Here is a 144,179-nt window from a genome sequence, read left to right as displayed (position 1 = left end):
CAACTTTCCAAATTAAATCAAGTTTAGATTGAATAATTTTATCAAATGTCTCCAAATTGGACTTATACAAGGTTGTATTCTCATGTATAAAGAATTAGGCTGCAGGTTTAATTGCTGCCTGGAATAACTTATGTGTGAGTTGGACAGTTATATTTGTTTGTTTAGTGTATCTCTGTGTGTGTGTGTGTCTGTATAAAATTTATATAATATAGTTATGTTAATTGTAATATGTATTTCTTAAATTAGTTTAATAAATAAATAACTAATAGTGTTTTGTAAAACATAGCATTAATTTAAAAGAAAAAAATCCCTTAACGTTATATAGGCTGCTTTTTACCAAACGTTTCCTGGCATATAACGCATAAAAATAGAAGCAAGGGTTTGCAGGGATTGAGAAAGAAAAGGTGGACTGAAATCTTGGATTCCATTCTGTTGTTTATTCTAACAGGATTCATCACAATCCAAATGTGTACATCATACGATATTCAGAGAGTATTGTAATAACACTATGATGTGGATTGGACTTTGCATGAGAAGTGTCACTTCTCATTGTTATCTCTTAAATTACTCACTTATGTTTCCTGATCTCAAGGTGCACTTCTTGTATAAAAATATCTGTAACAATCAAAAGCACAGAGTAAATTCTATCTAGTCTGCAGAATGAACAAGCTATAATATATGAGTAATTTTAGTAAAGGATAATGTGAATGCCTTGAGGGAAATGCTTTAATCTCAGAGGCACCTGCCAGATCTAACAATTAGCAGACATTTTAAAAAAATAACAGGTAGTCATCTGTTTGCTAGTGTTCGGCATATTACATATTCATTTAATGCAATTCAGTGCTGCCATGCTTTTAAAGGCAATGTGTTTTTGTCCCAGGTGTTACATATGATACATTGACTTAGTTTTATTCCTGTGAATGGACTTGCAGGAGTATTTCATAATGAAATGTGAACTTGTTGTTGTTGTTAGCTGCAAAGTCGTGTCCGACCCATCGTGACCCTATGGACAACATTCCTCCAGGCCTTCCTGTCCTCTACCATCTTCTGGAGTCCATTTAAGCTCACGCCTACTGCTTCAGTGACTCCATCCAGCCACCTCATTCTCTGTCGTCCCCTTCTTCTCTTGCCCTCAACCTTTCCCAGCATTAGGCTCTTCTCCAGTGAGTCCTTCCTTCTCATTGGATCTGGCCTTCTAAAGAGCAGTCAGGGTTGATCTCCTCTAGGACTGACCGGTTTGATCACCTTGCAGTCCAAGGGACTTGCAGGAGTCTTTTCCAGCATCACAGTTCAAAGGCCTCAATTCTTTGGTGCTCAGCCTTTTTTATGGTCCAGCTTTCACTGCCATACATTGCAACTGGGAAGACCATAGCCTTGACTATAGCACTTTTGTTGACAGGGTGATGTCTCTGCTTTTTAGTGTGCTGTCTAGATTTGCCATGGCTTTCCTCCCCAGGAGCAAGGACCTTTTAATTTCTTGGCTACAGTCCCCATCTGCAGTGATCTTGGAGCCCAGGAAAATAAAATCTGTCACTACCTCCATTTCTCCCCCATCTATTTGCCAGGAATTGAGAGGGCCGGATGCCATGATCTTGGTTTTCTTAACATTAAGTTTCAACCCAAGTTTTGCACTTTCCTCCTTCACCTGCAACAAGAGGCTCTTTAGTTCTTCTTCACTTTCTGCCATTAGAGTGGTATCATCTGCATATCTTAGGTTGTTGATATTTCTTCCAGCAATCTTAATTCCAACTTTTGATTCATCTAGCCCAGGGGTCAGCAACCTGAAACAGTGAAAGAGCCACTCGGAACCGGTTCCCTCACAAAAGGAAAAACTGGGAGCTGCAAAAAATGTGTGCGCATGTGCGTACATGCGCGCATGAGCAGAACAGGGTTTGACTGAAGAGTGGAGCCAAGGCGAGATATGAACCTACCCTGCATATTTGAACTGATTGGTTGAACTTTTTTAGTCCCACTTTTTTTTTTTTTGGACTGCACATGGCAGAGGACTGGGAGCCGCAGGAGACGGCTGAAAGAGCCACATGCGGCTCCGGAGCCGCGGGTTGCAGACCTGTGATCTAGCCCTACCTTTCTCATGATGTGCTCTGCATATAAGTTAAATAGGCAGGGTGACAGTATACAGCCTTGCCGGACTCCTTTCCCAATTTTGAACCAATCAGTGGTTCCGTGTCCAGTTCTCACTGTTGCTTCTTGGCCTACATATAGGTTTCTCAAGAGACAAATAAGATGGTCTGGTACGCCCATCTCTTTAACAACTAGCCACAGTTTGTTATGATCCACACAATCAAAGGCTTTAGCATAGTCAATGAAGCAGAAGTAGATGTTTTTCTGGAACTCTAGCTTTCTCCATGATCCAGTGTATGTTGGCAATTTGATCTCTAGTTCCTCTGCCTCTTTGAAATCCTGCCTGTACTTCTGGTAGTTCTCGATCCACATACTGCTGGAGTCTAGCTTGTAGGATTTTAAGCATAACTTTATTAGCATGAGAAATGAGTGCAATGGTACAATAGTTTGAACATTCTTTGGCACTGCCTTTCTTTGGAATTGGAATGTAAACTGATCTTTTCCAATCCTGTGGCCACTGTTGAGTTTTCCAAATTTGGTGGCAAATTGAGTGTAGCACTTTTACTGCATCATCTTTTAAGATTTTGAATAGCTCAGCTGGACTACTGTCACCTCCACTAGCTTTGTTGTTGCTCAGATTTTCTAAGACCCACTTCACTTCACATTCTAAGATGTCTGGCTCGAGGTCAGTGACCACCTCATTTTTTAAAAAATCCCATTTATATCCCGCCCTTCCCCGAAGACTCAGGGCGGCTTACAATCTAAAGCACAAATCAATGTGCTTAGCAATGTGATTATCAGGGACGTTAAGCTTATTCTTGTATAGTTCTTCTGTGTAATTTTGCCACCTCTTCTTAATCTCTTCTGCCTCTGTTAGGTCCCTGCCATTTTGGTCCTTTATTCATGCCCATTTTTGCATGAATAAGATTTTTGCATCTCTCCAATTTTCTTGAAAAGAACTCTGGTCCTCCCTATTCTATTTTTCTTCTATTTCTTTGCACTGTTCATTTAAGAAGGCATTCTTATCTCTTCTAGTTATTCTCTGGAATTCTGCACTCAGTTGGGCGTATCTTTCTTTTTCTCCCTTGCCTTTCACTTCCCTCCTTTCCTCAGCTATTTGCAAAGCTTCCTCAGACAAGCATTTTGCTTTCTTGCATTTCTTTTTCTTTGGGATGGTTTTGTTTGCTACCTGTTGTACAATGTTGCAAACCTCTGTCCATAGTTCTTCAGGCACTCTGTCTATCAGATCTAATTCCTTAAATCTATTTGTCACCTCTACTGTATATTCAACAGGGATATAATTTAATTCATACCTGAGTAGCCTAGTGCTTTTCCCTACTTTCTTCAGTTTAAGCCTAAACTTTGCAATGAGAAGCTCATGGTCTGAGCCACAGTCAGCTCCTGGTCTTGTTTTTACTGACTGTATAGAGCTTCTCCATCTTTGGCTGCAGAGCACATAGTCAATCTGATTTCTGTGTTGACCGTCTGGTGATGTCCATGTGTAGAGCCGTCTCTTGGGTTGTTGGAAAAGAGTGTTTGCTATGACCATCGTATTCTCTTGACAAAATTCTATCACTCTGTGCCCTGCTTCATTTTGTACTCCAAGGCCAATTCCAGTTATCTTTTGGCTTCCTACTTTAGCATTCAAATCCCCCATGATGATAAGGACATCATTTTTGGGTGTTAGTTCTATAAGGTGCTGTAGGGCTTCATAGAACCGGTCAATTTCATCCTCTTAAGCACCGGTGGTTCGGGCATAGACTTGAACTACTGTGATATTGAATGGTTTGCCTTGGATTCGAACTGAGATCATTCTGTCATTTTGAGGATTGTATCCCAGTATTGCTTTTCCTACTCTTTTATTGACTATGAAGGCTACTCCATTTCTTCTGAGGGATTCTTGCCCGCAATAGTATACCTGATGGTCATCTGAATTAAATTCACCCATTCCTGTCCATTTTAGTTCGCTGATACCTAAGATGTCGATGTTCAGTCTTGTCATCTCTTGTTTGACCACGTCCAGCTTTCCTTGATTCATGGATCTTACATTCCAGGTTCCTATGGAGAGAAAATCTTTACAGCATCGGACTTTCCTTTCACCACCAGACACATCCACAGCTGAGCATCCTTTCGGCTTTGGCCCAGTCGCTTCATTCTGGCGCTACTAGTACTAGCCCTCTGCCCTTCCCCAGTAGCATATTGGACGCCTTCCGACCTGAGGGGCTCATCTTCCAGCGTCATATCATTTTGCCTTTTGGTACTGTCCATAGGGTTTTCATGGCAAAGATACTGGAGTGGGTTGCCATTTCCTTCTCCAGTGGATCACGTTTTGTCAGAACTCTCTGCTATGACCTTTCCGTCTTGGGTGGCCCTGCACGGCATAGCTCATAGCTTCATTGAATTACGCAAGCCCCTTCGCCATGACAAGGCAGTAATCCATGAAGGGGAATATGAACGTAGCGTTGGTCATATTTAATTGGGGAAATTTATTTCATTTTTTAACAACAGCTAAATTTTACAACCTGCATTGTTTTTCATTTGATGGCTCTTATTGAGCAAACATGTATTCTGCAACTGTGTACAGTTACACTATTTGAGCAGTAAAATGTACTTGTCATGTTTTTATCTGTGATTAAATTCAGGAAATACTGGTTTTGCAAGTTAACCACTCATAACGTGTGCCTGACAGGCCCTGTAGAATGCTGGACTATGACTCACACCTTGGATATATTACATTCATATTTTATGAGTCTGGCTTTTATTCTTCCCTAATGGATTATGAAATGGCATTGTTTATTTTTAATCACTGTACTTTTTTCAAACTATTAGACTCCTTTTTTGGCTGATGTAGAATAAAAATCGGTTAAATATTGTAAGACAATAAATACTGATAAGGGCTGTGACAAAAGGATCCCTCCTTGAGCAAGGCTGCTTTTCTGCCATAAAATTCAAGCTCAGCATGATTGACATGCACAGCAGTAATCATCAAAACAAAATTAAGAACAGTCTGAAATGAAGGAAGATTAACAACAGTAAAAACAGCATTGCAGAGCAGAATAATAAAAACATTATGACTGTGTTAATATCAAATCATTATTTCTTTTATGCAGATCTTACATTTGCTGGAAGCAGCTAGAACAGGGGTAGGCAACCTCGGCTCTTTTATGACTCATGGACTTCAACTCCCAGAATTCCTGAGCCAGCCAGCTCAGGAATTCTGGGAGTTGAAGTCCATGAGTCATAAAAGTGCCGAGGTTGCCTACCCCTGAGCTAGAAGCAGTTGTACTGAATCGGTCCATTCTCTACAATTGGAATGTGTGTACTTAGGGGAACTTGTAGTCTGAGAGGTGAAGAGATTGTTCTGGTTGACAGGCTCTTTCAAGAAATAGCTTCCATGTGCCCACATAGAAAGAGCAGATAGCTGATAAGAAGGATAAAATGCCATAAGAAACGGACCCCAAGGATGATGTAAAGACCGGGGAAGAAGTTACCTGCTTATCCTATACACTCTACATTTCAGTGGTGGAATGGGGAAGAAGTTCCAACAGCCCCACAGCCACACAAAGTAGCAATGTTAAACATGGAAACAAAAAGGAATGTCTAAACTGACTAGCAAGTTTGTCTATTAAATATAAATTTGAAAGGAAAAATAATTTCTGACAAGATAATGGTGACCTTATTGAAATATTATAGGAAAAAAAAATAAATGGAAAAGATTTACATAATGCTTGCAATCACACTATTACAATCTTCTAATTGTAGAGCACACATTTCAAGAGGGTTGCTTGATTAAAGGGCACTAAAATCTTTGTCAACTCTTGATAACCACATAAATTTTCTCCATGATTATTTGTCCTTAATCTGGTCTTTCAGGTCTTCCAATGAAGCACTCATCACCACTGTAAGTAAGTCCATCCACCTGCTTGTCATCTTTTTCCTCCTTCCACTTTTCCCAGCTGTAGAGCCTTCTTCAGAGAGCTTGGTCCTCACGTAGTGTGTCCAAAGTAGGATAGTCTGAACCTGGTGCTTTGTCCCTCAAGGGATGGATTGGTTTGTTCAGCGACCCATTGGTTTGTTTTCTTGGTCGTTCATAGTATTCTCAGCAGTCTTCTCCAAGACCAAAGTTCAAAAGTGTCAATACTCTCCCTATCCTGAATCTTTGGGAGAATTATCAGTAAGATAACACCTTTATTAGAACTGTTACAAAATGGTTGGTTAAACTGTCCGATTTTTTTTAAAAGAAATCTAAATAGGAAGGGAATACTTGGGGGCTTGATGAAAACCCTCGGTATTTTGATAATGCAAAATTATCAATAATTTATTTCATTGCATGGATCATCTATAGAATGCCATTGTAATAACTCTGCAGGACAGGAAATGTGTAGTCGCTTGTAACTGAGACCCCAAACTGCCACTTGGAATCTATAAAAGAGGCTCAGCTAATCTCAATGTACACATAGTTGTACTTTGACAATAAAGGTTCATTTCATTGCAAGAAGAAAATTACGGCTACCGGAACATAAAACGTGAATATATATGAGAATTTACTCTGATACAGCTTTCCTATAAAGTCCTGTCGAGCCTAGTATAGGTCTTCTGTGCTCCCAGGGGGCGCTGTTACGCTCGCGAAGCCACTCTGGCTTTGGCCGTTCCCTCCCGTGTGTTCCGGCTTCCTCTTGGAGGTGGGATGCGTCGCTACCGCGAGTAGGGCGCATATTGAGCTGAATGGCGGAGAAGGATATCAACGCGGATCCGGGGATATCTCGGGTGCTTCTTTCCGTGGGCGGCGGCGGAGGTAACTGGCGATGAATGTGTTCAAAGAGAGCAGCCGCAGGGCAAGGAACGAATGTCGTGTTTCCTGATCTCGTCTTTTCCCACTAACCTGTGATTCTCAAACTTGGCTACATTAAGATGTGTGGGCTTCAACTCCTACAATTCCCAGTGGCTGGTTCGGGAGTTGTGGGAGTTGAAGCCACACCTCTTAACATTGCCAAATTTGAGAAACGCTGCAATACCTGTAACTTGTTTTTTCCTTGCGTTGCTTCCAAAATCTGTAGGCTTGAACAGTAACTGCCAAAAGGAAAATACAGTATATATATATATAAGTCCTGTAGGGACATGGTGTTCGTGAGATCTTGCGCGAATAAATAAACATCACGTACAAATATTCTCAAAAATAAGGTGCAACGTTTTTGGAAACTTTTAAGAAAATGTTAATGCACTTGCCTGCTAAAATTAGTGAAAGTTTGCATCTGAAAAAAATTCCTTTCTATCTCGACTTTCTCACTTCTGATTTCATAGTTTTTTACATATTAATGCTTGCCTAAATGTCGATGAGAATGGTGCCTTCCACTTTTGAAATGCACAATAGCCTAAAACGTTTTGCTTAGTTTTATAGCATGTCTCTACAATATTATCATATTTGCTTTTCGTAGTGCATGGAGTTGAAAAAAGTGCCATGCTTCTCACAGTAGAGCATGTAGCTATTAGAATAAACTGCTTTGCATCAACTAATCTGCAGTAGAGTTCAAAGTGCCTATAAAGAGAAATACTGTACTAGTAAAATCAGTTGTATGTGCCTTTTCAACTGAAGCAGGACTTCTGGATTTCTAGGTATCAGTGAAACACTTTTGCTCAGGTCAAAACATGCTAAAAAGAAAGCCACAACCTTACAGACAACTAGGCTGCCCAGGAGCAACCGTAAGTATATATTTATATATATTACCAGTGAGTTAAGAGTACTGCCCTGGCTTGAGAGCAGTGTTTTTCAAACTTGGCAACTTTAATGTGTGGACTTCAACTGCTACAATTCTCTACTCAGTGTGTTGGCTGAGGAATTCTGGAAGTTGAAGTCCATCCATTTTAAGGTTGCCAAGTTTAAAAAACACTGAGTTAGAGGATTGTGTCTTTCCTGAATTATATGTATGTTATAAAATAAGAATCATAAAGTCTTGCCTTTGGGGGGAAGGGGCTGTATCCTCAGGAATGTCAAAGGATTTAAAGCTTAAATATATGTGGAGATCTTTGAAAAGAACCATGCATTTTCTATTATTTATGCAGAGCAGAGAGTGAACATTAAAATTGGTTTCCCTACTACTCAACAGTTAGTAGTAGTTAAACTAAATATCATGAAGTATATTTTTGTATAGCATCTTTATTTAAATAGAGATGGATTTGAAGTTTAAATATTTCATAATAATTTTATCTTGCAATATGGCAATTGATTAACAGCACATTTCTATATTTACTTTCTATGTTTATTTTCATTCCTATATGTGGGGTGTTGCTGGCCGTCCTTATGTTCTTCCTATACTATCACTTAATCAGTGGTGGGGTTTTTTAATTCTTTAAATCATGTTTTGAAGCATATTAATATCTTCATAAACATGTTTCTGTACATAAGTTTTAGATAAGGTGCAGAATTTTCTACCCCAGATGGCTAGTGCAAATAATCAACTGAGAAGAGAAATGGACAGCAAGCCTGACCAAGAGTTTGACATAGAAAATGTAGATCCTTCGATGGAAAAGATAATTGAAATGGTGAATATATTTTTGTTTCTAATTAATTCCTTGGCATGGAGCATTACATTCATGTTTATGGTATACTCAAAGAAGAAAAACTTCTTGTTCTTTAGTGTCTAGACCTCTTCAAAAACTGTTATTCACAATAATACCTGGATGTTGTTGTTGTTAGTTGCGAAGTCGTGTCCGACCTATCGCGACCCCATGGACACGTTCCTCCAGGCCTTCCTGTCCTCTACCATCTTCTGGAGTCCATTTAGGTTCACACCTACTGCTTCAGTGACTCCATCCAACCACCTCATTCTCTGTCGTCCCCTTCTTCTCTTGCCCTCAACCTTTCCCAGCATTAGGTTCTTCTCCAGTGAGTCCTTCCTTCTCATTAGGTGGCCAAAGTATTTAAGTTTCAACTTCAGGATCTAGCCTTCTAAAGAGTAGTCAGGGTTGATCTCTAGGACTGACCAGTTTGATCGCCATGCAGTCCAAGGGACTCGCAGAAGTTTTATCCAGCACCATAGTTCAAAGGCCTCAATTCTTTGGCGCTCAGCCTTTCTTGTGGTCCAACTTTCACAGCCATATATTGCAACTGGGAAGACCATAGCCTTGACTATATGCACTTTTGTTGGCAGGGTGATGTCCCTGCTTTTTAGTATGCTGTCTAGATTTGCCATGGCTTTCCTCCCCAGGAGCAAGCATCTTTTAATTTCTTGACTGCAGTCCCCGTCTGTGGTGATCTTGGAGCCCAGGAAACTAAAATCTGTCACTACCTCCATTTCTTCCCCATCTATTTGCCAGGAATTGAGAGGGCCAGATGGCATGATCTTGGTTTTCTTAATGTTAAGTTTCAAGCCAATTTTTGCACTCTCCTTCTTCACCACAACAAGAGGCTCTTTAGTTCCTCTTCACTTTCTGCCACTAGAGTGGTATCATCTGCATATCTTAGGTTGTTGATATTACCTGGATGTTACCATCTTTTTTTTTAATTGACTTCTGTGCTATGACTGAAATATTTATTTATCAAATTTATTTGACTCCCAGAAAATAGCCAGATACTAAACAGCAAAGTATTAAAATCAGGGTACAAATTAAAAAAATAAGATCATGACTAAAATTACAAGCTAAAAAATTTGCATTGCTATATAAAAGCAATGTTTCTGGGAGGCCAAGGGGATGGGCATCGCAAAGCTTTTCAGTTAAGCATATAAAAACTTTTCAGGCAAAGTGTCAAAGTAGCTCTGTTTTCCATATGCAGTCCGGATGTTTGAGGGTTGTATTTCTCAAAATTCCCCATCAGCCTGAAGAGGGACAAGGTTTGCTACAAACTCTTCATGTTATACACCAGACATGCAGAAGAGTCCCAAATTAGGAGGGTTGCTAAACTAGCACCTTCCCCTACTTGAAGACATTTGACTACATTGTCTCCAAAATTCCTTTCAACACTGATCTTGCATTGCTTGTTGATGGAGGTGGCCAACTCAAGCCCAGAAGATTTGCCTAAGCAGCAGATGAGAGCCACTGGCTCTGTGGTGCTTTGTTTCAGCATTTCTTTTCTAAGTGTTTTCAGCCTCTGATCAGGGAAGGCAATTAATTGATTAATCCATCCAGCTAATTTTTTTCTTGGCTATTTTTTTCTTGACAGTGACTGTCATACAAATAATCTCTTTATTTAAACCATTTCTATGGCCAACCATCTTAGATGGTTGACCATCTGAAATAGGTAACTCAGGGCAGAAAGCAATCATTTTGCTAAAACCAGTATACACTTAGTCCTTGATCACAGTTCAATCCAAAATTTCCATTGCTAAGCAAGACGGTTGTTAAGTGAATCTTTTTGCAACATTTTTGCCAACATTTTGCAACATTTTTGTTAAGTAAATCACTGAAGCTGTTAAATGAATCATGGGGTCGTTAAGCTAATGTGGCTTCCTCCATTGCCTTTGCTTGCCAGAAGCTCCCATAGAAGATTGCAAATGATAATCCCAAGACCCTGGGATGCTGTAACCATTGTTAATACATGCTGATGTTAAGCACCCAAAGTTTGATCACGTGACTGGAGATTCTGCAATGGTCATAACTGTGAAAACTTTTTTCATTGCTGCTGTAACTTTGGTCATTAAACAAATGGTTGTAATTTGAGGGCCACCTATAAATAGAATGCCATAACTAAAAACTAAGTTTTTAAAAAATCCAATAAAAAGAAAAATGGAGGTAACATTAACAAATTCACCAAATATACATCTGTATATTAGGCTCCCTTAATACCTGGGCCTAATACTTGGGGAAAAGCCTGGTCTTTATGGCTCTCTAGAAAACCAAGAAGATCAGGGAAGGCTGTTCCATAGTCAGGGGCCACAACAGAGAAGGCAAATCTCCTAGTTCCTACAAAATGACATTTTAATAAAGGGAACCTTGAGCATGCCTATTGGATCTGGTAGGTTGGGACTCCCCACTCATTTTCACTGGTACTAGTGGGAATAGTTAATGAACTGATGTTGAGATATTTTCTAAGTCTAAGATAATGATCATTGAAACTAAAAATTGACTGCTTTTGATTTCATAGTCCAGCATTGAAACTGATGTACTTCTACATTCTCATTGTGCACTTAATAGTATCTTACTTTCATTATTAAATTCTTACAGAATGTGGCCTTAGTAGAACTGAATGACTGTGATACAACAGAATCAGAAAATGATTCCGAATGTGAGGACAGCTCTGTTTGTGAAGAAGTTACAGAAGAAAATATTAAGTTTTCTTTATCAAAAAGAGAAGGACGTATAGAAATGTTGGATGGTAAAACCGAGTAGGTGAATTAGCCTTATTTTCCTGCCATTTCAATATCTAGATGTTATCCTCATTTTTTCAAGGCCTCTTGGAAAGTTCATATTATAAAAATCATTTGTAGGTCTGCTATCAAGTCAGAAGAAATTAATGAGGATTTCATTTGTAAAATTGAGAGAAAAGCAAAAGAATAATTGGACCAGACAGAAACAGAAGAATCAATAGCTATGAACTATTTATGAGTTAATTTGTAATAACATTACATATTAATACCAACTCTTGGGTTACATACAGACAAATGACAGTGTCTCTGTAAAAAAGATCAGTTACTCTAGATTGTTTCAATTATGAAGTATTTGGACTGGTGACTCGCTGTTTTATGATATAGTAGTGGCCTTCCAAATGAACTACCGTAATTTCTAACTCCCAAGTCTGGTTGGGATTCATGCTTGTTTGTGCCAAAGGTTACTCACCTTGTTTGAATAGTCCTTTACGGTAGGGGTGAAAGAATTGTGTTAGACTGAAATATTTTGGTTGATAAGAAGCATTCATAATGGAGAATGAGGAATGCCATTGGGAATCCGGTGTATTTTTAATGATCAAAATATGTTACAAATCAAATCCCAGCCAGTGTGAGATCACATGTTACATCTTTGAAATTACAATATGCCTTGTATTTTCATAAAGTTTATTTAAGCCAAATAAAAAAGATTTTTTTAGATGCACAGTATTTGTTTTATACTGTAAAAGGCATCAATTTGCAAGATACATGTCAAATTGAACTGAAATTAGTTTTATTTTATGCATTATTACTGGAGCGTACATTTCACTGAATAAGACTTTATTCCCAAATAAATAATTTTTGAGCTATTATTGCTTACTTGAAAACGGGGTTGGATGCAAATCAGGAATGTTTGACATGAAAAGTTAAATAGGCTGAAGACTTTGGAAGTAGCAATAATTAATAGTTCATAATACATGGTAGATTATGGTGCATAACCTACATTCATAGAGGACCATCTTTCATGAATTGATGTGAATTGATAATTGTAGTACATAAATATAAATAAAATTTAGGTACAATAAGGTTTTCTAGTATATTCCTGGAAAGCAAGATACAAAGGGAAAAGTATCTTTCTGTTCATAATTTCCAATACTGTTTTTAGACAAAAACTGCTATAGTTTTATCTTTCTGTTCATTGTATTTTATACCACAATGTTGTACGCCGTTTTCAATAAATATTTTGCAATTGCAAGTAGTAAATACATTCAAAACCTGGCATGGTTGTCTTCACAAATTGCATTAATCCATGGCTTTAAATTGTTGAATAATTCAGAATGTTTGTATTTAGACTTTTTCTGTGAGTCAAAACTTAGTATGTGCGGTATGACTTAAAAGCATTGTGTATGTATGCGAGAGCGAGAGGTGATCTTACAGATGTAATACTAGGTCATTATTTAATGTAATTGGCACCCACAATTAGAGATTACATACAACTCAATAGCAAACAAATTACAAAATAGTTCTACAACTTTTTTGTATTTAGGGGAATAACACAGATGTTCAATTCTCTATTGTACAGATTCATAGTAAGTGCACTTCCTTGGATACATAAACCATGTTTATGGTAAACTGGTTTTCTGAGTTAGTTCAAATATGCAACATGTTTATTGCAGGAAAAAAGTATGATGCTGGTGTAATGTGGCCAAGACCCACATGGTTACTTAGGACAAATAAAAAATTATAGCACGTTTCCAACTTAAGTAAAGGGTTCACAGAGACGAAATATGAGAAATTTGATGGTTTCTAGATTTCTGTCTCACCTTCAGATAGACCTAAATGTCAGCAGATGGACATGATAGTTATAGGAAGGAAGAATTTATGATCACAGTAATCCGTAGCAAGTGTTGAACTCCTTTGAGGAATCCTATTGTGAATAAATGCAAATGTGCTTAATTGGATCATTGCACTGAGACACTGGTTGGCATGTTCATGCCAGGAAGCATTTTTACTTTGTCGTTTGTTTGTAATGCTGTAGTTGCTGTGGGTCAGAGGAAGAATGGGGCTTCTTGGCTGAGCTGCTCAGTATTCCACAGTTACAGCTTTTGTTCTCAGGTACTCATTAAGAGCTTCTTCACCTAAAAGGAATAAGAAAGTCTTGAGTAGCTGGAGTCTCCAAGGAGTCTGCAAACGCTCTCCTCACAGTGGGAGCGTTTGCAAAAAGCAAGGTAGAACTCAAAACCAAGTAAACCCTCCGTATAATGGAGATTGGTTGAATAAAATGCAATACAAGAGACAGATTGATATGGAGTTTAGGGGAACTAAACTAAACTCCTAAACTTTGTTGAAGATGTTACCTAGCCTTATAATGAAATATTCGGAAACCAACCCACTAGCTCAGAGAATGAACCTTCATCCTCATGTTAAAAGATTGCTTGCCTCTACTCTGAAAGAATCCTGTATTTTGCAAGGTTCTAAATTGCATGTTCTTTTAACATGGGGTTAAGTAAAGGTAAAGGTTCGCCCGCACATGCGTGCTAGTCGTTTCCAACTCTAGGGGCCGGTGCTCATCTCCATTTCAAAGCCGAAGAGCCAGCGCTTGTCCGAGGACGTCTCCGTGGTCATGTGGCCGGCATGACTAGATGCCAAAGGCGCACGGAACGCTGTTACCTTCCCACTGTAGTGGTCCCTATTTTTCTACTTGCATTTTTACGTGCTTTCAAACTGCTAGGTTGGCAGAAGCTGGGACAAGTAACAGGCACTCTGTTACGCGGCACTCGGGATTCGACCAGCCAAACTGCCGACCATTTGATCGACAAGCTCAGTGTGCTCTGATTTTAAGGGTAAAACAGCACAACTTTATTTACTACTTCGTTTCAAATGCATTTTGACAATTGCTCCATTACAAAAATCACATTGTAGAATAGGAATTAGAAAGAATAGAATAGAATAGAATAGAATAGAATAGAATAGAATAGAATAGAATAGAATAGAATAGAATAGAATAGAATAGAATAGAATAGAAGAATAGAATAGGAATCACGAGAACCTATACCATTTCAAACAAGTGACTGTCCAGTCTCTTCTTAAAAATCTCCAGTGATGGAGTGCCCACAATTTCTGGGGGCAAACTATTCCACTGGTTAATTATCCTCACTGTTAGGAAGTTTAATTGCTTCTCTCTTTGATCAGTTTCCAACCATTGTTTCTTGTCTTGCTGTCTGGTGCTTTGGAGAATAGTTTGACCCCCTTTTCTTTGTGGCAGCCCCTCAATACTAGAATACTGCTATCATGTCATCCGTATTTCTTCTTTTCTTTAGACTAGCCAAATCCAAGTCCTGCAGCCATTCTTCATATGTTTTAGTCTCCTGGCCTTTCATCATTTTAGTTGTTCTTCTCTGAACTTTTTCCAAGGTCTCAACATCTTTTTTATAGTATGGTGACCAAAATTGGTCACAGTATTCCAGGTGTGGTCTTACTAGGGTTTTAGAGAACAAGTAGTCTATAACAATAATTTCTCTCATTACATTTCAAAACCCATTATTCATGGTTGTTTACAATGTTGATTCAAAATAGGAGCCAAAGAGTTCTGGAACGTGATAAATTTCTTACGTTTAATACATGTCACTTTGCAAGTATAATTGGAGTCTAGAGAGAAAACATGAAATGCAGCTTACCTAAATCTTTTCCAAAACCAGACTGCTTGAATCCACCAAATGGTGCTGCCACATCAGTTTTGTTGTAAGTGTTAATAAAAACAGTTCCAGCTTCCAGTTTGTCACTGACATATAGTGCTTTACTTATGTCTTTGGTGAAAACACCTGAAGCCAAACCATATTCTGTTCTGTTGGCTCGTTCTAACACTCCATCGATGTCTCTGTGGCAATAAAGAAACATTCTAAGATATTGACAGCACAAAATATACCAAAGATGCTAAATTTAGCACTCCATATTTTGTAGCATATATTGTGTTCTCATATTGTGCTAAGCCATAATTAAATTTATTTCAGTTGAAGCATGTAATTTAAGAATCGTGGTTTATAAAACATATTCTATAGCTGTCTGGAATTGCAAACCTGCCATTGGAATTTAATTGATTAAAACACAACATTGTTTAGAACCATCTGTATATCCAATCTGGTATTTTTGTGAAGTATTTTTGAGACTTGGCTAGAATGTATGTAATGAATATCCCTAAATATAAGGATATAGCAATGATATTTAATCCACAAAATTAAAAATTGCATGGTTCTTAAGGTCATAGACTGAGAGAGAATGTCAGTAGTAATTAAATAGGATTCCAAATACTACTACAGTCATGCTGGAAGCGCTTCCAGGTTGAAAGAATTGGACAGTGACATCACCATTGCCTGGGGGATGCCCAGTTGGGGGCTCCTTTCATGACCCTGTTAAGTTACCTACCAAAGTGGTACTCATTTGTCTACTTCTGATTGCCCACCTGAACTGCTGGATCAGCAGAAGCTCAACTGTGTGCTAAGAGCTCACCCTGCCTCGTGGCAGCAACCAGCTCTCAAAAACGAGCCTGCTGATCGTCAGCCCAGCATCCTAACCTCATGAGCCACCACACTCATACAGGATTCCAAATTAGGGGTGGAATCTACTTCACAGAAGTTTTCCTCCAGTATGTAAATTGCATTGGAGAAAAGGAGTGAAGCAGGTTCATTTTGTCTTCTCAGAAGACTATTAATTGCAAGGATCCAGGGTTTGAAAAGCTTGTAACTGCTGCACCAACAACAGCATTAATTGGAACAGAACATACCCATCTTTGAATTTGGAAATGATCATCACTGGCCCAAAGGATTCTTCATGGGCAATATGCATGTCATCCTCAACGTTGATAAATATGGTAGGTTCCATGAAGAAGCCTAATGAAAGAAAAATGGGTAATTACAATCTCCAGCATTTTCTATCTTGATACATGGGTCATACGTTATCAATCCTCAGCAATGCATTTTGTATGTAACTTGGCTAATAAACAAGGACTTTAATTTTTAGCCAATTGATTATTTTTAAAAAAGCACCCATTCAATATATATTTTAGTTTCCAAACATTGAGGGTGTCAAAAAGAGGTCATTTTGAGTTAGGTTTACAGTTTCTGTTGTGTGTTTTACAATCAGTTACCTTCTTCCTCTTCTCCTCTCCTTCCTCTACATGCTTCATAATTACTTGACCCTTATGATAATACCATGACTGCAGGAATAAAACTGAACAATTAGTTATTGTTAAAACAGCAACATACATTTTGGTGGGTCACGAACTGAATATAATTGAACTAAAAAGAAAATCAGAAGTCACTTTTGTTATAAATTTGTTTCATGTATTTTTGTCACATAATTTGTTATTCCATTTTGCTTCTTAGTTTGTATTTTAATGTTTGATGTCGAAGTTTAATAACAATATTATTTTTAAAAAGAGAGAAAAGGAAAAATGTGATAAACAACATCAGCCAAGGAAGATTCTGGCATATCTATGGTGGTCCAGTTCCTGGTGCAGTATGTTTGCTATTATTTCCCTTGTCTCTCCACTTACTCAAATTTTATATAATGTGCCATACTATGATTTTCTTTACATTGGAAAAAAAAAGCTTCAAATGCAAACAAAACTGAAAAGTGATAAAAATCTAATACCAGGCAGATGCATCCTGAATTTAGGTTTTATAACCAACTGGACCTGATGCTGCAATCTTTCTGTTGCAATTGCTGGGAGATTATTTGAGGAACCAGAGCATAGCAGACTTACTGTATGCTGCCCAGAGTCTTCTTGGATTTGGGCAGCCTTAACAAATCCAATATATAAATAAAAACAATAAAAATCAAATTGATTTTAGATTCACTTCTTGCAGCTATTCAGAACAGGCAAGGATTTCCCCCCCAAAATGTAATTTGTCACTTTTAATTTTTCTCTTGCCTTTAACATCATGAACAATTTTTATTTTAAATGTCCCATGTGTTTGAATTGCAGTATACTTGTAATTAATGTGAATGTAATTGTGTAGCCCTATATTAGATCTTACTTACCTGGTCTACATACTTGTCTCCCTCCATATACTAAAGTTGCTCCTTCTTTTACTCCAGTTTGGCAGTATTCCAGAAGCTTTTCCAAATGTGCTTTGTGATTTTGAGGTCCGTGGTCTGTAGCTCTATCAAGTGGATCACCTATTTTCATCTTTTGGGTTTCTTCCACCTAAAGATTACCAAAGAAAGTGAGGATTAAATAGTGTAATATATCAGCCAAAATTTTATAGATAACATCATATAATTAGGATTTTTAAAGTTAGAAGACATTGTCCTCTGTTGGTTCACCTTATATTGTACAGAGCCCTATACGGAAAGAACATTCTTGAGGGTACGCAAGAACAACATTGAAGTAAAAGATGGAGGAAGGAGACCATCGAGCAAGGAATAACATTAAAGGAGGATATGGCTGAAGGATCTGACTTCCCTTATACTACTTGGAGGACCCTGAATAGTTGAGAGTTGGAATGAATGAATGTAAAATCAATATTTATTTATTTATTTATTTATTAATGGGATTTATATCCCGCCCTATCTCCTGAAGGACTCAGGGCGGCTAACAACAAAACATATAATAAGTACAGAAATTAAGATAAAAATAAAATTAAAATCATCTGTGCAATAAATTAAAATTAAAAATTAAAAATAAATTAAAAATTGTAAATATAATTAAAATGCCTGTCAGTCCAGGTCAGCCAGGTGGAAAAGGAGTGTTTTGAGGCCGTGGCGAAAGGACTGGAGATTTTGGGCCATCCAAAGCTCAGGGGGGAGCTGATTCCATAGGACTGGCACTCCCACAGAAAAGGCCTTCCCCCTGGGGGTCGCCAGCCGACATTGCCTAGCTGACGGTACCCTGAGGAGGCCTTCTCTGTGTGAGCGTACTGGGCGATGGGAATTCGTTCCCGGCAGCAGATGGTCCTGCAAGTATCCCGGGCCTAAGCCATGTAGGGCTTTAAAGGTAAGTACCAGCACCTTAAATCTCACCCTGAGGGCAACTGGTAGCCAATGCAGCTCACGCAGGAGGGGTGTAATATGGGAGTATCAGGGTGCTCCCATCACTACCCGTGCAGCTGCACTCTGCACCAGCTGAAGCCTCCGGGTGGTCTTCAAGGGCAGCCCCATGTAGAGAGCATTACAGTAGTCTATACGGGAGGTAACGAGTGTGTGGGTGACTGTACGTAGGGCATCTCGGTCCAGAAAGGGGCGCAATTGGTATATTAGGCGAATCTGGGCAAATGCCCCCCTAGCCACGACTCCAATATGATCTTCAAAACTGAGTCGTGAATCTAGGAGGACGTCCAGATTGCGTGCTCATCAATGGGAGGTAGCATCTCTCCTCCTATAGTCAAAGATGGAACCTCTTGGACTAAACGAGATGATGGTATGTAGAGCCACTCAGTCTTGGCCGGGTTGAATCGAAGCCTGTTCTTTCCCATCCAAATCTGTACCGCTTCCAGGCAACGGGACATCACGTCGAGGGCATCACTGGGTTGGTTCGGGGTGGAGATGAAAAGCTGGGTATCATCAGCATGTTGATGATATTTCACCCCGAAGCCACGGATGATCTCTCCCAGCGGCTTCATATAGATGTTGAACAGGAGGGGCGAGAGCACCGATCCCTGAGGCACTCCACAACTAAGGGGCCTAGGGCTTGACCTCTGTCCCCCTGCTAACACCGTCTGCGAATATGCTTGAGTGGAGGCTCTTAGTGGATAACAACATGCTACATGAATGTGGAGAGACACAGAGCCTGGCCCATTCTGGCTGATATGTTGGCTACTACCAGAAACATGTACCAATAATAACTTATTTTTGACCAGCAACAAAGACAAGAAGGTGGCTTCATTCTGGCAGTTTAAAGTTCAATCTAAACACAGAAGAAGAAGAAATATAAAGTCCTGTAGAATGTAACATTAATATGTTCCTAAACCTCAAGCCAAATACAAGGAAACAGTCTGGTATACTTTGGATGCTGTGTTTCACATTTTAATGCCCATAACATCTGATGCTGAGGAAAGCTAGTGTATCAGTAATTTTTGCTGGTATGCAGATCCATATCACCTTGCTTAATGAAATGGAAGTGGGAACAGAAAGTGCCTTCTGTAGAACATGGTCAGCAGAGCTTGAAAAGTAATAAAAGTTGCTTGATCAAAACTAAACAAACCCGAAACTCTGCCACATCAGAAAATCAATGAACACTGAGAAAATAGGGCTTCACTCCATTACTCACATTTTATCAGTGAAAATTATTATTGCTACAAGTAGTTCTCAACTTATAGCCATTCGCTTAGTGATCGTTTGAAGTTACAATAGCACTGAAAAAAGTGACTTACAACAATTCAGGTGTTTGGCAATTGATGTGTATTTACTGTGGCTGCAGCAGCCCAGGGTAGTGTGATTGCCTTCACTGCCTTTCCAGGCAGCTTCTGACAAGCAAAGTCAATGAGGGAAGCCAGATTTCTTAATGACCACATGATTCCACTTGGCAACCACGGGTGAAAAAAATTGATAAAAATTTGTAAAATGGGGCATGGCTCACTTAACAACCACTTTGTGTAACAGCAGAAATTCTTGTCCCAATTATGTTGTAAGTTGAGGGCTACCTGTACAAAGTTACAATTGGTACGTCAGGATTATTTTTCAACATCCACTCTTTTAAAGTTTCTTACCACTCTTTTAACAAATTCATCATGAATAGATTCCTCAACAAACAGTCTACCAGCTGCAATGCAATTTTCTCCTTTGTTGAAGAATACTGCTCCCATGCCCTGAATCATAAGAAAAAGAATATACCATTTTTGATTTGGTTTGGTTTTTATGGTTGCCTTTAAATCTTTTTCTGTCTAAAAACTTCTCACTCAGTTTTTTAATGAGACCATAATGTAAAGCTAAATCTCAGTCTCTCTTTGTGTAGCTCAGCTTCTCCAACCTAGTGATTTCCAGATGTGTTGCTCTTCAGCTCTCCCTGCTGTCAGGAAATAATGTGGGTTAAATTGTACCACATCTGGAGAGCCCCAGCTTGGAGAAGAGTAACATATCCATCAAAAACGAGAAAGTAATTTCTGCATATAATGGAAGGTAGATGACATAAAAAAGTGATGACTGATGACTGATAAATGAAGGACTACAGTATGCAGTACTGTATAAATAAATTTATTATACATATTTAGTAACTTAACAAAATTTAATAATATAAAACAGACTTTAAAGCTGGATGTCCCTTTTGAATTTTGAAAGTGATGGAAGATCTATTTATTCAGACAGGCTGCCATGAAAAACCAGCCCTTACTGAGGATGGTGGTCCTAAAATACTAATTTACCAGAAAGTGAATCAGCCTTTCAGGATACTCTGTACCATCCCTGTGGGAGTTTTGTGAGGCCAGAAGGTATTGTTACAAATAAATCTGATTCTTGAGGCAGCCTTTTAAATTTTCTAAACTAAATTTAGAAAATGTCACATAGTACAAGGAGCCTGAGGATTATCAAAGAGGGGGTCTGTAGGTACTGTGCAGCTTATCCCTACAAAATACTATCTTTTACGAATATTGAAATAGAAATACTGAATATTTAATATTGAGAACTTTTTCCCCCTGGGATTAATTTGTGGACCTGCAATAATATATGGGCAAAGAGTGGGTAGGTCCAGAAACAAAAAGGATGAAACCACCAATTTTCCTTTCTGAGATGTCTTTCTCTCTCCGCCTTTCTCTTTCTGCCCAATTCTTTTCTTGTCTTCTCTCCTGCCCAAATGGCAGGTGTTCCTATGTGCCTCAATTGCTTGAGGGGGATTTTAAAATTTAAAAAGCTCACAGTGTAGTAGAGATAGATGCAGGTTGCACACACTTCTCTAGAACACTAGTAAAAAGGCACAGTGTATTATGGGACATTTTAACCATACTCTTTCTGAAGAAAATTTTATATGGAGCTTAAAAGCTTATTTACCATTCTCACAGCTTTGTCAAGCTCACAGTCATTGAATATGATCAGTGGCGATTTTCCACCCAGCTCCAAAGAAACCTTCTTCAGGTTACTGACAGCACAGCTACAACGAATAAAACGATAAATGACAGAAGCCTGAAAATCAGATACCATTTTCCTCATTTCTTAGTGATATTAAGACATATTGTGGTGTAAATACTTTATTATATACTTATTTTACTTATTTCCCAAAAATAAGTTAAATACTAAACATAGTTAAACTACTGTACATTACAATTTATATCTTGGCAACATTTTTCTCTTACTGGATCCTAGCTAAATTTGCAAAAGTCATCCAAATTGTAGTAGCAAATTTTGGAAGTGGAAAGGAGTATACAAAAACAGGGAAAGTACTCACACAAGCAAGTTTGGTGCATCCAAACCAATATCAGTGTTTAACTCAGTATTATTCTGACAATGCTGGTAAACAACATGGAGATTCTCAGGTAAAGTAGGATTCACACAACTTCCCACTGAGCAAAAGATAAGATCTTGCACTGAGAAATATTACCTTTTCATGATATGTTTCCCAATTGGTGTTGAGCCAGTGAACCCAAGTTTACGGATGTCTGGATGTTCTGATAAGCGTTGTCCTACTAAACCACCTACATGATGTAAGAGATACAATACTATGAATTTTACTGAAACTGGGAGATGGAGATTTTGAGGCAGAATGTCACTTAATGCTCCTGTACCCCTTTCCACCTGAACTATTCTTTGAATCCAAGTTGAGGTCCTCTAGACACGTGATAATGCATATTCCATCATTCCCAGCTGTTGGCCATGTTGACTAAAAATTCTGAGTCTCATACTTCCAATACATCTGAAGGGCAAAAGTTAGGAAAGACTATAAATATTTACACTCCCACTGTACCTGAACCAGGTAAAATATTGATAACCCCTTTAGGAAATCCAGCTTTCAGAGAGAGCTCTCCAAATTTCAAGGCAGTCAGCGGAGTTACCTAAATAAAAACAATTTTATTTAGATTGTAGAGGTACACCATAAGCATGTTTTCATAGAATATATTTTAATTTCATTATAGTGTCCCATGCAATAATTATGTGCACACTTTACTATGTGCATTAACTTATCTTTTTTGGCTTTATTGCCTAGGCTTGCTTGCATGAATGTATTGCACAGTAAGATCTTCTGGAGAGTAGTCAGGCTATAAATATCTTAAATATATAACTAAATTCCCATTACTGTTGCAAGCAAGATGCCTCTGGGCACCAGGTTGGGAATGTTATTGTACTTTAATACTGTTCACAAACATTCTACTTTTATTTGAGCCGTTGTGGTGCAGTGGTTAAAATGCAGTATTGCAAGCTAATTCCTTGCCCACTGCCAGAAGTTCAATCCTAACTGGCTCAAGATTGACTCAGCCTTCCATCCTTCCGAAGTCAGTAAAATAAGAACCCAGATTGTTGGGGACAATATGCTGACTCTGTAAACTGCTTAGAGAGGGCTGTAAAGCACTAAGAAGCAGCATATAAATCTAAGTGCTATTGCTATTTTTATCTGTGCTTTTCCATTAAGGTCCACAACGGATTGATCAACTGGTCAAAAGACATTCTACATCTGTACCTCTGCCAGGCAGAAACTACTAATGCAAGGAATGCTGTATTCCAAGGTATCATTGGCCAGCTTGATGTTACCTGTGCTGGTTTCAGAACCAAGGTATTGCCAGCAGCCAAACATGCCGCACTCTTCCATGCCAGCATCATCAGTGGATAATTCCATGGAATAACAATAGCACAGACTCTTCAGATTCCAGGGAGAAAGAAACACAAAAGTAAATTTGAATTTCAAAACACAGGAGAAACATGTTATGAGTAAAATTAATCGGAGTCTGGTTTCATTAACAAAGACAATGGATCTTACCCTAAGGGTTCTTTTCTGGTGAACGTTAAATTGTGGTTTGGTCGTGCTTGGTTTATTGGAATGGTAGAACCCTAAATGAAAAAACACTTATCCTTTTTTTTTTAAATGACAGTCATGACGAAAGCGGCATCAATTGTATCATCACATGTGTCTGAATAACCTGTTAGCAGTTACAGAATGTCTCCTACAACATCCCATATGCTGATAAATATACATGAATACTGGTAGTGAGGAAGATACATGGACATTATCTACTATTATCCGTATCTCTTCGGGGGGGCTGCTTTTTTCACTGATAACCTTGCATATGAATCAGTTTGAAAGCAGAGTTCTTTTCATTAAACAAAAAAGTCGAACTGATATTTTTATTTTAAAAAGTAATGCAGGTAGTCTTCGACTTACGACCACAACCAATCCCCAAGTTTCTGTCGCTAAGCAAGACAGTTGTTAAGTGAGTTTTGCCTCATTTTACCATCTTATTTGCCACAGCTGTTAAGTGAATTATTGCAGTTGTTGTTAGTAATACAGTTGTGAAGTGAATCTGGTCCTCCCCATTGACTCTGCTTGTCAGAAGGTCACAAAACGGGATCATGTGACCCTGGGACATTGCAACCGTCATAAGTATGAGTCAGTTGCCAAGCATCTGAATTTTGATCACATGACCGTGGGGATGCTGCAATGATCATAAGTGTGAAAAACAGTCATAAGTCACTTTTTTCAATGTCGTTGAACAGTCACTAAATGAACGGCTGTAAGTCGAGGATTACCTATAACCATTTCACACACAATTGCCTATGTAAGACAGGAGTTGGTAAACTATAAATCAGGCTTGCATTTTTCCCCTTTTATGATTTCCCCAACGCCCCCCCCCCCGACCATTACTACTGACAACTGAGGATATACTGTAGTTTTCCACCTTTAAGCAGTTTTTAAAAATTGACACTTTATAAATATCTCCCTGGATTGCAGAAACTAGCCCACAAGTACAAAGCATTGGAGATTTCAACTCTGTCCAGTATGTGATGTAGCTCTGCCATTTGGGATAATTACCTACAATCCCATTAAGTGAAGTGCTTGCTATCATAAAGTTGTTCAGTCTTAACGTAAGGATAGCTCCTGGTTTCTCAGAAATGAATTCATATTTCTGTGAAATTAGCTATGCATAAAGCAAGGAAGTATGGACTTCAGCTACAAGTCACCCCTTTCAATGCTGAGAAACTTTGCTATTGTTCTAAGTTTTGGTTTGGGTTGCCTTTATCTTTAGCAAGAATTAGGTCTGACCCACATAATAATTCTGGAAGATAATCAGTCTTTGAGGAAACCTTAAGAAGTGCATTTTTACTGTGCTCTGTACTAATTGAATTGTCTAAATAATGTCACATATAATACTGAAGATTTGACACCAACTCAAATATTAGCTTGCCTGTATTTTGTCACACCATCCACCAAAATATCGGAATGTTTGCACTGACATTCCTACGTGGGTCTTCAAAGCTAATGTGTACACAGCTCCAGAGTCAATAGCCTCTATGGTTGCCAGCTCTTCTTGATGTTCTTCCATCAGATCCGCAAGTCTTTCAATAGAATCATACAGACGGTAGAACAAAAAGACAACATGACATGTTTTTAAATGTTGGAATTCATGCTGAAACTTGCTAGTCTGGAAAGTAAGTTTACTGAATTTAAGTCACATGAAAATTGTGGGTGATTGGAAAATCAGGGCATTATTCTGTAATAGTTTGGAAACCAGGGGTGGAAAAAGCTTTCATAAGCCTGCTTTGTACACTGCAATAAGTCATGATGTGGCTGACTGATTTTTTACCATAGTGTTATCTGTCAGTTATTATGTATTACAATTAACCATGATTGAAAATCAGTTTAATGTGAATGTAATTCCTAAGAAACATAGGGAAAGAACAACAACTATATGATATTATCTGGAAAAACCTAGGAAGATTTAAATCTGGGTAACCTGAAGCTTACAAGATTGCTATAAAGATAATGTTTCTGAGGGTGTAGAATTCACAGTATATCATCTTGACCTCCTTAGAGGCAAATTAGTATTCCAATAATTTAAGTAATTAGTACATTCAAGTATAAGCATCACATTTTAGCCATTGACTTGCAACATGAACCTGTCCCAAACTCCTGGATGCAGCTCTCAAGAATACTTCCAAGGACACTGGCACATTTTAATATCAGAGATGTGGGAAATGTTTTAAATGGACATTGCCTATATTTAATTAAATTTTAATTAAACTAATACATGAAGTCAAATCAAATTTAGTTTTATCCTGGCCTAGTTGCTTTCATTTTCTGCCCTTCTTGTCTGGGAGCTGCTCAGAAGTCAAGCGTGGCCCTTAGTTTGAAAACTGCTATCTACATCTTTGAAATAAATGTATACAGGATTTGAGGGAGGGGTTACATGATATTCAGGGTTTAGAACTGGTTTAGTATAGTGGTTAAGATACCAGGCTAGAAACTGGGAGGTCGTGAGTTCTAATCCCATTTTAAGGACAAAACCAGCTGGATGGCCTTCGGCCAGTCACTCTCTCTTAGCCCTAGGAAGGAAGGAAGCAAGAGCAAACCACTTCCAAACTACTGCAAGGATGAGTTCAGGCAATTGCCAGAGTCAAAAACTAACTTAACAGCACAAAAAGAAATAAAAAAGTCATATTTATATTGTCTGTTTTCTCAATACGTTTGCACTATCAAATGGACATATTAAGAGATCACAGAGTGAACAGAACAGAAATAAAAGTAAGAATGTAAGATATTCTGCATTGCCATACCTGTACATTAATTGCCCTCTTTCTCTTGCATTCATCTTTCCCCATTCACCGTATTCAAAGGCATCCTTTGCTGCTGCCACCGCTTTGTCAACATCACTCACTGTAGCCAGTGACACTTTAGCAATCACCTTACATAAAGATAAGAAGTTGCTAACTTACAAACAACAACCGCTTTATCGGTTTTTACTAATTCAACTACAAACCTCCCATTTTTTCCATTCATTTCATTGTGTCTCCTTCCTTCCATCTTTGGTTTTTTAGATTGATAGTACATGAAGTATAAATGTTTTGTTACAATTTTTATGGAAAAGGGACAAAAGTAAAAAGAAGAGGAAAAAGAAAATGAGAGCAAAAAATAAAAATAGATAAAACTGGTAGATAGCAATTCACTGATCATGTTCTGACATGTTAAACCATTCATTAGAATTCTGGCTTAATCCTAAATGTAACACATGTGGATCTGTGCTGTTGGATTATTCACGCTTGGCTTCTCCATCTTGTAGGAGCATTTATATAAACTCCAGGGTTTGTTTAGCAGTGTGTGTGCGTATGTGTGTGTGTGAGAGAGAGAGAGCGTGAGAGGGAACTACGAAATCTGCCTATTTTTCTCAGAGGAATCAAATGTCTGAGTTTGCAGGTAGCTTTAAATAAACCAAGGAAAATGCAGGTAATTTGTTTAATTGCTCTTGATTGCAAAGAAAAACTAAGTGAAAGCATGTTGAGTTCTATGATTAAGCCAAAATTTTAAAGAAATTAAATATGACGTCTAAACGGAGCTGCTGGCTTTAACAACATGTTTTGTTCAGTTCATACTGCCAGAGTTCTCTGATTCTATAACAATTTTTTTTTGCAAAAATTACGCAAAAATATGTTTTATACTTTTAACATAGGCTATAATTTCCTAGACTGGCCAGTATTGACTTGAATTAATTAACCTTGATCTTTAAAATACAATCAAGTAAACAAAAGGGTGTTGAATATTTGTTACTTCTTCCTATAAATTATTATTAGGACTGCAATTAATCTCTCAAACAGGCTGAGCAGGCAATTTCTGGATATTAACTATTATTAGTTGCAATGGTACATATCAAGTTTTTCCAGCCGCCTCTTATGATATGCTGGGATATCAATTATCAACATATGTATTTGGAAATTGTGGCAGTGTAATATCAAGAACTGGAAGAGAGCCATTTTCAGATGATCATTTTTCCCCCTTGTTGCCCAAATCTTTATCATGGTCCAAGCCATCATCAAACTATTTGCTCTGTTTTAAGTTTACAGGATTCTATGGGAAAAGTACATTTACAGTGGTGGTGAGCTTGCATTCCTGGCAATCAGTGATCAATTAGCTTGTCCTTCCTGACCAATTGATGGGCAAAGAAATTCTCAACCGAGATGTGCTCACCTGTTGTCAGCAAACAGTTGAGCCTTACTCTACTCCCCTCCCCCCCACCAGTTTCATTTTAAAAAAAAAAATTCCTTCTATCACGTATTTGTTATGCTCCTGATGGTGACAGGTTGTCAATCTGATTTTGCATAGTGTATCCATAGGAGGGAGATGAAATGTCACTACATCAGTATGCAGAGTTGTCCCTTACATACTTGCAGGCAACATTGTAATATACAATTTGGCATTATCTTCATTAGAAAAAGATGGTTATTTTGCAAGTTATTAAATTTTGGATCCGTTGTTCTGTCATACCCTCTAAAGCACAGGTGTCAAACTCAATCATGTCACATGACGTATCGTGACATTTTTTTGCCTTTGCAGAGCTGGGGTCGGCGTGGCCTACACATGACACATCCAGCCCACGGGCCGCCACTTTGACACCCTGCTCTAAAGGTCACAAGAAAGGCCCAACGCAATGCAATTCACCAAAATGCTGATACTTTTAAAGCAACATTTGCTTGCTTATATTCTGCTTTTGAAAAAAAACTGAACACATTGGTATACTCATCAACAGCATGATATGATTGCTACAAATACGAGTGCTTCCGGGGGTGGGGGGAAGTGTTACTGTACTGAGGTTTACTCACTGATCCATCTGTTGGATTTATAGAGTCATATGTGTTTCCACCTTCAGCATTTACAAATTTCCCATTGATAAAGCACTGACATGGCATCTTTATAGTCATATGGTTAATATATTTTGAAACCTAGGACAAAACAAATGATTTTGTTCAGCAATGTATCATAGAAACAATGCTTTCCTACAGAAAACATGATGCGTAACAAGCATATGTCCTGAAGATCCTCCCAACTGATTATAGCCCAAGTCATTGAATTGAAGGCAATCTTTAGATTCCATCACAAGGCAAATAATAAATACTAATTTATTGTATTGTACTGTCTGCAAATATCAATGAACCAATTTGTAGTGGTTAAAGCATCAAGCTAGAAACCAGGAGACCTGAAGTTCTAGTCCTGTCTTAGGCATAAAACCAGTTAGGTAACCTCTCTCTTTCAGCCCTAGGAAGCAAACAATGGCAAATCATTTTTGAAAACTTATTAAGAAAGCTATAGGGCCTTCACCAGAAAGTCACCAAGGGTCAAACTGATTCAAAGGTATGCACATGCGCATATGCATGTACTCACACACGAATATCTGATGGCTTAATATTAAAACACATTTCAACCACTGAACAAATATGTACAGCACAGAAGTGAAAGTACTGTGATTTTGCTTATGATGAAATTATTTAGTGTTCAGTATTTATTACCAATCTGCTGCATAGAATTTACCCAAATGTACATATAACATTTTACAAACCAGCTCACATAATCTATCACTAATTCTTCTTCCTTGTCTTCTCCTCTGTGCTTTCTGACTACCATTTGAACAAAATCACCAAATTTGGGGACCATGTAAATATCTTCATTCTGAAGTTCAAGTCCAGCACATTTTTGCTTGATCTCTTCAATCACCCTTAAGATATAAAGACATTGAAAAAGGAAAAACTGGTCAAGCGCAGAAATGGACAGAGTCAAAGAATCACAGAGTGAGAATGGAATAATTCTGCTCCATGCAAGCATCCAAATTAAAGAATCTTTAATAGATAATTGTCTAACATTGATCTGGCAGAAAACTTTGTGGGATGATAATGTATACCGAGGTTTTCCCACCCCTTCCCCTTTTTCTCTACAGCATATGTCTTTGAATTGGCACTCTGGAACATTACTGTTTTAAATAAAAACATTAACAGATTAATCAGAGTCAACAAACAATTTTGCTTGTTCTGAGTGATAAAATTGCTTACTGGGAACACAACATCCAGGGCTAACAGGCAATACAGGAGTTTCTGGCTTGAGTCATCTGATTCATTTTGCTCAGGTTAAAAATACTGTAGCCAAGATATCACTGTCTCTCTTCCATAAGGTATAATATGAAAAGTAAATTTTGCTGTGTGAGATGCTTATATGCTCTTCAGTGTCTTAGAGAACAGTGACTTACCTAACCACATCCATCGATGTTGCTCCAGCTTTAAAAAAGTCAGTGGTGTCCTCAATTTCAGCCACGTTGCTCAAAATTCCCTTCCAAATGGACTGTAAAAGATGGAAATTCCCCGAGACAATGACACAAATAACCCAAGTTACTAATAAGGCACATGGCCTTAAGGTTAGCATCAAAGAACCTTGATCTCCCTATTTTGCATTACAGTACCTACACTCCTCACCATGAAGCTGGAGGAGCATGAAGATGAAAAACAGGGTTGGACTGATGATTCATAACTATATGTCAGGCCAAAGATGTGATGTCTGAACAATTTTTTTTAAAAAAAAAACTTTGAAAAGTAATCCTGAACTTCTTTTGTACGGAGAAAAGAATATTTTTCTTCACACAGCACAAGTAACTGTGAAATATACTATCAAAAGATGTGGTGCTTGCAGTTATCTCCAATTATTTTTTAATCCAACTAGAATATATTATTATAGATACTAGGGTTGAACTAGTATCTATCTATACTAGGGTGTATATAGATTTGATCTCCCAGACATGATATAATAATATCTTTCTCGACGACTTCCGGTGGCGACGCGACGCCGAAGACAGCCGTCTCTGGGCTGTCCGCTCCGCAGCTGTGTTGTTTCATCGAAAACAGCGCCGATCAGCTGTTTAGGTGGATCTGAAGCCCCCTCCTCGGGAGAAGAGGAGGGGGTGAGGCCCCAGGCTTCCTCCTGCACCTCCTCCAGCATTGACGCTTAAGGATTTACAAGATGCCTTTGAAAAGCATTCACAATTAATGTCAGATATGATGGATGAAAAGATGGAAAAGCTGGAGGAGAAATTGGAGGAGAAGATGGAAGAGAAGTTTAAAGCAATGAGGGTAGACATTTTGTCTATAATTGAAAGTGTGGCTGAATGTGTGCAACATCTGGATGAAAAAGTGGAGGATCTTAGTCAAAAGAACTCTATATTAGAAGTAAAGGTATTAGAGAATGAAAATATAAGGGACAAAATGGATGGAGAATTGAGTCTTGTCCAGTACCATCAGATGCAGTATGCTATTAGAATCAGGGGCTTAAGAGAGAATCCTAAAGAAGATTTAAAGCAGCTGATCTCTGAGGCTTTAGAAGCGGTATTGGGCCAGCCAGCATCTGAAATTGAGGGAAGTATGGATAAAATCTTTTGCGTAAATTCATGGGTTGCAAGACAGAGGAAGTTACCTAGAGATGTGGTGGTCTACTTTACAAAGAGAGCAATTAGAGATGAAGTTATTCAAGCTGCTTACGATACTAAATTTGTGGTTGCTGAGCAAGAAGTCCTGGTTTTAAAAGAGATTCCTCCAAAGATTTTAAGGAGAAGGAAAGATTTTGCATTCCTTGCACAGGAACTTAAGAAATGTGATATCAAGTTTAGATGGGAGATTCCAGTCGGAATGGTGGTGATGCACGAAGGTAAAAGACATTGTCTGGTTACTGTGACTCAGGCACGTGATTTTTACAGTAATGTGTTAAAAGCAACCCCCCTATCACTTCTGGAAGCTGCAAAGGGATATGGCGAGGGAAAGCCTCAAGACGCTGAAGGTAGACAGACAGAGGAGAATGGTGCTGGAGGGGATCAAGTTACAGTTTCATCGGCTGCTGCTGGAGAGCAGAGGATGACGCGTGCTGCCCTAAGACGAGCGAGACAAGAGCAAGAGCAAGACCAGCAGAAAGTTATGGAACCTCCAAAGCGTACTTATAGTGAAGCTGTGGGAGGGGCGCAGCCCAAAGAAGTTACAGGGGTCCTTGTAGACGTGCTCCAAAAGCTTCGGGATGCCAAGAATGGCGACTAAATTTCTAACCTGGAATGTCAATGGATTAAATTCACCACAGAAGAGAAAGAAAGTTTTTCAATATTTAAAACAATTTAAGACTGATGTTATTTGTCTGCAAGAAACGCATATTAGGGTTATGGACCAAAAGTACTTATCGAACTCAAGGTTGGGTACGCAATTTGTTGCTTCTGCAATGAATAAGATAAATGGAGTGGTTGTCTACGTTAAGAGTACTCTAACAGCGGAACTAATTGAAGTAGATAAGCAAGGAAGATATGTTATGATAGATTTGCTGCTAGAAGGTAAAAAAACGCTTTTAGTTGGATTGTATGCTCCTAATCAACAACAAGCTGACTTTTTTAACTTACTACATACAAAGGTTACCCAATTGGATTATAAATCTTTTATTTTTATGGGAGATTGGAATGGTGTCCTAGACGTACAGATGGACAAAGCTGGTTTTTTTAAGCGTGTCCCGAGTCATGCTAGATTGCCTAAATCTTTTTTTGAAATGAAGGATGATTTGGAATTGCGAGACATTTGGCGCGATACACATCTACACGAAAAGGATTATACTTTTTTTTCTGATAGACATCAATCTTTTTCTAGGATTGACTTTATATTACTGACTAATGACTTTTTTTCTAGGATCAAGAAGGTAAAGATCTGTGCAAGAACTATTTCTGATCATAGTCCAGTTTGGTTAGAGATCAACAAGGACAATACAGATAGGCGCTCTTGGCGCGTAAATGAGAATTTGTTTAGAAATCAGAGAAATGTGGAAGAATGTAAAAAGCAGATGAAGGATTTTTTTGAAATTAATATGAATAAGGGTACCTCTATGGACATGGTTTGGGATGCTAGCAAGGCCTATATGAGAGGGGTGTTGATATATATGAACAGTAAACACAGACGTACTTTGGAAGCCAGAAGGAAAGAATTGGAGAATGAAATTAGGGAAAAAGAAAAGGCCCTAATTTTGAACCCATTGGATGTGAAGACTAAGGAGGTCATTAACCTATTAAGAGGACAATTTGATAAGTTGATGGCTGATCAAGTGGCAACTAATTTACGGTTTGCTAGGCATAATACTTTTTGCAATGCTAATAAGCCAGGCAGATGGCTAGCCTACAGGTTAAGGAAAAAGCAAAGGGCTTCTAATATAGATAAAATTGAACATAAGGGAAAGGTTGTGTTTCAACAGGATCTTATTAAGGAAGCCTTTGTGGATTTTTATTCTAAACTATATGCTGTATGACAAGAAGGTAGATAATGTGTTTAAAGTGCATATTTTAAGACAGGCTTTTTTGAGAGTTTGGAAGAAGTATAGACATAAGTTAGATTGCAAGATGCCGTTGTGGGCAATCCCAAAACACGCAATAGAAAACATAAATGTTGGCTTCAAACATGATGTGACTACGTATAAGGAGATTTTAAGCTTGGAAAGAAATGTCTGGTGTTTGAAGCCGTACAATCTCTTGCGAGATGAGAAGATCGTTCAAACTTGGTTTCAATATACTCAGTTACGGGCAAGGTGGAAAGAAGACCAGAAAATTGGTTTTGCAATGACCGATGAAAATCTGATAAAGCAAATTAGAAACCAGGGTCCAGCACATATCAAACGGATATATCTTGCATTGATAGAAATCGACTCAGAAACAGAACTTGTTAAAGACTGTATGATAAAATGGGCTCAGAATATTCAAGAAGTTATTACAATGGACACGTGGGAAAAGATCTGGGTGAGGAACGTAAAATTCACGCAAGCCCAAAACCTAAGAGAGAACTTTTACAAAATGTTTTATAGATGGCATTTAGACCCTAAAAAGCTTGCAAGTATGTATCCGAATTATCAGCCTAAATGTTGGAGGTGTGGAGGCGAAGATGCAACGTATTTTCATATATGGTGGACCTGCAAAAAGGTTAAGGCTTTTTGGATAAAAATTTGGTGGAATATGCAGAAGATCTTTAAGCAAAGGATAAAGTTTTGTCCGCAATTGTTTTTATTGGGCATAATTACAGATGCTACTGTTGTGGACGTTAAGTTGATGTTGAATTTAATTACAGCAGCAAGACTCTTAATAGGTCAATATTGGAAAAAGGAGGAACTGCCGACTATAGAAGAATGGACTCTAAAAGTTTCTGACCTGGCGGAAATGGCAAAGATTTCGGCTTACCTGAAAGATCATTCGCAAGAACGTTATATTATGGAGTGGAAAAAGTGGATTGATTATATTCAGAACAAATATGGGACTAAGAAATTTCATTTAGCATTTGAGTAAGTTTCCTTTTCTTTTTATATGTAATATTAATATTGCTTGTAATCATTTTATATGAGCTAGAGGGTGATAGAATTGATGGCTTATTGTTGTTAGCATATGGATGCTTATGATTGTTCTTTGTTTTTATACCCTGTATTTAGCTCTGGGAAGTCGGGGGGGGGGAGGGGGGAATGGGTGGGAGGGATAGGGGGGGTTAGGTAGGGGTGGGGGGAGGGGGGGATTGTTAAAGTTAAAATGTACTGTAAAACTTTTCAATAAAAAAAATAATAATATCTTTCTCCAATTGCATCTTAAGGCAGCTGCACAATCCCAGGAAAAGACACACACTTCCTTAGTGTGTTGGAGACAGGTACTACATCTATGTTCTTGCAGACTTCAAAGCATTTTGGGGGGGATAAAATCTGAGGTGCTGCAAATTCCTAACAAATTGATTTATTTGGAAAGCAACTTTTTTTCTAGGTATTCTACAAAGATTAAAAACCTGAGAGAATGTATTATCCCAAGAAAGTTCCTCTCAGGTGGACAATCATTTTTTATTAATCAGGTTGTTCTAGGATGTCACCACCTCTTTGGAAGACCATTTCCTTAAAGTATATGCCAATATGTTTCCTAGCTAGCTCTATGGTTCATTGTATTTTAAAATATTTAGTTTCTTATATTTACAATCCAGTCTGAATGGTTGCCAACTTGCATATAAATCTATACTGTTTACAAGAACTCAAAACAAATGATATTTATTTTATTAATTTTTTATGCCGCCCATCTTCCCTACAAGATGACTCTGAGTGGCTTATTAAACAATATGATATATTATATTTATATTATATATAATATCTATATCATACACAATAAAAGCCAATCATGCCAGAGGAATGTTCATACACAGCTCCAGTCCAAATGCCAATGGAAAGAGTTGTGACTTCATGAGTCTTCAGAAGGACAGCAGAACTAACACTATTGAGACCTCAAGGAGAGATAGTTCCAGAGGGCAGATGTGAAAACAGCAAGGTTACCTTTCCTAGGTCCTAAAATGATACTAACTGGCAGATGAGATGCAAGGTATGCCAATACTATCATATATTATGACTTAAGTTGTATATCACCCAGAGCCACCTTATAGAGGAGACAATTGGCATAAAAAATTAATAAATAAAATAAAGACTTTATTAAACATATTTGTATGGCTGTCCATCCTAAATTGCAACCCTGAGTTGCAATGTACAACACTAAAAATGGAGCATATTTTAATGTGCAGCATCCAGTGATGCTTAGCATAAACGAATGTAGTCCCTCACTACAGGCTTAAAATAAATTGATATCAATTTTAAAATAGGTTTCACTTTCTTGTATTTTTCTCCCATCAAATCTTTACCTTAATATTTTCTGCCAACTTCTCCTCCTCCTCAGTAAGTTCTATTGCGGCTACCTCATCGGTAGAGAAATATTTAGATGCTGGGATCATTTTTCCATCTTCAAACTGAAGACTCTTTACTAGCAACTGCAGAATAAGTAACAAAAAAAGCAAGCAACAGTGGAAAAAATGAGGGCTACTGCTTCATTTCAATACTTTCAGCATAATTTCTTATCATGAACTTAGTCGAGGCTTTGGCCCTATCCAAGAGGCCCATAGAAATTGTGTACAGAAACATTCTATAAGAAAATCTTTATAGAGTTAGTTAGTTTGCATCTTTTATTTCAGTCCAATAGTACTGCATCTTTAAAAGCTTACCGTCTTTCCATCATTGCCAAAGAGAACCAGGCCTTTGTCAGTTACCAGACCAGGTTTTGCAGCATCTTTTATTTCCAGCTCTTCACCTGGAGATGTTAAGCCATCAAGAATGGATGAGCCATAGAAAGTAACCATCTATGAAGAAGATAATCTTTATTATGTATGGTTTAGCAAACAGTAGGAGCAATGAATAGCTTTGTGCAAGTGAAAAGATTCAATAGAAGTAAAATATTTGTTCTTTCCTTCAATTGGAATGGAAAGGCGACTTTAAATTGTTACTGAAAGTGCACATTAAAAAGCCAATTACATCTTAAATGAAAGTCCTATAGAAGAAAGTTTGATTCCAGAGAAAAGGCATACTATTGACTTTTTTTGGTCATCAGCATATTTTACTACTAAAATTTATCTCATTATATTATCAAATTATTCTTCATTTTCTAGTAATTTATTTTTGAGTTTGTGCAATGAAATCTGATCAGAAGCCCACCGTCAGGAATGTGACCTTGAGACAGTCACTCTTTCACTAAATCAATCACAAAGGGCTGTTGCTCCTGAAGAAATGTAGCATGCATCTAACAAACAATACTACCAACAATAACATAGTAAGATGATGAATTTCTGATCATTATTTGATATAACTAGGACCCATGACCTTTACATTATCACTAAGGTAGATAAAGTAAGTTTATAATTTGTAATGTTTTACCTGGCCATTGATTTCTGCCCAGGCTCCAGGTACTTTATCATGTCCTCTGATCCAGTTATGCAAAGATAAAGCTGGTTGATCCCAAGAAATCTAGGAAACCAAGAGGCAAAGTTGGTCTCTTCCTATTTATATACATAAGTGGCTTTTAGAGTACAAACAAAACAAGACAGAACAACCTCGCCCCCCCTTATCTCCCCCTCACAAAGATCATTTCTATGCTTGTCTGAAAGACAAATCCTGGCTTATGATTGGGAGTTGGGTGACATATGAATTTAATATGTTATTATTATTATTACAACAAATTATTAATTCAAACAATGCATTAGGTACCAGTGCATCTTATAATTTGTTTATAGCAATATGCTTTCAAACCATCGTTTAAAGTCGGTTGATTACAACAAACCATAGCTAACACCAATCACTATTTACATTCATCTGAAATACTGAACTTTTGCCAATTTAATTTTTACAGCGTGGACAGCAATAATACTTTATACCCACAAGGGTCTGGATTTCTTCACCTAAGATTGCTTATGAACCATTTACATTTGGAAAAGTTATCTACAAATCAAAAGCATATAATATAGAAAGTTTCATACAGCATCATTATAAAGAAATTTCCCTGCAATGTGCATCCAAAATATATATGACAGAAAAAATGCAGGCAAAAACAAATGCAGAATTTCAATTTTTGAATACACAGAAAATTGGATGGTAATGAACGATGAATACATTGATACAGGGAGGATGTAAATTAATAGTTCCTTTATTAAAATGTGATCACTTGAAGCAAATGTGCCATAATGTTTACATTATTACTGGTATGCAGGTTTAAAAATTACATTTTAAAAATTCACATGAAGAATGTTTAAATAAAATTCTATATGCATTGTGCAGCTGATCCTTGTTATAGGAAAGATATGCTATTTTATAGAAATTGATCCTACATTGGAAATGCCAAGCAGGTCACTATGCTTCATTCAAAAACATGAATAAAAAAACAAAACATTTTTTTCTGTCTAATAAATAATTACTATTACAGTTAAAAACCAGCAGAAAAATCGTGGACAAACTGGTATTTCTCCTTAATACAAATAGATGGATTTTTTTTAATGAAAACTCGTTTGTATTGATTTGAGAATTTTGAGGACTTGAACTCAAAGTCCTCAATGTGTGAAGAAGATGTGTGAAGTCCACACAACTTCAAGTTAGAAAAGTTGAAAAACACTACTCTCATTGAATGGATGATTCTAGGATTTGAAGTCCACGCTTCTTCAAATTGCAAAGGCTGAGAAACATTGCTCTAGAGGGATAACCGTGTTAGTCTGTTGGAAGACAAATAACCTACATCCCAGTAAACCAACATGAGGTTCGTTTGGGGGCTTGGAATGCTGTACAAAAACAAACATTGCAGATTAGCATATTCTGCCAATCATGGCTTGCTTGTTCAACAGAGAAAACTTAGTGCAAAGCATTAAACCAGCCAGTGTGTTGTAGCCCATTCCTCCTTCATGAAATGCCTGGCTTTTAAAGAACAGTGTTCTGTTGCTCAATATACCTTGGCATTTTCTTTCTTCTGGATGCCTTCGTATGTAGCACCATCTTCAGGCTGAGGTATTCGAGGAGCTTGGCCATCAGCAATTAGCTGTACAGCTTCTATCTAAACAGCAACAATGAAAAAGCAGCTTTGATTGATCTAGGAAAACAAACATTTTCTTAACTATTTAACAGGTGAGAAGAAATGCTGACATTAGGTGAGCTCTTGAATCCTGTAGAATTTTTGGAAATACACAACACTAGGATATGACTGGCCATACAATCTGCATATCCATCCATAAGCACTGTCAGCCCCACTCCCTTTCCTGGCTTAACCCTGACTGCAGCTTCACTATAGGTTGTCCTTGACTTACAGCAGTTCATTTAGTGACCATTCAAAGTTACGTCATCATTGAAAGAAGTGTCTTACGACCATTTTTCACATTTAGAACTGTTGCAGCATTCCCAAGGTCATGTGATCAAATTCAGATGCTTGACAACTGATTCATACTTATGACGGTTGCAGTGTCCTGGGGTCATGCGATCATCTTTTGTGACCTTCTGACAAGCAAAGTCAACTGCAGTGATTCACTTAACAGCTGTGGCAAGAAAAGTCGTAAAACAGGGCAAAATTCACTTAACAAATGTCTCACTTAGCAACAGAAATTTTGGGCTCAACTGAAGCCGCAAATCCAGGACTACCTGTATTAGCCACATGGTATGGTTAATAAAGAATCTTTATTCTTTATTAGGAAAGAAGCCTCTATAAACAGTTGATTACCCCTAACAGGATTCTCACATCCTTCAAGTTTAAAATCAACTATGCTTTCTCCTGCCGCAGCTTACTGGAAATGTTGCTTTGCGGTTCTTATACATGGTGTTCATGGTAGCTATTTACTGACATATTCAACATTCCTCACCTTACAAACTCTAGCTCCTAACACAGCTTCCTAAACATAGGATTGCTGGAAAGGGAGACAGACTTTATTCACATCCCCGTCTTTGCCAAACACCCTTTCCTCTTTTCATATGCCACACAGATGCTCACTTATCTAAATGTCTGTGGAGATTCTCAGTCATCCAGGTCATGGTTGTCCCAAAGCTGCTTTTTCAAAGGGCAACTGGGCTTTATTTTTCCTACTAATTGATTTAGGTACAGAACAGCTGTTGAAAGGCTGCAATGTCATAAGAACAGGGTTGAGCGGTATTCCAAGATTCATGCCCATATTTCTATAAATGTACTCTAAGAAATCTCATATTCAGTTGTCAGTTTAACCTTCAATATATTTTACAGGATTAAAAATTACTTTAGTTCCAGACTCAGAGCTGAGGACTCTAGTGCAGTTTTCCCCAACTAGATGCCTTCCAGATGTGCTAAAGCACACGTTTCATGATTGCTTGACATTACTATGGCCAATTGCACTTATGATAGTGATGCAAAAACAATTTTGCAACCAATGGCTGCATTTGCAACCTTTGTAGTATCTCTCTCTCAGTCATTTGTTCACCATTACAGTCAATTAGTACATTATCCTTTTTTGTTCCCTCCTCACACAGCAGAGAGATTGTTTAAATAAGCTCTCACTTCCTGAACTGCTTTTCTCCACAGCTCAGTACAGTGAAACCTTTTTAGCTATTTATGATTAGTCAAGATGTCTCACCATAGCTTTGATTCCCTCTGGGAAAAGAAAACGATTATATAGGTCATCAACAGTTTCATTTGGGCCAACATCGCATTCCCTCTGCAGAAGAATTGGTCCTGTGTCCAAACCTTCATCTGCCCAAAAAACTGAAAATCCAGCCTTCTGATCTCCTTGTATTAAAGTCCTGAAAATAAGTAAAACGTGACTTAATAAAAAATGTCAGCTTTCTTCATTACTTTGGTCAATTTTGCCTGATTTCAGAGATTAATCAGGGACTGCCTTAATCTGGATTAAGATCTGGATTCCAGGACTGTAGACTAGACAGAGCAATCAAACCCAAAAGAAGGCAATTCAAGGCATGCCCATAAATTCGACACATAAAACTACATGGATATAGTCATTGTAAGATGAACATGACTTAGTGAGTCTTTACTTTTATAAAGCAAATGTATTAGCTTTGCAAATTTGGCAAAAGATTTGAATCTTTTGAACAATTATTATTTTTTCATTCTTGTATTAAATGTTCCATTTAAAAATACTGCAGTGTTTATTCCTTACTACATGTGTATATTGCTTGGGGGGGAAACATTGCATTTTCCTAGCTAGATCACTTGCGCTAGTATTAAATCAACAACTGTCATGTTTTTCCTTTAATAGATGGAAACTGGGAAAAGTTACAGATGAAAAGATGAAACCTGGAGAACTTCTTCCCCATAAAATTCCATTAACAAGGCAAAATAATTACAGAGGGAAACCTTTGTCAGGAAACTTTATTGGAGTTGAGCATAATTATTTTTACCAAGGTCACAACATTGGCCTTACTGTTAGGCAGGGCTTGTTTTCTCATAGAACGCTCAGAACGGAGTTCCGGCACCTTTTTTGGATGGAACCTTGTAGGGTAGGTGAGGCGGGTTGTATGATGTGTGTGAGTTCCGGCACCTTTTTCTTTTACAAAAAAAGCACTGCTGTTAGGTAATATGGACTGTGGACATCTCAGACACTACCTCTCTCTGACCTTCCATCTGTCAGATAAATTATAATTGAGCCTGCTTACCAATTGATTGCAGATGCTCCTCGGTGGCGAGGAAGGATTGACGGATGGTAAATAATAGAGCCATGCTTTGGACTGTCAATAACCTCCATTGGAATGAACTGGGTGCAGAATGGAAGGACGTTCAGTTCCGCACCAACTGAGTTATAGGCTTCAAGAACTTCTTGGATAGGTTTGCCCTTAACTCTCCACCTTGGGAATTTGAACACTGGAGTCCCATCCCTTTCTGCAGCTGAGGCTGGGGAAAAAATGGCTTGTCAGTATTTTTCTTGATGTCAGAACTAAAATATAACATGCAGCATGGAGTTGAAACGACTGTCATAAAAGCCATTTAACAAATTTGTGTACGTGTCTATGTGTATTTTGAAGTCTGTGTTGACTCCTGACAATCGCCTGAACAAATTTCTGCAGTTTTCTTGGCAAGGTTTTTCAGAAGAGGTTTGCCATTACTGATAGTCCTCAAGTTACGACCACAATAGAGGCCAAGATTTCTACTGCTAAACAAGGTTGTTCAGTGAGTCATGCCCGATTTTACAACTTTTTGAGCATGGTTATTAATTGAATCACTGCAGTTATCTTGTGGTCATTAAGTGAATACAGCTTTCCTCCTTTGACTTTGCTTGACAGCTGGGAAGGTCACAAATGGCAATCACATGACCCTGGGATGCTGCAATCATTGTAAATATATGCTGGTTGCCAAGCACCCAAATTTTGATCACATGGCAGTGGGGATGCTGCGATGGTTGTTAACTGTTATAAGTCACTTTTTTTCAGGGCTGTTGTTACTTTGAATGTTTGCTAAACTGTTGTAAGTCAAGGACTACTTGTATCTCCTTTCTAAATTTTAAATTTGGCTTTTATTGGGTTAAATTGTCATAAATAAATAAATACTTATTATACCCATTGTTTAATTCTTTTTTAAATTTTGTACTTTATGTTTTTTAATTTTTTATTGTTGTGAGCCACCCTGAGTCCTTGGGGAGAAGGGCGGCATATAAATTTAATAAATCTCAATCTCTCAATCTCTAGGGCTGAGAGGGAATGACTGGTCCAGGGTTACCCAGATGGCTTTGTGCCTAGAATTCATGGTCTCCTTGCTTCTAGCTTAATGCCTGAACTCCTGCAGCAATAAATTCTCAACTGAGTAAACAGATGTTAGTAACATATGTAGGAACATATCAGCAGCCCATTCAGATATTACAGTAGCACTATAGCCAAGAAAGCTTGCACTCTCATCATCTTATTTTAACACCACAATGGCCTTTACTGTCAGATATCTAAGCCACATGGGTTCAGGCATAGTTGATGAGGTTGGTTTGAGAACATAAAGTAGATCTTAAGAAAAGTACAATTGATTCTGCATTCAAATGCTGCCTGGCCCATACTGTAACCTAGTGATGGCGAACCTTTTAGAGACCGAGTGCCCAAACTGCAACCCAAAACCCACTTATGTATCATCAGGTGCCGGATGGGCATGGCCCTTTGGGTGGGAGTGGCCAATTGGGTGGGCGTGGCCCATTGGGTGGGCATGGCTGCAGTGGTAACGGCAGACTGGGTGGGACTAAAAAGTTAAATCAATCAATTCCAACTTTGCGACAACTTTTTTTTCCCTGCAAGAAGTTGAAATTGATTGATTGAACCTTTTTTTTTTACACATGGTGGCGGAGGCCTAAAGCAAAAAGGGTTTATAACACCCAGCTGAAGGACTAGGACTGGGGTGACGGTGCACGTGCCCACAGAGAGGGCTCTGCGTGCCACCTGTGGCACCCGTGCCATAGGTTTGCCACCACGGCTGTAGCCATTAGAGATTATCTACTTACCCAAAGGATCAGCTTTTCCATTTTTGTCTGGGACTGTGAACACTCCAACCACTTTGTGCCCTTCTTTTTGCAAATGCTTGTAGACTTCTTGTCCAAACAGACTCTGGCCTATTAAAGCTAGCTTTAGTTTATTTTGATAGTAGTCCTATTGACAAAAGCAAAACAAATTCAGTTAAAAAAAACCCTCCAAAGATCAGCTAATTTCCCTATAAACATTCTGTTCCAGTTACAGCAGTTCTTACAGAATAACAGAGTTCGAAGGGACCTTGTAGATTATCTAGTCCAAACCCCTGCTCAAGCAGGGGACACTATACCATTTCTGGCAAGTGGCTGTCCAGTGGTCTCGTGGACATGGTCAACAAATTCTTTCAGGACAAGCAAATGCCTGTACAGTACATATAGCAAGTGCATTAACCCTGCATAGTAAAAACAACAACAAAACCTGGAACTCAGGTCCCGAATCATAAATGAGCTCTTACCTTGTGAGTGTAGCTTGTGTTCGCCTCTCATAACCCTGATTTCATTATGTTACAGCAGTGTTCTTCTAACTTGACAACTTTAGGACATGTGGCTTTCAACTCCCAAAATTCCTAAGCTAGCATGCTGAATTGTGGGAGATGAAGTCCACACTTCTTAAAACTGCCAAGTTTGAGAAACACTGTGCTAGACCAACGGCGTTTGTCATTTGCGTTATTGTCACTTGCTTTAACTGCCTTAATAATCTGCCTGTCTTGAAATTATTTCTACATGGCTTTACCAGACAAGTTGCATCAAAAACCTGCCTGTCAGATCCATGTGACAACAATGCCACAGTCCAAAGTAGCCAATAGAAACTGGACATATCTCAGCCAATTACTTTATCGGCATATCTGCATAAAGTGCACACAGGAAGGCTGAAGATGATGAAAGGCAACATTTCCACATTGGGTAAAAATAAAAACCCCTAGTTAAACTTAGCCTTGGGCCAAGGATGAGGGAAAGGCTACAGGTATGTCCTTAGATGGCATCTTGGTACCAGAGTTGTGGGGAGGTGAATATATAAAGAAATGGCAAGGCATCTAGTCAGGAATCTAAATGGGTCTGGATGTGGGTCATATTTAATTTCCTTGTTGTCAGTAAGGCAACCCACAAGAGGGGGAAAAAAGCAAACTAAGACTTTTTCTTTTGGACAGCAGTCTTAAGAAACCAAATTTAAGCACAAGGGCTTATACTGTGATTCTTGGAAGTAGAATTCCAGTACATAGCTAAGTATATAGAATTTTGGCTGCAATATATGGCTGTTTGGAAGCGTCTTTATGCGGTTAAAGCATCTGAAAAGAAGACATGTGATCGCTTCCACGTCTGCTGGCTGTTCTGCTTATAGCTGGAAAGCTCGTAAAGTCTATCCAGAGGCAACGTGCTGTCGTCTGTCATTCATTCTCATATTTAACATTGCTGATGCAATCCAAGCAGCTCGTATGAAGCCTTCTTACTATATTCATTCCTTAATGTGGATATGTTTTTTAATTTAGGAGGCTGGCAGTTCACTAAACACTAAACAGTTCACTAAATTGTTGTTGAGCACATATGCAACGCCACTTCCAATAAAGCAAGAGATACTTGGCTAAGTTTGTGAATCTAGTAAGAAAAAAACTAAAGGGACTTTCAGTGTAAATCCCACAAGCAGACTAGAAGTTACATTTTAGGGCATAAGTCATGTCTCTACCATTGAATTTTCTGTGACAATATCATACTGCATGGTATGTCTCCAGAAGAAATAGTGATGGTAGAACTTCATCGCTCATGCACACACAATATTTAAAACATCTGGATCAAAGTGCAAAAAAACACTTGGAAAATGCTCAGGCTCCAAACAAAATGCTTTAACATGCTAAGAGAAAATAGAATAGTTAACTGCACAACCAGTAAGAAAATAGTACAGTATAATATAACTTTTTCCAATTTGGAAAGAGATCCATAATTCCCAGTCAGAAGGGGTCAAGACAGTGTGGAATTGGGAGATTTCTAATCCCCAGTACTCTCTAGGGCAGTGATGGCAAACTTTTAGAGACTGAGTGCCCAAAAAAACCTGGCCCCCGCTCTGCCCCCCATTCTGCCCACTCTGCCCCCACCTGCCCTGCCCCAGCTCCACCCCTGGTCCCACCCACTCTGCCCCCACCCACCCACCCTGCCCCTGCCCACCCGCAGGGCCACTCACTGCCTCCACAGCCAGCCGCAGATTGCCCAGGAAACCCAGCAGCCTCAACTGCACGCAATGGGGTGCGAGGGCGGAGTCTTGTCTCCGCTGCCCAGCTGCCATGTCCTTAGCTGCGCTGCTTTGCGTGGGCCGTGCCAAGGCACGACTCTCCTCCGGAGGGGCTGTTGGGGAGGAGGGGGCTGCAGGGGAGGCGGGGTTGGAACAATGGCGTGCGTGCATGCCTACAGAGAGGATTCTGAGTGCCACCTCTGGCACGCGTGCCATAGGTTTGCCACCACTGCTCTAGGGCCTCAAATTGCAGAAAGTGGGGAATTATTAGAAAGGCAGATTTTACTATGAAACTCGTTGGCTGATACTGAATTGATCTCTTTCACAAGGCTGATGTGAAGGACCCTGTGCAATTTGAAGAAGAATGGTGGGGATACAATGTGATAAATAGCTTAAGGGAAACATTAAATGACCAATTAGACATAAAATGAACATCTCTGGTCTAAAGCAGGAATTCTCCTGAACATTTCCAGGAATTAGGACACATGTATGGGAATGGATTACTTGCTGCATGCATCTGCACGTGCACACAAACACAAACACACACACATACACACACACAGAACCCACAGAAAAAAAATCCAACCATCCCATCTTTCCCAGGGAGTCTAAGGTAATGGCCTTTATCCCGTGGATGGATTATCCTTAACAGTCATGATGCTGAGCTATTTTTTCAGACTGGGAGCGTCCTACATAAGCAGAAACTTTCTGGCAATCCTTGGAACGAGACCAGCACCCAAATTGTGCTGAATTTCTTCTTTGTTAAAACAACACCAAGCAGCCAAACAAAATACGGTCTGTTCACGTTACAACAGTTCTCCTGCCTCACCTCCCATCCTTTGCCCTTTCCAATCCTCTGGCAAACCAAAATTCCGCCTCAATCCCGACCTGTCTGTCCCAGAGATCCAGTCTTGAGAAACACCTGCCTTCCCCTTCTCCAGCCGGGCAGCAAGGGGGAGAGGAGGGGAGGAAGAGGAGTGGACAGCATCCTTCGTTTCTGTCCTTTAGACCGAAGCCCCCTGTCCACGTCCCCACCTTCCTACTCACCCTGGCTGTGGTCGAGAATTTCCTAAGCAAGTGGTTGCTTTTGGAAAGCATTTTGCAGGAGAGCAGCTCCGAGGACCAGCCGCCCGCTTGCCCCAGCGGGAACGATCGATCACCTGAAGAGGGAGCGCAAGCCTGAGCTGAAAGGCTGGGCGAGCAAGGGACGCAGCAGCAGCGGCGGCGGCGACGGCGGCGGCGGCGGCAGCAGCTAGTCTGATGCAACCCAAGCGGGCTGCCTTTGGTTCCGAGCCAGAGAAAAGCGAGCTTGGCGGGGACGCGCAAACGGGGGCCCCGCGATTCAGAGGCGGAGGCGCGCTTGGTGGCGGCCAGGCCTTTCTCCTAAAACCACCTGAATCTGAAACAAAGGGCGGGGAAGCGCTTGTCTGAACGCAGCCTTTTTAGAGCCGGGAGGCTGCCTCCGAACCTGGGTTAGGCTCGGCTGGGAATGAATCATGGAGCAGAATTTCAACAGGTGCAGATTTTACCAAGAGAGGCCAATGATGTAGCACAGTCTTGTTCACCTACTTCTGCCTAGGGGCGGCGGGTGGCGGGAGAGTTTTCCCAGCTAGCATCCTCTTACTAGGATAGATGACTGTCCCCATCTTCTTCATCCACTGAGTCAGGCCGGCTGGGGGTGGAAGGAATTGTGTGCAAATGAAATCCATCTGGAGGACAGCAAGCGGGCAACGCTGCTCTAAGGCCTGGCTTTTCTTGCTCTGACGGTCCCAGTGCCTAAGATGCAGGAGAGAATGAGCTGTTATTAGATTTGCATAGTGCAGATTACAGATGGGGAAGATCTACTTTTCTGCTCATTTTTTTTACATCTGGATCTAGCTATGACAAAAGGAAGAAGTCAACATAGTCAAGAGTTAATTAGGGAGAACCTGGTTATTTTATTTTTATTTTTATTTTTATTCCATTTATATCCCGCCCTTCTCCGAAGACTTAGGGCGGCTTACAAGCTTAGCAGTAGCCTTCATTCTATGTATATGCCTGCTTATTAGGGCTTTCACACACACACACAAGCGGCATTATTACAAAGTCAGCTTAATTGCCCCCAACAATCTGGGTCCTCATTTTACCTACCTCGGAAGGATGGAAGGCTGAGTCAACCTTGAGCCTGGTGGGATGCGAACCTACACTAACTGCAGGCAGCTGGTGTTACTTAAGGAGGCATTAGCCCACTGCTCCACCAAGGCTCTATATCATGAATACGCTCCCTCTATTACAGGAGTTTTCAGACTTGGCCCTTTTATGACTTGTGGACTTCAACTCCCAGAATTCCTCAAGCCAGGCATGCTTGCCTGAGGAACTCTGGGAGTTGAAGTCCGCAAGTCATCAAAGGGCCACTTATGAAGACCCCTGCTCTATTACAACAGGGAGTCTTGGAGGAATGTACAGATGTCACCTTGGTGTCTTTTTTGGTTATTACTTGAGAAATCACAGAGGATATCTTGCTGCCAGAGGACTGGAGAAGGGCAGATATTATTCCTGTCTTCAAAACAGAGAGGAAAAAAGTTTGCTTGGTCTTTATAGGAACAGTTAATTAAACAAACTGGTTAGATCGTTCCCAGTTTTGACCAAAAATGTTCCACACAATTCCTGCCTACCTTTGTCCTCTATTCTGGACAAGGGAAGGGGGGGCATAGATTCCAATGCAATTCCATACCAATTAATTAAATACTTAAATATCTGGTCTACCCAAAGGCACCATGTAGCCTGTCCCTGTTTCTCAAAAAAACCCTGAAGAGCAATTGTCCCCAGTTTGGGTCTGAGCCTGGTGCTGAGGCCGATGAAGAACACCAGAAACGAGGTACGGGTTTTGTGGTCTTTTATTGAAGCACTCCAAGAAAAGGGATCCTGGCCAAAATGCCAAGGAACCAAGAACCACAGAATTAAGAAACTTTATACATTTTCACTAAAGTAGAAGGTGGGATAAGGCAGAATATATAGGAAATATCATCTAATAAACATTTCAATAATAATCTAACAATTATTGTATTGGTCTCTAGCCATCCCTATTCCTAAGCCTTGGCTAATGAATGCTTCAGGAGTTATCTAATACAGGGGTCCTCAACCTTGGCAACTTTAAGACTTGTGGACTTCAACTCCCAGAATTCCTCAGCCAGCAAAGCTTAATTCTGGGAGTTGAAGTCCACAAGTCTTAAAGTTGCCAAGGTTGAGGACCCCTGATCTAATACACATCCTATTTGCTCCAGGCCATCTCTATTCCTAACTTTTAGCTGAGCTTGCAAGATGCCTAAGTCTTTACTTTTATCAGCTTTTTAACCACCCAGAATTGTTACAAGCTTTACACCTGCATATTCCTTGTGAATAAGCATTCTTTGTTCTTACCAGACAAACTCCCCAATTACAGACTTCCTGGACTCTTTTGAAGTGTATGCCTAATCCTGCTTTGTTTTGGCATCCAGCCCATCAGTATCTCCTCATTTAGCACTGCTTCCTTTAGCAACTGTGTGAAAAATGGTCATAAGACATTTTTTCCCAGTGCTGTTGTAACTTCAAATGGTCACAAAATGAATGGTTGTAAGTTGAGGACTACCTGTACAGTACCTGTGTAGTGCAATATGTTTGGAATGTACCAGCTTGGAGAAAGCCGGGAATACTACAAGACATGGTGGTCTTCCGCTGCAGAACATTTCTTTAGACCTACAGTGTGAATGCGATATCTCGCTTGCCTACTCTGTAAAACAGTTTACCACGATTTCTCACTAATCTTCTGACAATCCACTATAATAGTATTTTTCCCACCATTGGGAGAAGCCTTTTAAGCAAGTTTTCACAGGCAGCTTGTTTTTCTTGTTTTAGTTCTGATTTATTTATTTATTTATTTTTGCTCTACTGCACTTGGGTTACACAACGAAGAATATGCACCCTCCCCCATTGTGGTAGTTTTTGTATTACTTGATGTTTGGTATTATCTAGATTATTACTTGAATTAAAAACCACATTAATCTTTGTCTCATGCCAAGTTATTTTTATTACCTTAAACTTCTACTTCATGCTGAGGCAGAATTACCTACTGAATTGTATTACCCAGTTTTGGATTCTAGTGCAAGAAGGGGTCTTAATCACAATTAAGATTCCTTTACACTGCTTAATATGAGATGTCTGAACTTTATTTTATAAAAAAGCAAGCTATAAACAGAAATTATTTAGGGAAGTTGACTACCCTAAAGAATTCCACAATTCCTAGTTCTGTTAATTAAAAGGTGTGTAGGTATTCTACTTTTATTTCCTAAACTATGTGAATGTGTATTTTGTTCCTAAGAAAAAAAATATCCAGGAAAAGCAGCAGTAATTGTAGGTGAACGACTGTTTTCAGATATCAGTAAAAATACTTTATTTCAAAGTCTAATTAGAAAACCTCATTTGGAATTAAGGCTCAGTCATCCACTGTGGGTAAATCATTCTCCCCCCTTTAAAATAGGCAACATACGTGACACATATAAAGAGAAATGGGGATTTGTATATACAGTTGTAGTCGACACTTTGGCCTTTTTAAACCTCTATTTCCTAAAGACAACATTTGTCCCCTCTTGAGGAATTAAATTAAAGTTATTGTATTTTTGTCTGAGCTATTGCAAAATGATGCATTAAGGATTAGAGAAACTTTTTCTAACTTTTCAGCAACTATACTATAAATTTTCTCACATTCATATATTTCATCTAATCCCCCTCTAACTTTTGCATTCATTCTTGCTAACAGCAACAACAGCATAACTTTTCCAATCGTCCGGCACAAATGCAGTTTTATATATGTGAAACCTCTATTCCCATAAGAATTCATTCATATTTTAGCACTTTTTTCAGGACTAGCATTATCATGTAAGATCCCAGTCCCTTACTTGAACTTGAGATACCATATCAATCTAATCAGATACCCAAGCGAAGACTTCTTGATCAAACAGCACTTTATTTGATCAAATTAAGCAGCTCGGTGGCCAACGATCTGGAATGCTGGCAGAGTTATGTCCAGAAGTGCCACATATTAGAAAATTGGTAGCATTGCTTTATAACAGACATGTCAAACACAAGGCCCGGGGGCTGGATCCAGCCCGTGAAGTGGTTTCATGTGGCCCGCGAAACCATCCTGGAAACAGTGAGGGAACGGCCCCCACTGCCTTGGCCCTGGCCCAGAGACCCTCCTTCTGCCAGAGACCCTCAGATCTGTCCCACTCCTGCCCAGGCCCCCATAGGTACCCTTGATGCGAACGATGTAGAGCTGGCCACCCCCACCCAGTAGGCCATATGCACTCTAGCCACGCCCACCCAGTAGGCCATGCCCAACCTGGCCATACCCACCCAGCCCCTTGAGGGCAACCGCAATGCTGAGGCGGCCCTCAATGAAATTGAGTTTGACACCCCTGCTTTATAAACTTTGTTAGCCAATGAAAATCAGACAACAGAGCCATTACATCATAAGAAAGACATCAATCATTCCTGTATACTCCCTTACTCCCTCTTTCAGTATATCCCATCCATGTACATGTTTCCCAAGCTTGCATGAAATTTCTCTGGTGCAAAAGCTGATTACAAAAAGCAAGAAAGCAACAGTTACACCAGGGGTAGGCAACCTTGGCTCTTTTATGACTCAACTCCTGGAATTCCTGAGTTGCCTACCCCCAAGTTAGACTAAACAATTTCCCTTTGTTCCAGAACCCTTCATTCCCCCCTTTATTTTTGTAACAGAATGCTTTCTGTTACTTGGTGACCAACGATGTATATTCCTTTGTTATTGCGTTGATAATCAGGAACTTGGTTGGTTTACAGGATTTATCACTACTTACAGAAGATGCTATGACCTTCATCCCCGAGATGGTAGAAGTAAGTGTTCTTTGGATAACAGGAATCAAAGTTGGCAAAATCAAAAGACTCTAAATGCTAACATAACTAGAAAATTTTCCCTTTGCCAATCACCAAAGATGTCTCCAAACCAGCTTGTGTCCATGGCAACTGTCCAGGTTTCTGAAAAAGCTGGGTGTATTTCCTCCACACAAACAGGCAGCAACATGTAAAAGGAAAGCCATACCCCCCTTTATTTTTGTAGTGTTATTTTAACCAATTCATTTTATTTATCTTTCTGTATGTGTACTTCACCCTTCATGGATTACTGCCTTGTCGTGGCGAAGGGGCTTGCGTAATTCAATGAAGCTATGAGCTATGCTGTGCAGGGCCACCCAAGATGGACAGGTCATAGCAGAGAGTTCTGACAAAATGTGATCCATTGGAGAAGGAAATGGCAACCCACTCCAGTATCTTTGCCATGAAAACCCCATGGACAGTACCAAAAGGAAAAAAGATATGACGCTGGAAGATGAGCCCCTCAGGTCAGAAGGCGTCCAATATGCTACTGGGGAAGAGCAGAGTGCTAGTACTAGTACTAGTAGTGCCAGAAAAAATGAAGCGACTGGGCCAAAGCCGAAAGGACGCTTAGCTGTGGATGTATCTGGTGGTGAAAGGAAAGTCCGATGCTGTAAAGATTTTTTTCTCCATAGGAACCTGGAATGTAAGATCCATGAATCAAGGCAAGCTGGACGTGGTCAAACAAGAGATGACAAGACTGAACATCGACATCTTAGGAATCAGCGAACTAAAATGACAGGAATGGGTGAATTTAATTCAGATGCCCATCAGGTATACTACTGCGGGCAAGAATCCCTCAGAAGAAATGGAGTAGCCTTCATAGTCAATAAAAGAGTAGGAAAAGCAGTACTGGGTTACAATCCCCAAAATGACAGAATGATCTCAGTTTGAATCCAAGGCAAACCATTCAATATCACAGTAGTCCAAGTCTATGCCCCAACCACCGGTGCTGAAGAGGATGAAATTGACCGGTTCTATGAAGCCCTACAGCATCTTATAGAACTAACTCCAAAAAATGATGTTCTTATCATCATGGCGGATTGGAATGCTAAAGCAGGAAGCCAAAAGATAACCGGAATAACAGGCAAGTTTGGCCTTGGAGTACAAAATGAAGCAGGGCACAGGCTGATAGAATTTTGTCAAGAGAATACGATGGTCATAGCAAACACTCTTTTCCAACAACCCAAGAGACGGCTCTACACATGGACATCACCAGACGGTCAACACAGAAATCAGATTGATTATGTGCTCTGCAGCCAAAGATGGAGAAGCTCTGTACAGTCAGTAAAAACAAGACCAGGGGCTGAAGCTTTGCAAATAGCTGAGGAAAGAAGGGAAGTGAAAGGCAAGGGAGAAAAAGAAAGATACACCCAATTGAATGCAGAATTCCAGAGAATAGCTAGAAGAGATAAGAATACCTTCTTAAATGAACAGTGCAAAGAAATAGAAGAAAACAATAGAATAGGGAGGACTAGAGATCTCTTCAAGAAAATTGGAGAGATGAAGGGAATGTTTCAGGCAAAAATGGGCATAATAAAGGACCAAAATGGTAGGGACCTAACAGAGGCAGAAGAGATTAAGAAGAGGTGGCAAAATTACACATACAAGAATGAGCTTAACGTCCGTAATAACCACGATGAGGTGGTCACTGACCTCAAGCCAGACATCCTAGAATGTGAAGTGAAATGGGCCTTAGGAAAGCTGAGCAGCAACAAAGCTACTGGAGGTGACAGTATTCCAGTTGAGCTATTCAAAATCTTAAAAGATGCAGTAAAAGTGCTACACTCCGTTTGCCAGCAAATTTGGAAAACTCAACAGTGGCCACAGTATTGGAAAAGATCAGTTTACATTCCAATTCCAAAGAAAGGCAGTGCCAAAGTATGTTCAAACTATCGTACCATTGCACTCATTTCACATGCTAATAAAGTTATGCTTAAAATCCTACAAGCTAGACTCTAGCAGTATGTGGATCGAGAACTACCAGAAGTACAGGCAGGATTTCGAAGAGGCAGAGGAACTAGAGATCAAATTGCCAACATACGCTGGATCATGGAGAAAGCTAGTGAGTTCCAAAAAAACATCTACTTCTGCTTCATTGACTATGCTAAAGCCTTTGATTGTGTGGATCATAACAAACTGTGGCAAGTTTTTAAAGAGATGGGCGTATCAGACCATCTTATTTGTCTCTTGAGAAACCTATATGTGGGTCAAGAAGCAACAGTGAGAACTGGACACGGAACCACTGATTGGTTCAAAATTGGGAAAGGAGTCCAGCAAGGCTGTATACTGTCACCCTGCCTGTTTAATGTATATGCAGAGCACATTATGAGAAAGACAGGGCTAGATGAATCAAAAGTTGGAATTAAAATTGCTGGAAGAAATATCAACAACCTAAGATATGCAGATGATACCACTCTAATGGCAGAAAGCAAAGAGGAACTAAAGAGCCTCTTGTTACGAGTGAAGAAGGAGAATGCAAAAGTTGGGTTGAAACTAAACATTAAGAAAACCAAGATCATGGCATCCGGCCCTCTCAATTCCTGGCAAATAGATGGGGAAGAAATGGAGGTAGTGACAGATTTTATTTTCCTGGGCTCCAAGATCACGGCAGATGGGGACTGCAGCCAAGAAATTAAAAGACGTTTGCTCCTGGGGAGGAAAGCCATGGCAAATCTAGACAGCACACTAAAAAGCAGAGACATCACCCTGTCAACAAAAGTGCGTATAGTCAAGGCTATGGTCTTCCCAGTTGCAATGTATGGCAGTGAAAGCTGGACCATAAAAAAGGCTGAGCGACAAAGAATTGAGGCCTTTGAACTATGGTGCTGGAGAAGACTCCTGTGAGTCCCTTGGACTGCAAGGCGATCAAACTGGTCAGTCCTAGAGGAGATCAACCCTAACTGCTCTTTAGAAGGCCAGATACTGAAGTTGAAACTCAAATAATTTGGCCACCTAATGAAAAGGAAGGACTCACTGGAGAAGAGCCTAATGCTGGGAAAAGTTGAAGGCAAGAGAAGAATGGGACGATAGAGAATGAGGTGGCTGGATGGAGTCACTGAAGCAGTAGGCGTGAGCCTAAATGGACTCCAGAAGATGGTAGAGGACAGGAAGGCCTGGAGGAATGTTGTCCATGGGGTTGCGATGGGTCGGACATGACTTCGCAACTAACAACAACAACAATGTGTACTTCTCGCCTCGGGCTAATGGAGGTTCCTGCACAAGCATAGTATAGAGAAGCAAAACAGCATTATGTTATTCTAAATGCCCTTGATTTGTAATTATTTCTGATATAGCTTGCAGTCTAACAATTCTATTAAGCATATAAACAAGAGTCCTATTACTTATACATTCCATCTTCTTGCCGCGTAATAGGTGCATCTGGGGCAGTCCAGTTGAGGGTGGCATCTATTAGATTGGTCCATGAGGTAGACAGTTGGGGAATGTTTGCCATGGGATTTGGAGGTTAGGCCGAATCAGTGGTAATCTACCAAAAGGATACTGAGGTGCTCACCTACAAGAGGTGTTCACACCTAAATCTCCTCAAAGTTTTTACCAGAACCTTCTCTTTTTAAAACAGAGGCTTCCCACTATGGAAGTGGACAGAGTCCACACGTTGGGTCTATTGGTGGCTTTTCCCAGTGAGATTTTGACTAGTCATGGCAGTAAAATTTATTTCACATGCTTCCCAAGGCCATTGTTCACCCATGTTAGTACCCATAGACATATAACAGTTAGTCACATTTAGAGATGAAGCAATTCTTTTGGGCCAGATCAATAAAAAGTTTCTTTTTTGCTGAGAGAATTTCAGTTGTGGTTTCCAGTTCATCGTAAAAAGAATGAAAAACTCGAAAATGTTTTTGGGACACTGGTATAATAGTGTCAAGTTGAACCCATAATTATGCCTGGTTTAATGGATAGCTGGTCCAAATGATGCTGAGAAGTCTGCTGGTCTGGTTATCTCGAAAGACACCAGGTTGCAGGAATCAGAGTTGCACTATGTGCTGATTCCTTTAATCATATTGAATTTTCTTTGACTGTGCCAGGTTGGGTAGGATGTAGTTTGTATTAAATGAGTAAGCCTGTCTCTGTACTTAGTTTATTTAGCTTGATTATAGTCAGTAGCTGTATATATCTCAAAAGAGATTCTGGCACTTGTCCATAAGTCTCATGTTATTCTTTCAAAAGAGGTAATGTCTGTGTGTCCCTCCATATGTCCAGGTTTGAAGTTGTTGGTAGGGCTTTACTGTGTTGACAGGAGCATAACAAATGACTCTATCCCCCACTTTGCAAGTGGAATATGTAGTCTTGTTATGGACACAACTCCCTTTTATTCCTTTAAGTACTGGACCCATGGTCTGAAGAAAGGTGTAAGGGAAACAGCAGCAACAAAAATGTAGCAATACACAGTCTAGATATTACGAACCCAAGTTCTGGGGTAGTCCAGTCCATTGAAGCTTTTCTCCTAGTTAGATAGGAACAGTTCAACAGGCGAAGCAGGTCGAAATTTCACTTTCATGCCATCCAGCTGAGGAGTTTGTTACTGGAGAGGGAATGATGGGACCTTCCATGGACTCATGCTTTCATTCCTTAACTCCCACTGCAGTTGAGGTCAACAAGGCTTGGCATGGTTGGGGCCACTCAGGACTGGAAGTTATAGGGTTATAGTTTCTTTCACCTGAACTCACTCTCCAGGAACAATTGTCAGAGACAGGTGGTAGGGCAGCCTGGGCCTGTACTGGAATAGAAGACAAAACCCGCGCCAGATTATGCAAATACTGAGTAACATTCTTCTCTTCTTCATTGACATTCTTGAACACCTTCGTGCAACTCCCATCCATCATTTCAAACAGGCAAGGCAAATTTTCCAGAGTTGAGGCCTGTATTGAAATGGCCTCACCACTAGATGTCACAACCTGTCCAGCCATTGTGTACCATCCACAACATCAGCCAAAAACAAAACACATAACTCCTCCCCCTCTTCAACATTCATTTCCTTCATGTACCTGCCTTCAGCCTCCCATGTGCATTCTCTTCTCTCAACTTTACGTGAGTAACTTTTTCCCTTTTACTATTAATTTTTCTTTTCAACATCCCAAACTATCCATGTCTCTTCTCCTTCTTAACCTGGCACAGAACCCAGAACTACAGGGAGGGAAAGCCCCCCTCCCAGGCTCCCCTAGCATTCTCTTCTCCCCATCCAACATCCACCAGTCTCTTTCTTATCAACTTTGCCATAACCGTCTATCCATAAACAATCAGGCTGAACCTTTATCTGTAATTCTATCCAGAATCAACATTCATAAAGAGATAAAAAAACTTATTTTTCAGTGTGTGTGTGTGTGTGTGTGTGTATGTGCATATATGTATATATGTATTACATTAAAAATACGAATCCTGGACACATCCATGTTACGAAAGAAATAGTTGAACACCGGGATAAATATAAACCAACTGTTTAATAAACTTAGCTTTTGTCGGCTAACTGCCAATGTTGTCCGAGTAAAATGCTAGAGGTTTGGAAGCTTGCTTATAAGATCGGCTGTTTTTGCACTTTGCTCATTGAGTGAGTTACCGGTCTACCCACCCCAATTGGCCGTATTACTTCTAGTTGCCTTGCATCCGTCCGTGTGTTCCTGGATTCGGGAATTGTCACCTCTCTTGTTGTCACTCTCCTTGGTCTTTTTATCAAGATCAAGGCTAGCTAAGGCCCCCCTTTTTCTCGGACAGACCCTGCCTGATAACAGCCTGAAACTCAACAAGCACTTTCCCTGTCGCTCTGGAGCAGACCTCTAACAGGAATTTCTCCATCTCATTTTTCATTCATGCAAACAGCACTCCCCACTCCCCCTAATTCCAGAATGCTTGTTTTTACTTACCAAGTTTCTCCTGTTTTCTTGTCTCCTCCTACATTCACTGGGATGAGATGGAAGTCTCCGTAAACAGACAAACTCAGGTCTGCTGGGCTGGCCAATTTAAAAGCCACCAGACACAAAGTCTGGGAGCGCTCTTGACCTTATCTTTTGGCCACACCAGTTTTCCTGGATGTTATGCCTGAAAGTTGTGAGTTACAACGGAACTCATTCACAGGGAGTTTTAATGAAAAACAACCTTGAAGAAAAAACTTTTTTCAAGTCCCTGTTCAGTGCGCCAGAAATGTAAGGTCCCAGTCCTTTACTTGAACTTGAGATACCATATCAATCTAATCAGATAACCCAAGCAGAAACTTCTTGATCAAACAGCACTTTATTTGATCAAATTAAGCAGCTGGGTGGCCAACGATCTGGAACACTGGCAGAGTTACATCCCGAAGTACCACGCATAGAAAATGGGTAGCACTGCTTTATAAACTGTGTTAGCCAATGAAAATCAGACAACAGAGCCATTACATCATAAGAAAGACATCAATCATTCCTGTACACTCCCTTATTCCCTCTTTCAGTAAATCCCATCCATGTAGATGTTTCCCAAGCTTGCATGAAATTTCTCTGGTGCAAAAGCTGATTACAAAAAAGCAGGAAAGCAACAGTTAGACTACTAAACAATTTCCCTTTGTTGCAGAAGCCTTCAATCATTTTTCAGCATTCTCACAGCTTCTCATCATTTTTTCTTGGACACTAACATTTAAAGCACATGTTCCATTTACTGCCTTTGACATATCACTTTCCCTACCAAACAAACATTTGTAGTGAACTGTATCAAATATTTATTTGATAAAGGTTTAATAACTCAAAGAGGGAAATCACTATTATTCCTAAGATCTAGTCAAGGTTTGCTATCTTTCTCCAGTGTATATTGTTTGCCAAGCAGGATATAATACTTGAGAATTTTGAATTGTTTAATGCACGAGGAGGGGATTAGGCTCATTTTAAATCAGACACAAACCTTGTATTATAAACTGACATAATAATAATAATAATAATAATAATAATAATAATAATAATAATAATAATAATAATAATAATAATAAGAAGAAGAAGAAGAAGAAGAAGAAGTTGGAAGGGGCCTTGGAGGTCATCTAGTCCAACCCCCTGCTAAGGCAGGAAACCCTATACCATTTCAGACAAATGGCTATCCAGTCTCTTTTTAAAAACTTCCAGTGTTGGAGCATTCACCACTTCTGGAGGCAGGTTGTTCCACTGATTAATTGTTCTAACTGTCAGGAAGTTTCTCCTTAGTTCTAGGTTGCTTCTCTCCTTGACTAGTTTCCATCCATTGCTTCTTGTCCTGCTTTCAGGTGTTTTGGAGAATAGCTTGGCTCCCTCTTCTTTGTGGCAGCCCCTGAGATATTGGAACACTGCTATCATGTCACCCCTTACCCTTCTCTTCATTAAACCACACATACCCAATTCCAGCAACCGTTCCCTATATGTTTTAGCCTCCAGTCCCCCAATCATCTTTGTTGCTCTTCTCTGTACTCTTTCTAGTGTCTCGACATCTTTTTTACATCGTGGTGACCAAAATTGGATGCAGTATTCCAGGTGTGGCCTTACCAAGGCATTGTAAAGTGGTATTAGTACTTCACGCGATCTTGATTCTATCCCTCTGTTAATGCAGCCTACCACTGTGTTGGCTTTTTTGGCAGCTGCAGCACACTGCTGGCTCATATTTAAGTGATTGTCCACTAGGACTCCGAGATCCCTCTCACAGTTACTACTATCGAGCAAGGTACCACCTATACTGTACCTGTGCATTTGATTTTTCCTGCCTAAATGCAGAACCTTACTTTTTTCACAATTGAATTTCATTTTGTTAGATAGTGCCCAGTGTTCGAGTCTGTCCAGATCCTCCTGTATCTTAAGCCTATCTTCTGGAGTATTGGCTATTCCTGCCAGCTTGGTGTCATCTGCAAATTTGATGAGTTCCCCATCTATCCCCTCATCCAAATCATTGATGAAGATGTTGAAGAGCACTGGGCCCAGAACAGAGCCCTGGGGCACCTCACTACACACTTCCTTCCATGTAGATGCAGTTCCATTGAGGACCACACGCTGAGTACGGCCTGTCAGCCAGCTATGAATCCATCTGGTGGTGATGCTATCTAACCCACATTTTTCTATCTTATCAAGTAGTAGGTTGTGATCTACTTTATCAAATGCCTTACTGAAATCCAAGCAAATTATATCTACAGCATTCCTCTGGTCCACTAGTTTTGTCACTTGGTCAAAGAATGCAATAAGGTTTGTCTGGCAAGATCTGTTTTTGACAAACCCATGTTGGCTTTTAGTGATAACTTTGTTCGCATCAAGGTGTTCGCTGATTTGTTGTTTGATTATCTTTTCCAGAATCTTCCCAGGTATTGAGGTCAGGCTGATAGGTCTGTAGTTTCCTGGATCTATTTTTTTCCCTTTTTTGAAGATGGGAACTACATCAGCTCTCTTCCAGTCCTCTGGTAGTTCCCCAGTGCTCCAGGATCTTTGAAAAATACAGTTCAGTGGTTCTGAGATCACGTCTGCCAGTTCCTTGAGAACCTTGGGGTGTAATCCATCTGGTCCTGGTGATTTGAACTCGTCTAGGCTGGACAGGTGCTCACTTACCATTTTCTTGCCTATCTTAACTTGCGTTTCTATTCTGTTTTTTATGGCACTGGTTTTGGTAGGTTGGACTGTTTTTTCCCTTTGTGTAAAGACAGATGCAAAAAACGAGTTAAATAGTTCTGCTTTCTCCCTGTTGCTTGTCACCTTCTTGCCACTTTCCCCCACTAATGGACCAATCATTTCCTTAACTTTTTTCTTGTTTCTTATATGTTGAAAGAAGCTTTTTTTGTTATTTTTGACTATTTATATGAAACTGTATATTTTACAGAGGGTTTACTATTAATAACGAGAACTGTAACTTTCCCCTTCTTTGAGACCAAAGATGACAGTCACAAGATAATCAATTTACTTCTCTGTGTAAAAGCTGTGAAGTCAACAATACCGCCCTCTAGCCGCCACCTGAGTAATCACAGCAATTTTCCTTACTGATTATCGACGTTTCATCCACCAGGAGCCGCTATCGAACACGCGTTCTCCGTTCCGCTTCCTTTTAGCGCCCTCTAAATCTGAGAACTACGTTGCCCAATATGCCTTGCGGGCGTGGCAGGAAATCCCGTGTTTTGTAGTAGGAGTGGTGCTCTAGCCGCCGCCGCCGCCGCCGCCGTTGGATGTAGGTCTGTTATGGCGCTGGAGACCCTCTCGCCGGATTGGGAATTCGACCGCGTTGACGACGGCTCTCAGAGTAAGAGGTGGGGTGGGGGAAGCCTGTGGTGGGAACCTTGGCTCCGAATCCGGGAAAACCAGGGAGTGGTTGCGGAGGGGCGCCTGCAACCGAGCTCCAGTTCTTGGGGGAATGGCCAAGTCCTTTCAGTCAAACGGTTCCCCCTACTCGTCCCGGCGAATGGGTCTTTCCTCCGGGATAAGTTAACTCTTTCCTCCCGAACCTAAGGAAGGACCTTAGCTTATGCCCAGAGGTTTGTCCGTAGGCTGCTGCGGTTGCGAAGGCGAGGGACATACTTTCGGCCATCCGTTTTCTTAGTCAAGGTGGCTGGGGGTTAAAAGGAGAGTTTGGGTCCCCCTATGTAAAGTTCCCAGTCTTTTGCCTAAAGATGAAATCCTGTGCCAGATACCCAGATATGCTCCCGTAACAGGTATGCGTACAGGAAAGTTTGTGGTTAAAAGTTATTCTGAAATCTTATTCCTCTTTCCAGTAATTACGGAATATAACACTCTGCCGGTTTGTATTATTCAGTCTTAGCGTTTCTACCATACGGTAAGGCAGCGTTTTCCAACCTTAGGAACTTGAAGATGCGTGGACTTCAACTCCCAGAATTCCCCAGCCAGCATAGCTGGCTGGGGAATTCTGGGAGTTGAAGTCCACGCATCTTCAAGTTCCTAAGGTTGGAAAACGCTGCGGTAAGGGTCCACTCCCAAAATGAATAATTCAATTGTATTTTGAAATTGAAATGTAGACCCTAATTTCTGTAGATGATAATGAACTTGTTTGAGGTCAAATTTAAGACTGAGAACATGGCAACTCTGTGTGTGCCCTGCAGAAGATTTTGTTTTTTTCTAACACGGCTTCAAATGGTTGACGTTTTGTAATTGATTTAAAGTACTTTTGTTCAACACTAAACTACAAGGGTGTTTTTTTTAAATGGACACTTTTTAATTGAGCACTTTAATAGATAATCTGGAGGAATGGTCTCATAACTGCATCTGCCTATCTAAAAGTGCTCAAGTTTGGAAAAAAAATATAAGATAATTACTGAGAATCCGGAATATAAGGGATAGGTGGGTTAGACCTAGCTTAATCTGGATTAAAACTGGAGTGGCTCTTGAATATATATCATATATATTATAGTGAATATGATTGAGATTTTCCTCTCTGCAGGACTGATAATACATAGGATGTGAATAAAAGATTTCTTCATTTGTATTGCATTTTTATAAATGAGGTTAGGAGTCTCATTTGTTTTAGTGGTAGTGAGTGATGAAGCATGAGATAGTTCAGAAATGGGGTCTTCAAACTTGGCCCTTTTATGACTTGTAGACTTCAACTCCCAGAATTCCTCAGCCAGGCATGCTGGCTGAGGAATTCTGGGAGTTGAAGTCCACAAGTCATAAAAAAGCCAAGTTTGAAGACCCCTGGACTTAGTAAAACAGCAATATCTTCACTGCATATTTCATTAATTCTGAGATAATTTTTTCCTAAAAGTGATGTAACATGGTATAATGTCTATTGTAAAATAAACTATAAGAGCTAAATGTTACAAACTTCTGCTGCTATGATGGTAGAATGTTTTTCCTGTAAAGGCTCTTCCTAGTCGAGATTATGCTTTCTTCTCTTTTTGACAGCAATTTCCCTGCTGATAGTACAGTAATACTTCACTTCCTCTTTGATTTCTGTTGGTTTCTGATTCACTTCATTGTTCCAGAGTAGTTTATTCTATTTTTGTTTTGTTTTTGGCAATCTGCAGATACTCTCCAAATTTTACACATTCTTTTTGGATACAGACTTTATTCTTGCAGCTGCACTCTGCTTTAGCTGAAATATGAAGTCATGCTGAAGTAATTAAGAGGGTTGCTGTATGCATCTCTCTTAATTTGCAGAAATTGGAACGTGACAGTCTGTATCATTTGTATTTTGTAACTTTTTTACAGATGTTCCTTAGCTGAAAGTGCTAACATGGTATGAATATTAATTGGAATATATACTATTTTTGGAGATATTCTGCACGCTTGCATATGTTTTAAATTGTTGTGCATAAAATACATATTTTGTCACTTATGAGATATTGCAAAACTGTCTTATCAAATTGCATAACAGTTATCCATAAAATATCATAATACAACTAATTTGAGTAGTTTTACCTTTGCATTGACATTTTGTTATAACTTGCTTTGTCATTATTAGAATATAGTGTGCATTTACATCTTTAACTCACATGTATATTGTTGCTGAAATTATAAAGCAGCTGAGCCTTTTGAAATTGTCTCTTTGGTTGTACTAAAAGGAATTGAAAGTGCTTTATTATAAGCAACCATGTTTAGTAGCTTATAAAAAGAAAAACAGCTTCCTGTTTTGCTTATTGTAATTCCAATTCCGTGATTAAACATTTAAATAAAGTTCAAAGCTGCAAAATGCAAATACCATCTTATACAATAATAATGAAGTTTATAGTTCAGTCATCCCCAGCCTAGTACCCTTCAGTTGGTTGGAATATCAGTGTAAAACTTGTAAAACAATGTAACCCATCAACGTAAAACTTCTGCTTTAGGAAGACTACACTAGAATGAAATCTGTTTCATAAGTCTTCCTGCAATAAATTCCATTATCAAAATAGCAGAATGACTGACTTGTGGTGTAATGTTATTTTGCTACAGTATTAAAATTCTTATACATCCTTATAATATATTGATTAATAATATTAAAATAACAGATTGGGAAAACAAAACATCTGTGAAGAAAATGGAAGAGGTGATTTTGAATGATTTTTTAAAAAATAAGTAATTGCTTGAATTTAGGTAATTTCTGTGCTTCCACGTTTAATCAGCATATTTGCAAATATAATGAAAATATTGTTTACTTGTAGAAATCCATGTTGAGGTGCAGTTGAAGAACTATGGAAAATTCCTGGAAGCATATACTTCCCAGCTGAAGAGAATTGAAGATGCATTGGATGATTCCATTGGAGATGTTTGGGACTTCAATCTCGACCCCATTGCGTTAAGTGTATGTGTATTGCCTTATGTGCCTATGTCATTTTACCCAAGTCTCTTACTATTCAACTACATACTGTACTTGCACAGAATTTTATAAGACAACGAGACATTCAGAGCAACTTTTCCCAGCCTAATGCCTTGTTTATGTGGGACTTTCTCCCAGTTCCTATTCTGGGTACAGGCTGAACATTCTGTTGATTAATCTAACATCACTAAAGTGGGAATACCTGCATGCTGTCTTTGAATAATTACATTGAGAGCCATCTGTCTAGAATCAACTTCTGTTAAATAATTAATTTTTAACTGCTGCCATGCACTTTGTTGTAGGCTATACTGGCTTCAGGCCATCAGAAATATTTGCAGTTGGCTGGTGTATTTGTTTATATTTAGTTAGTTCAACTATTCATTTGTTATGTATCTGCCAAAATATTCTAGTTGGGAAAAATCCCTTTATGTATGTATATGTACATTTTTTCCATGCATCTGATAAGATAGCACTTTACTCAATAAATAAGCTTCTGGAAGTAAGGTATAACATTTCCACCCCATTCCAATATTTATATTTCAATATTTTGTCATTGTTATTTAGTTTGTGACAACCATCACCTGTTTAATAATTATAGAATGAAATTTTAAAGGATTTCTTGGCTCTCCAGTATAGTACTTGTTTCCTCAGAGTATAGTGCAGGGATTGTCCTTTGTAATTGCAGTTTGGATTAAACTTCCTGTTTCATTTAGCTAAAACAATCATGTTGCAAATCTCTGATTTTCTGTTAAATCATTCGTATTTTGGCTTAATTTTAGCTTTTGCCTTATGAACAGTCTTCCTTACTTGAACTCATAAAGACAGAAAACAAGGTATGTTGCTCAATGTCAAAAACTTATTTCAAAAATATTGCTTTGTTACTTTTTGTGCTTTACAAAATATATCTTTTTTATAAGTTGTAAATCATTTTATCTTGTTTCTCACTAATAATATTTCCAGAACTGCTTGCCAAAAATCAGTAATAAACAAGATATTCTCTGCTCCCAGGTTTATAATCTAAAAGATGTGACAAATAGATAAGGATGGAATTCAGGAAGTCCCCAGTCCTTAAAGTTGAAATATCCATCTTAAATTAAGCATTTATTTATGTATTAAAGTTAATATGTGAATGAAATGATATCATACCTACATTCTATCCCCTCCTTTATATTTATAAAGTTATTCTGTTTATAAAAGTAGCCTGAAATTTTTCCCCTTTTCATCCAGGTTCTGAACAAAGTCATCACTGTATATGCTGCTCTTTGCTGTGAAATCAAAAAGTTAAAATATGAGGTAATCTCTGTTATATCTTGTATCATGCATAAGCTGCTGCATACATTTTAATTCACATTTGATATTTAAGATGTAATCATTCATTTCTATAATCTAAAACTATATAGACTGTTGTGCAAGAAAAAAAATCTGCTTTTATTCCTAGGCAGAAACAAAGTTTTATAATGGCCTCCTGTTTTATGGCGAAGGAAGTAAGTATTGTATATTAATTATGCTAATATGAGACACATTTATTCTAAAATTCTCTGTGCAGTAATTAACTTTAAATATGTTTTTGTTGTTAGGAAACAGACTTTCTTAAATCTTTATTTAACCAATTATACAACAAGATAGGAAAAGCAGAGCACAAGTTTTGGAATTCTTTCCGGCCCCATTAGCAACAGTAGCTATGGGGACAACTTGCAAGTAGTACCTCTAAAATAGGAAGTGCTTCTTTTAGCATAGCTGACTCAGGAATTCTGGGAGTTGAAGTCCATGAGTCATAAAAGAGCCGAGGTTGCCTACCCCTGGTATAGGATAATAAAGCCGAATTTAAACATGAAAGCAGCATGTTGTGATAAGCTTTTATTTTAATTCCATTGGTTTTATATGATTTGTAATAGTATGCTTTAATTATGACTCGTGAAAAAATGGCTACGGTATAACTTAAGGATAATTGATTGGTAATGATTGGGTTCTCTCAAAGTAGGGTAATTTTCATGTTTATTTTTCAAGCTGTGGATTCCAGTAAGGGGGAAGGAGATAGTCAAATACAGATGGGAAGATTTATTTCATTTCTCCAGGTAATATTTATAATACCAATTTTTGTTAATTTTTTCTTTGTTAAGTGGTTGACTTCATAATTGTGCTATGGGATTTTTTTTTCCATGCCAACAACAAAAGTGATTTAGGTAAAAATCCTTGGGTGAACTAGAGGTAAGTAGCACTGTATTGTTCTTAGCTTTCTATTTCTCTCTTTTCTCTGTTCACTTTGCTTTGCAGATTTTATAGCAGTGCCCAGTTGACTCTATTTTAATAGATTACTCTTGCATGCATCGATTTGTAGTGTGTCTATGATGGATTAAAACACTCCCCATCTGCAGATGCATCTGTATGCGTTTGGAAAGAAAAATAACAGCAAGACTTAACTTTCTGCTAGGTTTGCTTAATAATGGAAAGACAGTTCAGCTGATGGACAATCCAATGGCAGAGAATGAATCCAATATCTACTTCTTATTGTTTCTTCTCTTTCTGTTGGTGCCCTAACAAGGGATTCAGTGCTGTGAGCATTTCCTCCCTTGAAAATCAGAAAAATTATATGCATTGTGGCAATTGATTTTTAAAAATTGTATGAAATTGTGTGTTTTGCAAAAACTGTAGCTATTTAAAGAATCACTTTTAGTTGATGCTGCAAGTATAGCTCAGGAAACAAAAGAGAATGTTTTGGATGAAAATAATATATTTATTAATAAGAGAGGAGCTGAATTTGCTGTATGTAGTTCAAAGTCATCTTTGTGCATTTGGCATAATTTCAGTACCTTGTGATTGGGTTTTGCCAAGCATCACTTAATAAAAAGGGAGTTGGTTCTTTAAAAAATAACTGGCAGTAAAATGAGCTTGAAGCCAACTTTCTGAAATGCCCTTTTTATTTCAATTTACTAGATTTCATTTGCATTTTTTATTTTAGAATTGCAGAGGAATAATTGTCTTCTAATTTTCTTTATTTGTTTCATACCCTGTGTCTGTTTCAAAAAGCTTAAGGCAGTTTACATTGGGATTTATCTTTATTTTATCTTCACAATGGCAACCCTCTGAACTAGACTGGGCTCAGAAACAGTGACTGAACCAAACTCACGTAGTGAGTTTCCATGGCTGAGTGTGGGCTTGAACCTGAGACTTCTTGTTTTAATCCAGCTTTTCCAGCACTGCAACACATTGGCAGTCTTTTAAAAGCCAGTCTCCCATGTTGTTTGAAGATAAATTCAGACAGTTTAGATTTTTCATCTTATTACTGTTGTTCTTTTACAACTTTCTAAAGTAAATCTGTTTCCACAGAACAGAAAACATAGATGCAGATTCATTCTCTAGGTGGAGTCGTAAATGACTATAACTCAGTTTCCTGCTACAGAGCAAGTTACAGTTGGTTCTATGCAGTTGTTAAATAACTAATGAGTTGTGCTGCTGACTGTTTTCACTTTCAGACATCAGTCTATGAAAAGGCTAAATAAAATACTGATATGCTCCAGAGGTCTTGAATTATAGTTTTTACAGGGTTTTTTTTGTAATCGGTTATGATGTTTGAAGCTGCAGGAAATTAAAGTTCAAAACACCTGCATGGTATCATGTTTTTCTTTGTTGCATTGAATACAGAGGATTAAACAATACAATAATAGCACAGAACAGAAACTATTAAGAATTTATAGGCTGTGATGGATAAACAGAAATAAGCATTGAGGTACTAAAGCCAAAGGGATTTGATACCATTCAAAACAAAACATTCCAAGAAATCTCTCATGTTTATTATGACTGTAGTTGGCTTAGTTCTTAAAATATATGCCACATGCCAAAGTTCCTTCTTCATCATGGATATCACCAGGTCAGTTGTAATCTCTTAGCTCAGCCTACCCGATAGGATTGTTCTTGGGAGGATAAAATGAGGAAGGACTTCCTGTGACTGCCATCTTGTACTCCCAGGGGAAAGGTATGTGATTCATTCAGTAATACGGAACCATTTGTGAGTAAAATAAGTGTATTTAGTGAGAAATTGCTTATTTTACTGATCAGTACAAATTTATCATTGCAGGAGCTGTCTTGTTTTGTGACACGGTGCTGTGAAGTGGTGATGAACGTTGTTCACCAGTTAGCTGCCCTTTATACCAGTAACAAGTAATTATTTGCTAAGAACAAATTATAGGTCTAGCATGTTAATCAGCTTTCTAGATTATTAGTTCAAGGATAAGGGAAATGTTATGTGTCTTACTGGTTTTTACACTTATAAAAAGTGTCTGATTGTCTTTCAAAGTACAGATAGTCTTTGACTTATGACCACACTTGAACCCATAATTTCCGTCGTTAAGGTGGGTTGTTAAGTAAGTTTTTGTCCCATTTTATGATCTTTCTTGCCACAGTTTGTTAAGTGAATTACTGCAGTTGTTAAGTTAGTTAAGTGAATCTGGCTTCCCTATTGACTTTGCTTGTCAGGTTGCAAAAGTTGATCGTATCAGGACCCTGGGACACTGCAACTGTCATAAATACATGCCAATTGCCAAGTGTCCAAATTTTATTCACATGACTGCCGGGATGCAGCAATAGTCGTAAGTGTGAAAAACAGTCGTAAGTCACTTTTTTCAGTGATTGTAACTTCAAACAGTCACTAAACAAATGGTTGTAAAGCAAAGAGTACCTGTAATACTATCACACTGTGTTGTTATGAAAATAATGTAATATCGGATTTTAGATTAATACAATTTTAAGTGAAAGCAAGCCGACTATATACAGTATATTTTGTGGTTTGAAAGTGTATTATTTCCATTATTCATAGTTTGCTAACATGGCAAGTTGCAGGTAATGTTTCCATATCCTTTTTTTGTAAGAGTGCCAAAGGAATGGTACACTTGCACAAGCCAAAAGCATACTGTAGCATATTCTCTTAAATAAGTTGTTGATTGGCCACGCCCTCATAAAATGTTAAAAACATGGGCTAAAATGTTTAGATTTCTGGAAGCTTTACAGCAGTGGAACTCAGCTTGTGGTCCGCAGACCCCTGGGGGCCCACAACGTTATCACAGGGGGTCCACAAAGACTTGAAGAAATGTTACGATTTAAATCTTGAGTTAAGTCTTGAGGGTCTGTGGCCATGAACAGTGGCCACAAAAGGTATTAAAAGGGGTCCGTGGTGAAGGAAAAAAATGAGAATCACTGCTGTACAGTATTTTGTTCAGGCATTGACTATCTTGCAAGTAGTTTGCTTCTCTAGTCTCTTAACTCTCCTGACTATCTTTTTAAGATTTTGCTTTTTTAACAGATGAGATTTGATGTGAAGTTTTGACTATTTACGTCATAATAGTGGGATATTGGCAATCAGTTCCTTTGTAATAAAACTTAAAATATTTTAATATAGAGTTAAACAAAAGATTAATAAGTTAAGCCAAGGCGCTTTTCCAATCACGATGCAAAGTTGTGCCTCACTAAATTGAATGTTCTCCACTATGGATTATCAGAAGTTGAATAATTACATCACCATAGTCTTTGGAATCACAATTGGTTTGCATTGTAGAGACAGTGGATTAGAATAAAAAAAATTGCACAGTAGCATACTTGGCTGTTGGGTGATGTTTAGTTTTCTGGATCAAAGCTTGAATAGGCCTGCATTCTATAATTACATGAGACATGTTAATTTGATTCTTAATATTGTATTAGTAGGCCTCGGTTTACAAGAATTACCTTCCCATGTATGTTTTGCACACTAGAAGTAATTTCCAGATTTATTTTGAAATTTTAAAGGCTTGGGTCTTTAAAACCTGTTTATTAAGTAACATGAAATATGTTTTGTTTTCCAGGAATATTCCTAATGTGATAGAGACTTCGGGTGTTCATTTTCAGGTAAAAGTTTATTTTTATACTGTTTATTACAAAATTCTTTTAAGTTGTTAACCTTAAGATTTGATTTAAATGTATCAAATCTTCCTTGGCAGATTTTTTTTAAATACAAAGAATGATACATTGTATTGTGTTCTTTAATAGTCCAGAATATCTGTTTTCTTGGGATCCCTATTTCCCAGTAAGTTTTTAAAAAATACAGCACTATATTCAATACTATTACCTTCTTATACTTTACATATTTATATCTGTAGTGGTTAGTATTTTTCAGGGGGATATTTCGAGTGCATTCCGATGACTGCTTATATTTAAAGTAAGGTTTTCTGGTTGTATGGAATATGTTCTCAGATCAGTGATGTAATTTTTCAAGCAGACTATGTATGAGCATCTTGGAGAACTTCTGACAGTTCTACTTACACTTGATGAGATAATAAATAATCATGCCACACTGAAAGATCACTGGACTACGTACAAAAGGTATGTGGGTAAATTTGCTTATTTTTTCTACAGAAAAATAATTACTTTTATTATAGAGCATTGTAGAATACTATAGAAAATAACATCGACAAAATAGTTAAAAGTATGCAGTTATCTGTTCATAACAGTGGATCTTGACTGGACGTTCTACTGGATATTTCTACAAGGTCTCGCAGTTCCTTGTTAGTATCCCAAAGGTGCTTTTTCAAAAGGCAACTGGATTTTGTTTTTCCTTGAAGATGTTTTGCATCTCATCCAAGAGGCTTCTTCAGTTCTGACAGTTGTGAAGCTTCTTAGATGAGAAGTGAAACGGTATCAAGGAAAATCAAAGTCCAGTTGCCTTTTGGAAAAGCACCTTTGGCACAGTCATGACTTGGATGACTGAGAATCTCTGTAGGACATTCCTTGTTAGTAGTAATTGATCTTTTTTCTCTCTCTCTCTCTCTGTATTTAATATGGCCACCTATCTTACAAAGGTGACTCTGAATGTCCTACAGAAATTAAAGACCAAACATAAAACCAATGAGCCCAAAGTTGGAATAGTAATCTCCAATCACGAAAGAATGCATAATAACTAGCAGGGCTCACCTAACCTCCAGATCCCTGGAGAAAACAGCCAGGTCTTCAGAGTGTTCCAAAAAGCTAACAAGATCAAGGCTGTTCCACAGGGCAAGTACTGAGAAGGCACAACTTGTGTCCAACAAGATGACACTTTTGGTGGAATGGACCATTAAATATTTGCTTATGTAATGATAAAACATTTAATATTGCATTTATTTATTCATTGCATTTTTATGCCACACATCTCCCCTACAAAGTCACTCTTATATAGCTATTTGTACAATGACCAACTGTTATGAAATGTTTTAGAATCACCCTTGCTGGTACATGCCTTCTGCCATAATGTAGATGACCCTCTTTTTTTCACCAAGGCTAGCCCTAGGGATAAATCTGTCCTGTTGTTCCACAGGTCTGCTGCCCCATGAATGCAGCCAAACTGCAAAGCTACTTCTGTAGCAAAAGATTTCCTTTGTTAAAAGGAAGCAAAAAATTGCTTGGTTTAACTCTAACCCTCTGAAAGTTCTTAAAGCTTAATTGTGTCCATGAAAGACTCTGAATCTTCCATATTTTTGTTTTTTGCTTTTCTTTAACCAGGCTATTAAAATCTGTCCATCGCAATCCTCCTAAATTTGGGATCCAAGAAGATAAACTGAAACCATTTGAAAAATTATTGTTAAAGTTAGAAAGTCAATTATTGGATGGCATGATATTCCAGGTAGTATGATAAATATTGCCTAATTTCCCTTATATAGTATAAATGTGGTCTATAGAATCTATAGTGTAAAATTGTACAATACAGTACAATCTATAGTGTAAAATTGCCAAATGTTTTGATGATTTTAATTTGTATGCTTTTATTTCTTTTTTGAATTGTACACCTAATGTTAGGTGTCAAAATGTTAGGTGCAGGCAGAAATTAGTTTGTTGGTGGTGAGATGTTTGGAACTTTTGTTCAGAAAGTTTGTTTCCACTTGTTTTTAAAACTTCCTTCACTTTCAAGGAGAGGGTATTGGGGTTCAATCCTCACAGGGCTCAAGGTTGGTAAAATGAGAACCTAGATTGTTGGGGGCAATATGCTGACTCTGTAAACCACTTAGAGAGGGCTGTAAAGCACTGTGAAGTGGTATGTAGGTCTAAGTGCTATTGCTATTGCTAAACTGATAAAATTACAATTAATAATTGCTGATTGTGAAAATGTGGCAATCCTAGACCAGGGTGAGTTGGCCATGGCGAGTTGGCCCAGGGTGAGTTGGCTACAGCGAGTTGTCCTAATCCCTGCTGACTATAAACTGCCCAGTGTGTGCTGTAAAGCATTGCGGGGCGGTATGTAAGTCTAAGTGCTACTGCTATTGCTATTGGAAACCACAAATTAAAAAAGTGGTTGAACATCATATAGATTAGAGTAATTTCTCACTGCTTTTGGTAAGAAGGAAGCAAAGTAAAAAATAAATGGGCTGTGGGTCCTATAAATACTGCTGGTTTTAAGTTCATAAATGTATACATTTAATCTAACATATAAAAAATAAAGACGGTCAACCAACAATCCCTATAAATAAATGTTAATATTCTTAAGTTTCCAGTAAAACTTTTATTTCAATAGAACACAGCAAGAATAACATGCTATGATTTGTTTTTGATGAAGTTTTGAATATGATTGTGTTCTCATTAATACTAATACTGTAAACTGCTTTTATTTCTCTTACTAGGCTTGTATAGAACAGCAATTTGATTCTCTCAATGGAGGCGTGTCAGTTTCAAAAAACAGCATATTTGCTGAAGAGTTTGCACATAGTATTCGCACAATTTTTGCAAATGTTGAAGCTAAACTCGGTAATGCAGAATAGAACCTTTTTATATTAATATTAAGATTGGATATTTTTGCAAATTTCAAAAATCTAATTTTTGTGCATGTTTGTTTAAGGTGAACCTTCTGAAATTGACCAGAGAGATAAGTATGTTGGAATTTGTGGTCTTTTCGTACTACATTTTCAGATTTTTCGGACTGTAGACAAGAAATTTTACAAATTGTTACTGGACATTTGCAAAAAGGTGATTATTTTACTGCTTGTAACTTTTATCAACCTTAAAATTTCATAACCAACATAAAATTAGATAAGATGCTTGTGAATGAGATCCTAATAAATAATAATCAGAATTAAATATACGATCATATTCAGTCTTTTTGATAATTCCAACAGAGTGTTGCTGTTCTAGTAAGAATGAAAGCTTGATTTAGTGGACCTCAGTACAAAAAGCTTTGCATAGATCAGTTCAAATCTCTAACAATATACATCATTTTATCAAACAATAAATGCAATGTTATAGTGCAAATGAAATATTTCATAAATGATATAAACTGGCACTGTGATGTACTTTTTATTGACATACTTTCATAAATAATAGATGCCCTTCCCTCAAATTGTGTATAAGAACTTGCATTCATGATATTGTCATATCTTGAAAATTTGCATAAGAGATTTGCAAAACAAATTTTATATCCAACCACAGTTAAAGAAACTGCCAAAACCGTATTTCCAGATCCATAGTGCTTAGAATGTTTGATAAAGGATGTAGTGCAGGTTTTGGTATAATGCCATTGTGTAGAATGGCTACTGTAGTAGTTCGAAAATAAGTATTATCGAACTAATAGTTTAATCATCTGTATAACGAATTTCTATGGATTTCAGTGAGAGCTGTTATTCATGTATGGCTTAGCTCCTCCTTCACAAAAATATATGGACATATAAATAGTCTTTAGTATGGAATGTTATCAAATTTCCTTTTCATTTACAGTATCTTCTAAAAATTGTCTACTGTTTCCATGTCCATGTTTCTTTTGTAAATATTGTATAGGTTCAAGACTGTTTTTAAATGCTAAGGAAATAACATTGGGGAATGAAGTGTTACAATAGGACTGAGATCAGACCTATTTCTTTTTTTTTCTTGGAATGCTTAGCAGAACTTCAACAATGCAAGTAAACTTAGAACATTTCTATAATTGTAAAATTTGTGTAGTAAAAGAATGGTTTGTTAAGGGTCTTGGAATACATTTTTTTCCTCTTATTTTCCTAATTTTTTCTGCTAATACTATAGGTGCCGGCTATCACACTAACAGCTAATGTCATTTGGTTTGCTGACAACTTTTTGATTCAGAAGATGCCAGCTGTTGCCAAGCTTCTGGACAAAAAAAGTTTCCATGCAGTTAAACTACAGAGAGAAAGTTTTTTACAGCAAAAGGCTCAGTTGCTCACAAAGTAAGTTTGGGGAGTAAACACTTATTTTTTCTTACCTACAGGTTTCTGTTTTTTCCTAGTAAGTTTAGCACTTGATAACAAGCCATTGTTTCTGAATTCAGACACCATTTCAAATAAGTGTTTAGACTTCCAAATCTTAATATGGTATCAGAATGATTAATAAAGTATTATTAATTTTCTTTTTAGAGAGATGCAGTCTTATTATGTATTTGTGAACTCCTGGATGATGAAAATGGAATCTCTTTTGTCAAGGGAACAAAGGCTGGATAGGTTTGCTGAAGATCTCAGTAACAGATGCAATGTTTTTATACAGGTATGTATATGCTCAATTTAAAAAAAATGATTAGAAAATACTGCATACATAGTATACAGTCAGATTTGTATTATACAATCCCCCATTCTTATGAACAAATGGGTTAGAAGTTATGAATGGATTTTATTGCAGTCATTGACCGATACAAAATATTACAAATAGAGTTATAAATCTCAAATAAGAATTTTTTAAAAAAAACTTCTATAAAATAAGAACACTGGAAAGAAGAACAAAAGGTAGAATATTTACTTGGTATTAAAAAAACCCTGATCAGTTAACTTGATAAAATAATATATCTGTAAATAAGTAAATTGCCTTAAGAAACTCAATGTGTAGGCACCCAAATATGTTTTAATATATCATTCTTTTAACTATATTACTATTGATTGATATGATATTTAAAATTTAAAAATATAACCATAAAACAATGTTATTAATTCAAAACAATATTATCATTGATTCAGAATTGGACTCCTATATAAACAGTCCCTATGGTGATATCCTAATATAGTTGCAACGGTATCAGGACAAGCTCCGTTTTAGCTAACTTCTGTGAGGCCAACATGATTGGGACCATTCTAATCCTTGGTGAAAAACTGTTTCATACAACAGAGGCCATGGGGAGAAGTATTTTGGCCTTGGTACTTTTGCTTTATGGGAACTGTGAACAATTTTCCCAAATGGGAATCCCAAAATAGGATTGATTTAGCTGAAGGAGGTGATTATGGAGCTATCTTTACACCAAGCCACATAGGAATATATAGGTTGTAATCTACACTTTTAAATTGCACCTGGAAACTTACTGGGCACTTTTGGAATGATATGCTTATTAGCCATGGAATTTCTATTAACTAGTTTCTGAGTGGCCTTTAATGGGCAGGTGTACATAGAGTATGATGCCGTACTCCAGTCGTGTGGCGATGAGTGCTTGAGTTTCTGTTGTGAAGTTTTCCTTCTCCATCTAAGGCCATAATCAGTGCATTAGCAAAGCTGAGCAAAGACTCTCCTATTAGGCCACATAGCAATAACTATCAGTTCAGAAGGATGTCCAAGTCACAGAACTGCTCTTATAGGGGCTATGCCATGTCTTCAAATGACAGCAGTGGAGCTAGTAGGGAATCTTAGTGAACAAATAGCAAATTCGGCCTGTTTCTTCCCATTCATATTCTGGTAATCTCCAGACTATGCTAGCACCGTTGTTGATGTAATTTTATGATTGGAAGGCATCATTTACTTAGGCTGCCATTGGTTGTTATTTTAATTGCTGAATTTTAATCTTTGTACATTGCCCAGAGTCACGATGTGTGATGGGCGGTCATATAAATTGTTTAAATAAATAAATGATTGACTTCTATCAGTGGCTTTATATAAATATTAAAAAAGTAGTTAGGGAGAGGATTGATCTCTTGACATTCCATATGTAACTGCCTGCTGAGGAAAGAGTGGAACCACTGGAGCACAGGGCTCTGATCTCTAATTCATGCAAATTCTCTGGAACTATGGACACTGGTAGTTTCAAGGGGTCTCAATCCTGGTGAAAAGTGCTGTTTACTCTAGGTTGTTCTGTAGTTGTCTTTCCTTCATTATCTCAATAAGTTTCTAAAAAGGGAAAGTTGGAGAGAGAGCAATGGTTGTGTGAAACAGTTGCATTTAAGGAAGACTTCCTAAGGAGATGGTGCCTTCTTCAAGATCACAAAAAATACTTCCTCTCAAAACAAGATATTGTCCACCTCCAGAAAAGCCAGGTGTCTGAATCAATTCCTTCAGTATTCATAGGACAGAAGATGTCTCATTGAATATGGAAAGACATTATACCAGTTGCTATCTTATCCACAAAGAGTCAAGATACTGGCAAATGCAGCCAGTTTTAGAAACGTAAATTTATAATGATAGGAAAATGTAATTGATTCATTTTGTCATTTTTAGGGCTTTCTCTATGCTTACAGCCTTAGAAACATAATCACAACTACAATGAATCTGCACATGTCAATGCAGAAGCCAATGACTAAAACCTCAGTTAAAGCGTTATGCAGGCTTGTGGAACTACTCAAAGTAAGTCGAGATATTTGTATATCGTCACTGACACAAATATCAGCAGTGGTTCTTTAATAACATTTTAGGATAAATGATGCATATCTAATTGATGAGATAGGTTGAAACTGGACAATAAGCTGTTATGGCCCTTCAGAATGCACAAGCATATGAATCTAGCACCTGTCTGTACTTTTTAAAGCAGCTGCATCCTTTCATAGGATTATATCTTCTAAAGATGCTCTACAGATGCTTTCAAGAGCTTCAAACAGCTATTATATTCACAATCTGAAGTAATATTTTGTAAGTGAAACATAGTTGCATGTTTTGTTATCTTTGCTGCATTCTTTGATCTTAGTAAAACAGTATCTTTTAACTCTAGAAAATGGCTAAAACATGATACCAGAATCCAAAATTATGCTAAGGTTTAACTAATTACTCTTGTGTCAGCAGTGTTTAACCCATTCATGGCACATGGGGCACACATAAAAATATATAGTTATCTAGAAATCTAGCATAGCCTTTGTAATATTACCATAGTTTGTGGTTTGTTAATATAACAAGGATGATTCTTTCAAATGTTCATACTATGTTAGAAACCATATACCGGTACTTAGACTTTGATTTGAAAGAATCATATATTTCATTTTAATTAAATTTGTTTTAAATTTGTATGCAGATGAGACAATGAGTGTGAGAATTTATTAATTCATTGATTTAAAGCACTGCAGAATTTGATACTAACTTTTGTTTTTATTTTGTGCTCTGAAACTTGCACAACTTCAGGCAATAGAATATACTTTTTACAGAAGAAGTATGACTGTTGCCGATTCAGTCACGCATATAATCCAGCATCTTCAGCATCAAGCTCTCAATGCCATTGCTGTAGCTAAGGTAGGAAAGCAATTTTAATCAACATCTACATTTTGCAGTTAAGCTCAGTGATTATAAAGACTGGACAAGCTGCTGTTTGAATAAAATTATAAGGAACTTCACAGTCACAAGAATAAATCCTGACATTATTTATGCTCCGATTTGGGTATGAAAATGCTAAAATAAGGGATCCTTTGGTTTGCTAGTATATAAATTTTAGTTACTGAGTTAAATTGTTTTGGCTTTAAATCTGGTTTAGTTTGGAATTTAAAAAAAAAGAAATATATTTGTCAGTCTTTGAAATAAAGTTTACTGGTTGATGATGGGTAACTAATCCCAAAATGCTGGTTTTCTCCGCCCCTTCCCCTTCCCCTTCTCTTTATCATCTAAAGAAAAGAGTAGTTTCTGATAAAAAGTACAGTGAACAGCGCCTTGATGTACTTTCTGCTCTTGTGCTGGCTGAAAACACCCTCAATGGCCCTAGCACAAAACAAAGAAGACTCATAGTTTCTCTTGCCCTTAGTGTGGGCACACAAATGGTAAGTGTAACACTTCCTTCCTTATCAGCTCTTATACATATTTATAACAATAATATAAGGGGTTTTGTGGTTAATGATGGATGCAAATATTAGTTTGATAGCAACCACTGATGCAACAAATAACTTGCCCCTCTGTTTTTTTTTTCTAGAAAACATTTAAAGATGAAGAACTCCTTCCTCTTCAAGTAGTTATGAAAAAGTTGGCCTTAATCAGTGAACTTAGGGAACGGTAAATAAAGCTATAAAACGATGAGGTCCTACATCCTGAGATACCCAGAACAGAGTGGTGTGGTAGAGGGTTCATCAGATAATGATGCTTTACTGTAAACTGGATGATATATCTTCCATGTAAAATTGAGCTTTAAAAACAAGTCAGCATCCCTAAGGATGTATGCCTGTTTATAAATTGAGTTTTGTCTCTTTATGATTATGAAGATAGATTCTAAAATGCATTCTGAAAATATATGGCTCTTTGAAATTGGTTCTGTATGAATTGTGAATATTTATTTTCTCAGTAACTTTAATTTTTCCATTCTAGAGTCCAATCACAGTGTGACTGTTGCTTTTTGTACTGGCACAGAACGATATTTCCAATTTATCTGGATGATGTCTATGAAAATGCAGTAGATGCTGCAAGGTTACATGTAAGTAAAACATTAAATCTGAAATAGCCAGGAAATTTACAAAGAAATTGTATAGGTAGTCCTTGACTTACAACCACAATTTCTGTTGCTAAGCAAGGTAGTTTTTAAGTGAATCATCTGGTTACGAGAATCGGGCTTCTCCCACTGACTTGTTTTGAAGCCGTCTGGGAAGGTTACAGATGGTGAACACAGTCCCAGAGCAGTGAAACTGCCATACATACATGCCAGTTGCCAAATTTTGAACATGTGACTGTGGGAAGCTGCAATGATCATCAGTGTGAAAACCCATCATAAGTCACTTTTCTCAGTGCCGTTGTAACTTGGAATGGTCCTTAAACAAATGGTTGTAAGTCAAGAATTACCTGTAATTGTAATGCCAATTCGAGTTTGCTAGAACAAGTCCATTCTACAAATTTTTAAATATGGTAATGTGAAATATAGTTTATTCTAGATTGAAAATTAAAAGAGGAAAAAGAAAGGAGACCAAACAATGCATTTATTTCCCGAATCATGGTTTAGTGGAGAACAGTTTATATGAAATTGGGACTTGAGGCTGAATTTGATAATATTTAGGATTGAGTAAATTGGGTTTACATGCTCATCCTCTCATGCAAAGCTGTGACAAAATTTTCAGTAACTTTCATTCCATTTTTATAAACAGTGCATTGTTTCTCAACCTTGGCAACTTTAAGATGCACTATAAAAATAATTGAGTAATTTGTGTTTCCTTTTTAGTGTTCATGAATATTTATATTTGTCTGCATTCTGTATTAAATTTGATTTTTCCCCCCAGTATATGTTTAGAGCATTGCGGGATTGTGTACCAGCAATGATGCACTCAAGGCATTTGGAATCCTGTGAAATACTCCTAGAAAGCTATGACAGAGAAATCATGGATGTTTTCAATAAGGTTAGAGTGCATGTATTGTATTTACTCTGAATTACACCTGTATAAGGAGCATGTATTTAAAAGCTATTAAAGATTAACAGTCTACATAAAGGTAAATATATAGTGGTCTAGTAACTGTAGGTATAAGTAAGCTAAAGAATAACATCATGTAATTTATTATAGACCTTTAGAAAAATGTCTTACTCCATTAGAATTGAAATAAATATATTTATTAAGTAGTTTAATATTAAATTTCTAATTTAATTTTAATATTTCAAGTGATGATCAATCTCAATACGTACAGATAATTTCAAGTTGTTAAAGTTCATAAAAATTGCTTCTCAATTATTGGAGGATAAATAAAAATGTATATGGTTCTTTTCTAGCTATTATTGTTTTCACTTAGACAAGAGATTATTTAGTTGTAGCTATATCATTTTTTTAATGAAAGCATGTATACAGACTAGCCTCATCTTTCTTTTTGTTGTCCATCCTCTACCTTCTCTCTCTTTGACTTTAGGATGGAACTTGTGATGGACAGTTAATGGATATAATTTATTCTTACAGTTTAAATAAAATATTCAAAGATGACTGATAATTATTTGTTAGTGACCAATAGTTAGGATGTAGGGAACATGGCAGAAAATGTTGTATCTTAGATATTTTTAGTATTTGCTATATTTAATATATTTATGGCTTAGATCAGACATGTCAAACTTGTGACATCATGTGACGTCACACAACGTATCGGGACAGTTTTGTCATAGCCGGCAATGGGCGGGCGCGGCTTCCACATGACGCATCTGCCCGCAGGCTGGCAGTTTAACACCCCTGGCTTAGGTCATTATTTAAAATCAAAAGGTATTGGGACACTCAAGAGAAATTGTCTTACATCTTATAATGAGTCTGCACGTAACTAGCAAGACTGCAATTTTTATGTAAAAGGCCATTTTAAAGTGGATAGTTTTTCAGGTGAAAAATACTGCCACAGCCAAGTGCTCATTTCCACTTTGAGTTCCTTGTGAAAGGCATAATCTTGTGTTGCTCTATGGAATTCTTATCTATTATCAAATATGCTGTGAAGATAAAGATGTGCCATCCTCTGAAAATAATATCTATTAACATTTTTGTTTTGAACAGCACCTTCTAGACAAGTTATGCAAAGAAATTGAAAAGGATTTGCGCCTGTCAGTACACACGCACTTAAAATTAGATGACCGAAATCCATTCAAAGTTGGAATGAAGGATCTTGCTCACTTCTTCTCTTTAAATCCAATTCGCTTTTTTAATCGGTTCATAGATATCAAAGGTAGACATTTATTTATCTTTTTTTATTTACTTAAACTGCATGATTTTGGCAGTTTATTTGTCACTATTATTACAGTTCTAAAACTCAGCTACTTGGCTTGTTTTCAGTTTTTCAGTTAACTGCAACTTGGGGAATTATTTTTAAGAGGCATTTCCTCCGTTATTTAATGCTGAAATGAAACATCTGCAATAAGGTTTTTCAGATATTAATTGGGCAAAGTTACTTTCCCCCTCTTTTTTACAGCTCATGTGACTCATTACCTAGACAAGACTTTTTACAATCTAACTACAGTAGCTCTGCATGACTGGGCCACCTACAGTGAAATGAGGAATTTAGCAACTCAGCACTATGGTTTAAGTATGGCAGAAGCACATCTTCCAAGCCAGACTTTAGAACAGGTACAAAATGTATATACAAACTTTGTATTTTTAAAAAGTTATTCAGAAGTTTGCAGCATTCACTTATCTATTTATTTATATTATTAAATGGATACACTGCCCGTCTCACTACCCAAAGTGACTCTGCATGGCTTACAATACAGGAAAAATAATATGAAAACAATTACAAACATAAAAATAGTTTAAAATGCAAGAGTTAAATACAGGCTAAAAAAAAGTCAAGGGCTCGAGCAGAGTAGGGCTGGTGTCTTCTCTATCACCCAGTAATTAATATTTATTTTTCCAAAATCCAGTGGCTTTTATAAACAAGATTATACAGATTGCTCCTGTTTTTCTGCTATATAATCAGGGAACAGGCAGATAGGATTTCCTCTTGCTGAGTAGTCTCCTGTATAAAAAGAAATATATTTTATTTATTTATATTTCATACTTCTCAACCGGCCATCTCCCTCAGAGTTGTCCTGAGATTATATGCTACAGAGATGTGATAGAGTTGCATGGGCCTTTGGAGATGTTGTGTTTTTATTATTTTGGAGGTGGTATTCTTACTATGGTTTGCTTATAAATTGTTCTTAAAGGATGAAATTAAATATCAGTTCCCCAAATGAGTGAATAAATTTTCTAGCCTGAAATGGACTTCCTTCTACACTTAGATTTATTCACTGTATTTAAATATTATTTATTTGTATGCCTTCTGTTCCCAAAATTAACAACATTAAAGTAAGAAACAGAAAACGTACCAAATTGCCAAATTCCAATTTTCAACCACAACCTGCATTCCTTCTGTGCTAGATGAAACAAAACAAGTCTCAGTTGCTTTCCTAAAACTGAAAAGGGAAGGAGCAGACCAGATCTCCACAGGGAGAGAATTCCAAAGAATTCCAAAGAAAGCAATTAAAAATGCCCTCTTACAAAATCCCATTGGAAGATAGTCTCGTATGGACAACATCTGGAAAGAATTGATCCTATTTGATTGGATTGGATGGCTAGATGTATATGTTTCTCAGATAATTTTATTTGGATTTTAAATTGCCTCTTCTTGTTTCAGGGCTTGGATGTTCTAGAAATTATGAGAAATATTCATGTCTTTGTATCCCGATACTTGTACAATCTCAATAATCAGGTGAGGGAAAGGTAATAAAATCCCAATATTAACTGATTTCCTTTTGGTGACTATTAAAATTATATAACAACTGTGTCATTGCAGATCTTCATTGAAAGAATCAGCAATAATAAACATTTGAATACCATAAATATAAGACACATAGCTAATTCAATTCGAACACATGGCACAGGAATAATGAACACAACAGTAAGTATTGCTATGTGATTTAGCAATTGATCTCTTTGCTAAGTGTAGAATAAACAACACAGAGCAAGTTTTAATCGTGATAGAAAAATTATTCCTTTTGAAATAAGGCGTGAAGTATTTATTTATTTATTTATTAGATTTATTTGCCACCCCCATTGCCTTGAGGTGACTCTGGGCGGTTTATATTAAAAGCAATCAAACATAAAAAAAAATATTTCTGATAACAATAAAAAATACAATTAAAAGAAGGGGAGGGAGGGAACAGGATGTGTGGGAGGAGAGGAATCCATTAGCCACCAGTGTGATGTTCCCCCCGTTGGGGACAGAAGCCAACTGGCAGAGCCAGGTCTTCAAGCCCTTATGAAAAATCAGAAGGATGGAAGTAGATCCAAAGGATAGGAGTCATGGCAGAAAAGGCTCTTCTCCTGAGCCCCACAGGTGGAATCCCTGGACCAGTGGGGGCCACAGCATGCCCCTTCTGCCATGGCCAGTTCCATTTGTGTGAGACAATTCTTTGAGTAACTGGCTGGACCCATGCCATGTAGGGCTTTAAATGTGATAACTAACACCTTGAATTGTACCTGGAAGCAAAACGAAAGTCACTGCAGTTTGCAGAACATCAGTGTAACGTGCCACTCTAGGGGCCCCAAGAACTGCCTGTGTTGCTGCACTCTGCACCACTTGTAGCTTCCAAATGCTCTTCAAGGGTAGCCCTATGTAAAGCACATTACAGTAGTCGAAATGTGAGATGACCAGGGGTTGAGTGACCGAGTGCAGGTACTCCCAATCCAGGAAAGGGCGCAATCGGCGCACAACATGAAGTTGTGCAAAAGCTGTTCTAACCATGACACCTGCTCTTCGAACAGGAGTTGTGAGTCCAGGAGAACCCCCAAGTTGTGGACTGGGTCAGCCTGGGGTGATGCAACCACATCCAGAACTAAGTATGTTAAAAGTCCTAGATCTTGAAGCTCCAAGCACCCAAAGCCATTTAGTCTTGCTAGAATTCATCCAAAGCCTGTTGTTCCCCATCCAGGCCCCCCCTCAGCCTCTAGGCATCACAGTAGACAGCATCACCTGCATCACCAGGGGTGGAGATATAAAGTTGAGTATTATTAGCATACTCACGATACTCAACCCATGGTGGCAAATGATCTCACCCAGAGGCTTCATGTAGATATTTAAAAAGAGTGGGGAGAATACTGAACCGTGTGGCATGCTACAAAGGAACGGCCATTGGCTGGAACTCTGACTCCCTATCAACATCAATGGAGCGTTTTATAGCTTCTAATTTTTGCAGCTTTCGACTAGATCTCTATTGGATAATTCACTAGTATTCTACATGGCATGAAAGTGAAAGATTGTTGATTACTAATCCAGAGGTAAAAGTAGCTATTTCCAGAGAGAGATGCATATAGATGCATGCAACGAATCACTATATAGGTAGTCCTCGACTTACAACAGTTCATTTAGTGACTGTGCAAAGTTACAACGACACTGGAAAAAGTGACTTTTGACCATTTTTCACACTTAAGACCTTTGTAGCATCCCCATGATCGTGTGACTAAAATTCAGATGCTCGGCAATTGACTCATACTTACGATTGTTGCTGTGTCCTTTTGACCAACCTTTTGACAATCAAAATCAATGGGAAAGCCAGATTAACTTAACAACCGTGTTACTAACTTATCAACTGCAGTGATTCAATTAACAACTGTAACAAGAAAAGTGATAAAATGGGGCAAACTCATTTAACAAATGTCTCACGTAAGGGCTCAATTGTGATCATAAGTCGAGGACTACCTGTATATCAACTATAACATTCACAGTCTGTTTTTGAGATCTGGCGATGAACATGAGCTAATTCAAGTAGTTATAGGCAGGTTTTTGTTGTATTATTACTGTTATTATTATTTCAATTTGTTTTCTGCCCAGTGGACATTCAGAGTGGTTTAAAAGTATTCTAATTAGTAGAAACAGAACAAATTATCTGAAATACCTGTTTTTGTTCAATGTACTGTCTTAAGCTATTACACTTAGTTTTACAACTACTGATGTGTTGCCTACCAACTTAACTAGTGCACCAGCAGGAACAGTACAACTCCACAAGTACAACTTTTAATATGCTAGTTAAAATCCTTTCTTCTTCATCATGTGACTATTAATTCCAAATAGGGGTGACCTTGCAGTTTGCTTTTCAGAAATAATTTTGGATATAAATAGCTCCAGGTAACAAAACTTATTCATTTCTGCAGAAGTGTGGAATTGTAAACAAGGTTAACACTTGAGTCTCAGACCTATTTATACATTATTACTGCAAACAGAACATTGCTTTTGCATTGCATCAAGAAAGGTAGTGGTATTAATGATATCACCTTCCTATTCCATGTAATATGTACATGCTGATGCAATGGTGTAACATCTAGGATTAGTGACCGTGTTTGAATGCTAACATACTTCATCTTTAATAGCACCCAACTATTCAGTAAGCAAGTACTTTGACATTGGAATGAACAGGGATACTTCTTTTATCCATAGGGACAGGATTTTTTAAAATTGTGTTTGTTTTATACTTTTTAGGTAAATTTCACATACCAATTTTTGAGAAAGAAATTTTACATCTTTAGTCAATTTATGTATGATGAGCACATCAAATCCAGACTGATCAAAGATATACGATTCTTTAGGGAAATTAAGGATCAAAATGATCATAAGGTATGTTACAAGCCTTTATATTCATGGTTCTCTTTGGAGAAAGTGTTAACTTAAATTCACTGAGAACACAATCCTTTATTTGCTTATTTGAAAATAAGGTCAGTATAACTGAATTAGATTTATTTTGCAGAGAACTTTTAGGATAATTGTTGTAATGGTTTGTAGCTAGCTAAGCCAAGAATAAGCAAATTTTGGGGACCAGTAGGCACAATATGGTTAGAAAATGGCTGCCATGAGAGGGCTTTTATAGTATCAAATATTGCTGAAAGCATTGTGACCAGTTACAAGATAGCAATTTACCAAAAGATACTAGTAAGGCAAGGAATATGCTGGGTGCCAAGAAAGGTATTTGAGGACATTGTATTGTTTATCCCCGAGATTACCAATCACAATAAATTTAATGATCATGATTATTAATAACAAGGATAAAGAAATTTCAAAGTGCTTCTTTTAAAATAATTAAATCTCTCTCTGTGTGTGTACATTTGTGTGTGTTTATAATTTAGACACTAGTTCTGTCTCTTTAATGACTCTATAATAGTAGTCCTCAGTTAACGACCACTCATTCAGTGAGTGTTCAAAGTAGACAGTATCTATGATCTGCCCTCAAAGGTCCTGATATCCCAGCACTCCTGCAGTCAAGTGATTGTTATCAAGAGAATTGGCCACTGTCTCAAACGTATGACAGTTGCAGCATCCCATGGCCAGCAGAGTCAATGGGGAAGCCGTCAGGGAAAGTCACAAGTTGCTCCTATAAGTCATTCCCACTCCTGATACTTTTTCTGCTGAGGAGCCTGCATTAGCCACCTGGGTGTCCTCCTGCAGAAGCTATTCCCCACCAGGACACACTTGTACCATATCACAGTAGCCACTTACCCGCCACCAGCTTGCTTGTGAACTATCTGGGACACACATGACTTTCTGCCACCTTCCCACCTTAATTTTGCTTGTTCAAAGGAAGCGGTGAGTAGGTCCTTGCTTAACAGCCCACAGTCCTTGTTTAATGACTGCAACCAGGGACTGCTGGGATTAATGTTGCTAAATGATGTTGCACTTTATGACAACATTGCTTAGCGATGGAAATTCTGACCCCAATTACTGTTCTTAACCAAGGATTCCCTGTATTCATATTATTGGAGAAAATATAAGAGTACAATGAATAAACTTACAAACATAAGCTTTCAACTTATTTCTATATAGGCGTATTGATGCAGAATAAGAAAAGTATGTTGCGAGCTAAAAAACAGGTTTTCAGATATGTTGTTTTATCCAGAATATAGGAGTTTGTCAAAATTGCATTTAGATAAAATTTCAGATTTGTACTTTAAATTTGGTCTTTTCTCCCAAATTAGTTATTTTTGCTATAACTGTTGGGTGTGTGTCTGCATTAAAATGGCTTCTGAAAGCTTAGGTCAGTAATATTATTCCTGATTGTAGTTCTATATTTTTAAAAAAAAAACAGTGAAAATGTTTTGTAAATGAAGGATAATGTACTTGTTACAAGATTGAACTAATCTCCATTATCAAATATATATGTCTCCTTTTAGGAGTATAGAAATTAATAAAGTTGAAGAAATATGCGTCAATACATGGGAAATTCAAAAAGGCTTGATATCATTTTTCATAATAGTTGTTTGTAATGTATTATCAAAATTTTTCTAGTACCCATTTGAGAGAGCAGAGAAATTCAATCGAGGGATCAGAAAACTTGGGATTACACCAGATGGACAAAGTTATCTTGACCAATTCAGGCAGCTAATAAGCCAGATAGGTATGAACATAAATTATCTTGTCATTTTTTAAAAAAGCAATAAAAAGAGTGTATGGACTTCAGCTCCAAGAATTCCCTAGCAGGCCTCCCAGGAGTTGAAATCCATATATCTTAAAGTTGCTAAGGTTGAAAAACTCTAATGTTATCAAGACTGAATCGCTATATTGCCTTCTAGCTTCTATTGTAAGAAGTCAGGTATGGCAGGGAATCTTCCAGCACCAAAAGAAGGATCTATATCATGCTGAAATTTCTGGCCTGTGGAGATCTCTTATCATAAATAAATCAAATACGTTTTTCCCTCCAGTCCCTTGATACTATGATTATACTGTTACATATCTCCAGGGCTTTTTTTGTCATAGAACGCTCAGAACGGAGTTCCAGCACCTTTTTTGGATGGAACCTTGTAGGGTAGGCAAGGCGGGTTGTATAACATGTGTGAGTTCCGGCACCTTTTTCTTTTACAAAAAAAGCACTGCATATCTCTAAGCAGAAGATGGGAAAAATAGGCAGAGGTGGCTTTCTAATATCCTAGTCTTTGCACAACATAACTTCTGTCCATGTATTTTCTAATTTATGGTGTCTGCTTATGCTGGGACAGACAAATTGCTACCCTTTAGCTACTGTAGATTATTATAAAATTCCCTAGCATGAATAAAAGTCAGGAATTTTCTGTCCAAACATTGGAGCAACGTGGGGCAACTTTCTTTTGAATTAGGAAATTTTGTTGTTCAGTCACTACGTCATGTCTGACTCTTCACAACCCCATCTACCATAGCATGCCAGGTTGCTCCTGTACTCCGCTGTCTCCTGGATTTGCTCAAATTCATCTTCATTGCATTGATGACACTAACTATCTCATCCTTTTGTCCCCTTCTCCTTTTGTCTTCAACCTTTCCCAACATCAGGGTCTTTTCCAATGAGTCTTCTCACCTCATTTGGTAGCCAGAATATTTGAGCTTTAGCTTCAGTATCTGTCCTTTCAAAAAACAGGATTGATTTCCTTTAGGATGGATTGATTTGATCATATGGCAGTCCAAGGGACTCTCAATAGTCTTCTCCAATGAGGCATTTTGAAAACATCAATTCTTTGGCACTCAGTTTTCCTTATAGTGCAACTCTCACAGTTGAATTGGAAAATAATACTATTTAACTGCACTAAAGAAAGTAAGATATGCCCAGCCATGTTTATTTAAGAAATGATAAAATTCATCTGCTAGTATTCCAATTAGTTGCATTTGTTACTATAATATAAATTCAGATACTACTATCTTTGTTTAAAGGGAATGCTATGGGCTATGTACGAATGATAAGATCTGGTGGACTTCACTGCTGTAGCAGTGCAATTAGGTAGGCACCAATACTTTTTGTCTTGTCTGTCCATGTTGTTTTACATCTTTTTCAGATCCTCCTGTTTTAATTTTTCTCTTTGCAATTAGCATATATTGCAGTGGTCCTTCGGATGTGTTTCTTCTGTTTCAATATATTATACATCTGTTTAGTAAATTTAAAATCACATACTCATTAAATTTTAAATAATTTGACAATTCATACTTGTAAAAATGTTATGGTAATATAGCAAGTATGGATTTCATTATAGGTGTAAATAATACAACAAATACATGATGTTAAAAGAGCATTTAATGATGGTAAATATAGAAATTTTGTTATGTAAACACTTTTGTGACTTAATACCTGAAAACCTGGATAATGTGTTGTCTAGAAGTTATGCTTTCTTGTTGATTTAAAATAAGTTATAAAAAGTACTTTTTTGAGAGCAAAGCAATGTTATTAGCTAATAAAGCATGAACTGCCTTGTGATAAGGTGGGAATAGAAACACAGCCTGTAGAATATAAAATTTATGTTCATTTATATACATACACCTAAATAATGCCTAATTATATGAAAACCTAACAAAACTTGTAGATTTGTTCCTGACCTTGAAGATATTGTCAATTTTGAAGAACTTGTGAAAGAAGAAAGTCTGTCAGAAGAAACACAAGAAGCAGCTAGGTAATTGTAATGCAAGTATAAAAATATTCTACTGCCGTAATACTTGCACTGTTCTTTTTCAAACAACTTTCAATAAAATAATATTTTAGCTATTCATTACAAAAGTCTGTGGGAACCAGTTCAGAGGCATCTGTTGGAGAGTTATTTTTGCTTGGTTTATGGCTTCTCAAAGGCATCAGTTTAGTGACAAGGGGGAATGTGATGTTGAATCAGAAAAGGTCTTGATCTGATATAGTGGGGTGCTTCTCATATTCTTCTGTTTCTATTACAAGGTTATTCATTTATTTTCTCATTGGCAAAACTCCAAGCAAAGTTCACTGAATGCTCAGGGTGCAAGTTATTGATACTGTTTATTCTGTCATTAGTGTTATAGTCTATCTTTCCTCCAGAAGCTTAAAATAGTGCATATAATACTCCCAACCATTTGACTTTTGCCACCATCCAATTGCTAGATTTCATTGTTTTGATATGTCCTTTGACAGAACTCTATGGAAGATTTTATTTCCCAGTCCTTCCATACCATTCTTTTAAATATCTCCTAATGTTGTTAAACTTATTGTTTAAATCTTTGCATGGAAAAAATAAGAACCCCTACCGCAACTGCCTACATTAAAGTAGGTGGCTTTACATAGATGTCAGCGATTACTAAAATCTGTCCCAAAATACTCCGTTGTCAAGCTGATATTTACATAGTGCATGATTTTTTTAAAAAAAAGTTACAGTGATTTTATTTAAATTGCTTAGTGATAAAAGAATTTATAATAGTCTCTTTCTTTTAGCAAGTTGAGGATATCTACTTGTTTTTAGTATGTGTGCTTAGTGCTTGTTATTTCCTCTGCACTCTGTATTGTAAATACATGATGGAAGATTGTTCTCACTGATTATGGGATTTTGGCTTTAATTTATTTCCAACAGCTGTATTTAGCATGGTAGGTTTTACAAAACTGGCAAGCTGGCTCCCAGAAGTATTGAATAATGCTCAGATTCCATTTATCCTTTTAAGTCAAGAGTGTCCAACCTTGGCAACTTTGAGACCTGTGGACTTCAACTCCTAGAATTCTCCAGCCAGCCAATGCTGGTTTTTTTTTAAAAAAAATAAAATAGGAAAATATTATTAAATGTTTTCTGTGGTCTCAAAAGGAGACAAAACTCTAATTTAAGGTAGCAAAGAGGTGATTTAAATACTTCTTTAAAATGGTGCTAAAGATCATCATGTAACAAGTAGCTTTAATTTCTGTATGTAATTATTATGAAAAGAATAGGTCATCCCCAGAACATTTGTCCTCCAGACTGTTGCTATATCTCTGCTTTGCAGGCAGCTGGATTCTGTACTTATCGATCTCACCCGCAGCTCTGCAGAAGGTACAGAGTACTTCAAAATGCTTGTGGATGTCTTTGCTCCTGAATTCCGCAGTCCAAAGAACATGCATCTACGCAACTTTTATATCATTGTTCCCCCACTGGTTAGTATTTGCATTATTCGCCTTCTTAGATAACAAAAGTGATATTTAATTATCTATTTGCTTAATCCATTTATATCCCATTGCAGTCTTGAAAGATAACAATATACAGTCATAATGACAGCATCCTCAATCAACTTAAAGATAGGAAAGTGATCACAAATGTAAAATGTACCTATATTGAAACGTCTAGTATTTGGAGGTGGGGGGGAAGCTCCATTTACAGATAATTAAACCTACCAACATAGAAGACATCCTACTGGAAGTGTCCAGTGAAAGAGCATGTTGTGCTTTACAGAGCTAAGTTTTGGGTTTCAGATTTTTTATTTCTTTTAATGACCCTGCAATCCCTTGCTTTGGGGTGAGGTTGGGGCGTTTACTGGCCGGATGCCCTTCCTGAGGTCTATGCGGAGTTTGTGCCCACAGAGGGAAATATCTGCTGCTACCTAGGCTTGAACATACAGCCTCCTGATTTTGAGGCGAGAGCTCCACCTCTAAGCTACCATGCTGCTCAGGGTTTTGGATAATTATTTGAGGCCAAATAGCTAATTGCACTTTCTGTTGGTCTGACTCTTAATACTGAGACAATAACCTTACAAAAAAATTCTATTTAAAACTATATTTCTTCTCCACTTAAGTCATTTTTGAGAACTAACAGTGACCTAAAGAATATCTCTTGAGATGCCATCAGAAATAATGTGTACAAGTGGTGTAACCAGTGTAGCATTCTTTTTTAAGTTTCTGGTTTGGTTTTATTATTTTAGAATTACTAAATTGGGGTAATTATTTGGGCAACCTCATTCAATCCCTGGTCTCTTCTTTTTAGGCACTCAATTTTATAGAACACTCAATCAGTTGTAAAGAGAAACTGAACAAAAAGAACAAAATTGGTGCAGCTTTTACTGACGATGGCTTTGCTATGGGTAAGTCCAAGAGCAGTACAGGTAGTCTTCGACTTAAGATCACAGTTGAGCCTAAAAATTTCTGTTGTTAAGTGAGGCAATTGTTAAGTGAGTTTTGCCCCATATTATGACCTTTCTTTCCACAGTTGTTAAGTGAATCACTGCAGTTGATTAATTAGTAACCCAGACGTTAAGGGAATCTGACTTTCCCATTGACTTTGCTTGTCAGAAGATTGCAGAAGGTGATCACATGACCTTGGGACACAGGAACATTCATAAGTACGAGTCAGTTGCCAAGTGCCTGAATTTTGATCACATGATCATGGGGAAGATGCAGTGGTCGTAACTGAAAAACAAACATAAGTCACTTTTTTCTTTTTTCTTTTTATTGAAAAGTTTTACAATACATTTTATTTTTAACAAAACAAAACCCCTCCCAACCCCCTCCCCTCTCCCCAACCCTCCCCAACACCTCCCTCCCTTCCCCCTCCCCCCTCCCCGACTTCCCAGAGCTAAATACAGGGTATAAAAATACAAACAATCATAGTCTACCTTATGCAAACAACAATAAACTATTAAATCTATCGCACTTTAACTCTTATAAAATAAAAGTCACTTTTTTCAGTGCTGTTGTAACTTTGAACGGTCGCTAAATGAACTGTTGAGTCGAGGACTACTTGTATTCCTCTTTCTCCCTTCTAACCGTTTGAAAATATATAGGAGTAGAATCGCTGTATTTACTCAATAATATTTTTATTGAGTAACTGAGTAATTATTTACTCAGTGATCAGCAACTGTGAATTGGGAAGAGGAAATCACCTTATATTTGCTGAAATCAAAGTGGCAAAAAGCTTTTCATCCCTTTTCCAGGTTTTCCCCCCCACTTTGTCTGAGCTGGCTCAGCTTATTTCTTTCCCTCCTTTTAATAGATCCCTCCCTCTTTCCGACGCCTTTCTTGTCCTGTGTTTGTGGCTTCTGCTTGGAGGAATAAAGGTTTTTTGGGATGTGTATACATTTGCCCGTTTTTTGTGTAAATTGATTAAACACCCTTTTGAAATTGTAATCTGTATTTTTAAATCTGTAAACGAAATACTCTTAATTATAATCTGTATTTTATAAATGTAATTTTATCAATATTTCAGGATAAATGCATTCTAATAATCTTTATTACAATGTTATTATTTTGTTTTGTATTTTAAATTTTATTTTTCAAGTTGTAATTGTGTTATGCTGGCCTTTGATCAAAATAAAAATAAATCAAGAATAATAAACTTAGGCCAATTTAAAACAAACCATGCAAAATCTGTTATTATTTTTTAATTGGGGGTGGGGTGGGCATATCCATATCTTTCAGGTGTGGCTTACATTTTGAAACTCCTGGACCAGTACCAAGAGTTTGATTCCCTTCACTGGTTCCAGTCAGTACGGGAGAAATATGTGAAAGAAATCAGAGCCTTAGCAAAGCAGCAGAATGTCCAGTCAGCTAGTCAAGATGAGAAGTTGCTACAGACCATGAATCTTACTCATAAGCGGCTGGAAGTCTGTTTGCAGGTATTTTAAATCGTTACAGTCTCAAATGATTTTTAAACATCAAATAGGTATATGCACACTGAAAGATAGGAACTCCTAAAAGTTTCATTAATTTAGTGCTAATAAAGCAATAAATTTTTAAAATACTCAAACAACACCCATAGGTTTTTGCCGGAAGGCAGTTTTGGTGAATCACTAATGTTTAACTCTGACCTGGGCATTTCATGGCCTGTGGGCCACATGCGGCCCATGGGTGTCCAAGCCCAGCCCCTGGTGCCAAGGTGCGAGGCATTGGAAATGGGAGGATGGTGGGGGGAGTGGCGGTTGCCCTCCGCAGTAGTCCCAGATTCTTAAGTGACCCTCTTAGGAAAATTAATTTAAATCAGCCCTGGTTTCATCAATACCAAAACTTATTAGAAAGTGAACTTAGTGATCTTTAAAAAGTCTCCACTGCAGTTGTGAGCAAGATGGCTAATAATTCTTGTCTCCTGGCGTTCAAACCCACAAAAAACCACTCTCCTGTGGTCACTTTACATATCTCTCCACGTATCTGGAGCATTTGTGGGTAATCTCCCATCTTGTCCTTATCTGGACAAGTTCCAAGGGATTGGCCTACTCACCACTTACTTGGTCTTTTGCAGAGCCATCTACAGTTCTCCTCTCCTGGAAGCTTCAACTATCTTAAGGAAATAATTTGAGTCAGATTCTTTTTTTTTAATGGGTTGAAGTGAGTGTCTTAAATTAATTCAAGCCTTATGGCACTAATGTCTATGACTCATCCAAAATAATTGAAAACCCTGTAGGATGAAAAATTTTGCTTTTAACTACTCAGAAGGGCCATCTAAAAGTGCTGCTGAAATGATTTCTTATTTCGGGATAATGACATCTGGAGCAAACTTTATTAATAGATTATAAATAATTGATCTTGGACAAGAAACTGTCGAAAGGAACACAGGTAGTCTAGGAGTAAGTGGCTGTGCATACCGGCATACCGGGATATTCAGAATATTCCATCTCTTTCCATGGGGGGTGAACTATTACCCCCTGTAGATAGGACTCGCAACTTGGGAGTCCTCCTAGATTCACGGCTTACTTTGGAAGATCACATGGTGACCGTGACTAGGGGGGCTTTCGCCCAGGTTCGCCTGGTGCGCCAGTTGCGGCCCTATCTAGACCGGGATGCCCTATGTACGGTCACTCATGCGCTCGTGACCTCTCGCCTGGACTACTGCAACGCTGTCTACATGGGGCTGCCCTTGAGGACCACTCGGAGGCTCCAACTGGTACAGAATGCAGCCGCGAGAGTTGTGTTGGGAGTCTCCCGATACTCCCATGTTACACCTCTGCTCCGTGAGCTGCATTGGTTACCAGTTGTCTTCCGGGTGAGATTCAAGGTACTGGTAATGGTGTTTAAGGCCCTACATGGCATGGGTCCGGAGTACCTTAGGGAGCACCTGCTGCCGGCATCAACTTCCCTCCGCCCTGTGCGCTCCCACAGAGAGGGCCTCCTCAGGGTGCCACCGATCAGAGAATGTCGATTGGTGGCCCCCAGGGGGAGGTCCTTCTCTATGGGCGCCCCGGAGCTATGGAATCGGTTGTCGGTTGAGCTCGGGATGGCGCCCGACCTTCGCTCCTTCCGTCGCGATCTGAAGACACATTTATTTGAACAAGCCGGCTTGGCCTGATGGGGGATGGGTTGGGTTTTTATTGTCATTTTTAATATATGTATTTACTGTTTTTAGCTTGGGCATATGTTTAATTCTTTTTAACTTTTGTATTTTTGTATTTTTTATATGTCTGCCCTGTTCACTGCCCTGAGTCCTTCGGGAGAAGGGCGGTATATAAATAAATAAAAAGTACATTATAAGTAGAGTATTAACAGTAAAATGAAGAAAAATATATTTAATTGTATGCTTTGAATAATATTGTTCACCAAATTGTGTTGATAATATGTAAAAGATGCTATTGATAATTCAGGTATAAATTGTGCACAATATTTATGGGAGTTTCATATATTCATGCACCTTAAAGCAACTTGGAGATTCTGTGATTCTGTGGCATGGTAAAACATGCAGATCTATTTTCATTTCTCATAGGAATTTGAACTACTTTATTTCTCACTAAGCAGTGCAAGGATCTTTTTTAGAGCAGCCAAAACTGCAGCAGAAGAAAACCAAGATAAAAGAGACAGTGAAGGTTAGTAGGAAATATTCTGCTCTCTGGGGAGTTACTGGCACCGAATGCAAATTATTTTCCATTCCTATGTGCACTAAGCTACAAATCCATGGAGGAATATTACTGGTAAAAAAAAATAACATTCCATTTCTATAAGCCTGAATTTTATTATCACCAACTTGGAGAACAAGTAGGAAATTCAGACTAGTGGAATAATTCACATTAATAATGTGGTGTTTCACTGAACAGTTGCTAGAAAACATAACGAAATAGTAGGCTATTACAGGTATCCTTGACTTTCAACCACAATTTAGTCCAAAATTTATGTTGCTAAGTGAGACTGTTAAGTGAGTTTGCCCCATTTTATGACCCTTCTTGCCACAATTGTTAAATGAATCACAGGAGTTGCTAAATTAATAATGTGGTTGTTAAATGAATCTGGCTTCCCCATTGACTTTACTTAACAGAAGGTCACAAAAGGTGATCATGTGACCCTGGGATGCTGCAACCGTCATAAATATGAACCAATTGCCAAGCATCCAAATTTTGGTCATGTGACCATGGGGCTGCTGCAATGGTGGTAAGTGTGAAAAACAGTCATACGTCATTTTTTTCAATGGTGGTGTAACTGAACGGTCACTGAATGATTGTAAGTTGAGGACTATAGTGCTAAATACAACAAAGATCTGTAATGCTTTAAAAATAATTACGTGGCATTGTCCATTTCATCAGATAAATGGAATGATGTTCTTTTAGAAAGTATATAATCTTATGTTTAGAAGAGAGAATAACAAACAAAATAAAATATAGGAATTTCAGATTGTGGGATAGTCTTATTCACAAAATAGTTTTAGAGTGTGGCATAACTTACACATATTAAATTTAATAAATAATAATATTGGCTAAGTTGTTCGTTGCTATTTAGATAAATGGTAGCCGTTTTTTTTTTCTTGGCATTTCACTCTTATTTCTGCTGATATTCTACTCCATATTTGATTCTACTCCTTTTGATTCTACCCCATATAAAAGCCCTTCACAAACATCTGTCCATTGGAAATCATTAGTTCAGAATTAATTGCACGAATGTGTAAAAAGCATCATTTTTTTACTCAATGCTGAGAATATAAAATAGTTGAAATGGGCTCTTTTTGTCTTATAGAAGAACCTGCAAAAACAACCAACGACCTTTCAAATTCTTCTTCTGCAGATCCTCTTGTAAAATGAGAGCTCTGGTATGGTTAATTTATGGATGTGATTGTATGGCTTTTCTTAATAGTGTTTCCAATTTAGAAACTATATTAACACAGACGTCAAGTTTTGAAGCATTCAGAAATATAATTTATTTATGTTCCTCCCCAAAGGGGAGGATTCTTATCCTGAAATTAATTGCACTTTTTCTATGTTTCTGGCAAACCTAGAGGAAATGTTAAATATTTGTTTAAATTGCAGCATCATATTGAAATTGAATACTGTGATATAACTGTGAATTCTGATTACTTAATTTTATAAAGGGAGAACATTAATTGCACTGAATTTGGATAGGCTTACCCATCCAAAAGTAATGGGTGACAAAATAATGCATACTTATAGAATCTGGTTCAGGGTAAGTTCTTATCCAGCACAATTGCAAAAGCAAATGGTACTACCTCAGTGAGATAGCATAAAAGAGAGATGTGCACATTTTGAAAAATGTTTTGGAAGAAGCAACTTAGGCTTTGCATCAGCCGGCATTCTTTAGCTGTTCTTTAAAGCTGATTTTTTTTCAGGTTTCCTCACAAGAAAGGAAAGCATGCTGCTTTAAGAGAGGTGTTTTTTGTGAATAATAAGAACTAACAAATCAAAATTTAAAAAACAGATGGATTTAATCTTTTTTTAAAAAACTTTCAGTTGTGCTTGTCTACTAATAGATTCCTTTTCTCCTTCATTCACTTAAAACTGCTCCTGGGGACTAAGGATAATTTGGGGAGGAGGTTGAAAAGGTGAACATTTCTCAGAGTGTGTAGCTTGATTTATTTGTTGCTTTATGTTCTGCAGAACTCTAGAGCAACTGTGATTTGTTGAAATGGATGGAACCAGATTGGCATAGATCATCCACCTCATCGGTCTGATAAGCCAGACGTCCTGTGAAATATCACATAATTTATTGTAATACTCACTAAGGACAATATTTGGGAGTTCCAGTCAAGTATGCTATTTTGATCCAAGATGTGATTGATAAGGGGGAAAATTTGTTATTAGAAAGTTTTAAAATATTCTTATACCTAATGGATTCAATAATACTAAATGTATAAAATGGCATCCTTAATTTGGTTTACTGCTTGTTTCCCAGTGCATATAATCCTCCTTGAAAAAAAAGACTGTCTAATTCATAGATTTTACCAATTAGACTGCTGACTTAAATGGACAACTTGTAATGTCCCAGAGACTGTATAAGCATACTAAGCTTAAGGTAGCTATGTGCTGTAATAAAGATACTCATTTTCATACCTTTTTGGCATTTAATTTGAGAAGACTCCTATTTTAGATATACGGATAATTGTACAGTGTTAACTAAACTAACATCTTTGTGAGATACTGAAAAAAGCATCCTTATTTGTCTAGATTCTAAAAGCATGTATATGCAATGTTATTGTGAATATGTATACATAGAGCTTTGTGAATATAGGATGGTTGCTACTCTTACAAAAAGTGAAACAAACCAAGTAGTGCAAAAATAATTTGGGCCTTGAATTCAACTCAGGTCTTGGAAGTCTAATATTGTGTCCTTCTGCCACAGAAAGAGTTATAGTGTTTGGGCTTTCAGTAGATAAATGCCTTTCACAGCTGTTATATGTGTGGCAGATTAAACAGGAATTAGGAATTATTTAACGTAGCTGTATAGGATCAGTGATGGGTTCAGTAAGACATGGAATTATTGTTTGCCTTCTCCTGTTTCATCTTGTGAATAATCTGTCTTCCAATGTAGAGATAGAGGTCATATAAAGGTTACGTAGGGGCCCTGTGCAGCAAACTGCCATGCCTTCAGTACCTGTTTACCTCATGTCTATGAGCTCACCCTAATTAGCACCACCAGGCACTGCCAGGAACCATCAAGCTATGTGAGACTCTACCCTGCCTGGGATGTTCTTAAAGATTGACAAGGAGAATACACCAATAACGATGCTGTTGCTCTATGCTTTTTGCTGCTTGTTAAAACTGTATAAAAGTAATAAACACTGCGTAAGCAGACAGACATTTTGGGACACCCTGCTATGACTGGTTTCTGAATCCAACATCTGGCGCCTGAACAGGGACATCCCTCCGGGGGAGCAACCCCCAACATACTTACCTTCGTCTGGAATAGACCCCAAGGTGCACCTTCATCCTACGGCACCCCTCAGAGGTAAGTATGGTTGCAATCTATCTCAGCAACAGCATGTACAGGAACTTCGATTCCTGTTACAAAAGTCAGGGCTTACAGTGCCTGAGGCGGAAATAAGGAAGCTGGTTGGAGAGAGAGGGAGACATTGTCCCTGATATCCAGAGCGTGGGACGCTCTGTTTACAGGACTGGGCAAAGATAAGGCATACTTTACATCTTGAACCCCGGGCTCCAGTTCAGATATTACATCTATGGTTTCAATGCCGTCACACAGTGGAAAAAATTGGCTCTGATGCTTTGGCAGGACAACAATTGACCACAAAACCTCTGCCTGATTACGATCAAATAAAAATTATTCCCCCGAAATCATCTTCAAGAAGGCAACTTTGACAAACTTTGTAAACCTCCAGTTGGCTAGTTTATTTGATAACAGCTAAAGCCATGGAAGAAAAGAAAAGGAAGATTCAAGGAAATGAAAGCAAGTTTTTTTCCCTGTCTTTTTCTTTTAATCTGGCTCTTTGGACTATTCGGTTCCTTTTGTCGGAGGTGAGGACACCTCCCACTTCACACCTGCAAAAGACCCCAGGTTCAATATTCCTTTTAGTCTTTCCCCACTGTCTTTTGAAGTTGGTGGGATAAATTGTAAGTAACCATAAATGTTCCCCTTCTTTTAATTAAAAGGGGAGGCCTGTTTTGGCCTTAAACTCCAAATTGATGTGTGTTTTGTTTTGTTATATATATATATATTTGGACATTTGGAACATTAAGCTTGGACTTGGAATGGTGAGAAAAATGGGAGATGGTTAAAGGGCCCTATAAAACCATGTTTGGTTGGAATCACCTGATTTTTCTCGCTTCTTACAGGACAAGCCATATGTCTAAATGAATGTTGTTAGTATTTGTGTGTATATGTCTGTGTTGTTCTGTGTTATTCCAAGACTTGGAAGAGGGTCAAAATCCCCTCTAATAATAAACAAAAAGGCCTTATTTAAAAACAAACAAACAAAAAGAGATTTGGAACAAGGAGCTCATTGGCTTGTGAACAGCTCCCTGAAATTATAATAATAGTGATTGGTTTGCCTGGAGAAAGTATGAAATGAAATTTTTGTATGTGAAATTGTTTATGCCGGCATTTGGAATGGACGTGAATGAGTTAATTTGCTGATGTGTAAATGTGTGTGTGTTAGCCCTCAAAACCCTACCACCCCCACCTCCGTCCCAGGCTGGGAAAGGAACAGTAAATTGCTGATTTTATTGTTGTAAGTCAGGGGTGTCAAACTGCCGGCCCGTGGGCTGGATGCATTGCAACAAAACCGTGCCCACCCCATTGCCGGCAATGGGGGAAAAGCTCCGATACGTCGTGCGACGTCACATGACGTTGTGAGTTTGACATGTCTGTTGTAAGTGCATGAGAAGAGTTTTATGGGGGATCTGTGAGTGAATTTATGGAATATGCATGTGAAGGAGAGCAAGCTATTTTTTTTAGTGGTGAGATTTTTGTAAAATTCCTTTTACCTTTTCTTTTTCCCCTCCAGGCTCTTTCTCTCCCCCTCCCCGCTGTGTTACTTTAAGAGTCAGAGAGAGAGAGAGAGAAGAAGAAGGGGGGGGGCTGGTCGTTTTAACTTTTTTTTTCTCTGCTTAGAATTCTGGTCTGAGGAAGGGGGGGTGAATGTGAAATTTAATACCCACTCTTGCAGTTTCATCTTGTAGTTTTTTCCCCCCTGGAAATAGGAGACAGTACTTGTTGGACAATTCTTTTTGAAATCTTTGAGTTTTAAAAGAAATTACTCTGCGTTGTTTTGTTTAGATTTGTAAGTTTTAACCTACTTGACAGAAGTTTGTTTCCATCTGATTGGAATCTGATTAAATTGGAATTTGACTATATTGAAAACAATAGTAAAGTTTAATATAAAACTGTTTCAGTAACTCAGAATATCTCATTTAGTTTGTTTATTTTTTGTGGAGTTGGTTTTTTTATGTTTTTGTGTCTGTGCAGGACACACTGATGGATGATGATATCTGGAAGGTGTCCTACATTGCAATACAGTCGTCCCCGCAACACTCAGAATTGTCTGCTGCTATTTTAGCTTTCCATACCTTTTCTCAACAGCCTTTTAATTTAATCTCTGACTCTCATTATGTGTGTCAACTTATTTTTAATCTTCCAGGTGCTTACATCACACCCAGGATTGACCCCAATCTCATGGCTCTGTTTTTAACTTTGCAGCAACTACTACAAGACCGAAAGCATTTATACTTTGTTTCTCACATACGCAGTCACTCTCCTGGACCTCTTTCTGAAGGCAACAGTCATGCTGATGCTGCTGTTCATGTTTTACCCACTTTGTTTTCAGATCTGTTCTTCCGTCACTCTTTTTTCCATCAAAATGCCAGGGGGCTGGCACAAGCTTGCTATATTCCACTCGACCAAGCCAAGCAAATTGTTTCATCCTGTCCCCAGTGTTCTGGGGCATCCCCCTCGGGGGACATGGGAATGAATCCCTGTGGTTTTGCCTCTAATCAACTATGGCAAATGGATGGCTCCCTGGAAGTATATTCATTTATCTATTGATACCTATTCAGGAACACTTTGGGCCACACCTCAACGAGGTTAAACAGCTAATCATGTTATTTCTCATCTTTTTTCATCTATTACTGCCTTGGGTAAACCCTCTTTAAAAACTGATAATGGCCCGGCCTATTCTTCATCGGCCTTTTTGCAATTTTGTACAACCTGGAATATTGTTCTTACTCATGGGCTACCCTACAATTCCACAGGTCAAGCCATTGTGGAACGCGCTAATCAGTCCTTTAAGGACTGTCTTCACAAACAAATAAAAAAGGAGGGCTCTAGGGTACCCAATTTGTTGTGGAAAACAGGTTAAAAAGTATTATTTACCTTAAATCAATTGAATGTCTCCATTCAAAATTCGACTGCTATCAGAGACACTTTCAACAGAAAACAAGCTTGCCTCTCTAGTATATTATCGGGCATTACCAGACAAAACATGGTTAGGGCCGGTCCCTCTGATTACTTGGGGATGAGGATATGCTGCTGTGCTCGCTCCTACAGGACCCTTGTGGATTCCAGCACGTTGCGTCCGCCCAGCTAAGGATGTCGTGGCACCAGTCCCTGAATCCGGTTCCAGAAAACTTCACTGGCTTGAGCAGATTTCTATTAAATAAAAACTTTAACTATGGGACTATATATAGTTGGGGGTTGACTGCCTATGATCCACCCCCTGATGCAATTGCTTTGCACACACGGATAGTAGCAGTCCCTGAGAATATAACATGCGCAAAAATAGTTAATTGTACATCTTCAAGTAAAAAACCTCACTGTTTTTGTATTAGTTCACCTGTTTCAAACTGTACAGCTTTTGAGGAGACTCTTTAATTTTGCTCATGTTTGGCTCCCGCAAGGATGGTTTTTTACATGTGGTCAAGAAACTTTTAATTACATTCCTGCTAATATTAGTAAAGCACAGTGTTGTCTCAGCCGGTTGATTCCTGTTTTGCTTTCCAAACAGCAAATTCACTCAAACCGTTCTCGATGTGGAGTCACGCTAGATAGCGCTTGTGACTCTGAAACAGCTTTACTTAATAAAGCAGAATACGTAGCATTGACTATATCTATAGTGGGTGTGCCAACGCTTGCTGCTCACGCTCATCTTAACATTAATGCTGTTGCGTGTAATTTGGCAAAAACAATGCTACTTCTATAGCTATTTCAGCAATCAACCACCAGCTGCAAGCTTCGTGAAAGGCTATTTTACAAAATCGCGCTGCTATTATTTACTTCTGCGCCAGCATTTGGGTTGTGAAAGTTTCGAAGGAATGTGTTGTTTCAACCTTTCAGATGAATCACAAACCATCCAGCACCAGCTCAATACTTTACACAATTTGGCCTCTGATTTGAAAATTGATACTTTAGGATCTTGGTGGGAAAGCCTTTGGGCTTGGGTGCCCACAGGTTTATTAGGAAATGTCCTACGTTAGTCATTGTGCTATTTTGATTGGTGGGTGCTGTTTTGTTCAGTGTCTTCCTTCCTTTTGCAATATATGCATCACAGCTTTTCACCCTAAACCCCCTACCACACTGCAATTGCAAGGATATTCCTCTCCTGATTATGACCCTTTCACTAACCCCTTTTATAATACCTTGTCTAACAAAAAAGAGTGAGATGTAGAGATAGAGGTCATATAAAGGTTACGTAGGGGCTGTGTGCAGCAAACTGCCATGCCTTCAGTACCTGTTTACCTCCTGTTTATGAGCTCACCCTAATTAGCACCACCAGGCATTGCCAGGAACCATCAAGATATGTGAGACTCTACCCTGGCTGGGATGTTCTTAAAGATTGACAAGGAGAATACACCAATAACGATGCTGTTGCTTTATGCTTTTTGCTGCTTGTTAAAACTGTATAAAAGTAATAAACTCTGCATAAGCACAGACATTTTGGGACACCCTGCTATGACTCGTTTCTGAATCCAACATGGAGACAGTAGCTATGGCATCTTCTCCATGTATTTTATTTACAAAAGAATGCCACAGACAGATTTTTCTCTTTCAAATTCTTAATCTTTATTTGTAAGGAATCTTTATTTTCTGTGAAATACATAATTGAACACAAATGTCTAGGTCACTTCCAGTAAAGGTTCTCTTAACTGTTACATGGTCTTCCAAAATAAAATCACAAGGCCTACCAGGAGCGATAGGGATTGACTCAGCAAAGCCATGAATATTTTGTACATTTGTATGTTTGAGCTTTTGCCAAAGTTACTGAAGGAGATCCTGTTGTCATTGAGTTACTCTGACCTATTCCATCTATGTTCACATTCTCAGGAATGAAAGACAAAATTATAACATGTCTTATTCTAATTCGTTTACAAAAACAAAATGAAACAAAACAAAAAACCTGTTACCTCAATACTTTCTTGTTTATTCTGTACATAATGTTAATAAATTGAACTTTGGAAAAAATGGATTTGCATATAGTGGTCACAACCCTGGGTTGTTTTGACTTCTTTGCTGTATCTTTAATGAGAACCAGGTTTACCAATGTAGATACTTCAATCTACAGCTAAACCAGAATGCTAAAACTGATTTAATCAATTTCATAAGGCTAACTGAAATATATTCTATAGTAAGTTTTGAAATAAATTTCATTTAGAAATGTGCCCCACATTCTTTCTAGTGGATAACAAAAAGTGAAGTATACTTGTTTAAATATAATCATTGTCAGTCAGTTCTAATAGTTCTTCATTTCTGGTTTGATCACTACTAAGATACCTGTGTGTGGAATCTCTACAATACACAGTAATACTACTAGGCAAATTAAGAGGGTACCTTCTGTTTCAATTTCTAGAGCAGCCAAAATATGATCCGTTTCTATTTCACTGCATATAGTTCATATCAACTAGATTGGATGTTAATATTAACATGGGAACAGCTTCAGCTAATATAAACTTATTGCACTTAAATGATTTAATCTACTTATATCTATTGTACTAATTAGGACAATTTGAATATCATTAATACAGAAAACTTCGGTACAATAATACACTTTCAGAATCTCTATTGGCATTTTTCTAGTCTTCTAGTTTAAAAATCTTAAGATGTTACTAAATCATAACATGTCCTGTACTATAATTTACATAACTGAACCCCTTTCTCATATATTTTTCAGGCTCTTACTTTAGCCATTATTGCTGAAACTGTTGTAGTGCAAGCTGTGGACCTTGTTTTAACATTCAAACAATTAAAGTTAGATAAAATTCTTCATGAGATCCAGCTATCATTGTAATTTATTTACAGTGCTTTTAATTTAATTTAAAAAGCTGCCAAAGCAGATATATCCAAATTTATGCTGGCTCCACGAGGAAGAATGTCAAATAAAGAAGATAGTTAGTATAAGCATTGCTGTGCCCAGCTTGATCTTCTTTCTGAAGAAACTGCTTTTCCCAGGGTAGTGTGAAAGTGCTTCTGGTGCTGCTTATATCTATCTAGGTTTGAAGAAATTGTTTTGTTTGAGGAATGGAGTCCATCTTCTATCAAATTTGTAAACTCGTGTGAAAGTAGGAAAGCCGTTATCTTGTCTTACAGAACAGTGCAAAAATGGTAGCCAACAGGCTTATTTGAATAGCAGTGATAACCACTCATCTTTTCTTCAGCCTTGATAAATGATTAATAATAGCTCTAACTTGCTTTCTGGTCCATCTATTTTCTATTCGCTTGGGTTTTTTGTTTTACATTATCACAAATTAGGCACTTAATTTTGAAAGCTTAACTCAGATAAAATATAAAAATAAATATTAGTAGAAACTGTTATTGAATATCTTTCTAAATAGCCTAGTTTAAAATAGCTTTCCCATTACTTTTCAAAGAGGTATGCAAATAGGAGCAAATAAAGTATTTATCACTGAGATTATATTCCAAACACTTCAATTCTTCTACTTATTTCAATTAAGATACAAAATATTAGTTTGTCTGTGAAGTGCCTCTGTATTTTATTCGACTTTCAGAAACTTTGTGGCCTGTGCAATTCCTTCCTCTCTACTATAGCTAGTAGAATTATGTGAAATAGGTGTGCATTTATTTATAAATTTTGTGAATGCATGTTCATAAGGAATTAATTCTTTGCTGGTGGTAGTGATGACTTTGTGGTCCTCCCATCAGTATCAAAATGGTTTGGTACTGAGGAAGAATTTTAAAAAGACTGTCAGTTTTCTATACCAAAAATTTGGATCAAGTTCTCATCTCGGTGTTTCTTTTAGCCCATCTATGTTGGACCACAGCTGAGAGCACAGGGCATTTTCTCTTATGGGCACTATCATCTCCACTGAGAGAAATTACAAGTTATGCTTCTGACTCCTGTCCTTCTCCATGTACAACATTGTCTTCTTCTGATTGGTCATTCAGTAACTTGAATTTTCCATCATTAGTCAGAGGCATGGATGATATTAATTGAGCTAGAGCTTTTGGATCCTATAATTAAAATGACAAATGAAAATTATTCAAGGCAAATAAAATATAATTTCATGAATGTCTTTTCAAAAAGCAGCCTATAAATCAAGAGGCAGTTTCCTTTCTGTTGTGTTCCCAAACCAGATCAGCCCCTAAAAGCCCTTGCTATTTATAACTGCAGTGACGTTTTCTCAAAAGTTCTCATAAGGTACTGTATATCTTAACAATTCACATGGCTAGAAAACCTTTTGTTAATCATCTTAAAAACACTGTAAACTGACTTCATATTTTTACTTTCCTGAAGTCAGCTTTCAGTTGACATTTTTAATTCCAACTGAAATAATATCTAGAACCATTTTCATTATATTGGAATCCTTTTGTAGTTTTAATGATAATACGATTCTATTAGATGATGGAGAAACAAGACTATTTTGGGTATTCCCACAAAACAGCTTCCAAAGTTAGTGACATAAATACCTGCTTGTCAGAAGACAAAATGATAAGAACATATCCTGCAATTCTTGGTTTATGCTCAGGTGGGTGTGTAAAACTATAAGCTCCAAACAAAATACTGGATTCCAGTCATGTTTAATGTATAATTTCTACAGGACTCTACAGAAAACTCCCCCCCCCCACATTTTAGTCAATTTTTGACTTCTGGCAACTGCTTTGACTAAACTGCCTTTAGTTTTCTTGACATAATTTTAGAATGATTTACCATTGCATACTTCCTAGAGCTGAGAGAAAGTAGTCATAACAATAAATACCAGAAAATCAAAAGCAAGATTTAATTCAGAGGATAAGGAGTATGAGGTTAAATATATTACCTTTCGAGCCTCAATGATTTCCTTCCCCAGATTTATTGCATAGCAAATCTACAGAAAAAACAAGCTGCCTTAGTATCACTTACATTTTTTTCTTGATTATACTACCTATTTAAAACTGCAGATAAATGGACAAAGCTCAGTATTTCCTGAATAATTTCTCCTATCACTGGATCTGGATTACAGGTTCAGAAATCGTGGCAACATTCCCAATAATAAAATTAAGACCACCAAACAGCTTGTGAAAGCTTTACAATGCTGTACTAACCATTTATGACAAGGAAAGATGGTTCCGACCGTTACTGAAGCAACAGTTTTCTGGCACTGGCAGAAGTTTAGAACAAATGTTCACTTCCAACTAGTTGTCAGGCACTAGCCATATAACTGTCCAGATACTAACTATAATGCTCATAATATAATTAGCTATGACTAAAGGAAATTGTAATCCAACAACCTGTATAAGGAAACACAAACCATACTCCTTTCTATGGTACTGCTGCTCTAATTCCAACCATAGGTTGGAATTAACAAATGAAATTCTATCAATGGGTCATTTTAAATGGATACCATAAGCAGAAGAAAACATTCCATTTCAAGGCCAGTCACACACACAGCCCAATTCACCTCACAAAGTTGTGGGGGAAATAGGGGGAACGAACGTGTGTTGGGTATGTTCACTGCCTTGAGTTATTTGTAAAAAAAATAAAAGCAGGCTACAAATAAACTGTTTGCTGCCTTGAGTTATTTTTAAAAATAATAAAGGCAGGGAAAAAATAAACTTTCTTGAACTGAAATAAGCCCATTATATCAAGGTTACTGGTACTCCTTGACTTACAACTACTACTGGACCAGAATTTCAATTGTTAAGCAGGTCAGCATGTAACTAGACCTAATTTTGTGACCATTTTACCATGGCCATTAAGTGAATTGATGTGATCATTAAGCGAATCTGGCACCCCCCCCCCATTGACTGCTTATTGGAAGCCAGCTGGGAAGATCAAAGGCCAAGTCAGTGGGGGATGATTGTGATGATAAAATACTGCATCCATTGTAAACGTGAGCCAACTGCCATGTGCCCAAATCATGAGCACAGGACAGGAGAGGGTGCAACTTTTATAACTTCAAGGATGGGATCTAAGTCACTTTTTCCAGCACCAACATAACTTCAAACCATAGTTAAATTATCATAAGTGAAGGTCTATTGGTATCAAAGAGGACATGTTAGTTTGAAGGCTACATTAGATTTTGTGCACTATAATTTGAAAGTGGGCAAGATCAGGACCAATTTTGGGATGAATCAGATTATTTGAAGAGTTAACGAGCTGTTGGGAAGCTTAAGAATTGTTGTTGTTAGCTGCGAAGTCGTGTCCGACCCATCGCGACCCTATGGACAACATTCCTCCAGGCCTTCCTGTCCTCTACCATCTTCTGGAGTCCATTTAAGCTCACGCCTACTGCTTCAGTGACTCCATCCAGCCACCTCATTCTCTGTCGTCCCCTTCTTCTATTGCCCTCGATCTTTCCCAGCATTAGGCTCTTCTCCAGTGAGTCCTTCCTTCTCATTAGGTGGCCAAAGTATTTGAGTTTTAGCTTCAGGATCTGACCTTCTAAAGAGCAGTCAGGATTGATCTCCTCTAGGACTGACCTGTTTGATCGCCTTGCAGTCCAAGGGACTCGCAGGAGTCTTCTCCAGCACCATAGTTCAAAGGCCTCAATTCTTTGGCGCTCAGCCTTTCTTATGGTCCAACTTTCACTGCCATACATTGCAACTGGGAAGACCATAACCTTGACTATACGCACTTTTGTTGACAGGGTGATGTCTCTGCTTTTTAGTGTGCTGTCTAGATTTGCCATGGCTTTCCTCCCCAGGAGCAAGCATCTTTTAATTTCTTGGCTACAGTCCCCATCTGCAGTGATCTTGGAGCCCAGGAAAATAAAATCTGTCACTACCTCCATTTCTTCCCCATCTATTTGCCAGGGATTGAGAGGGCCAGATGCCATGATCTTGGTTTTCTTAATGTTAAGTTTCAACCCAAGTTTTGCACTCTCCTTCTTCACCCGCAACAAGAGGCTCTTTAGTTCTTCTTCACTTTCTGCCATTAGAGTGGTATCATCTGCGTATCTTAGGTTGTTGATATTTCTTCCGGCAATCTTAATTCCAACTTTTGATTCATGTAGCCCTGCCTTTCTCATGATGTGCTCTGCATATAAGTTAAATAGGCAGGGCGACAGTATACAGCCTTGCCGGACTCCTTTCCCAATTTTGAACCAATCAGTGGTTCCGTGTCCAGTTCTCACTGTTGCTTCTTGACCCGCATATAGGTTTCTCAAGAGACAAATAAGATGGTCTGGTATTCCCATCTCTTTAAGAACTTGCCACAGTTTGTTATGATCCACACAATCAAAGGCTTTAGCATAGTCAATGAAGCAGAAGTAGATGTTTTTCTGGAATTCCCTAGCTTTCTCCATGATCCAGCGTATGTTGGCAATTTGATCTCTAGTTCCTCTGCCTCTTCGAAATCCTGCCTGTAGTTCTGGTAGTTCTCGATCCACATACTGCTGAAGTCTAGCTTGTAGGATCTTAAGCATGACTTTACTAGCATGAGAAATGAGTGCAATGGTGCGATAGTTTGAACATTCTTTGGCACTGCCTTTCTTTGGAATTGGAATGTAAACTGATCTTTTCCAATCCTGTGGCCACTGTTGAGTTTTCCAAATTTGCTGGCAAATTGAGTGTAGCACTTTTACTGCACTGTCTTTTAAGATTTTGAATAGCTCAGCTGGAATACTGTCACCTCCACTAGCTTTGTTGTTGCTCAGCTTTTCTAAGGCCCACTTCACTTCACATTCTAGGATGTCTGGCTCGAGGTCAGTGACCACCTCATTGTGATTATCAGGGACATTAAGCTCATTCTTGTATAGTTCTTCTGTGTAATTTTGCCACCTCTTCTTAATCTCTTCTGCCTCTGTTAGGTCCCTGCCATTTTGGTCCTTTATCATGCCCATTTTTGCATTAAACGTTGCCTTCATCTCTCCAATTTTCTTGAAAAGATCTCTGGTCCTCCCTATTCTATTGTTTTCTTCTATTTCTTTGCACTGTTCATTTAAGAAGGCATTCTTATCTCTTCTAGCTATTCTCTGGAATTCTGCATTCAATTGGGCATATCTATGTTTTTCTCCCTTGCCTTTCGCTTCCCTCCTTTCCTTAGCTATTTGCAAAGCTTCCTCAGACAGCCATTTTGCTTTCTTGCATTTCTTTTTCTTTGGGATGGTTTTGGTTGCTACCTGTTGTACAATGTCACGAACCTCTGTCCATAGTTCTTCAGGCACTCTGTCTATCAGATCTAATTCCTTAAATCTATTTGTCACCTCTACTGTATATTCAACAGGGATATGATTTAATTCATACCTGAGTGGCCTAGTGCTTTTCCCTACTTTCTTCAGTTTAAGCTTAAACTTTGCAAGGAGAAGCTCATGGTCTGAGCCACAGTCAGCTCCTGGTCTTGTTTTTACTGACTGTATAGAGCTTCTCCATCTTTGGCTGCAGAGCATATAGTCAATCTGATTTCTGTGTTGACCATCTGGTGATGTCCATGTGTAGAGCCGTCTCTTGGGTTGTTGGAAAAGAGTGTTTGCTATGACCATCGTATTCTCTTGACAAAATTCTATCAGCCTGTGCCCTGCTTCATTTTGTACTCCAAGACCAAACTTGCCTGTTATTCCAGTTATCTTTTGGCTTCCTACTTTAGCATTCCAATCCCCCATGATGATAACGACATCATTTTTTGGTGTTAGTTCTATAAGGTGCTGTAGGGCTTCATAGAACCGGTCAATTTCATCCTCTTCAGCACTGGTGGTTGGGGCATAGACTTGGACTACTGTGATATTGAATGGTTTGCCTTGGATTCGAACTGAGATCATTCTGTCATTTTGAGGATTGTATCCCAGTATTGCTTTTCCTACTCTTTTATTGACTATGAAGGCTACTCCGTTTCTTCTGAGGGATTCTTGCCCGCAGTAGTATACCTGATGGTCATCTGAATTAAATTCACCCATTCCTGTCCATTTTAGTTCGCTGATACCTAAGATGTCGATGTTCAGTCTTGTCATCTCTTGTTTTACCACGTCCAGCTTTCCTTGATTCATGGATCTTACATTCCAGGTTCCTATGGAGAAAAAATCTTTACAGCATCGGACCTTCCTTTCACCACCAGACACATCCACAGCTGAGCGTCCTTTCGGCTTTGGCCCAGTCGCTTCATTCTTTCTGGCGCTACTAGTACTAGCCCTCTGCTCTTCCCCAGTAGCATATTGGACGCCTTCCGACCTGAGGGGCTCATCTTCCAGCGTCATATCGTTTTGCCTTTTGGTACTGTCCATAGGGTTTTCATGGCAAAGATACTGGAGTGGGTTGCCATTTCCTTCTCCAGTGGATCACGTTTTGTCAGAACTCTCTGCTATGACCTGTCCGTCTTGGGTGGCCCTGCACGGCATAGCTCATAGCTTCATTGAATTACGCAAGCCCCTTCGCCACGACAAGGCAGTAATCCATGAAGGGGGCTTAAGAATTGGAACTCCACAAAAAAAAAACTGGAAATAAATCTCTCAAAATATTTGGCCCAATCCATTCTGAGGGTTGCAAAAGATGTGCTGCCTAGTTACCCATTCTATAGTCTTATACTGAACTTTCTACTATTGCTGTTTTTATTTGATTGCATTTTACAAAACAATTGGGTCATTAGCTCATAACATTGCATTTCACTGAAGAAAGCAGTTACATGTATGAATTCTAATTATATAACAAAGCGCTTTCCATACCTTTTCGCCTTCGGTGTTACTCTCAAACACATAAGCACTCATGCCCTCTTCACCTGGCAATTCAGAGGCACAAACCACAAACCCAAACAGCCTCTTGTTTTCCTTGTGAGCAGCAAACTGTGTCACATTGCCTAGTTCAAACTGAAAAAGAGAGTGAAAATAATATAAATTTACCTAAATTCTCAGGGACTGCAATTTTTCTGTAGTGATAAAAGAAAGCATGTGCTTACATTTGATCTTGTAACTTGTGTTTGAGGATCTATCAATCTGTTAATGGAATAAAATATGTTCAAGTTTAAAAGGCAATAAACTCCATCATGACCATAGACTGAATCCAGAGCAAACCTTCTATGAACAAAACAATTGTTGATGAAGTTGAAACTCCTGCCAATAAGCGATGGGGCATGGCATCTCCCTTCCCTTTCCAGGGCCCTGAAGAAGAGCGATCAATAACTACCACTCGTGAAGGCTAGCAATGCCTTCATCATCAGTAGCTTTTTTCACTACTTACAGCTTGGGATGCACAAGACTGTGACTAGTTGAGTAATGAAAAGTATCAAGATGATTTGACTACACATGCCTTTGACCTAGCAAAGCTCTTAGTTTTTAGCTCCTCCCACACTTTTGTTGAAGGACCAACCCTGGAGCAGATGTGCATCAGATAACAAAATCTGCCTCCTCTCCCTAATGTTTTTTCTGTGACTGTGATTCCATTCCTATAGTCACTTTACAACTAAAACCACAGAGAGGGCACAAAAGTAAAAGAGGGAAAGTTAAATGGGAATGGGTCAGAGAAGGCAAACTTTGCTTACTTCAGGTCATTGCTGGTGACCAAGAGATGGGATTCAGTTGTACGGAAAATGTTATGAATGGCCCGAGCTGCCAACACCTGTCGCATTGCTTCATAGATCACCTCCACTGTGTGGTCAGATCTGACAGCCATAGAGCCCAAAAAACGGACCACAAACATGTGCTGCAGGAGTGAATCTGGGGGTTGTGGGGCAGCAGTAGGGAGGAGAGAAATGGAAGGAAATCTGTTTATATTGCCTTTCAACATAAGAATTTTCTTTAGTAGATAGCTGCAAAAAATATTACTTCAAAGAGAAGTCTCCCCATCTGCAATATATTTCAAATCTCATTACCACCTGTAATAGACAGGAAGTGCTGCTCCTGCCTGCTTTGGTTCTTGCCCATATTTCATCAGTGTATAGCACCTGGCATATTACCCCAAAAGGAAAGCCAGCCCTCCATGAGCAAAATGGATGTAGCCTTGATATTATATGTTTTAAAGTATTTATCACTGCTTGAGCATCTATGTCAGGGGTCTTCAAACTTGGCCCTTTTATGACTTGTGGACTTCAACTCCCAGAATTCCTCAGCCCGCTTTGCTGGCTGAGGAATTCTGAGAGTTGAAGTCCACAAGTCATAAAAGGGCCAAGTTTGAAGACCCCTGACATAGATGCTCAAGCAGTGATAAATACTTTAAAACATATAATATCAAGGCTACATCCATTTTGCTCATGGAGGGCTGGCTTTCCTTTTGGGGTAATATGCCAGGTGCTATACACTGATGAAATATGGGCAAGAACCAAAGCAGGCAGGAGCAGCACTTCCTGTCTATTACAGGTGGTCCTTGTTTAGCAATCACAATCAGGACTGGCAACTTGGTCTCTAGGTGAAGTGGCCACTAAGAAACGGCCACTGTGCTTATCATCTGATTTTAGCTTTCCTTTGCTTTACAGTCCTATGAAAGTCATAAATGTGAGGATTGGTTGCAAAGTTACTTTTTCATCACCACTGTAACTATGAACAGTTACTAAATGAGTCCATTGATAAAAGAGGACTATATAAGAGGTTTTTAAGAAGAGACTGGCCAGCCATTTGCCTGAAATGGTGTGTGATCATTTACAAAGTGCTTTTGAGATTAACTTGAAAGCTTGCGCATGTATATAAGTTCCAGGTTGTCTCTTCCTATGCAGAGTGCATTCATAAACACTCTTTCAGTGGGGCAGTTCACATACTTGCTTATGAACTCACATTCGGAGTATGAAATAATTAGCAGCCCCTTGCAATCTGGCTTTGTAAATATGGAATCAATGCAAATGCAGTTTGAGCACAAATGCTGGAGCTTATTTTTATTCATTTCTTTATTATATTTGTATAGCTTGAGAGCTTCCTCCTGGTCGGAAACTACTCTCATCTCCACCCCCAGATTCTTAGCCATATTAGCACTAAAGGTATCCTTTCTCCAATGTTTACTGCTTACCCTCATGGAAACTGGACTTCTCCTTTCCAAGCTACCACAGAAAAAAGTGCAGCAGTAAGGAAAGATGGGGCTGGGCTACAAGATAATGTTTATACTCTTCTGGTCACCAGCTAAACTCTTCTAATAACTGAGAAATTGTGCAGTGAGAATGGTAACTGTGAAAAGTGCCCTCAGTCATTCCATCCATTATTATAAATAAAGCTAATGTATGAAAGGGGAAAAAAAACTGAATTAAAAAACGTGCGTAGAGAGTGGTACACCATGGGCACACTTAACATGCTTAACTGATACTGGACTCGTTCTGCCCACAGAATTTCAAAAATTAAAATCAACCTAGAAAAGACCGCATGTCTCCATCCTATAGAGACCAGAAGCATTGTTGAGTTCTGCTTATACATTTTTTAAGCCAAAGGAAATCGTTATTCTGCACATCCCACATTTAACAGCTTTTTGCTTACAGTAGGACAATAAACAGACTACCAGGTGGTTTTAACAGCACAGGCAAAATAGCTTTGTCTCTGAAAGTGGGACATTAATCTGGATGACTTTGGAACCAAAGCAAAGAGTGATGAACAGCGCTTAGGGTATCTACCTGCTTCATCCTCTTTCTCGCCATCTTCAGATTCTCCAAAAGGGTTGGTGCGTCTGCAACAAAACAGCATTTCTAAAAGACCATTTTCCAATACTAAGAGAAAAGTAAAAAAAAGAAAAAAATAGAGCTCCTTGCCAAAAGAAAGATTGTTGGCAGCTTGTACCTTCCACCCCTGTGCTGATCTAGGAACTCTGTTGCAGGAAGCACAATGTCAAACTGAATGGGAGTTCCAGGTGCAATTAACTCGGTGGGGACGACAGCATCAGCAGACTCCTCAGGGACTGTCTGGTCATTCAGAATATCCATGTTCTTCCCCTCCTGGCTAAAGGAAAAGAGAAGAGAAGGGGGACATTTGAAATATGCAGTTAAAAAGCACGATGGATTATTATGAATGGGAAAATCCATGAAAAATAACTAAGGTATCATCTTTCATGTATTTTACTAGTTTCAAAGAATGAATGAGGAAGAATAAGTTGAAGAAGCAGAGAGTCTCTTTTAAGCAAATGCTCATTCATTGGCATGTGACTGATAAACACACTGTATGACCCATCTATTGTGTTGTGGAACAGTTCTTCACTTCATAACTAGAACAGGAAATGCAGGATTAAATATTGCACCAGGACAGAATTCTCCGCTTACACTAAAATTGCATGTTAGGGAAAAGGCAGCTTTATTTTCAGTGGGGAAGAACAAACCCCAAGGCAAATATGAAAGTACCTGGAAGAGTGACTAGCTTGCTTCTTCTCAAAGCTCATGATTGGGGTCACAGCTTGCAGTGCTGTCTGATTTAACCTAATGGCAACTGCCTGAAGTAAAACAGAGATGCATCCTTGAGTAATACTGTTTAAAGTTCTTGCATTAACACAGAATCATAAGTAAATATATCTTATAATACAATACATTTGAAAAAAAAAATAAAACACGCTCACTTCTGGGTTGTCAGTCAGATAGATCTGTCGTGAAATGTTGTTGATTGCGCTTATCCACTGTAACAACAAAGCAAATATTTCAAATAAGGCATCTGGATATTCTTGAATTCTTAACTGGTAGAATTGATTTTATCTAACAAATTAAAGTCTTCCATTCACAGTGAACTGTTTTACCTCCTCATATTCCTTTTTGCTTTCTGCCTGGAGGGTTATGCCTCTAAAAAAATAATACACAGCCATTAGTATTATTTTCCTGGATTATCACATACATATCATTCATGCTCAAGACTGCATGAATGAAAAATACAACACAGTAATACAATTTTGTGATCCAAAAGTTTGAATTTGCAGAATATTAATGTTGTGGCCTTAGAAATCAAAACAATCAAAATGTTTTTGATTAAACATTCTAGACCAAAGGCCTAATGGGTAGGCCTTGAAACTCTTAAAATTGCAAAAAAAAAGCCATTTTAGAATTTTGTGCTTGATGTATAGATACAAGGTTATTTGTATTTGCTGAAAAATGTTTGTGCGCCTTCAAGTCAGTACTGACTCCTGGTAAATTGTCTGGATAAATCCCTGGAGTTTTCTTGTCAAGATTTCAGAACTGGTGCTTGTGGTGCTAGGCCTGAGAGAGAACCAAATTGGCTCTCATTTGGTGAAATAGTATAATAATGGCCTTAATTATTATACGATGCCTGTATTGTTCTTTCTTAGAATCTGACAACAGTAACCTTCTTAAATTTCTATACTGCTAAGTTACAAATGTTGTTCCTGGTGACTTACATTCAACAGAGAGGGCACTAAACTCACGAGAAGTTTATTTTATTTATTTTTATTTTAATCCCATTTATATCCCGCCCTTCTCCGAAGACTCAGGGTGGCTTACAGTCTAAGCACAAATCAATGTGCTTAGCAATAGCCTTCATTCTATGTATATGCCTGCTTATTAGGGCTTTTGGGGGGGCCCCAAGCGGCATTATTACAAAGTCAGCTTATTGCCCCCAACAATCTGGGTCCTCATTTTACCTACCTCGGAAGGATGGAAGGCTGAGTCAACCTTGAGCCTGGTGGGATGCGAACCTGCACTAATTGCAAGCAGCTGGTGTTACTTAAGGAGGCATTAGCCCACTGCTCCACCAAGGCTCTAATAATATGGGGAAGTAACTGAAAAAAATTGCTGTAGTCCCTGACCCTTGGCTTCTTTAAACTGGAAAGCCATGTATAATGCCAAAACTATTTTTACAGTAACTCCCATATAATTCAGAAAAACTTGATTTAGATTAAATGGAGGAAATAAAGCAGCTCAGTTAATGCAGCCTCATCAATATTTACAAAGCTTTCCTTCTAGCAGATGCCTTGATTCCCAGCAGAAAGCCTGACCCACATACGGTTTTCCAGTCGGAGTCGTGATCTGGAAGCAGTAACGTCGGTCTTCACAATCAATTGCCATTACAGAGCAGTTGTCCAAATCTTGAATCAATCCACCAGCTACTGCACCCCTGAGCTGGCACATCAAGTTTCCACCCTGAGTGAAGAAATACAGCCTGTCCCATGTGGTTGTCACAAGGCCCGTTTTGCTGCAAAATATATATATATACCATTTCAAGATTTTTAAAAATAATACTGGAACATATTTGCCAAATTCATTCCAACAAGCCCGTCTGACTGTCTTCAGCACATGGATTTTTAAGACTATATTTTGTTATGGCTATATCACTATATCCTAGTTTTATTTACTTTCAGGTGCTGGATTTTATAACACTGCTATATTGGGGAGTCAGGGCTCATTGTCTGAAATTTCCAGATCAGTAATCTACCTATACAGTTACTAAATATGGCTGGACAAGCAGAGACTGTTACGTTTACCACCATTAGATGCATCCCACAAATGGAATTGATATTTGCAATGTCTAAAGCATATCTAGATATTAATAAGCTTCTATAAGCAGAGGCTAATTGTTGTGTACAGGAAAAAAAGTAATAGTTGCTGTTTTTCCCAGCTCCTCTCCCTGTTGAAGGGACACGGTGGCTCAGTGGGTTAGGACGCTGAACTTGTCGATCGGAAGGTCGGCAGTTTGGCGGGTCGAATCCCGAGTGCCGCGTAGCAGAGTGAGCGCCTGTTACTCATCCCAGCTTCTGCCCACCTAGCAGTTCGAAAGCACGTAAAAATGCAAGTAGACAAATAGGGACCACTCCGGTGGGAAGGTAACAGCGTTCCGTGCGCCTTTGGTGTCTAGTCATGCCGGCCACGTGACCACGGAGACGTCCTCGGACAAGCGCTGGCTCTTCGGCTTTGAAACGGAGATGAGCACCGGCCCCTAGAGTCGGAAACGACTAGCACGCATGTGCGGGGGAACCTTTACCTTTACCTTTACCTTTACCTCCCTGTTGAAGCCTACTGTGTATGTACCTTTAAAAAGTCCCTCATATATGCCTATATGTATGTACCTTTAAAAAGTCCCTCATATATGCCTATATGTATGTACCTTTAAAAAGTCCCTCATATATGCCTATATCCATATCTGGATTCCTATGCACGTTAATTACTAGTGCATTTTTCCATAGTACAAGAAGCATCTTATCACCCTTTAAGATTCAAAGTAAATTGAAAAAATGGTGTTTCATTTATTTTTAGCACTCTTATTGGTCCGAATTAGGTAGGAGTACTGATAATTCCCACCCCCCCCAAAAGCTGAAATGACCAATTTACCAAGATAAATAAAACATTACTGAGCTTCCACATTACTTTCTAAGGTTAAGGTAGCCTGCTTTCTGGATAAGGTTTTTGTTGATGACAGGAGAAGCATCAAAATCGGGCGTATATACTGATTCACCAACTGAAAGCAGATCTTGCTGAGATACCCGCATTGCTTCAACTTCAGCATCTGATTCTTCTTGGATGCTGAAATACATAAATAAAATTAAAGCACTTCACCATCATGCTACTTCTTATGAACTTTTATGTGTGCAATTAATACAACTGGGCATTAACGATTATTTATAAATATGTTTTTCATAAGCACTTAAGAGCTACAAACCAATGTAAAAATGTGCATTTGCAAGTAATTATGAATCACAATGGCAGCATGATTTCATATATATCCTACATGATAAACATTTTAGGCTGATCATAGCTCCAAATCAGGTACCCTGTAAAATGCGGACAACACTTTTTAGAAATCACTTTTGTGATACGTTATGTTGCAGCTTAGCTCTAGGCAAACTATTTTAGTGCCATTTCCTGTATTTAAACGTTGCAGCTCTATAGAGGTGTACCGTGGGAGGTAAAAACAACCACAGTTACTTTCAAGATCCCTGATTAGGCAGCATAAATTATATGCCAACATTTTTCAGATGTATGGAGTACAAGTATTATTATCACAAGCCAGCATGGCCAATTATCAGTTGGATTTCAATATAAGTCACAGCTGAACAGGTCTTCAACTGTATTTTCACATCAAGACAATTCAATCTCCCTTTCTCTCCCTCTCCCTTCTTGCTCATGTAGGTAAGAACAATACAAGCAATGTTTTTCCTCCCTCCTCAAACTGCAAAGCAATGTTAAGCTGGAATATAATGTTACCTCTGCACCATATTTGTAACCGATGTTAAGAAGCCATCCAGTTTTTTTGAAAACATCTCTGCTCCTTTCTTCAAAAAATTAATCTGAAAAGTATAAAAAGGAAGCTGGAATACTACTACTGAAGACTTTGATTAGCAAATGGCTCACTCCAAGGATCTTGAAGCCTTGAGGTGAGAAAACGTACTTTGTATTTTGAGAGATTTTCGTGGATCCTTAGAGAAAAAGGTGGCTTGCTTATTCATAAAATAGTCACCATGGGTATATTTAGTGCAAAACACTTATACAGTTTCTAGATGCCCAACCCTTGGCAGGAGATTCACTCTTAATTTACAGCTTGCTTTTACTCTTCTGGATATCAATGGAGCAATGTGGAATTCAAGGGTATTTTGGACAAATATAATCCTAGAACCTTTGAAAAATGTAAATAAAAGGATTAAAAAGAATAAGCCAGGTGGGTACCAAGAGAAACACTGTTTATAGGCAAAATATATCATTGAAATTCAGTTTATATGATCTTGAATCCCTCTCTCTCTCTCTCTCTCTCTCTCTCTCTCTCTCTCTCTTTGTGTAAGAAATCATTGCAAGTATCCTCTCTTGTACCATCAATATTCTTCACTTCAGTTAAAACTCGTGGAAATTTCCGCACACAATTTATTTAATAAACATTTGTTTACTTTAAGAGTAGACTATCATTTATACATTTTTATAGTTCACTCAAGAAAATGATCAGAGGTTTGGTTTACAATATTAGGGAACACAGGTGCTTTGAATATAAAGTGGCTGAAATATTAGGAGCTATATCACGCTCAGACATATGAAACACCATTTGCAAATAAGATATTCCACTGTACTATAAAATAATTCACAGCTCCTTTCTTAGCTACAAAACTGTGCTGCTTTCGGCTACATACCTGTGAACGTGCGTATCCTAGCATAGGCTCCATCATCGCAATTCGTTTACGATACTGTAAAGCATTCAAGGCACAGTAATATTGTAATGATGACAGATGCTGTTTCCTTCGGGCACTGGCAACCTCTTTGACAACTTCAGCCTTTAGCTGAACAATAAAATGTTTGTAAAACCCAGACAAGTATCAGCAGTCAGCTTTTTTTTCAACAGAGGCTGAAGAATGCAACATACAACAGATAACATCACATCAAAGTCTATTGAAAGCACTTGGATTATACTGCATATTTTAACAATCAGGACTCTCATTCCGAGAGATGCACCCATCATTTGAAAGGCACGTCCAAATAATTCAAACGCTACCATAAATTTTAAGCAATCTTTCCATCACATTTTTATTTCTATGACATAGATGTGTCACATTCAGGTTTCTGCTCACTTGCATTTTTCTACATTTTTCTGCCTAGAATTTGTTTTTTTTAAAAAATAATCTAAAACTGGAAACACATACCTTTCCATTCTCTCTCTTTTTGGATAGCCTGCTGTATCTGGCCATGGAGATGTCATGTTCTGAAAGAAAAGGCAACCTCTGAGCCTCACAACTGAAGCTGCACATGTACCAGGGAATTCTATTAAACCAAAGATAAAATGTGCAACATACCATTGCTTGCAAGACTGAAGAGATCCTTCAAAGTGCTTACTTCTAGGGAGGAAGTAAAGAAGATAAACCAACAATATTTGTATTACATATTTTTTCATATATGTGGATTAAATCCTGGACAGAAATAGAACTCTTCCATCTGCTTTACTTAAAAACCTCTGTACAGTTCTCACCAAATAGTTTTTATTAATCAACCCAAGAAAATCTGGGATGGAAAGCTGCTATTCTTGTAGCATCTTTGTTTTATCACAATTTCTATTTTGAATCCAATGGCCAGAACTCCTTTGGCCAATACAGCAGGAGAATCTGGCAGCCTATCTAGAAATGACTAGGATGGGTAAAAGCCTGAAGGCTGTAGACAAGATCTCATTCCCTTCATTTTTCCCCGTTTTTGTAATGTAACCACACCCACCAGGACTGTCCATCTTATTTTAAAATAAATATGTAGGGGAATGTTCTGGTAAGTTGGACTGTGTTCAATATTGTTATTATTCAATATATTATTCTTGCCTATATCTTTTGAGATTTCTTAAATAAAAAATAGCTTATTTCTTCCCTTTAATTTTCTATTCATATATTCTCTCTGGGACACCATATACAGACAGTCCTCTGGTGCTGGCAACTCTGTTGCTAACTGACAGGATTGTTAAATGAAACAGCACATAAATGCTCCATTCAGCAACAACAGCAAGATTAAGGGGCTGCCTCTACTTCAACTCACCCCATCCATTTATGTTTCTCTCATCTCTGCCCTTTGGGCAACCCATCTACCCATTGCTGATAGCTGCCCCATCACCCAGCCCTGCCAGCCACTACCCCCACTCCACGTTGCACCACCAGTCAGGTTTGTACACTGGCCTCCTTTTGCATGCCACACTGGTCCTTTTTTAATGAACAGAGGCCCCGGATGTGGCTCAAATGGAAGCCCTGAGCAGAACATAAGCACAGACCCTCAATGGGGTGCAACTGCAACAGAGACCCTGGCTGGACTGACACAAATAAGGTGCATTTGTGGCAAGTGCACTGGACTGCTCAGTAGGGGCCAGCTGGCAACAACACGTAGGCAGATGGCCAAAAGGGGGTTGTAAATGAGGGCAGGAGCAAATTTTGTTCATGTGACCATCTGGGGCTTCAAGGACCAGTCGTAAGTCCCTTTGTTCAGCACTTTCATAACTTATGGTCACTGAAATGATGGACGTTAAATGAGGACTATCTCATGAGAAGACAGCCTGTGGAAATTCCCAACCAGGAAGAAGCATTTCAATTATTTACCTGTAAGATCTTTCTCACGAAACTGGATGACAGGAAGAACCATTGTATCTGCAAGCTGTTTTGCCAGTTCAGTGTGTAAAACATTAAGCTGAAAAACAGGAAAGCAATGATAGTATCTTGGTACTACAACCCTGGAAATATCTCTCAGCCTCAATTTCATCTCTAGGTAATAAACATAATAAAGCTGATATAAGCAAAGGAAATTAGAGAAAAGAAGAAAAAATTGACACTGGATTGAAGAAAACCAACATTATTTCTATACAGCCAGATTGGAATCCCGCCTAATATATATAAAATACATTTAAATATATTAGAAGAATATTTATCTTCAAAATCATTTTGTATGTATTCACATCTCAGCAATCTCCTGATCTATATATGCATACAGTATTTCTTCTAAATTCTGAATCTCTTAATATGGAATTATCAACTTTCTAATGTAGAATAGTTAAATATTGAACTTTATTACTATTAATCTCCATTATAATTGCAGGGATTAAATGACTGACAGTCAGATGCCTTTTTAGCTGTCAAGTCCTATGTCTTGTTCACTGTAGGAAACCTTCAAAAATAAATCAGCCTCAATAAGAAGTTAGTAGCCTGATGGTTTTTTGTGGAATATCTTTTGATCAATAAAAGAGTACTTAAAGTGCATCTGTTTTGATGAATAGTATTGGGGAGGGCAAGGGGGGAAGAAAGGAAGAAAAATTAACCAGAGTCTTAAAACCTTCCTTAAGGACTCATCCATGCTTGGTTTACAGAATAAGTTATGTCTATAAAGCAGATCCCAGCAGATTATCTTCATCTATAGAAAAAAAGTTTCTGGAGTGAACTTTCAAATGTAAATGATTTCACTACATCTCTTCTTCAGTTTATATTTACACATAGTCCTTGACTTACAAGCACTCGTTTACTGACCATTCTAAGTTACAATGGCACTGGAAAAAGTGACTTATGACTGGCTTTCACACTTACGAACACTGCAGCATCCCCCCTAGTCACATGATCAAAATTTAGGCACTTGGCAACTGGCATGTATTTATGACAGTTGCATTGTTCTGGGATCATGTGATCACCATTTGTAACCTTCCCAAACAGCTTCTGTCAAGCAAAGTCAATGGGGGAAGCCAGATTCACTTAACAAACACATGATTCATTTAGTAACTAAAGTGATTCACTTAGCAACTGTCGTAAATTGAGGATTACCTGTATATGTATTCCCATATTAATGTTTGCATTCTAAAGATGTGTTGATTTTGTTCCTTGTTAGCATTTTGATGATTTACTATCTGTGTTTATAAAACAGGGGAAAATCTGATTCTCACGAAGAAATGCAGATGGTGCTCCCAATTGTGTAGCGCAACTTTTCTCCAGCCAGCATAAGGATAATTGGAAGCACAACTTAACTCACTCAGAAGGCAGCAGTTTGTAAAGGCTGATCAAGAGAATCTCTCACACTGCAGTTTTCCCACATGGTGTCCAAGTTCAAAATCTGGAATGTCTGCATGTATTATCTGAATTGCCTCTAATGATAAAACTCATCCTATCTTAAAAGTGAATGAAGTTGAACACTGAGGTTATTCCATCAAAAATTCCAAAGGGATTTACTTTACAAAATGCAAGTAAGACTCAAGTCACAAATAACATCTCACTGTATAGCTTCAGTTGAGCAAGAAAGTTTCCATGTTATCAAATGACTGAAGAGTTTACTTAAGGAGAGGCTCTGAAGCAAAATTAACTTGAATGTTTATATTGATTCTGCAAACTTCAGTTTCATTCGCACATCGTATTGCTTTGCCCATGTAGCTCTTTTATCCAAACCAAACAAATAGCTGTTATGTTTTTCTTTCTTTTCTTTTTCTAGCAGAACACTGTAATATCCAAGGGAGGTTTTTAAACAGTTATTGATTTTCATGTGTGGGTTGATATATAAATACAAGAAGTAGACGTAAGGTATGATTCATCATCATTAACAAACACAAGGGCTACTAAATGGTTTACGCTGTGGGAAAGGGAGGGCATCTGGAGAAGAACACAGAAACTTTCTTTGAAGACCTACCAGTATTACATATTTGACAAACCCCTTGCCACATTTTAGCCCCAGGATACCACTGTTAAGCATCCTGTTAAAAAGATGGACAGGATAATGGACTCTTCAACAAAAACTATTTTGTACTTGAATTCTCACAAGTGCTGATACGTTTTGTCTATAGTGCTTTTGTGTATGCATAGTCATACATAGAACTGTGCTATTAAAAGAGATGAATTTTCTCTCTCCAAGATATGAAAAAAAGCCACTGGCTTCTTTTTTCCAGAATGTTTTTTTTCTTTCTTAATCTAGCTTACACTAGGTTGGATTTCCTAGTGGTCTCCCAACCAAGTACTAATCAGGCTCAACTCTCCGAGGCTTAACCAAGTCAGCTACATAAAGCAGAGATTAAAGAATTCCCCCTTCTCTCCCCAAATGCAAATCTCAAGACTGTTTAAGACAAATTGCAACAGCTAATGCTCTACAAAAGTTACTATTGTTTTAGTGATGAGTAGTTCACAGAATTGTGGATTTTGGTTGAGTGTGATTAAACAATGGAAACCATACGGAAAAAGGATGTGAAATCCCTAAGAGAAAACAAGTTTGGAATAATGAAGTTGTTTGAGATCAAGCCAAAGTGGAAGACATAGCAGAAACCAACTTGCTAGAAAATGCAAAAATTCCCTGTCTGCCTCTGAAAAATTGTGGACTGTAATAAAAATTGTATAGGGATGACATTAGAACATCTGAGGATAAGGAGATGGCAAAAAGTCTATGAACACGAGTGGGAAAATTAATTAGATTATGACATTTAGGCTCCTGGGATTTTGAAGTTCAACAGTAATTGGAAGGCTACAGGTATTTTATTCCTGCCTTACAATGTGAAAACTTGGAAATGGTTTTACTGCATTTGGGCAATGATGAGAATATTAAGTGCAAACTGCAAAAAATAAGCACTTTACAGATTCACACATTTATTACTGTAAAGCTCAGGTTTTCTTCATAAATACTATCTTCGTGAACTAATTCTCACCTTTCACATGCCAATGGGTACAAATAGAAAAACTCTCAAATGGCAATAACCTCCAGAGTATTTTATGTACTAGTAAATAATAATAGTAACAGTGATAATAATAAACCTATTGCACTCAATGTCACCATCCTGAACTAAAAACTGTTAAAGGCTTTAATAAGACTCTTCATAGAAAAGCAGAATGACTCCTTTTTATTATATTAGCTGCAGTCATTTCTGATCCACACCAAGCATTAAGTGCTCTTTTTTTTTCTAGCATCCTTATGTCCTAATGAGGAGAGTGAAAGAGAGAAAATCAAGTTATAATTTGGATTACCTCATCCACAATTTTTGAGAAGGACTGAAGGGTAGATATCATTTCTTCATCTCCTTTCCCCAAGGCAAAATTCTGTAAGTTAACAAGAATTAATGGCAGCACTTAATCTGAGAAGGAAATGAGAACGAGTCTAAGAAGGCTCAGCTCACGTTTAGCTCAATAATAAGTATTTTACTCAGCAAGATTAAGATTAAGATTGTGAGCCAAGGAGAAAAAAGAGCCAGCCTCTCGTTATTTATAATCCAAAGCGATAGAAACTCTACCCCAATCATAGATTACAATCTCACTGCACTAACCTTTTGCAAATTTCTGCAAAATAGCAGTGTGAGTCACTTACATATAGGCTTTCTAACATTTTTAAAGTTTCCTACCAATATGACCCACTGATAGAAATGCCAACAAAATCTTTCTCAACATCAGTGGGGCATATATACCTCCCAGGGTATCTAAAAAGGGGTGCAAAGAGTCAAGATAGGTAGGTTTGAAGCTTTACCCATTTTAAAGGTTCTATTGTGTGGCTTTTGTTATCATCTTAACATTTTCTACCCTCCCTGAAAACATCTTAGGTACCTCACCACTGCTGTGAAGAGAGAAATGATGACAAGTGACACGGTTGTTTGAGTTTTAAGAATCAATTCCATGTGCCATTTCAAATGAAGAAAGCAAGGCCTTAGTAGCTGCCACACCTCTGGCCACCAGAGTATGTCAGAACAAGTTAGTCTCCTTGTAATCTGTGCAGATAATCAAGCAAAATACTAGTGGATGGTTAAACTATGTCTACTTTTCATCTTCCCAGTGTAGAAATTGCTCAGGAAAAGACTGTACTGCGCATACCTGTTTTTCATATGCAAGAAGATGCTTGGAAAGCTGTTGTGTTGCTAGGCACATTTCATTCTATAAAGAGAGAATGTGTCTCATTACTGATGCACATAAACACTTAAAGATTTACAATGAAAGGGCTACACAACTTTTTCCAAAGAAGGACTGGATTTGACTTTTAAATGATTCGCTATATTGCAAAAAGTGGCAGATTGGTCCAAGATGTTGCTCAGGCAATGTCTTTTATTGGATACCATTAAAGAACAGAATTCACATTAAAGTCAACTATTAAAGAAGACTCTATCCAGATATGTAGAGTCAGGACTGGGTAATATTTGGACCCAGAGTCACGTCTGCCTTCAGCCACTGAAGATCCAAAGGAGACTTTGGGTCAGTCACTCTCTCTTAGCCCAACTTGACTTATTGGTGTGGTGAAAAAAATGGGAGGAGCTCCTTTGCTCCTTATGAAAAAGCAGATTATAACTTTAGCAAAGAAACAAATCTCTAGGTATAGCCGAGACTTTAAAAAAATATTATCTAAGACTCCAATTTTGTATTACAGTCACAGGCTTCACCTCAAAGGGGGCTGTTGGTATTTATTCTATTTCTAATCTATATAACAATTATTTCTTAGAAGCATATATCTGGATTGGATGAAGATTGAATGACTTTAGGCTCTTGTATTAAGTTTCTCTCCCCCCAAAAGCAGATTAATAAATTAATCCATTAATCCATACATTACTGGATCTCCTGCAATCTGCTTCCTTAATAAGTAGAAATCTGCAGTGCTCTTTAGCACACTGCTCATTATTAGTTATCTGTTGCAATTTTTACCATACAAATGAGGAAAGATTACAGATAAAATTGTGGTAATAAAAACCCACTGCTGTCACATTTTAGTGCTGCTTTTTTAACATTGTCATTTGCCTGAATTAAATATAATTTAAAACAAATGTTGCTCAACTTCTAAAGAAACTATCTTGAATCTTTAAATTGGAAAGTGGTAACCAATCAGGATTTATACATGACAGGCCTGCTATTGAAGAAAGTGAGAAGACACACTGGTAAGGTCCTCCCAATTATGTAGGAAGAAAAAAGACGGCAGCATGCAGATAAAACAATATACAAGTTTTCAGCAAAATCACTTTTTTAAAGCCACAACAATCTCATTTCATTTATGTCAATTATTTCAATAAAGCTAATTTTTTATTCTTTTCACAAAATTGCAAGACCAATAAAACTGCCCTCATGCTGTAGCTGAAATCTATCACAAAATGTTACATACTTTACAAAGAACAATTGACTTCATCTCTTTTCTCAAATAAGCATTAAGAATATTATGTTGGGCAAAACCACTAACACTCATCTCTGCAGTAATTCAAACTAGGTTAATAAATCGCTTTTCTGATGAAATTAATCTTGAAATAAGATGCAAGTCCACGGAGGTCAGAGAGAGATGCTCCATAAAATGCTGAGCTTCAGATATTCCACCTGGCGTTTTAAGAGTGGTGATGCAACCCACAGCTATAATTTAAAGAACTCGTATGTAAACAGTAAGGGTTGGCCTTTGTATACACAGACAAAGGTAAAGAAAATGAAATGGATATGAAAATTTAAAGGGCTCCTTTATTTCTGTAACATCTATTTCCCATACAATGATCAATAACAGCAAAAGTATTCTTTTACCTCAGAAGATGAAGTTTCTAAAGACCAGATTACATGATGTATAGATTAGGAGTAACAACTTATGTCTTCAAAATATGTTGGCTTACAACACTGACAATTCCTTGCCAACAGCTATATTGGGCAGGCTGATGGAAATTGATGTCCAAAATTTCTGGGCCTATTCCCACCCACCCCAGATCAACACTCAACTACAGGTAGTCCTCAACATATGACCACAATTGAGCCCAAAATTTCTGTTGCTAAGTGAGACATTTGCTAAGTTAGTATTGCCCCATTTAATGATATTTCTTGTCACAGTTGTTAAGTGAATCACTCCAGTTTTTAAGTTAATAACATGGTTGATAAGTGAATTGGCATCCCTGTTGATTTTGCTCGTCAGAAGAACACAAAAGGGGATCACATGACCTTGGGACGCTGCAAAAGTCATAAATATGAGTCAGTTGCCAAGAATCTGAATTTTGATCACGTGACCATGGAGATGCTGCAATGCAGTGTGAAAAATGGTCCTGTCACTTTTTACAGTGGCATTGTAACTTCCAATGGTCACTAAATGAACTGTTGTAAGTCAAGGACTACCTGTATTAACAGTAGCTGAACTGTAAGAGAAAGTACAAGAAAAAATTAAAAATGTATCTCAGAAAAGGAAAGGGAAAAAATTCAATGTATTTCATGGAAACTAACTTACCTGTGCCCCATAGATTCGCTGCATTGCTTGAAGCAGCTGGTTGGTGTACTCTGTGAGTGTTCCAGCATCTTCTTCAAATACGCTCAACAAGGAGCGGGTCTGAAGCATTTAAAAACAAACATAAATGAAATATTGAATAAAAGTATCACTCACTTTTTTCTTCCATTAGCAACACCTTAATTATAAAAAAAATCATTCAACAGAGATACCATCTGCCAAAGATTCTGTGAACCAGCGTTTTGTTCACCTAGTTGTTGACAAGAAGTCCACAAGTGGGACATAAGCTTAGGGAGCCAACAATTGTTATTACTGTACACAGAGCCACTGGTACTAGTGACCACCCCGTAGTCTTTTCTTGTGGAATTAAATCTGGCAGATGTTACCTGTATAGTGAAGGAATAAATTCCACAGTAAAACCACACCATCTACGAAAGACTCCCTCTATTTATTAGATGACCCTGGCTTCTGGCATCATCAGATAGATCAGTGTTTCTCAACCTTGGCCATTTGAAAATATCAGCCATTTGAAGATGTCAGCTGTCTGGGGAATTCTGGGCCCACACTTCTTCAAGCAGCCAAGGTTGAGAAACACTGAGATAAATGTTTTGAAAGTGCTGCTTGCATTGGGGAAAATCCCTTGCACAGTCACTTATAAAAGGGAAAGGTGCAAAAAAAGACACAAGCTTGTTTTACATGTTTGTAGGATAATAAATATTTACACCAGATTAGGAATAAATGCTTAAATACATTTCATTGTACTAGGGAAGGTTGTGACCAGGTAACCTATTTAGTTTTAGATGTCTAATATGGGTCACCCCTTCAAACAAAAATTCTAAGGGAGATTTAAGGGCCACTCATACATTCTATTAACCTCAATGAAGAATTACTTCTCCAAACAGATCTAGGCTTAGAAAGGTTTTTTTCCGGAGAACTGTAAGTGTGGGGGAGTATGGTTTTTAATTCCAAATGTATGTTTATATTATTTCCATTTATATGCTGTAGAAATGCACAGCAGTGTGTACATTACATTGGGTTTACATAATTTAAAATGCAATATCTTAATATTCCATATGCCTATTTGCATTATTTGTATTAGCCCATTACTGAGCACGAAAGGGTAATTTTATCTCTCAACAGGTCACTGCAGGAGAAACCAGAGTAATGGAAAGTGGAATGGAAGCAAAGGTAAACAAACAAAAAATACTTGGAGATTACAGGGTGATAAAAAGGGAATTTTAATCCAAACTCCTGAGGATATCAGATTAGAGGAGGATTATGTAATTTTTAAGGAGGAATATCAGGAAATGATTCAAATGAAGTTGTTAAGGGAGGAGCCAACATAGTCAGGAGAACAGAGAAAATTCATACAACCATTATGTACTATAAAGACTAATTATGTAGACTTCACCAAATGATTGCTGATAAATTAAAGCATGAAGCCACAGAGTTTATGTTAATACACAGGGCAACTTCAGGGGGAAAAAGCATTTGGAGATCTTAGAGGAAGAAGGATTTGATCATATTCTATGTCTGAAACCTGGGCTAAGGGGAAATATTTTGAGAAGTTTCTTCGTTATTCATTGGACAAATGATTTAAAAGGGATCTGAACACTTGTTTATTCAATAAAGTAAGATGACTGATAGAAGTGAAGCAGATGCTGAGGACAGCAGTAAGTTAGATAGTAAGTACATTTAATGATAGTAAACGTTATTTTCTTCCAATTGTAAATATATCATGGTGTATATGGATATTATTGCTTTTGTATAATTTTAACTGCTGTTCACTTTGAATCTGTTCATTTTTTGTTATAGTTAGTATTTAAAAATACTAGTTACTGGAAAACTGACCAAAATAAAAACTGAAATTAGTTTCTGATTAGACCAAAGTATAACATCTTGGATCTCTCAATATGTAGACACAATTATGTGATAGGCCTTTATTATTTTTTCTGGACTGTCTCAATTTCTAAATTACTTCTGTGAACACGCCTTCACTGAAAAATTGTAGCTAAACAACTATATCTAATAAATCTACAAATCAAGGAAACATGTGGATTTTATAAATTATAAATAAGCATGAAAGCCCATAACTTCAGCAATTGTGGGAATGCAGGGTTCTAAAAAAATATCCTGTCCATAGTGGCAATTGTTTTATATTCAATTATTGTCCAGTAAGCACCTGCATCCATTTGCATGAGTCACATTATATTGTTTTGTTTGTCAATGAACCAAAAGACTCTTTTGCAATGCTTAACAAAGATCCAAAACCAGAAGAGGGAGAGGGCTGTTTGCTAATAAAGTCATTTGGTCCTTGCTAACAGCAGTTGACTGACCATAAGGATTTACCAAGATCCCCAAATTCACCAGCCTTGAACAATCAATCTCCTCCTTCCACTTTGAATTGTCCTGCATAATTTTTAATTGTGGAGTCTCAATATTTAACCTTAATTCACCACCTATCATTCCAAACCATTGTTTTTTCTCCCAGCTGCTTTCAGATAGTTATTGTTTTTCTTTCCTGCAAAATTCCTCACTTTTCTTCAGTGACCTAGATTTGTCAAATTGGAGCAAATACACTAATAAAGTTGCAGTACTTGGTGTCTCCACCTCCTCCATCCAAAAACTCATTAATATTTCCAGGGTATACTGCCTCAGTCCTTGTTAACCCTTCCCTACTCCCCTTCCTTTCCAAGTTATAACCTGAGAAAAGACACATTGCCATAACAGCAACTGCGCGGAAGGAGCGTTATTTTTATTACGATAGTTAAGAACCCTGCTCTTTTTTATATATTACATCAGGATCCTTAAATACTAAAGATTGGGTTGTCATTATGTGATGCGAAGTACATCTCTGATCGCCAAAGAACTTTGAATATTTTAGTGACAGCACTTGGTCAGTTTAAATAATATTGTTATTCTCTTGGTACCATAAAAATAATAAAATGGAACAGAAGGAAGAAGGCGCGACAATATCATTTGAATAATAGTTGTGAAGACTGCAGTCTTTGCAGAAGGTAATTTTCCTATGCTTGTTGTGAAACGATAAATGCAGTCTCAGATTTGCTTTGATGCGACCATAAACTCTATCCATAAAAACAGGCTCGGCTAAATCACATCTTCCCGATCATTACCGTCAAACCTTTTTCTCCTTCTACCCCTCCCCGCCCCCGGCCTTGTCCCTCGCCCGGACGGCAGGTAGCTTTTGCACGGAATCTGTTGCGCCATCCCTTCCCAAACCGCCGATCAGGTGCACTGAAGCCTCGTCCGGGATCCGATACCTGCGGACTATCTTGCAGAGCGTCTTCTAGGCGAAGTCTGTCGACGGCGGGCATTGCCTGGCGCTGGAGAGGCGATCGGGAATCACGTAAGCTTGCTCAGCTGCGAAAGCGATGGCCAGGCGTTTTTGCTGACACGTCGGATCTGGACGCTGGGTCGCTTCGCCCAGGAGAGCGAATGCGCGAGGAAACCGCCTGCAGAATCCGGAGTCTTTCCGCCGGAGCCTCCTTTTCCTTTTCTTCCACACTAAAATGAAGGGAGAAAGGGGCCAGAGGCGCAGCCCACGAACCCAGGGGTGTGTTAAACAGGTTGTACTCCCGCCTGTTGCATGCCCAGCCCCGGTCAACAGGCAAGCAAACGCCTCGCCTAGGACTCCTCCTCTTAGTTCCTGTTTCTGGCAGGACGAGAAATGGAGAGCAGCAGGAAGTGTGGCACTGAGGATCTTCCTCATTAACTCTTCTGTGTGCATTCCACCCTGCTTACAACCTTAAGGCAAAGAGCAGAGACGCAAAGTGCAATCAGCAAGGGAGGGTTATAACTAAATGTTAGAGCGTGGAGTGTTCCCAGCCAAGTTGTTAGGCAGCTAGGCCTTTTTTTTCCAGCATGCTGTACAGTAGTTTAGTCTCATTTTCATTTCCCCTCCCCAGTTGAGCATATTCAGTGTTCATGGGGTTGCTTCGAAGGAGGATTGCTCCCTGTTTAAATATTTGCAGTTTTGCAGAGTTTGGAGATTTTCTTAGAATGCTGATTCTTCCTGACCCTGGGATGGGGGTGATGATCCCCAGTTGCGTTTTCTGTTTAATGAACTGCATAAACTATATTTATGATTCCTAAAGTGTGAGCCCTTGAAAAAAAAAATTTGGTTTATCATTATGTGGAAAATAACTTGGAAGTAGTGACGAAGTTAAAAAATAAAAATATATATGCTTTTAGTATCATGTAATCATATTTTATATTTTATAATAATCATTTTATAATCAATTGCTTGAGTAGATGCTTTGAGAATATGGGGAAAAATATAGGCCTCTGGTGGAGGGAGGGGGAGAACAGGAGTTACTATGGGGCCCAAATGTGAGTCACTATCTAGGAATTGTTTTTAAGTACCTTCTGGTGCCTGGTACCCCTGGCAGGTGTAGAACATGGGAGACATCTCTAGAAACAGGATAGTAGGGGAGGGATCTTATTAGTATAATGTAAGCAAACAGGGGCAGAGATAGTGTATTCTGTTTAGGCGCTTCTGATAGATTGTAACCTCCAAAGCCTAAGCCAATGGGACCAGGGGGGAGGGAATGGGGCGTCGCGATAGGATGTATAATAATATGTGATTTTGGAATTTGGGGTGTGGTTCAGTGTTTGGCTACATTATTTTTTAGACTTGTTGTGAAGTCTTAATAAACTTCTTTTCTATTTGTAACACAGAGTGAATTTCAATTTGTGACTATTTTTGTGTCTAACAATTACAGTTTAAATTCTGTATTCATTGTTATTGTTGACTGCAGATGATGATCACCATGCAGTTCACTGCAGTTGATCATTACAGTTTTGTACGTTGTTTTTAAACGTGTTTTATAAGCATAAGGTATGTATGTGTGTGTTTTCAATTGAATTATACACTAGAATTGTGGTTTTTGAGTGATTTAAAAGGTCAACACAAGAATAAATGAAAGTACTACTGTAATCTTTAGCATCATCTTAACTTCCAAGAGCCATTTTTAGAAAACCTAATGTGTGAGGAAAAACTACCAATTGAGGAAAAAAATAAGGTAAAAGAGGTATAGAGAATAAACCAAATCTTCATTATGGTCAAAGACCCGCATAAATATAGGAAATATTCTGGAAACTTTGGGGAATTGGCATAGAGGACATGATCATAAAATTGAAAAAATGCCCAACTACCACCACCCTCCAAACTCTGAAAAGGAGCGTCAATAATCTGCTAGTCTTGCCTTCTGGTGGGAAGAACCAAAGCAAAGAGCACCAAGCTTGTTCTGAACTAAGCTCAAAGTTCTTAAAACATTCCTTGAAATTCTGCCATGGCATATTATACAAAGGAGGACAATCTCTACCTGCATTCAGAACTGCAACTGCAAGTGATTATATTATCCCACAAGTGGGGTTTAGATAACCTTAGCCTAATCTTAGTCTAAAAGTAAACACAATAAACATTTGTTCTGCTTCAGCTATTTGAAATAATGCATTAGAGGAAATGATGGTCACCAAAAAAAAAACATTTTTGACTGTTTTCAGAGTCACAGAAAAGTCCTGAGAAAGGTTCTGCTTCATTTGTGATCACTTCCCGTTTGCAATGGGAAAAAGCTTCGGTATGATTCTCCTTACCTCCCTTGGCCTTTTCCTCAGTGCAAAAAGCAAGCATTCTGTCCTCTGATCCAGGTTGGTTACTATAGTTAAAACTCCCATTTCCCCCAGTCTCAAATGTGACACAAAGGTGGTTCTTGTAATTTGAAAAAGTCACTGATGTAATTGTTAATTACACAGACGTTTGTGTGTGCTTTTCTCCAGGTATCGTTTTCACCTAGTTCTTTTTAAAAACTAAATAAAAATAATTAAAAAATTAATTTACCATGAAAATGATTTCAAGAAAAACAAAAGAAATACAGGTAATCCTTGACTTACAACTATTTGTTTAATGACCGTTTGAAGTTAATGGTGGCATTGAAAAAAAATGACTTATACCAGTTCTCACAACTGTTGCAGCATCTGCATGGTCACATGATTAAAACTTGGGCACCTCTCAATTGGCATGTATTTATGATACTTGCTCTGCCTGAGGTCACATGATAACCATTTGTAACCTAGCTGCCTTCCAACAAGCAATGTCAATGGAGGAAGCTAATTTTGCTTAACAACTGTGTGCTTCACTTAACAACTATAGCAAAAACCTTAAAATTCATTTAATAACTGCCTGGCTTTGCAATTGAAATTTTGGGCTCAATTGCAATTGCAAGTTGACTACCTATATATATATTCCCATGTTAATGTTTGTATTCTAAAAATATATTGATTTTGTTCCTTGTTATCCTTGAAGTTTTGATGATTTACTATTTGCATTTATAAAATGGGAGAAAATATGATTCTCATGAGGAACTGCAGATGGTGCTCCCAGTTGTAATGGTAACAACTTGTAATGGTAACAGCTTAAATAACAGCTAACTCTGCTTCCTCTGTTCTGTTAAGTATCTCCTCATAACATGGCATCTCAAGCTGAGGGGAGCAGTTTCCCAACCAGCTAGGTGCCCACCAGCTGAATAAACACTTCAAATAAAACAGGTTAAAGAAGAGATTTCAGCTTTGAACACTTAGGGTGGCAAACAAGCTTGACATTTTACACATTTGAAATTGCACAATAACACTGTCATTCTTTCAGGAGGGTAAACTGTACTGCTAAATAAAAATCAATGATTACCAATGATTTATGATTTATTTTTCTAAGAGCCTGCTGTTATGGAGGACTGTAAAAAAACAAGATTTTATACCATATAAAGCACTGGAAACAGGCTTTTATGCTTCTCTGTCAGTACCTTTTTTAAAAAATATATATATTAAAAGTTGTAATAACAATAGTAAGTACTAAAAAAAATAATTGTTTTTAAAAACTAAAAAACAAAAAAGTAGAATAAAAGGTGTAAGAAAAAGAAAGAAAAAAAAGAACCCCTTCTAAGAAAACAACTTCCCCCTCTCATCACAAATATAAACAGTTTTACTATTTTTCATCTTTTAATTAATATATAAAACATAGGATTCCAAAATTCAACTCTTAACTACAGGCAAATCCATAAATGACATCTTCTCCAGTCCAGGTGTCAAGAAAAAATCCAGAGTCCCATTAATTAACAAATATAAAATCATCATAGAATCATAGGCAGTGCTTTTTTTGTAAAAGAAAAAGGTGCCGGAACTCATACATGTCATACAACCCGCCTTGCCTACCCTACAAGGTCCCATCCAAAAAATGTGCCGGAACTCCGTTCTGGGCGTTCTATGAGAAAAAAAGCCCTGATCATAGGGCTGGAAGGGATCTTGGAGGTCTTCTAGTTCACCCCCCTGCTCAAGGTAGGAACCTTATGCCAGTCAAATGGTTGTCCAGTCTATTTTTGAAAATCTCCAGTGAGGGAGTACCCACAAACTCAGGAAGCAAGCTATCAGTCAGAAAATGTCTTACTTCCAGATTAGATCTCTCTTTAACAAGCTTCCACCCATTACTTCCTGATCTGCCCTCTGATGCCTTCCAGAATAAGTCAACCCCCTCTTCTTGGTGTCAACCCCTTAAGTACTCAAAAACAGCTATCACGTTCCCCCCAATCCTTCTCTTTGATAGGCTAAATATATCTAATTCCTTCAACTGTTCATCATATGATTTAACCTCCCGACCCTTTATCATCTTTGTTGCTCTTCTTTGTGCACTTTCCAGGATCTCAGCATGTTTTTTGTACCTTTGGGACGAGAACTGAACACAGTATTCTAAAGGTGGTCTCTCCACCACAGTGTAAAGCAATACTATCACTTCTAGTTATCTTGACACTATCCCTGTTGATGCAGCCTAGGACTTCATTGGCTTTTTTGGCAGCTGCAGCACACTGCTGGCTCATATTTAAGTGGTGGCCCACTAAGACACCTAGATCCCTCTCACAGTATTCCGACTCTTAACTTTAAGCAAAGTCAGATTCAGAAGACATAAAGTGGTGCCACAATTATAATGTGAAGAAAAGACTAAACTTTAACATGCCGAAGAGAGACAATAAAATGCTGAATTTATAAAGAATGGATGGTTTTATCATTATGTGTTAATCAGATTCAATGACTTGTTCAATAAGCTATGGTTAAATCATGGATACAATGAATGAGTAGCCAACATTAATTATTCTGATTGCCACCTAACTGGCAGTAAATCCCATTAAACACACAGTATGCATTGCTTGCAGAGTTTCACTATACAGAATTATATTTAAGAAATAATACATCAGACTGAATGTTACCTGTTCTGTGATTCTGTTTCTAACTGCAATTCACCACATTCTTCTGCATCACTCAGAAACAACATATGAAGATGTCACCCTCTAAACTAATAATAATAAAGTTGGAAGGGACCTTGGAGGTCATCTAATCCAACCCCCTGCTCAAGCAGGAAACCCTATACTATTTCGGACAAATGGCTGTCCAGTCTCTTCTTAAAAACTTCCATTGCTGGAGCATTCACAGCTTCTGGAGGCAGGTTGTTCCACTGGCTAATTGTTCTGTCAGGAACTTTCTCCTTAGTTCTAAGTTGCTTCTCTCCTTGATTAGTTTCCATCCATTGCTTCTTGTCCTGCCTTCGGGCGCTTTGGAGAATAGCTTGACTCCCTCCTCTTTGTGGCAGCCCCTGAGATATTGGAACACTGCTATCATGTCCCCCCTCGACCTTCTCTTCATTAAACTAGACATACCCAAGTCCAGCAGCCGTTCCTTATATGTTTTAGTCTCCAGTCCCCTAATCATCTTTGTTGCTCTTCTCTGTACTCTTTCTAGAGTCTCAACATCTTTTCTACATCATGGTGACCAAAACTCTCTCTTGTTCTCATTTTTTTCTCCTTCTGCTCATAATTATGAATAGTGGAGTTTGCACACATCCCAATGGCACCAAAATAACAATAAACACCTCAACATGCAATAGCCACCACCACTGTATACTTGTGTCACAATATCTGATATAAATATATTAGTTATGGCATTTGTCTGATGACATCATACCTACAGTACATTGTCCTTTCCCCTCTTTTAGATACAGTTTTGCAAGAAATTGATTGCCAAGTATAAAAACTTTGTGATGTTAACTGAGAAACAAATAAGTTTTCCAATACTCAAGGTGGTAAGGCGAGTATTAATTGATACAAAATGAAGTAAATAGATATATACATAAATATGTTATCTTACCTTATCAAAATATATATTTCCAGGGAATTTTTCAATGAAAGCTGATCACAGTTTATTGAAACTTGACTTACAGCATGCATACTGCACCACAGTCTCTTCAAAATACTGACTTTGAACTGTTTCCTAGAAATTATTCTCAGAAAGACACAGACAAATACATTTATTTGCACATTCGCACACATATACTGAAAATCTGAAAAAGAATGGGGGATAAAAGATGGCTCCATGTAAAGTAGAGCCAATGATTGTAGCCAAGAACAGAGAGCCAACCAGTAGATCAGTTTCTTTAACACTCTCTGGACAAAGAGACAATGTGAGATCACCCAAGCTGCATTTTGTATGGTTGCTTTTCACAAGGATACTGCAAAGCAGTGGTCTCTGGATGGGGAGAATGACCAGGAGCTGAGGGAATGTTCTATACTTGCTTCAGGTGCAATAATTTAGAGCAGTTTAGTTAAAAGATATAAAAAACATGAAAATATCCACAGTGTATATTAAAATAGGAATACAGATAATTAAAGGTAAAGGTAAAGGTTCCCCCGCACATGCGTGCTAGTCGTTTCCGACTCTAGGGGCCGGTGCTCATCTCCGTTTCAAAGCCGAAGAGCCAGCACTTGTCCGAGGACGTCTCCGTGGTCATGTGGCCGGCATGACTAGACGCCAAAGGCGCACAGAACGCTGTTACCTTCCCACTGCAGTGGTCCCTATTTTTCTACTTGCATTTTTACGTGCTTTCGAACTGCTAGGTTGGCAGAAGCTGGGACGAGTAACAGGCGCTCACTCTGCTAAGCGGCACTCGGGATTTGACCCGCCAAACTGTCGACCTTCTGATCGACAAGCTCAGCGTCCTAACCCACTGAGCCACCACGTCCCTTTTACAGATAATTAAGAAAGAACAAATACAGAATCTTTAATTTGGAATTAATGGACAATTTATTACAGAGGAAGAGGAAGAAAGTTTTGTGGGTTAATTTGTGTAAGAACTATCTATTATAGCCTATTTTGGCTAGAGAGGTTAATAGGGATAGGTGTTTGTGATGTGTAAATGAGAATATGTTTAGGAAATAGTGAATTGTGGAAGAACATAGATGGGAATGACGCTAGTTTTCTTTTATTTTAGTTCTTTATACATATTTAGTATTATTAAGGATTGGTTTACTCTATATAAGCTAGAGAGTGATGGATTTTAGAGTTTATAATTGTTAGTATATGATTGTTCATGATTGCTTTTTAGATATATACCTTGTATTTTGCTCTGGGAAGTCGGGGGGGGGAGGGGGGGAGGAGGGGAAGTAGGGGGGGAGGCAGGGGAGGGAGGAGGGAGAGGGGGAGGGGGGGGATAGGGGGGAGGTAGGGAGGGGAGGAGGGAGGGGGAAGGGGGGGGGTTTAAAGGAAAACTGTATTTTAAAACTTTTCAATAAAAAAAAAAAAGAAAGAACAAATACAGATAAATAAAAAGAAATGTAAAGAATAATGATAGCCAAAACTGATTAGAACACTGTCAAGAACAGCTTGATTTTCACCATCCTTTTGAACTCTGTCAAGGAGGTCTCTGTTGATAGAGAATCTGGCATTGTTACTCCATTAATGGTAATTGATACTATTTTAAGCCTTCTTGGAAGCACTTGTGTCTCCTAGCAGATGTAGTTAACGGCAATAGATAAATATATAAAGAATGCGTCCCACTGTTCCTTCCACATATATTTCTGTATTCCTAACTGGATAAGATAGTCACATGCCCATTTAGCTAGTCTGATGTAGTGGTGTAGTTCTGGGCTAGAAACCAAGGGACAGCCTCCCTATGAATCAGCTGGCATGATTCTTAGGTATGAAAGCCAGTTGGATGGCTTTGGACCAGTCACTCTTCTCAGTCCAGAGTAGTTGTTGCGAAAAAAATAAGTATACATAATGATCCCGCAAAGTAAAGGAGGGATGTAAAATAAATAGATAAATAAAAAAACAGCAAATTTCAAAGGCAGCGTAGTACTGAATAGTTGGTAGGAGAGGATTGCAAGGTGGGAAAAGTAATAATCTTCACTGATGATCATTCTAGTGGGTTTCTCTATGAACCAGCTGGCTGTCCACTGGCCCAGTCTTGCGTTTTTAACCCCACCCCCTTCCTTCTCCATTCGAAACCCCGCTCATTTCTGCTAGGCCAGTAGGAAAGCATCCTTAAAGATGAAGGCAACACTGATTGGCTTCTGTTGTTGCCAAGACGACGGATCGGGATAAAAGAGAGTGGTCCCCTCGGCGCGGATTCTTCTCTCGCTCGTCCCGTGACTTCTGCCACCGTCTTCTCTTTTTCACCCCTGTTGCCGCAGCACGAAGCGGATCGTTTTGTCATTCCAGACTGTTTCGGGAGGGGTGGAGTCACCCTCAGCGAGGGAACCGGCCGGAGTTGCCAGCGATGGGCTGTGGGAACTCCACGGTCACTAGCGCTGGCAGCAAAGGTGAGCGCGGAATAACGCGGTGCAGGAAAGGCGCACGCAAAAGGTAGAGCTCAGAGGAAACGGGGGGGGGGGAAGAGAAAGCTGGAAGGCTCGGGAGTGAGGTGGGAGCAAGGGACAGGAGGAATCGCGGGCCAAGAAATAGAGTTGAGCCAAAAGGGTAAAAAAAAAAAACCCGCTGGAGGAGGAAGAGGTTCCGTCTGTTCTAAAAGCTGCTGTTTTTCTTTTGCGCCTGGTGAGAAGAAGGAAGAGCACACGCGCGCGCTTCTAGAACTGGAAAGAAAGTTTTGGGGAGGCAAGAAGAGGCTTGGGGGAAGAAACTCTCTCTGTGTGTATGTAGGATGTGGCAGCAATAGTTTCCTGTCCTCCTTTTTTTTCTGCAGGAACAAAATAACTTTCAGGATTCTCCTGGATTCCGGGATGGGGAGGTATAGCAAAAAAAACAAAAAAAAACCAAAAAACACCTGGGGCGTTTCTGGTCAGATAACATTTGCCGGTGGAGTGGCTGATCTAAAAGTAGGGCTACCTGCTTTTGCAAATCATCGTCATCATATCTCTTTTGGCCAGAAAATGATGATCGTAAGAATAAAATTAGATTTAAAGTGGTTTTCCTATCAGATGACTTTTGTTTAAATTTCCCAGCTAGAATTCCTTAAGCCAGTGGTTCTCAAGCTTTTCTTCAGCACAACTCATTTAACAACTGTCTCGCTTAGCATCAGAAATTTTGGGCACAATTGTCATAAGTCAAGGACTATGACCACCATTTTGACCCTGGTGATACTTCAGTTTATGTCCATAATGATGCTGACTTAAATCCAGGGACAATTAAGCTCAGGTATTGCTTAAACCTGGGCTTTTCAACCTTTTCATCCATTGTACCACTTATAGGATAAGGCAATATCCGAGTACCACCAGTTGCCCAGCAAGGTGTCAAAAACTTGACCAAAAAAAAAAAGAGGAAAAAATGATAAAGTACAGGTAGTCCTCGACTTACAACAATTCGCTTAATGACTGTTCAAAGTTACAACGGCACTGGAAAAAGTGAATTATGACCATTTTTCACACTTATGACTGTTGCAGCATCCCCAGGGTCATGTGATTTACATTCGGATGCTTGGCAACTGATTCATACTTATAACATTCAGTGTCCCAGGGTCATGTGATCAATGGCCGGAGGGCGTGGCCAGCTCATCACTCAGGTTACGGGGTGCCTGTGGGGGGGAAATCTGTGGGTCTCTGGTGGAAGGGAGTGGGACTGGGATGGGTGCCTTCCCTCTCTCTCATTGTCCCTTCCTTCCTTCTTTCCTTCCTTCCTTCCCACCCTCCATTGTCCTGTGCTATGCCGCCCAGATCCCAGCCTGGTTTTGGAAAGTAGTGACGCATTCTCATCCACACGGAGCGGCCGGGCGAAGTAAACCACTGACATCACTGCCCTGCCTGTGCGCACGCAGAGGCAGAGGAGAGCGCATGCACCTCAGCCTCTGCGCGTGCACAGGCAGGGCGGGGATGTCGCCGGTTCACCTCCCATTTTCAGGCACTTATATTACGAACCGGCTACTTCTCCCAGTCATTTCTCCCCTACCGAAGCCCAGCGTTGGAGCCAGGTTCCCCAATCATCTCTGTGTACATCGTTCTTCCCATAGCTCTCCCCAGCGTTGTCGAGAAATACCCATTTCTGGCCGCATAGCTACTGTTCTTAAGTTACATTTGCACCTGTCCGAAGGAAGAGAGCAACACTTTTATCCCTCCTCGAAAGGAAGGGAGACAAACCCGCATTGCTACCAAGTCACACTTCCTTCGGGCGAAGTAATCTCCGGACCCAACTTTGAGACTGTTTCAGCCTGAAGTAGAGAGTCGGAGAGCTGCATGACTCTCACCGTTTGGACCCTCTACTTTTATACCTGGAGCAGTTTGCCTTTCAAACTTCCAATATCTAACAGAAGGGGAAACCCACTGCAAAGGCACATCTCACAGAGTCTGTTGCCAAGCGATGCCTGTGCGCCACCACTGTGGAAAAAGAAGCACCGCGTTTTCTGCCAGTGCAGGCAGCCTGGGTCCTGTGAGAGGCCAAGTGGGAACGAAGCAGCCCTTGGGTCTGCCCTGCAGAAAAGCTGCAAGCACCATTGTTGCCTGGGCTGCTGCCCAGCTTGCTTGCAGAAAATAGGCTGCTTGCTAAGTGAGCTGGTAAGGAGCCTAGGATCAGAAGTCGCGCTCAGAAACGCTGATCCCGGGCTCCTGCCCAGCTTACTTCGCAAGCAGCCTATTTTCTGCAAGCAAGTGAGCTGGGCAGGAGCCCGGGATCAGCGTTTCTGAGCATGGCTCAGCTGATTCCAGGCTCCTGCCCGGCTCATTTGCTTGTGGAAAATAGGCTGCTTGCTAAGTGAAGCCCCAGGATCAGCAGGCTACCCGGCGCTGATCCTGGGGCTTCACTTAGCAAGCAGTATGTTTTCTGCAAGCGAGCAGGGCAGGAGCCGTTCGCTTGCTAGCCCTTCCCCCCCCCAAACACACCACTTGCTCACTCACCCTTCCTCACTGGTTGCTCCGCTCACTGCTCCTCTGAAAACAGGCCGGTCTGCCCCGTTTATACCTTTTCGTCTCTCCACCCTCCTCCTTTTCTCTTCTGGGTGCACCGTAAGCTCCAATTAGCATGTTGCCACAGATCCTGGGGATTCTGGCAAGCTCTGCAGCTCCAGCTGATCTCCAGGTCTGTGTGGCTCCATTTTGACTTTTTCCCTCCCCCACTGTAATTAGCTAGGCTGGGCTTGCGTACCACCAGCCAGGGGCTTGCGTACCACTGGTGGTACGCATACCACCGGTTGAAAAGCCCTCGTTTAAACCAAAAATGTCACCAGTGTTTGGCTTTCAAGCATCTCATGAAGTAATTCTGAGAAACTGCAAAAGGTCAGCCTCAGTTTGTTGAATTATGATGTGAGGATATAAAACGATTCAGGTTTGTGGTACTATAATCAATCCAAGAACTATTCAATGACTGCAGAAAAATTATGTCACTGTGACAGTTTGTGTTGGATTGTGATACTATTCCTTATCATTAAGATCAGTTGTTTATCTGGCTAGTTATTTGTGCCTAAGACAAAGTATTCAATTATTTTAATTGCACTATCACATATATTTATCACTCTTGCTTTGTAAATGATTACAGTATGATTTCTATCCCAATATTATGCTGGTAAAACCAAGATCATGGCATCTGGCCCTCTCAATTCCTGGCAAATAGATGGGGAAGAAATGGATGTAGTGACAGATTTTATTTTCCTGGGCTCCAAGATCACCGCAGATGGGGACTGCAGCCAAGAAATTAAAAGATGGTTGCTCTTGGGGAGGAAAGCCATGGCAAATCTAGACAGCACACTAAAAAGCAGAGACATCACCCTGTCAACAAAAGTGCGTATAGTCAAGGCTATGGTCTTCCCAGTTGCAATGTATGGCAGTGAAAGTTGGACCATAAGAAAGGCTGAGCGTCAAAGAATTGAGGCCTTTGAACTATGGTGCTGGAGAAGACTCCTGCGAGTCCCTTGGACTGCAAGGCGATCAAACAGGTCAGTCCTAGAGGAGATCAATCCTGACTGCTCTTTAGAAGGCCAGATCCTGAAGCTAAAACTCAAATACTTTGGCCACCTAATGAGAAGGAAGGACTCACTGGAGAAGAGCCTAATGCTGGGAAAGATCGAGGGCAATAGAAGAAGGGGACGACAGAGAATGAGGTGGCTGGATGGAGTCACTGAAGCAGTAGGCGTGAGCTTAAATGGACTCCAGAAGATGGTAGAGGACAGGAAGGCCTGGAGAAATGTTGTCCATAGGGTCGCGATGGGTCGGACACGACTTCGCAGCTAACAACAACAATTCTTAAGCTTCCCAACAGCTCGTTAACTCTTCAAATAATCTGATTCATCCCAAAATTGGTCCTGATCTTGCCCACTTTCAAATTATAGTGCACAAAATCTAATGTAGCCTTCAAACTAACATGTCCTCTTTGATACCAATAGACCTTCACTTATGATAATTTAACTATGGTTTGAAGTTATGTTGGTGCTGGAAAAAGTGACTTAGATCCCTGAAGCAGAGACATCACCCTGCCAAGAAAAGTGTGAGGAAGTGAAGCAGGATTGCAGTTTGTCCTGGAGAAAAGCAGCTTCAGACAGGCAGAAATGCTTCCCACCCTACTTTCCTTGTGCATTCACTCAGTCATTACTTTACTCACTACCTTACTCACAAACAGCTCTCTGACTATTTGAGCCACACCCTGCCATTTTCAAGGATGCACTGATGTGCAGAGGCAGCCTCACCCCACCCAGACCCTTAGTTTACAAAAACAAACGCTTAGACAGTCTGTAGGTGTGGGGTGTGTATTAAAAAGGGAGATCAGAAAATGGCAAGCAAACTGGGAAGTGGAAGCAATGTCTGGGGATTGGCAGCTATTATAGGAGGCAAGAGAACTATCCACCAACTGTCTGTACCACAATCTTTGGTGAGCAGCATATCCTGCTTGGAGCTTGGCAGCAACTTGAGCCATTTTGCTCCATAGCCTTTTGTTGGAGAAGGTGTGTCCTGTAAAGAATTGTGTCCATATCTGCTATGTTATTGTGTGTCCAGTCCTTGGGAAAAAAAGAACAAAACATGGAGCCAAATTATCATACTCACAAGTAGGATTACGTAGGCTATTAAGAAGATTCAGCTCTTATTGCCAGGATAACTCCCTAATCATTAGCAAATCTAAATAAAAAATAATGGTGTTTGGAAGAAACCATCAGAGACATAAGTGGCAATTAGATGGTGAACCAATTGAACAGGTTAACACCTTTGTTTATTTGGGCGTAACTTTTTCCAAGACTGGATCTTGGGCCTGCCATCATCAATGGAGTACATTTAGAGCAAAAGCCCGTTTGAATTTATTGCTCAAACTAAAAAACCATAGTTACCCAGGGTCCCTAGCCCCATTAATCAAGGTTTATAAGGCTAAGGTTACCACAATGCTCTTGTATGGAGCAGAAATTTGTGGTCTTTACTCAACCACAGTCCTAGAACAAACACAGTCCCAGCACTTGAGATGTATTTTGGGTGCAGATCCAAGAACATCTGCTGCAGCAGTTAGAGCTGAATTGGGAATTCATACAATTCAGGCATTATCTAAAATTAGAGCTTATAACTACTGGTGCAAAGTTAATGAAATGGAGACTGATAGACTCCCCAAATTATGCCTACTAGAGCAAATAAAACTACAATCACAAATCTCCTGGATCACTAAACTAACAAATTTTGTAAGAAGCTGTGGCCTTCCTGTCTCTTGTGTAACAGGAGAACAATCTAAAAAAAGAGTTGCCCAAAGAATTAAGGATATAGAAGCACAAACTGATATAGCTATCCTTAGTAAGGTGGGTAACTTGAAATGGCTGAGTAAATACAAACGTACTTTTCAAGTAGACAGTTATTTGAAGTTACAACTCCCAAAACATCTTAGGGAGATATTTACAAGAGCGAGATTCGAATAGCTTGACACAATGGTCAGATATGGGAGATTTCATGCTATACCGTACAATGAGCGTCTCTGCATTTGCGGAGCGGCAAAGGTAGAGGACCTGGTTCACATCCTATTTGACTGTTGCCTGTATAAGAGGGTGAGAGACAAGTATCTTGGTCTATATACCAAACGAATGACCCATTGGGATCCCCATATCAAAATAACTTACCTTGAAAATAACATTTAACGTAGCACAGTACTTAAACAAAATGATCCGGTTGAGATCTGCATATGTGGGACTGATTGGGGTAGATTGCAAGGGCGACTCGGAAATATATTATCATATTTTATCGATACCTTAAATTATTGTACATTATTGCAATTTCATTTTAGATTGTATTTTACTATTACTATTTCATCTTAAATTGTATTTTATTTTAATTCCATTTTAAATTGTATTTTATCAAATTCCATTTTAAATTGCCTTTATCAAATTTTAGTAACAATTTGTTGCTGGAACTTTGCACTTTGATATGGCCCAAGGGCTAATCAATAAAGACATTGATTTATTGGGCATGGACAGATGCCTCATCTAACACTTTCAGGCAGCTGCTGGAAGTACTAAAAGAGATTTTGTGCAGATGCAGCCCTTAATGCAGAAAATTTCTCCACTATTGGCTGTTTCAGGCTGAGAATTGTGAAGTATCCCTTTAAGGGCCATCAGTCTGATTTATGAACAAAAATCAAGATGATGGGTGCCTCAGTGTGATTGTT

The 144,179-nt window shown here is 38.4% G+C and overlaps 4 protein-coding genes across 13 annotated transcripts; 2 read left to right on the top strand and 2 right to left on the bottom strand.

Annotated features, from left to right (window-relative positions):
* Positions 1-6,471: 6,471 nt before the first annotated feature.
* Positions 6,472-29,055, top strand: NOPCHAP1 (NOP protein chaperone 1). 7 transcript variants are annotated; one of them, XR_014026839.1, is made up of 7 exons: positions 6,475-6,877; positions 7,696-7,782; positions 8,486-8,622; positions 11,242-11,402; positions 16,079-16,248; positions 17,478-17,605; positions 17,681-18,208. XR_014026839.1 is itself a non-coding variant. In XM_081330758.1 (5 exons), exons 1-5 carry the CDS (start codon positions 6,808-6,810, stop codon positions 29,006-29,008), a joined length of 507 nt encoding a protein of 168 aa, XP_081186884.1. In that variant the 5' UTR covers positions 6,472-6,807; the 3' UTR covers positions 29,009-29,055. The 7 variants fall into 7 exon arrangements, 3 of the variants coding, with proteins under 3 accessions (XP_081186884.1, XP_081186883.1, XP_081186885.1); XR_014026840.1 differs by having other exon boundaries at positions 17,478-18,208; XR_014026841.1 differs by having other exon boundaries at positions 16,817-18,208.
* Positions 13,435-45,438, bottom strand: ALDH1L2 (aldehyde dehydrogenase 1 family member L2; the record flags this gene model as incomplete). The annotated part of the gene is made up of 23 exons (XM_081330755.1): positions 13,435-13,519; positions 15,059-15,258; positions 16,162-16,267; positions 17,421-17,586; positions 20,087-20,185; positions 21,360-21,459; positions 21,907-22,000; positions 22,270-22,357; positions 23,052-23,157; positions 23,278-23,348; positions 24,701-24,851; positions 26,070-26,197; positions 28,107-28,226; positions 28,849-28,996; positions 29,522-29,613; positions 34,983-35,108; positions 35,340-35,474; positions 36,046-36,135; positions 37,604-37,705; positions 39,243-39,408; positions 40,279-40,513; positions 42,096-42,240; positions 45,388-45,438. The coding sequence occupies 23 exons, from the start codon at positions 45,436-45,438 to the stop codon at positions 13,464-13,466; spliced, it is 2,775 nt and encodes a 924-aa protein (XP_081186881.1). The 3' UTR covers positions 13,435-13,463.
* Positions 45,439-59,384: 13,946 nt separating this feature from the next.
* On the top strand, positions 59,385-96,772 carry WASHC4 (WASH complex subunit 4). 2 transcript variants are annotated; one of them, XM_081330754.1, is made up of 34 exons: positions 59,385-59,487; positions 62,342-62,481; positions 63,276-63,329; positions 63,724-63,789; positions 63,935-63,980; positions 64,504-64,571; positions 66,572-66,654; positions 68,328-68,370; positions 68,741-68,844; positions 70,000-70,120; positions 71,112-71,235; positions 71,327-71,454; positions 72,499-72,659; positions 72,846-72,972; positions 74,899-75,024; positions 75,790-75,897; positions 76,269-76,415; positions 76,565-76,644; positions 76,954-77,059; positions 77,853-77,969; positions 79,089-79,257; positions 79,501-79,655; positions 80,704-80,778; positions 80,863-80,967; positions 83,545-83,679; positions 85,342-85,450; positions 86,731-86,797; positions 87,375-87,461; positions 88,777-88,924; positions 89,748-89,844; positions 91,178-91,374; positions 93,450-93,549; positions 94,688-94,760; positions 95,563-96,772. In XM_081330754.1, the coding sequence occupies exons 1-33, from the start codon at positions 59,427-59,429 to the stop codon at positions 94,750-94,752; spliced, it is 3,519 nt and encodes a 1,172-aa protein (XP_081186880.1). In that variant the 5' UTR covers positions 59,385-59,426; the 3' UTR covers positions 94,753-94,760; positions 95,563-96,772. The 2 variants fall into 2 exon arrangements, 1 of the variants encoding a protein (XP_081186880.1); XR_014026838.1 differs by lacking the exons at positions 86,731-86,797; positions 87,375-87,461; positions 93,450-93,549; positions 94,688-94,760; positions 95,563-96,772.
* A 2,680-nt stretch (positions 96,773-99,452) lies between these two features.
* Positions 99,453-129,890, bottom strand: APPL2 (adaptor protein, phosphotyrosine interacting with PH domain and leucine zipper 2). Of its 3 annotated transcripts, none has more exons than XM_081330982.1 (21): positions 129,557-129,890; positions 126,279-126,377; positions 123,923-123,982; positions 123,089-123,160; positions 119,711-119,798; positions 118,439-118,480; positions 118,289-118,347; positions 117,782-117,928; positions 116,871-116,953; positions 116,034-116,189; positions 114,676-114,864; positions 113,459-113,501; positions 113,285-113,341; positions 113,073-113,161; positions 112,519-112,677; positions 112,356-112,408; positions 110,310-110,484; positions 109,728-109,764; positions 109,498-109,638; positions 104,683-104,730; positions 99,453-103,876 (listed from the first exon to the last, which is right to left on the bottom strand). In XM_081330982.1, the coding sequence occupies exons 1-21, from the start codon at positions 129,608-129,610 to the stop codon at positions 103,748-103,750; spliced, it is 1,980 nt and encodes a 659-aa protein (XP_081187108.1). In that variant the 5' UTR covers positions 129,611-129,890; the 3' UTR covers positions 99,453-103,747. The 3 variants fall into 3 exon arrangements, with proteins under 3 accessions (XP_081187108.1, XP_081187109.1, XP_081187110.1); XM_081330983.1 differs by having other exon boundaries at positions 118,439-118,477; XM_081330984.1 differs by lacking the exon at positions 114,676-114,864.
* Positions 129,891-144,179: the final 14,289 nt, after the last annotated feature.

The sequence above is a fragment of the Vipera berus genome, assembly GCF_964194415.1.
Source record: "Vipera berus genome assembly, chromosome: 6".
Classification (NCBI taxonomy): Eukaryota; Metazoa; Chordata; class Lepidosauria; order Squamata; family Viperidae; genus Vipera; species Vipera berus.
Note: the sequence above shows the minus strand (reverse complement) of the source record. Positions and strands in the feature narration are given on the sequence as shown.

Excerpts from the sequence above, each read along its gene's own strand:
- NOPCHAP1 (XM_081330757.1), top strand. The coding sequence starts at position 6,808 with ATGGCGGAGAAGGATATCAACGCGGATCCGGGGATATCTCGGGTGCTT. Across the intron at positions 7,783-8,485 it reads TAGGCTGCCCAGGAGCAACC|TTTTAGATAAGGTGCAGAAT; the intron begins GTAAGTATATAT and ends TCTGTACATAAG. Across the intron at positions 11,403-11,504 it reads ATGTTGGATGGTAAAACCGA|GTCTGCTATCAAGTCAGAAG; the intron begins GTAGGTGAATTA and ends AATCATTTGTAG.
- WASHC4 (XM_081330754.1), top strand. The coding sequence starts at position 59,427 with ATGGCGCTGGAGACCCTCTCGCCGGATTGGGAATTCGACCGCGTTGAC. Across the intron at positions 72,973-74,898 it reads GATGCAATGTTTTTATACAG|GGCTTTCTCTATGCTTACAG; the intron begins GTATGTATATGC and ends TGTCATTTTTAG. Across the intron at positions 85,451-86,730 it reads GCAGCTAATAAGCCAGATAG|GGAATGCTATGGGCTATGTA; the intron begins GTATGAACATAA and ends CTTTGTTTAAAG.
- APPL2 (XM_081330982.1), bottom strand. The coding sequence starts at position 129,610 with ATGCCCGCCGTCGACAGACTTCGCCTAGAAGACGCTCTGCAAGATAGT. Across the intron at positions 119,799-123,088 it reads TCTCAAAAATTGTGGATGAG|CTTAATGTTTTACACACTGA; the intron begins GTAATCCAAATT and ends CCTGTTTTTCAG. Across the intron at positions 113,162-113,284 it reads ATCTGACTGACAACCCAGAA|GCAGTTGCCATTAGGTTAAA; the intron begins GTGAGCGTGTTT and ends GTTTTACTTCAG.